Below are 121896 nucleotides of genomic sequence, written 5' to 3'. Positions count from 1 at the left end.
GGCAGGGACACGGCCCCTCTGTGGGGGGACAGTGACAATAGCTTTGGGGACAGAGGGGACCCAGCGGGGGGATGTGATAGTGGCTTTGAGGACAGACGAGATGTGGTTGGGGGGATGTGATGGTTGTTCAGGGGACAGAGGGGGTACAACCCCTCAGCGAGGGGATGCGATGATGACTTTGGAGATACAGGTGGGCGCAGTGGGGGGATGTGGTGGTGGCTTTGGGGACAGGGGGGAGGTGTGATAGTGGCTTTGGGGACAGTGGGGACACAGCAGGGAGGTGTGATGGTGGCTTTGGGGACAGGGTGGAGGTGTGATGGTGGCTTTGGGGACAGAGGGGACACAGCCCCTCGGCAGGTGGCTGTGGCAGTGGCTTTGGGGACGGGGCAGACTCGGTGGGGGGTGCGGCGGTGGCCGGGAAGAAGTGCGGGTGCTGGTCCCGGCTCCCCTCCGGTGCGCCGGCCGGTTCCCGTGTCACGCCGGTGCAGGTGGCGGGCGGCAGCGCCAACCCCGCGGCTGCGGGAGAAGCTGCCCGGGAGCCCGGAGGGGGCAACACCGATCTCGAGAGCCTCCCGCGGGGGCCCGGGAGCGCGGCCGCCGCTCGCCCCGCACCGGCGGCGGGTCGGGCCGGGCCGGGCCGGGCCTGCTCGGCGCGGCGCGGCCGGCCGGTTGCCATGGCAGCAGCCAGGCGGCGCGGCGGCGCGCGCGGCCGGCGGGGCGCGGCGCGGCGCGGCCCCGGAGCGTACCATGTGCGCCCGGCGGCGGGAGGCGGCGGAGGGGCCACGACGACGACGGCGGCGGCTGCTGCTGCTGCCCTGCTAGCTCCGCCACGGCGGGCCCGGCGACCAGGAGCCGCTGCGTCAATGTAACGGCGGCGGCGGGGCGGAGGGGAGGGCGGAGGAGGGGTGGGGGGGCGCCGCCGCTGAGTGGCATTTCCACGCCGCGCGTGGCCGCCCGCCGCGGGGAAGGGGGGGGGGGCGGAGGGCGGGCGGGAGGCGTTAAAATGGCGGCGCGCAGCCGGCCCCCGCGCTAAACCGGCCCCCGTGGCTCGCCCCGTGCCGCCGCGCGTGGCACGGTGCGGCCGCCCGCTGCCTGCTAGCGCCGCCGCCGCCGCTGAGGTAAGGCCGGGCCCGGCCGCGGGGGGCCGGTTGTTCCCCGCCGAGCCGCGGGGCGCCCGGGAACGGCTCTGGAGTGCTGCGGGGGGGGGGGGGGGGTGGTGAGGAGGGCATGTCTGTGGCGGCGGCGGCGGGGGCTCGTCCCGCGTCCGGGGCTCGGCGGCCGCTGGCGCTTGTCCCGGGAGCGGCGGCGGGCTGGCCCGCGGGTGCCGGCGCGGCTCCTTGGCGGCGCATCGCTCCTTTGTCTGCTGGCGGCGGGCTGGCCGGCCGGCCGAGGGAGAGGCTGCGGAGGGGGGGCTGGCGCGTCGCGGTGTTTTGCTAGGGTGTCGCTTCGTTCTTAAAAAAAAAAAAAAAAAAAAAAAAGTAAAGAAAAAAACAACAAAAAAAAAATCCCTCAGCAAAACTAATTTTTGCAGCCGAAAGTGTTCCAAGCGCTGTCTCACCCACGAATGCCTCGTAGCGTAGCGAAACGCCTGCTCAGGGCAGGGTGGAAGCGGACTTTCACTTCTGAAAAAGCAGCACAAACTATCTGGAAGACTCCCCCACCGCTACAGCGATGAGAGAGGGGCCTGAGGGGAGGGGGGATTTTTTTTCCCTTTTTTTTTTTTTTTTTTTGGACTCTTATGAAGACATGCGCATTTGTTCATTCTTGCCACTGCACTGGAGTCTGCCTAGAAACAAAGAACACAGCCTGGCGAAGTTGATGCTGGCTCCGAAAGTGTCTGGCTTTTTTTTTTTTTTTGCCTTATTTACTTGTGCCATAGTTAAAAGCCTCGAGATATTTCCATGAATTATTTCCATGTGCCTGCTGATGGACACCCCCCCCCCCCCATACACACACCCCACCCTTCGCCCCGCTCGACCCTACCAGGCCAGGTCTACGCATTTCGGAAAGTGCAGCCATGATAGATAAAGCAACTTCTCCCATTTTCACCCAGCCCCGTGGTATGACAGTTCGCAGTAGGTGTGCCTTCCGACGGGGAGCCACCCCCTTGCTGAATCATCGTGGAGCGATGGCCGGACAGCTCGTCCGCTTGGGGAACAAAATATCCCCCGTAGAGCATGAGGCGGTGGCGAGGCGAGACGCAAGTAAGAGACCTGTTAGCATTCGGCTCAGGCGCGGGCGAGCGGTTGCAGGGAGAAAACCTTTCCCTTTCATGGCAGCGGGGGCTGCGGATGCGGTTTGGAGCTCAAAGGCAAGACGTGCGCTGCTGTAAGGAACGTCCCCTGCCTTTGAGGTAGTGAAACTCCGAGGGCCTGATCCTGCAGCTTTTGCTTCTCTGAAAACTCCTTTCTTGCACGGAGAGGCTCTGTGCAAGATCAACACCTGGCTGGAGGAGCGACGTGCAGATTCGTGGTATTGTGCGGCGGTGGTTATTAGCAGTAATCCTGTAATGCGTTTGCACAGACAACTGTGTGAGCAGTAGTGTCGTGTCCGTGCTAATTGCCTAAAACTAGTTTGTTCTGTACTGGTGAAAGTCGTTACCTTTGTTACCACAAGGAAATAATGACTTTACCTTCCTGGGGCTTGGGGCACGCGTGTGTCAGGTGCTGAAGTGTTGCAAGCTGTCTCTGCTTTTATTCAAAAGATGCTGAAAAGTATGGGAGTGAGAGGTGGGATGAGCAATTTTGAGCTGGGGTGTATCAGGCAAGACTAAATTGCAGCAGTTGTTGGACATGTAACGTGATCCTGTAATTAGAGCGAGGTAATAGTCTATGCCATGTTGAAACTATCCAGTGTCTGAGTTGGAGCAGTCTGAATGAAGCTAGTTCTTCTGGGATTATGCAGAAGCAGAAGTAATGCAATTAAAGTTTCCATACAGCAGCTTCTATGGGGTTGCAAAGATGTGTTCCCCTTGTGGGTCCTCCTTGCGGGTATTTTGCTTTTAAGGTAGTACGTGGAGGCTGCAGTGGGGCTGCTCTCCAGGTTGGAGAAACGCCTTATGTGACACAGTCCTGCTCCTTGGAGCTTTATTTACTAATTAAGGTCCAAATCTTGTATCTCAGCCCTGGGGGCAGGAAAACTCCTGAAGGAAGGACTTACAGGTTCAGCTTTGCACAGAACTGAAGGATTTAAAGGACTCTCTAATTTGTCTTAAAACTTCCCTGCCCCCACTGCTCTCTATACCCCAAAAAAGACATGTGTTAGCAAGTGGTCTGGTGGAGAGCCCACAGGCTGTGGTCTTTCTAGCGCTGCTGCCAGGGGGGCAGGATCCTTGTGGGGCTCTCAAGCGGCTCTGGTTTGCTGTAGGGTTATACTGGCACGGAGCTGTGGGGGTACAGTCATGCACAGGCAGACCTGGGAGGCTGTGCAGAGTTACGATGTGTGGGCACCAGCCCTTCTCACGGATGCTAATTTCCCTTGGTGTGTGCGTGTGTATATATATAGCCGTGGTACATATTTAAATGAAGTCATTTTAAAGTAGTGCTGGCCCAGAAAAGTTTGAGAGCTATTTCAGCATTTGAGTGTTTCTCTTTGAAAGACAACGGACTGTGCAGAAGCTTCTAGGTATTATGTGATGTGCTTACAGCAGGAGAAGGTGCAGTCTGCTTTTGGGCGCAGTCAGCCTTCCCAGAAGCGGCTGAGTTTTAGGTACGCACCTGGTTCGGCCTGTATACAGCTGTATGTCTGTTGTGGGTCTGTTGTTACCTGCTAGGTGGTTTGGGATATACCTGCTGGTGGTCAGCGAGGAAATTAGCCCCTTGGTGCTGTAACCTCTGTGCTGCTCAGCCTCCTGCAGCATTTGGCCAGGTCAGGAGAAGCCAGGGTGCCACATCCTTCCCACTGCCGTAGGGGAGTGGGGGATCCCCATGGAGAATGAGGGAGTGGATCTGGGCTGCCATTCCTCCCTCCTGGTGCTGGCCCATGTGCTGCAGGAAGGTTACTGATGAGCAGGGATGCTGGGCAGTTCTCTAGCTGGGGTGTTGCATCCGCGTAGAGGATTTTTAAATGGTTTTCATGCCTGGTTCCAGTTAGTGAGCCGCGGTGGCCTCCTCTGCTCCCTCTTCTCTGTTGGGGAATGGCTGGTGTGAGGCTTAAATGTTATTCTTAGATTTTTACAGATTTAGAAGTTTTCTCCTGGGCTTGCCCCATCTTAGCAAGATGAATACATGGACCTTAGAGTTTTGCACTTTTGCTGGCACCAGAACTGAGGTTTTGAGAGGCTGTTTACATTTAAGGGAATCTCAGAGTGGGACTTAACTTGTGAATGCAAAGCGGGGGAGGTTGGCTTTCTTACCTTTTGCAGTATAGCTGGCAAATCAGTTTTGAAGTTCATGGTGTGGCAGAAGAAGTGGTCCTACTTCCAGCCCTTTGCTCCAGTCTCTTCACCGTCCTTGTGGATTAAGAATAACCTCGCAGAGTAACAAGAAAGAAAGTGATGCTCATTTTAGCCATCGCTGCTTCCTTGGTTCGCTTCTCCACGTGGCCACAGAAACACTTATGTTGGCACAAGGACCTGGGGTGGACAGGCAGGACAGGATGAGGCCAGACTGCTGCTTTTATTAGCAGCACTGGCTCAAGCAGAATTAAACTGATGTCAAAACTGCATTGCTAGTGTCTTGCAAATGTATCTTTCTTCATGCACAAGTCAAACCATGGCTTTCCTAGTCACCAGTGCCTGCAGCTTAGTCAGGAGCCTGAAAGCAAATGATTTTCTTTGTGGCTAATGCAGGCACAGGTGATGATGATGAATCTGCAGTCAGGATTTGGTGACTGATGCCTGCAGCAGGACACCCCTGCCGTGCTGGTGGTGAGAGCTTGGCTTTGGCAGTGGAGCAAACCATTGTGTGACTCAGACGTGTTGGGAAAGAGTACGCAGCCTTCATAGGAGCAGGCTTTTCTGACCATGAGCATACTAGAAGTCACATGTGGAAACTAAAATGAGCACTAGAAACACAAGGCTGCTCATTGAGAGGGAGGCTGTGCACTGAAAAGCAGAGTTTGCTTAGATCTTGGTTTCCAAAGGTAGTCGTAGGAGCTGTGGCTCTCTTGCTGTGCTCTGAAAACAGAGTGTAAATGTCCAACCAAAGAATTTCCACCGCAGACATAGTACCCCACATTTGGGTTACCCAGGTCCAGCCTCTGAGGACCCAGCAGGAAAAATGTGAGAAAAATATTTTGCAACATGATAGAAACACTTAGTTGGGGAGTGACCGCAGCCTGGAAGCGGTGGGGAGAGGATGTCTTTATTGAACAGTGTGTGTTTGCTCTTAAAATCCCTTAAAAGCTCTGAAGCTCAAGCTTGCTTGATTTGCTGTGTTTGCCATATGTAATATTTAAGCAAGAATCTCAATTCAGTGTGGATGAGTTGATGCAGGAGTTGCTCCCTTTTAGGTGATAGGGAACCAGTTAGTCGTGTGTAATGCACTGGTTTGCTTGTTAGACTGTTCTGTGAGTTTCTTTTTAATCAGTGTATTCCAGACCTCTGGGCCGAGCTCAGGTCCTAATTTGTCATATGGTTTAAGCACCGACTTGTTTCTCTTGTTGAAGCACAGTCTTTAAGCCGGAGCATTTGTAATAATAAAACGTGTTGTAATTCTCTATTCACCTTTAATGCAGCATCACAGATACCCCAGACTTTGTACACGTGTCTGCTCCTGGAATGGAGTTCCTTCTTGTGCTCCCTAAATATAGAAACGTTATAAATGGATCCCTGTAGTTTGTTTTCTGTAGGTTCCTGTGTGTATGCAAATTGCTTCTGGATAAACGGTTTACCTGAATTTGTGCTTGCGATGCTTTTGCAGTTGGGCACCTCTTGCCTGCTAAGCTGTGGCAGTTCGTGTTGTTTTTTTTAAAAGGTGTGTATCCTCCCCTTTTTCCATACCATCTTCCAGGAAGGATTGTCTACGCAGAGCGATGTTATCTTCCCCCATTTTAAACGGTGTCAGCAGATATTTATTTTTTTCTCTTCTCCTGTCTCGATGTTAAGTACCCACCATGGGAATGAGTTGTCTTGTATTACTCACATGGAGCAAATCTGTGGCTTGGCCTCCAAATTATATGGTCCTGTTCAGAAAGGGTGAGGTCCTCTGGAGCCCGACTAAAGGTGCCAGAATCTCTTTGCCCGCTTTTTTTTTTTTTGGTAAAAGCACCTAGGCTGATAGTGAGTGGAAAAACCGGTGGCCTTCAGAGCTGGGTATTTTCTGTCTGAGGGCTTCTGAATGCATAAAATCAGAGAGAATGTGTCTGTGTAATCCGATCTGCTCTTGAAAGCCTTGCGGAGGGCTGCATGCTGCAGACATAAGCTGTGTCAATAAGAACTCTATTCACCCTCGGAAAACAGCCTCGTGATCGGGTTTGACTGGCAGGCTTCCTAAGGGAGGGCCTTGTTTTGAGAAAGAACTCCAATTTTTTGGCGGCACTTCTGACTGCCTTTTCGGACTCCCACTTATTCTTCTTTCCTTGGCGTGATAAACTTGATTTTTTTTTGCTGGGAGGTTGCTGGGGAGGAGGGAAGATTTCATGCAGCACGGTAATGGATGTGTGTGGGGAGTTTCCTTCCTCTCAGTGCAACCTCTCCACCCAAGCAGAATTTAGGAGCGGAAGGGTGATGGATTTAAGAATGAGGTAGGACTGGAGGTCGCTGCATACAGGAGAGCATACTCATGGGCACATGCAGGGTACTTGCTTTCAAAACAGTGGCACAAAATACCTGTCCTTGTAGAAGTCTTGGATGGCAATGCGCAAAATGTGTGGTTGTATGTGTTCATGTTCTTTTTCCCTCGGTTCTGCAGATGTCTGTAACACGCAGAAGTGTTGGGTGAAATTCTCCTTTTGGTAATGCTGGCGTAAATCTGCTGCGAAGGCAGTGTTGTACTAATGGCTGTAATTTACTGGTTGCTATTATTTAAAAAAAAATAAATCACGTGAGTCAAAAATCTTATTCTGCTTTATGAAGTATTCAACACCTGGCATGTAATCCTTTAAAATCTTCCGTTGAAAAACTGCTTGAGCTAGTAAAAATGATGCTTATAAGATTTTCTGAAAGCAGAGTTTTAATCAAAATATCAGGTCCTGAGCTGCTATTTAGTGTATAGCATTTGTATAAATGGCATTTTCTGTTGGATTACATGTGTGATGCTCAGTGTTTGCTCTGCTGAGGTCTTAAAGCCATTCTGTTTGGCAGTGGATTGCCAGTTTTAACAAAAGAGATGCCAGACTGTCAGTTATGCATGTTTCTTCTTTCTTGCAGGTCCCTTGGTCTATCTACCAGGGTTTTTTTAAAGCGCCATCTCCTTACTCAAGTGATGATTTGAAAATTAGCTCATCTGTATGTCTTTCTGGGTTATTCCTGTAGCTGCAAATGAAAGCTTGAAAATATAATTAGGATGTAATATGCACAAGCTCAGAAAAGAACCCTGACAAAAAACAAAGTAATGCAAAGCTATTATTTAAAAGAAATGCAATTATGTTTTGAGCCAATTGAGGCTTGACTTAATTTCTCAGGGTTTGCTGGTGATGATGCAGTAAAACCAAAATTAACTCCTGAAATATGCCTGTCCCGAGTCAGGAATTTGGCTGGTGAAAATCGAGAGAGCCACCGAAAGAAGGGGAATCCCCTCACAGGGCAGCCTGGCCCTGTGTGGTTTGCAAATGGGTGCAAGCCTTTGGGGTTATTCCTGTAGTCTCCGTTTCCCTGGCTCTCCCCAGCTAATTCTTCTTTGATAAAGGCTTGATCTTGCTTGTGAGAGCTTTAATAACAAACTCTGACTGGTTTAGGTGGGATTGGCCCCTGGGCAAACGACATGCAGAGCTGGGCGGCTGTGGGCAGGAAACGCTGGTCTCTGCTGCTGCCGCTGCTCATAAGGCGGGGAGGCTGCAGCTGGGTAATTTGTTTTTACTTCCTGTTCCCAATCTGTTTGGGTCAAAAGTAGCGGTGTTTTTCCATATTAAGATGTTTGGCTTCATTCTGCAAGGCAGCAATAAATTTCACACTGCGCACAACGTGTTTCTTATATTTCAGAGACTCACTATTGCTGCCTTTGACTTTTAATTTGGATGGTGAAACCTTTTTGGTTGCATAGACCTGCTTTTCAAGGAAAACAGAAAGCTTTTTTTTTTTTTTTCTTTCGGTTTTGGAAAGAGCCTTTGAAATAGCTTGCAGGTCTGTAGCTGAGCAGAGGGAGGGAGCCAGCAGGTCTGGCTGCCATGGCTGGCTCCTTGGCAGGCTCACGGGGGAGACCAGGACTCCTCAGCCTGCTTCCTTGGTCACGAGGGGATGATGCTGCTGGAGTTAATTGGGATGCTGGAACTTAATTCATTAATGTTTGTGAAGCATTTGGTGATCTTTTGGTGAAAGGTCCTGGGACTGCGAGGGCTGGTTGTGCTGTGAAGGGCTGTAATGCAAGGGGTGCATGTGGGTTGATGGACCAGTCATTAAAGCAGTCCTGAAGGCTGGGTGATGCCTCCATGATGGGGAAACCTACCCCCTAAAAAGAAAACCAGCTCCTGCAAAAGAGCATTGCCTGCTCTGAGCCATGGCTTGCTGCTGGGAGTTGTTCTCCAGAGTGCTGGGTTAGTCCACAGCATGCGGTGTGTTACCATGGGCCATAAGGTACAAAACCGACAGAAAGGATTGGGCTCTTCCCTGGATGGGCTGGACAGCAAAAAGCCATTGGTTTTCTCTCCCCGAAATCTGGTCAAAACTCTGTCAATGCTATTCACTCTTCTTAAGCTGCATAGTTTTGGGATCTCCTACCCTGTCTACAGCCAGCAAGTCAGGATGGATAGATCATCCTGATACCACCAGGTATCAGTGGAATCCTTTTAAATACAATCTGAAAGTTTTAAAATAAATTATAATGAGCAGTGCTGGCCCAGGGGGGCTTGTGTTTCATCTTCAGATACATATCAATAAAGGTATTTTTGAGATACAAAGAAGAAACAGTAGCGTGGAGCCATCAGTAGGGTTACAGGTGGTCTATCCTTCTTTCTCTGAAGCCTCCAGCTGCTGGCATTGTATCTGATCAAGGAAGCCAGAGCACAGAGGTGTCTTGTGAAGTGCTTCTGCCCTCAGACAGACTGCCCAGGTTTTGGCATGGGCATCTCCACCTTGCCTTTGCACTTGGCTCCTGGATCCACAACCAAATGCCTCCGTCCTAGGTCCTCAGCTTGTTCCTCAGACCAAGTCCACAACCTGTGAATTCGGCTTGACTAGTTACTCAGTGAAACACTCAGCGCAGCAACCGCGGTGCCCTTTGTTGAGTGTAGCCTTGGTAATGATCTAATGTTGGCTGTGCCCTGAGCACCCAGGCGTGGTCTGGCTAATGCAGCAGAACCTTCCACATGGTGCTTGATGAAGCTGTGCCACAGGTAATGTAAATGAGGCCGACCAGAGTGGGCTGCTCTGCAGGAGGAACAGTGAGACCCTTCCCTCCTGCATATCTGCAGTGAAGTGACACCTCCCCTGCTGCTTCTGGATGCAACTAGCCTCCTCCACCTCACTCAGAAGTGCAGGCAGGTTGTCCCGACTCCTCCCCTGCCTGCTTTGCCCACCCCCTTGGGACCGATCTGCCTAGGGCAGGTGGTGTGGGTGGCTCTCGCCCAGGACTGACCACCTTCATTGTGTTTTTCAGGGTCTCCAGAGCAGTCAGTTGAACAGCTGTGATCCACATTTCTTCTGAGACTGAGGAGATGAGTAGGGCATGCAGGGCAGATTCTGCCTGAGGTTAGATCAGTCTTGCTGAAGGGAGAGACCTGCTGGATTGGGGACTTTCCAGCTCTGGTGACTGTGTTGTACTATGACACATTCTGTAGCTGATGCTCAGATACCAAGGTTGGAATGAGGATGCTGCTGCTGCTGCTGAAAGGCGAATTCATTCTGTGTCCTCTGTTAGGTGGAAGGTTATCCTTCTGACAAGACCCTGAGATCCATTCATAAGGTACATGGAAGTACAGACAACAGATTTATGTTCTGTACAGTGCCACCATCTTGTTCCTCTAGGCATACCAGGATTTGTAAATTCAGCCCAGCTGTAGAGTGTGTCCTGAGTGCCCTTAGTTGGGCAATTACACCATTTTGCACGCCAGCTTACATGAGAAACAGTTTCTCCCCCAGATCTTGGAGCAACTCCATGTGCTCAGCCAACCTGGGGGATGCACTACCTGGTGACTTCTGGATGGGAAGAGTGTTTGGTTGCAGAGTGCTGCAGGATTCATCCCTATCATAGGATCTGTACCCAGTGCTTTTCTAATGTATAGGACTTTCAGTGCACACAAGGAGAGAAGCAAACTCGTAGGGAACGTGTATTTGGGGGAATTGTGGGAACCTCTTGAGAGAGGGGCATTGCTGAGGCAGAGCCATTGGCTGCTCAAGCTCCCGGGATGTGCTGAGTGCCCTTGGCCTCCATGGGTGCCATGAGGAGCTGAGCCTGCTATTTCCTGCCCTTCAGATGGCTTTTGGCACTGAAAGGTGCACTCTTTCCTCCGTGCTGCTGTTCTCATTCCTCTGAATGCTTGTTCTGGCCAAGGGAGAAGGCAGGAGTGAGGCCTGGGCCCCACAGGAAGGCAGAGCTGCCCTAGCCGATGCAGCCTGTGCTTGGGCTGGCTGGAAATGGTGGTGAAATGGGAGCTGGAGGATGCGCAGGCCTGTGTCTGCACAGGTGGGGCTGAACTGGTCACTGATAGCTGTTTGCAAGGTGCTTGTTTTTAATTGTAGTTATGTACTGATTAATAAGAGTAATGCTTAATACAGCCATTGCATAAGGCTGTGAGCTAAGACAGGTGCCTTCTACCACCAGTAACTCCCTTTTTGAAACAAAAGGACTGGACAGTTGAGAGGGACTGATCCTGTGCTATGGTAATTCACCACAAATTACATTTCAAATGACTGCCCACTGATTCCTGCTCTGTGGGCTTGGGGGTGTGTTGACTTGCCTTCCCAATGTGGGGACCAGGAGAGCAAATGGGGAAGGCGGCCAAGCACTCCAGATTTGGGGCTGACAGGCAGGAATTAGCAGTTTGTTTGCTTGTTTGTTTCCTTTTCTTTCAGTAAAATGTAGATGCAAACATGTGTGAGAAGCTTTTAGTGGGAAGTTCATGAAGTTCAGCAGCAAACACCTGACTGGTGATTTGCTTGACTGATGGCTTTCTTTTAAGCATCCTTAGATACTTGTTTGTTAATAGGATGTTTGGGGAGAGGGATCATACAGCTGAACTGGAACTTTTAAATTTCAAAAGGAGTTTTTCCTCCTGAGAGTAAATCCGTTACTGTGTTGTCTCCTATTACTGTGCTCCCTCTTCAGTTTGCTGGTACTGGCTTTAAAAATGTTTAATTCCTAGAGGGGTAGCGCAGAGCAGAGTCTGAATGTTCGTGAGGAGCAACCCCAATTTAAAATCGAATTTTGGTCACCAGTGACAGACATTTTTTGCTGGTCCCCTTTGCCTGCAGTGTGCACTGATGCTGTGGTGTGGCCAGGCTGGGGAGCACTCTCGGCTCCCTGTCCCTGGCAGAGCCCTGGGTTGAGCAGCACTCACTCCTTCTGCAGGAGTAACACTGCTGCTGCACTGGTGAGACTTTCCCCTTGCCTGTTGATAGGCAAAAAAGCCATTAGGACTGCAGAACTTGTTTGCAGAGTTACGTAGCAATTACCTGAAAAAAAAGGGGAAGATAGGATGCTTGTTAAATTAACACTACAAATGCTTTTTTTTTTTAAGATGCCTAGTACAACAAAACTGCCAACGGGGAGAAGTCCATTATGGTGATTATAGTCCAAATATAACATCTTTGTTGTAGGCAGAAAGTGAAGCTGACTACAAATGGGAGTGATACTGAGAGGAAGGTAAAAAATTTAATATTCTGAATGATAGAAGAACGAATTTAAATTCATTTAATGTCAGTAATCTTTGTATTATTAGCCATAATCTGCTTCTGAGAAGCATACAGGCTTGACTTTTTTTTTTCTCCTCTCCATAGAGCTGCATTAATAAGAACAGAGTGTTTCTCCTGACCTCTGCCTTTAGACTATGAGCTCCTAAGAGCACAGATTTTTCTTCTGTGTTTTTGGGCAGCATCTGCAGCTAGTGAAAGCTGCCACAAACAAACAGCAATGCTGGGAGCGTTTAGTAAGGGTCTAATCCTGCGTGATGCTTACAGGATAGTGGAACTAGGGCTGCAGTCTTATATTGGGTGTGTTGGTGTTTTTAGGATGGTTTTAAACCTGTACATTGCCAAATTGGCTCTCAGCAGGGTGATCTCGGGAGGAAACCTGCTCTCTGGGAGAGCGAGGGGGCGCAGGCTGCTGTATTTTTGGATGTACATCTTTCCTGGGGGGTGTACCAAGGGGAGATACAGATGCAACAATATTGATGTACTTGATGCAGTACTGTTAGCTGGATTGTGGAGACAAAGAGGTGAGACTGGCCTTAGGATTGTTATTTTGAGCCTTTAATGTGGGGAGAGAGTGCCATGGCACAGCAGCAGCATCTTACACCTTTGGGTGTGTGACTGTCACAATCGACTTCATGCATCTCGCTGTTCTGAGGGAGAGAGCTGGTGCATGCGAGTCTGCTTTGGTTTCTGCAAGAACGTGATGTTGCTCATCCTGGAGATTCAGGCAACTGAAACGAGAGAGAGAGAGAATTAAAGCGTGAGATCTGCTTGCTCATGACCTGAATCCCCTAATCACAGCGTCATGTAAGTGAAGGTCTTAGGCTGGGTTGAGTGGAGGGCATCTCCACACAAGAAAATGTACATCTGCCCTCCGCCTCCCAGAATTAGAGCTTACTGGTGATGAAATGCAGTTGTAAGGGCCTTAAACCTTGCCTTAAACCAGACTCAGTATGTGTGACATTGCTTCCCCTGTAGCAGGCACGTAGTAGGCACCTCGGTGAAGATAAGTGTGTGCTACCTGAGCTCCCTGTCCCCAGGATACCTCCCCTGGGTGCCAGAGGCACATCCTGGTGAGTCCATGCCTTTTGGAACTGGTCCTTCATTTGATGGATTTGGATTAGAGCCTTAGTTGTATTTAGTTTGAGTTTTTGTGCTGCTACTTTCAGTTCTTTAATCTGGGAAGTAACATTGAGGCAGTTAATGCAACAGTGTGGCCACTTTCACTGACCCTGTAATTTGCTTTTGACTGGATGTTTTTCGTAGTGTGCCCTATTTACACGAAGCCAATGGTAATCCCATGCTTTCAGCTTCGTGTTCATTTTTTTCTAGGTTGTAAGACTCCAGCCAGCGATGTAAAGCTAGCTGTTTTTTTTCAAGTAGGTGGCTAAACTGAAAAATCAATTTAAAAAAAAAATAAATTTATTCCACTTTGGGTGGCTTCAGCAAAAAAAACCTGAAAAAATTGTCAGCACATTTTTGGCATGGAGGTGAAGGGAAGAGCATTTTTTTTTTTTTTTTTGGTGGAAAGATACATTGTTTATTTATTAGATAAGAGGTAGAGAGATTTCAGATGAGGGGTGGAGGAAAAAAGTAAAGGAAAAACAAGGGGGGGGAAGAAGCCTAATGCTGCTTGCCTTTTGTAAAGAAATGCTTCAGTTTTTCTTTTGAAGCAGTCTGGAAATTCAGGTTAGTCACTGTAAAACTGAATAAATAATTTCTCTGAAAAGCACTGCCTAGCTTCCACACATGGCAGATAGAAAGGCAGATTAAAATATTTCATAAAAGGAGTTTAAAAGCACCTTTGGCTTAGATCCATGGAAGTGTAAACTGAGGGAGCATCTCTGATTTTTCTGTTACCTGAGGATCTGGCTTTTGTCTTTTTTTTAATCTCTTTTCCTCTCCCTCCACTCCTCCTCCTGTGATATGAAAGGTGTATCTGTATGGAGGATTTCTTGCAGCACACTTTCAAGGACTGTTTCAGAGCTCAGAGAATTTGATCTGGAGGCTCCTCGTAGCCTCGGTGGGGTTTTGTTTTTACAGCTCCTGTGAACCAGGAGCGTATTGGTTCAGCATCGTGTCAGATACAGATAATTGGGATTTTGAACATCCCACGCACACATTTAAAGAAAACATTGTGTAAATGCCTTTGAGAGCCAAGAAACACCTGTGTTGTTGCCTGAAGGTTGAATCCACAGCTAGCTGCCTTCTTGGAATAAGCTGATAACAGATTAGTTGCTAATATCTCATTCGCAGGTTGATATTTCCACTGCTGCTATTGATATGTGACTGGGGTCGAGGTTTTTGGGTCATGAGGTAGACTGCATGAGCCAGATCCCGCTCAGTCTTGGTACCTTGTTTAGATGATGTGTTTGGGCAAGATAGGACAAGCTGTTCTTCATCCACCTCCAAACTGTGACTCCTGCATGTTGGCCATGCGGGATGGGGACAGCAAGGAACAGGCCAAGTGTGACAAACTAGAGGAGCCATAAGATAGCTCTTACTTTGACCGTAACATTGCAGCAAGTCGCTGGTTTGTTCCTGGTAAGGTACTGTTAGAAAGTAACGTGGTGACTGGTTGAAGTCCTTTGTGTTCAGTTGGTGTCCTGTAATGATGTCTTGTGTTTCTGCTCCAGGATGAGTAAGTGCCTTAAGGCCAGGTTGGACGGGGCTTTGAGCAACCTGGTCTAGTGGAAGGTATCCCTGCCTATGGCAGGGGGGTTGGAACTAGATGATTTTTAAGGTCCCTTCCAACCCAAACTATTCTATTATGTTCTGACCTTTAGATGAAGGTGGATGTATCAGATGTGGCTATGGTTTCAGTGCGAGGCCAGGGCTGCATCCGAGGAAACTTCAGGGACTGTTGATTGAAGGTTCACATCCTGTTGGGTGAGCTCTAGGGTAGGGGTTTACCTCGCAGAACATAAAGCGTGTGTTTTGCGTTTGCTTTTTGGCTCTTGAACATATGTGTGTTTTTGAAGAATGTGCAGTTCTGAGGGAGCCTCCTGTCAATAACCGTTAGTGTTTATGCAGTGTGATCAAGAGAGTCTCCTGGCTCTGCAAGCTGAAGGGGAGACTGAGTGTAGACAGGCCCATGTTGGAGTCCCTGTGTGTTCGCTGTGCCCTTAAGGTAAAGGATTAAGCTTTCAGAAGAGGAACGAGGTCAGGTCTAGACCAAGAAGTAGGCTCTGGAATCCTGCCAAGAGTGTAAGTAAGGTTTTTCCTGTAACAGCATCCTAGATGTGGCAGTTGTGTTGACTTAGCCGAAATGAGGCTGACATCTGTAGGTCAGGCCTGATTAAAAGGGAAGGAGGGTGGAGAATAGCTCTGCGGAGTAAAGAGGATTTAAAGATAACGGCGGGGGGAGACTCGTGGCCCTTAGTTGCAGAATTTGGTTTGGCCTTGGGAATCTCACCCTGCCTGGGAGCTGGTCCCCATGTTCTTCATGAGCCCCCAGAGCACTGTGACAGCTGCTCCTTTCTTCCTTGGTTCACGGACGACTTCTGACTGATTGCTTCCCCCTGAGCCTGACTTTTTGGATAGAAGTCTGACTTAAGCATCCCTTTTCTGCTGTTCAAGGGAAACCTTCCACACAAACCTTTGGCTTGCTGTAAAACTCTACTGTGAAGACAACACTCACCCCTTGCTTTTTTTGTGTTACAGGGTTAAGTGTCTGGGTCTCTTGCTTGGTGCAGATGAAAGGTGCTCTACTGCTGAGACATGCTGTGTTGCTGAGCGTTATGTGCCGGAGGCTGCTTCAGAAAACATTTCTGTGCTCCTTTTGACCTCTGTTGCGTCTTCCTGCCCATCTTCAGTTGTGCTGGTGGCTGAGAATGCTGGAGACTCTCTCTTTGCTGAGAGAGGAGGAGAGAGGAGAATGATGGCACTTCAGAAGCAATAACCCCCGTGCTTTAGTAGAGCAGCATATTGTGTCCAAAACTGTGGTTTGTGATCACTAGCTGCTGCTTAACTTACACATTGAGCATGTTGCTCTCAGAAGTGCTTTGACACTGAGGATCCCCATCGTTAGGGATGGGTGACCTGAGGCACAGAGGGGTGAGGTGACACTGCAAACAGTAGAAGGAGCATGCCACCGCCAGAGCTGGGAATGCAATTTATCTGTACTTCTTGGGAGATCTTCAGGGACTGGTCTGGTTCTGGTTTTTTCACGATGATTCCTTTCAGTGAAAAAATGGTTTACTTGTTTAGATGAAAACTTCTGTGGTAAAAATCTGAAAGGAAAAGGGTGATTGGCTTCTCCCTGAAGCGTGAGTTCTGGTTTCTAAATGAAAAACTTTCTTAGCAAGATAAAAATAGAGAATTACTTTATGGGGAAAGGGCTCACTTCCCTGCTGGCTCTGCTAGGTGGCCTTCAACTATGAGGAAGTGGGGCAATTACCCTCAGCTCCCCAGGACCACAACCAGCCCTGGTGGTTTTCCAGTGAAGTGACTAGAGTTATACCAGGGCTGCATTATGTCCCTCTAAATTTAAGGGTTATATGAATCCATATGAAAATATAAATCTTGCCAGGCATGTCTTCCCTCCCTGTAGGACATGCAATCTGCATGACACTGCATCAGAAGAACACACCGTGTTGCATGGCAAAGTTCTTCATTTGGGTGCTCATTCTAGCTAAGCAGCACTGATAGCTATGATGACCGCTCACATCAATCCATTAATAACTTTTATACTCAGGGAAATAACAGCATAAGCACTAGTGTCCTCGCATAGAGTTCTGGGCCTCTCTGTCAGGAGACTGGCAATTATTTGATGATTTTGTGGAAAATAAATGATCTCGGCTCTCATTGTAGTCCCTAAATTCATTTTCAGCTGTGACAAGAGCCAGGATTTAAACCTGGGTCCCCAAAAGTAAAATGCAGTTAATTAGCCCACTCCATCATGTAGCCGTTCTCAGTTAACAAAGGCAGTACGTTCAGCCAGACAGTTCTTGCTCACAAGTGATGCTAACCTTTTGAGCTGCATGTATGGCAGAGTGTGCTTGCTCAGAGCCTGAAGTCCTTGTTTGCATCCCTTTTCAGCAGTGCTGCTTAACCCCTCTGCACAGCCCCATTGTAATGCTGCTGGTCTCCACTTGAGAGGCTTCTGGCACCAGTATGTGTTTTAAGCTTGAATGATGGTTTGTGTTTAGGCAATGGCTGTGGGGTCCTACCAATGTCAGAGTCTGCTGCAGAATAAAGATGGAGAGGGTTTCTACCCTGAGGAGCTTGTAGCCCTCAGGGCAAATACTCAGGGTGATGTGACATTAGTATTACTAACTGCAACTTGTGAATGGGGTTCAAGCAACATCAGAGGGGCAAAGTGAGATGTCTGAAACTGCTTGATTTCTGGGCTGGAAGTAGGATGTGTGAGCCCTCACCTGGACTCCTTGGCTTGTTGTTCCCACCAGACCAGATCTCCTCGTGGCTGGCAGCTTGTTTGCATCAGACACTGATAAGCAAGAGCTCCACCAAACGCTGCTGTGGTAGATCAGGTGTGGTGAGGTGTAGCTTGAAATAAACCATCAAGGAAGAACTGCTGTCACTGGGGGACTCTGCTGCACTGCTCCTGGCAGATCAGGGTGTTAGACTTTTCCTTGCCATCTCCCCACTGATTTGGGTTTAGAGGCTAGGGCAGGGCAGCATGCTTCCTGAGCAGGGCAGGCTGTTGTGAAGTTTTCCTACCTGGTCACTGCCCTCGGGTAGGGCACTTAACTGTTCTTCTGCAAAGGGATTGCTTGGATTAAAGTTTCTTGACGTTTGAGTCCTTTGCAGTATCATGATGTACAGTTTAAAAATACTATTTTTCTTCCTTGTGCAAATGTCTAAATTTGACTGTTGCCCCTGCAATGTTCACGGGATTAGTAAACTGGGGAGGGACAGTCCTCAGTCTAGGTATAACCGTTGGCTGTAGTCTGTAAGAATGTGTCTGCAGTTTAAAAAGCTTAGGGCCTTATTTTCAGACCCTAGCATCTGTTTAGATCCAGGCTGTTCAGTACTTGGCTGCTTCCTGAAATCTACACTTGCTGGTATTGTAATCCAGAGCTTGTGTGTGCAGGCAGTGCCATTTGGTTGAATGCAATCCTTGCACAAAAAAATCATCTGTATGTAGATACTAGAATGTGAACAGGGATGGCTGTATGAGTGGATAGTGGGTCAAGACCCCCTGAAAATAGAAACATATTGATGTTGTTAGCAAAAGCTGTGGAGCATGTTTTCCTTGAAAATTGTTATTCAATATTGTCCTTGGTGTCTTTTGAATTAAACATACCGTGACAATCAGTTTGCTGGAATTTTGACTGTCCTGGAGGATTGGATATTGGGTAGTCCTTGTAAACAGATGGAGAAGGTAGCATGACCTACTGAACAGACTGCAAGATGCATAGGCACTAGCAGCAGGGAAATCTAAGACAAGAGAACACATGGAAAAAATATGTACAAGGTAAAACTTGCGCAGCCAGCCCTTATGCAGCAAATAAAGCAAGGTCTTGCTGACCTTGGCAGCTGTACAGGGCAGCCTTTGCATAAGAATGACTTGTGTTTAATATACTAGAGAAATTATTCAGGGACAAATATTCCTGTTTTCTGCAACACTGGGAACACTGTCTTCTTCAATCTCCAGCTGCAACACAGAAACACAAATGCATTGCAGACAAGGTAAGAGGAGCACCATCCTCAGGCACTTCCCATGTCCTGGAGAAGGAAATCTGGTATTGTCCTCCTGGCGAAGCCAGACCCTGCCAGCGCCTTACAGCAGCCACTTTAGAGAGCGGGCAGTGGCTGGTTATAAGGCAGCATGATGGGTGTGTTCCTTAATTAGTCCGTGCAGTTTGTGTCTGCTCGTAAGAGATCTGATAGACCTGGGGATCAGAGAAGTGCTTTGCTCTCCATGTTGTGCTGCAGTGAGGCAAGCAGAGGGACCTAGACCTGCCGGCTGGTTAAATGCCGGGAGATACTGAGCTGGTAATGCCTTGCTTTCCCCGATAGACCCGTTAGCATTTCCTATGCCCCAGTGCTTGCGTGCAGCTCTTGGACAGGCCAAGCCCAGCTCACCCACTGCTCAGCGTGGGCAGGAGTTATGACGGAGCCTGTACGTGGTGGCTCCCCGCATCAGACCCCGGTCCCCCTCCAGCTGAGATGGAGGTGGGACAGATGGATGGCAAGCTGGCCGGAGTCCCCGCTCTCCACGTCCTGGGGCCAGGCCAGTCCCACTGCCACCACCGGGGCCAGGTCTGCGCCCGCGCATCTCTGCCAGTGGTGTTCCTTACTAAACCTTGCTACTCACTCAGTACCGCTATTTTTCATGGGTTTTTCTTTCTCTTCCTCTCCAACTGGAGAGATCAGCCCTGCAAATGCCTGTGTTCAAGAGCAAAGCTATCTTGAGAGTTTTGGTAGAGCAAGGTCTCTGAGTTCTCTCTATCAGGAGAGGGCCAGAGACGGTGTTTGTTGGTATTGATCATGGGAAATGTAATTAATGCGGGTATAAAGTGTTAAATGTTAAATTAAAATGGGAGATTTAAAAGCAGTCGATAGATCAATTCCGAGGCTGGGATGAAATGCTCAGACTTTCAAACAATAATCAGATTTCCGATAAAATCTCCACTGTGTGTAATTAAAGGGGTTGAAATATTAAATCAGGTGTTAAGGGAGTGATATTTAGATGATGTTGAAAGAACAAAGATACGGACAAAAAGAGCCCTCCTGTCTGTGGGCAGAGCCCCCAGCTGGGCAGAAATGGTGTGGAGCTTGGGGGATGTACTGAACTAGCGGCTAAAACCACAAAAAGAGGAGAATGATGGAAAAACTGAGAAATCCATGCTGCAGTGCTGAACATTTGCCTGGATGGAGGTGAGACCATTTGGACCCGATAGCTCCTTTGTAGTCTGATAGCACTTCTAAGACCTTGGTCCATCCACATGCACAGACATCCACGCCCAAGGTCCTTTTGTTGGAGAGTCAGCCTTCCAGAGGAGTGAGGACAGCGCATTTGAACTGACCCCAGCAGGAAGTACTGCCATACAAAAGACTTCCCAAAAGTTAAAAATACTAATTACCAATGGCCACCATGTTTCAGTGATATCCCAGCTAGTCAGTAAGAGCAAAGGCATGCAGCTGATGTTTTGGTAAGAGGTAGAGTAGCAATTGAGGAGAGGGGTAAAGTTAGGCTCAGTGCTACTGCCAGTGGGAGAATAGGGTGTGTCCTAGGGCAGGTGGCATTTCCAGGATATTTCTTTGAAGTTTGTGGTTTTTTTTCCCTTGCCCTATAATCCATAAAGAAATAAGCAGAAAAGGCTTCAGAGTAACAACTCTCTAGTTTAACTGGCTTATGAGTAGTGATACCAAACAAATTCTGCTTTAGGGGCAGTATCAGGCTTTGCTCTTCCAGTCAGATTAATTTTCTGATGCTGTGAGCTGTGCAGGAGGCTGTAGGAAGCATCCTTTCCCCAAATATGTATCTTTGCTCTCATCCCTAAAGGGATAATTCAGAATATGGGACAGACATAGTATTTACTGCGGGCACTGCACCTGTCAAGGTAACATTACCATGGGATGGAGGGTAAAAAACACTTCTCTGCTAGATAAGAGGAATAAACTGGCTCATTAGCTCTGGGCACTTATTTGCTAACCTTGATCTGTACCTGTGATGTGATTATCTGTGAGGACGTAGCTTTAAGGCTCTCCAGAGCCTTGAAAGACGCATGTTTTAAGAGTATGTTCTCATTTTGTTTTATAATCCCGGTGGCAGCCTCTGCTGTGTAGTTCCTGAGGTTTAAATGCTGATTAGGTTAATAGATTGTAATGTAACCCCACCCAGTTGGTCATCAGTCCCTTGAAAATGCATTGTGATTGTGATCATTATTGCTTAATTGCAAGCTCTGCCTTACCCATAGATTGAGGCAGGCTCAGGCTTACCTTGTTCCTTCCAGAGCAGAGGGTGAAGAGCAGGCAGGGAGGTGTCCACAGAGGAACGTTCTCTTGGAGCTTTTATATAAAGGTCTCTAAAATTTCCACCGTGACATAGCTTGGCAGAGGTAACTTGATCTTTGGAAAAGTGCCTTTGTGCTGTAGCCTACAGAAGAGCTTCTCTGTTAACAAAGCCTGAATGCGGGTTAGTTAAATTGTAGCCCTTGTATTCAAGGTCACTGTTAATTTTTTTTAATTGCAAGCTTTGTCCCAAGTCTGAGGTTGCAAATGAGACTTGCTACATTGAGCTCCTAGAAAGGATTGGAAATTGTGACATTTCATCCCACGATTAGTCTGTGTCATCCTGACTCTCCCCTTTATCTAAGAGGAAAATAAGCTTTGTAAACTGCCGTACATAGGTTTTAACTTCATCACTGATACTAGAAAGTCCCTAAAAGGATGTGTCTCTGGGAAGAGACAGATTCTCAGTCTGCAGCATATCATAAAACCAACCAGGGGAAGGCAGAGAGAGATAAGGGCGTGATCATGGCCAAGGACTCCAGAGGAGATCTTCCTCTTTCGCATGAGGCATCGTGGGGCTGTGGAGGTCCTTGCCAAAAGGTGGTGTGGGCACATGAAGCTTGCACAAGTACTGGGGAGACGGGGCAAGTACTAAGCAAGCAGTTGGTTGTAGAATAGTGAGCAGGCAAACCACAGCAGACTCAGAAATTCCTCAGAGTTAGAAATAGTGGGAGGCTGGAGAGTATCGGGGTGGGAGATTGTGCATGTCTGCCTTGCTGTTACTCATGGGCATCTGTGGGTGCTGCTGGCTCCTTGTCTCCAGCTGAAAGGAGGGTCATTCCTCCCCTCTCCTGCTGCTTGGAGGGCTTGCCCTCTCTGCCCGCAATGTACCACTCGGGAACATCATGTTTGAGGACTTGCATGCTGGAGGGCAAGTCCAGCCTCCCATGGCTGCCTGTCAAGGAGCATTGGCTTGCCCTCCCTGAACCATTCCTGTGGTTCTGGTTCCAGTCTGCTGGGTTGTTTCCAGCTACATCTTCAGCACAAGTAGCAGACCTGCAGCTCTGGGCAGCACAGGAGGGGTGAAAGGGTGCTTTACACCTAGTCCTGCACACTTTCCCCATACTTAGCCTTCCCTTACTCCTTTCCAGAGCAGAAATGCTAGTCTCTGGTGATCTTGGATGCCTTGATGCTCCCTAAACTATACCCCCACCAGATACTCCCCTGGGTTAACTCTGTCCTTGCAGATTTTAAGGTGAAGCTCCTTGCAGCCTCATTCCTGGCGGGCAGAGTTGGCTGCTCCTGCGCTTGAGCTCTGGTGATCCTGGCAGAGCAAGGTGTGCATGGTGTCTGTGTCAAGTCCCAGTCCTGTTTTTCCTGACCTGAATGCATGGAACAGCTTGTTCTCTGCTGTCTGTTAACCCTTAGAAAGACTCTTCGTCTTGTTCTCCTTTGTTCTGTGTTGGCTGTGCTTGGCAGGGTCAGCTCCGTGCTTCGGGTTTGGGGGCAGGGCCTGGGAGGGAGTTAATTGCTGAGTGATGATGGCTCTCCCCAGCTGAAGATCTGCTCCCATGAGCTATTTAAGCCTCTGTTTCTTGTATGTCCGTGCCAATCAGATTAGCTGGTGCCAGGAAACAGACCATGGCCTGCTTGCTCTTGAATGCACCCTTTTTCCTCCTTACCTGTTTATCCCAGTCAGGCCGCTTCCCGCTCTGCCTTGGTTCTTTTATTTAGCTTTGTTCCTTCCTTTTTATTTTCACAGCCTTACTCTGGCCCATCTCTCTCTCCCTGAGGCTGTCTCACTGGGTTTTGACATCCAGCCTTAACAACAGAGTAAATCCTGTTCCCTGTCACACTGCTGGCTGCTCCCTTTGCAGCGCCATGTGCCCCTCTGCGCTGCTACATCAGGCTTTTCTTGCTCTTGATTCCCTCCACAACGCTTACCCTCTTGTAACTTGGATTCCCTTTAATGTGCAGAAGTAGAGATCTCTAGTTCAGTGGAGCTGCTGAAGACACTCATCTTCCCAGGAAAGAAAGGGAAACAGGTTGAGGAGGGGAGCGTGGCTAAGAGCTGCTCAGCTGCAGTCGGTCCCTGGGGCTGCTGCTGCTGCCCTGTCTGTCTGTGCGCCCCCAGGCATCGCTGTGCTCTTCTCCCAGCTGGACCCTTCCACTCTCTTGTTGCTGACTTCAGCAAGGGATTCGCTGTTGCAAAAATAAGCTCAGAAGCCCCTCAGGCTCACAGGACCAAGCGTTCCAGCCTGGCCATGTGTGCCGAAACAGGCCCATCCCCTGCCTCTTGCAAGGCCCCACCTTTATCCTTATTCTAAATATAAAATGCAAGGACATTCCTTCCTAGTTACTCTGTTCTGTTATTCTGACCTCATTAGACTTTCCCAATAGAAAATTTCATTGAACTCCTCTATTAGTGGTGAAAACAAATAAGACCATTGGACTTCCTCTGGAAAAAATGCATCTGTATCACTGGGAATTGCAGGGAGCCAAATTTCCACTGCTGAGTTTGTGCTGTATGTATATGTTCCTTCATATGTATTTAGTAAACAAAGTTGTCTTCACACTTAGAAGAATTTAAAACAATTTATCCTTTATATCTGAACTGATTTCCCTCCCTGATTTCAAATTGCTTCAAATAATTGCATATAAATGTCATAAGGAAGCAAAGTGCTTTAGCTGGGGTTGCAAGAACAGCCACTTTTTTCCCAGACCCCCCGAGCTAAATATATTTTGAGGCTTATGTATGTGCATGTACGTAGGAATGATAGCCAGGTGATGGATTGCTGAGCCATATCATAAATTCAGTTCGTTGGACACCTTTGATTACCTCCTCTGCACTCTGCCAGTAATCATTCTCCTTCAAACATCCTTCTAATGTTCTTAACAGCAGCCAATTAAAACAAAGACTCCACTTGCCATCTATCCCCTCTTCCCTCTGCCATCACCCAAGCTCCTTTCCTTGTGTGGGGGGAAATAAGTGCACTGATGGATGGTGGTTCAGAGTGCATGCTCAAGGTTTGAGGAAATACATCCCTATTTGTTCTTTTTGCCTGCTACTTTAAAAGTCAGCTTAGACACCCAACCAGGCAGGGGTGGATGTTTGTTTGCATATTGCTGGCCATGAGTAGCAGGAAGGATGGGGCACATGGAAGGCATTGTTTGTCTGTACATCTGCCCTGGCTAGCTAGAACCCACTTTCTCAGGCCTTTGAGGAGTTTTGATTCAGTAGTTTCATGCTGAGTCAGATACTTTTTGGAAGAAAAGCGTGCCACGAGCCTTAGGTGGGAAACTGGAAGTAATTCAGGTCACTGAGACTTCCACAGGGGAGAGGAGTTGGAGGCTGTTACATTACAGATGCAGGAAGGTAAGGAGAGAATTCAAGATCTGAGGACTTCAGTTGGCGTCCATGACTCAGGCATCTCAGGGAGAACAGAGGATGTTCAGTCCCTGAAAAGTTGATTCATCCACCTGGCAGTGAGATGAAGAGCAATGAATAACAGATTTTGGGGTGTGTGGAAGACAGGAGAGGCCAACACACTAACTATGAACAGCTTGGGAAGTGCCTCAAGGATGACTTTGACTTCCCCTTGCCTTTTTCAGGGCTTAGCTGTGTTGGCTCCTCTCCGCGTGCATCCCCAACCCCTCTGTGTCCCATGGCAGACAGCTCTGGGCCACTAGATGAGCAGGTGGCACTTGGTGCCAAAATATGCTGTCAAAACTGGGCCTTACACCTTCAAGGTGCCTCTTGGCTTGGCTGCTCCCCTGCATGTACTACAGCAGTGCCTCCCTTCCATGCTGGGAGGGTGCTTATTGTTGCCCAAGCAAGATTGGAGTTGTTGGACATGCCTTTTATCCTCTTGCAGCCTGCTGGATTAATGGGGCAGATATATATATGTGTGTGTGTGCATGCTTTCTGCTCCCCCTCCTGTATCCTATTTCATACTGTAATGGCTGTGGGGTTGGAGACAGATATATTCATCTAGTGCTTATACAGCCTTTACTATAGTAGTTTCTCAATGCCTGATTGCTGTTTCTAGGTTTTATCTGCCAAACATCACTGAGAGATAGGGACATAACAGACCCATTTGCAGAGGGATTAAGCGACTTGTCACTTGTGGCACCCGTGGCTGCAGCAGAGTTTGAGCCTCTGTTTCCAGGGTCCCAGTCTGGCACTTACAGACTAGAGCATCTTTCCTGTCTAAGTGGTGACCTGTGGCAACTACCTGCACGATGATAATGCCTTTGGGGTTTGGGACTAGGCTGCTCTGGATTTTCACTGACATATGGAAACTGTTGTTGCTATGTTTGCTTTTCCTGATTTTCTGCATGTTCTAACTTCGTTCTTTTAATCCTCCTAATACATTGGATGCTTTTGTTACTGGTCTTTCAGTCTCATTCTGTCATCATGTATTTGATTTGCAACCTGAGGATACTGTTAGAGGTCTGAGTTGAGGAGTAAGTCAAGGCTTCCCTTTTCCCGAGTGCTGAATCGTTTCACAAATGTTTCTTGAGTACCTTTGTGCACAGTATGCCCTTCCACATAGCCCATGAATGATAGGTGTTTTTGTTATTGTGCATGAGTCCTCATTTTTAACACATCGTGTAATTCAGATGGACTTGAATGTAGTAGCATAAAGACTTTGGAGGGCTGCCCTGTGCAAAGGGGAAAATTACTGTCTGGCCCAGAGCAGTGGCTTTGTGATGACTGCATTGTGTTCTGGTGTTCTGTGTTTGTACCAAACTGGTTTGCTGCCAAGTTACTTATGGCTTATCCAAGCACTCAGCACAAAGAATGTTAAAAGGAAAACTATTTTTGTTTTCTGTGAATTCTTGCAGCTGAGAGAGATTTTGAACCACTGTCCAAATGCTGTCTCCTCTTTCTTCAGGCCTGTAGTCACCAGGTAGGACAGCTAACATATGAGTGCGTGAAACTGTAGTGTGTGTGTGTAGGAGCACATATGTGCTTTGAGGAGATGCAGTATGGGACCTGAATGGAAAATGCCTTCCTGTTGGAGAAAATCTGTCTCCTTGAGCAGCAGGCTCTGTGACTGAGAAGTCTGGAGTGGGAATTTTCCAGGCACGAGTACGTGCGCACGGGCAGAGGCACCTCTGAAGCAGCAGATCTGGGCAGGTGTCTTCTGTGTACGCAGCAAGTCTGATACCTCCCAAAAGCCCCAGGCCTCCTCTGCAGCACAGCGAATGGCTGAGTTGGGCTCCTATTTCAGTATTTCTCCTACTTAATGGAGTATACTGCCTGGTTTGAGGGCTTGGGCCATGCTTGAGGCTTAGGAGAGGCCTGTAGGTCGTTTCTGCCAGCAGAATCCCATGAAGGGCAGTTGGGTAAAGGCATTCCCTCCCCTCAGCTGTCCCCATCGGCCTGCCCAAACACATGCGGACACTTATCTGATTGGCAAGGACCTTGGGGGTTTCTTGAACACTGAGTAGGATAATCAGATAGATTGTGGGATACATCTGCTTGATCCTATTTCTTACGATTACGTGGTGGGGAACAAGCCTTAATGAGCCTTGGCCTTTCCTGTCTCCTCTGTAAATTTGTTTGACTCAATTGAGCTCTCTTTGTGTGAGACAGCTCTCTTTGTGCTTGGAGATGGAAGCATCCACCTCTGAAGCATACTGTGCTTTGAGACGGGGTTTGGATTAGCTGACCTTCAGAGATCCCTGCCAACTTTTTCTTTTTTTTTTTTTTTTTCCTTTTGTGTTTGCAGCTGGTGTAATTGTGGTCCTAACCCCTCCCAAGCGGTGCTGGCACTGGAGGGGATTTTAGCACTGCTTCACAGCAGCACAGTAGCTGCTTCTGCACTGCAGAGGAAATGCTTCTTTTGGGTTAGCCACCCTGCTCTAATGCAGCTCCCTGGCCCTTGGCACTGGGAAGCTGCCTCCCATAGGAGGCTAGAAGGGATTTGCCAGGCGGGTCCCAACAGAAGGGAGCATCCTTCTCTGTGTATTGGTGGCTGGGGAGCGGAGTGCCGTGCTGGAGCCTGGCTCAAGCAAAACTCCCGCTTGGCTGCCTGATCATCAGAGCATCCCCCGGGAACACCTATATCCCACAGGTGTGGGGTCACAGTGGGTCACTGTCACTCCTATAAGAGAGCTGGAGTAGGAAAGGGGTCTTGTCCTCTAACTGGTCCCAAATAAGCTGATGGCAGGAAATCAAAAGCCCAAAAGAACAAAAATGTGCATGTGTGGTTATTCTAACAACAAATCTATTCAGCGAAATGGGGAAGTTCCCTTTGAAGCACCGCACCGCATGCTGTCCTGGAACACCCTATGGAAAGGTATTTGTTCTGCTGAAGCACGTGTGTTGGTCCAGCACAGCAACTTCTATGACTTTGTTCAAAGACAAACAAATAAACAAAAAAGCTCCTTAAATTGCAATCTTTTTGTAATGCGTTTTTGGCTTAGAAATTCCCAGCAGATAGTGGCAAATAGCTCCCAGCCGTTTGCCTCTGGAAGCATTTTGGAGAAGAGCAGGAGCGAAGGGGAGAGGAGGTTTGAACTTTGGTGGACAAGAGGTGGGTGGAGGTTGATGAAGAAGGAAAACAGATTGCGAAGATTTCAGGCGGCTGAGGGAATAGGAGCACTGTAGTTCACAGTGAAGAATGGTAGATTTCAGAAACAAAGGGGTTTTTTTCAAATATTTCCTTAAACTTGGCATTTATTTTTCCTGTGATTGTTTGCTTCAGGGTGTAAATGTGGAGAATTGCATGTACGCAAGGGAGGATAAAGTTCCCCAAGTTTATTTGTACTTTTTTTTTCTCTGCAGTGAAGGGTTTCCTTCCGTCACAGTGCTTTATTTTTTCTTTTTTTCTCTTTTGTTTTTTTCCCCTCTGTTCCTCAGCTACCACCTCTACAGGTAAGAGAAGTGCCTAGGTCATGCCAGGGCAGCTGAGAGCAATGAGGAGCACCCAGAGGCAAGTGACGGATGATCCATTTTCCTGAGGACGGCAGCACTGCTGTCCCTGCAGAGCACCTCAGCCATCTTCTGGGTGCCATAAATCCAGGAGCTTTTAGCAAGGTTGGCAGGCTTTCTAAGAGGTGGGATGCAGTATGTGCAGCCTTCCCCACTGAGGAGCAAGAGGATCTTTTCTTGTGCTGCTCTCTCCTTAGAGGTCACAATCAGTAAGTAACCCACACTCTGCAAAGTCCCTCTAAGCCAGTGGCATGAGAGAGGTTGGGGAAAGAAGGATGAGCATTAGTGGCTCCTTCAACACAAAGATGTGTGGTATTTGCATGCCCAAACATCTGCCTTGTGCACACAGCCACTTCTGTAGTGGGTTTGTGTCCTGCCAACAAGGCTTTTCCCCCAATGCTGCTGCAATGGGTTGTTTTATTTGCACATGTGGCTTCTGGGTTCTGCTGTCCTCTTCTGAACAGACGGCACTCGGGGCTAAGTTGACTCTGGCACGCGGTGTGATCCCTGGTGATTCACGGCCCCCAACATCTGCGATTAGACCTTGAACAGAAACTTCTCATGCATGGCCATGGTAGAGGAAACCTGCTTGCTCCTTTTCTGAGTCGCTGGTAGAAGAACAAAAGAAGGTTTATTTTCTTCTAGCTGTAAAGGTCTACCTTGAATTAAGTAAACTATTCCCTGAGGGAGAAAGTGTCCAGGTACAGAATGTTCACAGAGGAAATATTCAAAGTGTCTACCGTGTCCCCAAAGTGTTTGCTTTAAAGTATGAGGGCCAGAGCAAAAAATAGAATATTATTTTCTAATTTGAAAGCGAAAATACCTCTTGCAGGCAGCAGAAAATAAGTTGACCTTCTTCGGGCTTGATACTGCAGCCCATTAAGTGCACAGGCAATGAGAAGCTATGGAGAAGCAGCAATTTGCAGAGATGGCTCCTGTCCCAAGTGCACAGCCCGTGTGAGTGCGGGGGGTGGGAGCCGGCCCATGTCGGAGGCAGACCTGCTGCGTGCAAACTGTCAGCGTTGCAACAGCAGAGGAATTGGAGTCTATAGGAATCTGAGCACTAATGAGTTTTATGTGATATAGGGTAAGAGCCTTGCTAATTGGGACTTAAACAATGGTGGATCCACACCTTGACCTTATGGGTGTTATTTTTGTGGTTGGTTTTGTTGTTGTACAGCATTTCTGAACCAGTCCCAAGTGAAGCAGAGCTGCCCTGTGATCCAATCATGACAGTCATGGGCTTTTCTGAGGCCCAAAATGAGCTTCTCTAATGTCAGCCAACCGAACTGATGTCATCGTGTTCCTGGCTTGGTGGGTCCTAGATGAAGAGATTTTTTTAAAATATTTTTACTCCTCACTGACTCTGAAAGCTCCCCACAAATGTGGGTTATCTTACTCATGCATCACTGCCAATAAATGTATGAGTATAGCACTCCCCAATAAAATCTTGCCCTTGACTATACCTTTTTGGTTGCTTTGAAGAGCAAAGATGTAGCTTCATGTGTTGTTCTTTATTACTGCTATGAAAGTGGAGGAGAAAGAAAAGACTGGGGAAGATGCTCAGACTTGGCTTTCCGAGGGAATGTGAAAATGCTGTGGATGAGTGGTGGTATTCTCCTAAAGACTTCTGTTTCTCTTTCAGAACAAAACAGTTCAATGTGCTATTTTCATTGTTCCTGTTTCTCTTTGCCATGCAGTGTTTCCAGGAAGGCAGCATTTATTTGGAATTGTTTGATAGTGAAAACATCTCACTGCTGTTTGAGGGAGGAGTTCCCCATTCTGGCTTATTGAGGAGAGGGGTCGTGGGTGCATCAAGCTCTTCCATACCCACTAAGGTGCAATGAAAAGCCAAGGTTACAGAATCATCTCAAAGGTCCAAGGACTGCGTGTGTCATTTGTGCTGCCATCTGAATTTAGTGTTTTGAGGAAAGGCCATAAAAGTCATCTTTTGGCTCCCGACAATATCTAGACACTCAGAGAATGTTAATAGTTCAGGGGTGGGATGTAAGTTCTCGTGGAATTGGTGAAAGATTTGAGGTCTGAATTTTGCAAGCTTAAGAGCACAGTTTCTCTGTTGCTGTGCCTCCAGGGTGTCCATCCATCCAGGCTGGCTGGGTCTGAGCTTTCATTGACCATAACTTGCAAAACTGGGTAAAGTATGCTGCAGCCTGGCAGTATAGAGCTGAGCTTGGACTCAGGAGAGTGGGTCCTTGGTTCCTCTGTCATGTGCCTGGTGGTTTGTGTTGAGGAGAGGAGCATGAACAGCATCACATAGGCTAAAGAAGGGGCACGGCTGGAACTTGGCTTTGAGAAAGCTCCAGCGTCCCCTCGCTGTCTGCAGTGTCCCTATTCCAATTCAGACAAAGGGAAATAGCAGCCATTCTCACTCACCAGGACTGTCAGTTAGGGCAACAGCACTTTTGCTTCTCATCTGAGCAGTTGTGACCCAGAAATCCTTGAGGAACAATAAATAAGGAACCCACCTTGCCACTTCTACTTGAGTCATTTTTTTTTCTTCTCTACCCCCCCACCCCCACAAAAAACCACTCTCTTTTAAATAGCATCATTTACACTTGGGAGCCGCTTGAATCTACTCTGTCACATAAATTACCATCTCTGAACTCGGCTGTCAGGAAGCATCCTCATGAGTTGACATCCATGGGGGGTGTCAGTGGAAGGGGATCGGTTTCATGGAAAGCAGGAGGAATTCAAGCGTCAAGCGAATACGCTCGTCCTCACATCACCTCAAGCACCGAGGGCATCTCAGTCCCGCTAGAGGCGAGCCCCGGCGTGACCTTTGCTCCTCAGTCTGCCCTTGTTACCCTTCACTTCAGTAGCTGCAAGGCTGGGTCTGACATCTGGAGCAAGCCCTGTATCTCAGGCAATTAGAGCCTGAGGCTCTAAAAGGAGTAGGGACTTCAGGGATATTATAGGTTCCTTACAGGGATAAAGGCCACAGGCTTTTCTCTATGCTCTGCTGCTTTCACCAGCTTTGATGCTGCTGCTGTTGAAACGAGATTGGCCCATCTGGTAGCAGAGTTGATGAGCTCTGCCAGACGGATCTGACTTGCTGGGAAGGGTTCAAAAGGCAGCACCTACCCTTTGTTGTATTTCCTGCACGCTAACGAAGCCTGTGTTTTCTGGAGCTACTTTTTATCCTTGTTGTATGTTGGTTTTGGCATGGATGCTTTTATTCCTCCCATTTGAAATAAGCAGGAGAACAAAGTGAATAAAATGCCAGTTCCCTTCCCCCCTAAAAAAGAGGGTAATACAAGGAAATTGCAAGGATGCATTGTGGTGCAAATGGTTGCAGTTGGTTGCTGCCAGGAGTTAAAACATGGAGAACTGAAGCTTTATAGTGTCAGTGGCTGGTTCCTGTCTGATGTGTGTTATCCTTTGGCGGCGTGCACGGGAGCCTCGCTGCAGCAGTATACAGTGCTCGGTGTGATGTCAGCCCCATGTGCACACGTTTTTGGCTTTCCCCATGGCCTCATGGAGAGGGAATTTTCGGCAATCCAAACATTGACAGAATCTGTATTTGTTGACTTGCAGAAAAGCCTAACTCATCCTCCTCTGCGCTGTGATCGTGTAAGCTGAACTGCGATGACTGCTGCCTGTGCTTGCTGGCCTCCCAGCCCTGATAAACCTGTGAAGCAGATTCATTTATTTAGGCCCTGATTCAGCAAAGCACTTAAGTACACGCTTCAGGTTTTCTTCTTTCCAGTAAGATTGTCAGCCTGCTCAAAGTTAAGCATGTGCTTAAGTGCTCTGCTGAGTGCACAGCAAACAAGTGGTGGGGGCAGTGTGTGCTGCTGCTGTGCTCTGCTGGTTGGCATGCAGGCTGCAGAATTCAGGCTCCCGGTATTAAAAATTTATTCACCTATTTGGCTCCCCCCCGTACAGGAGCCCTAGTCCCAGAATCTAAGACGATAGTCTGTCCTTCTGCAGGAGGATGGGTTGTTTCTGAGGCACAGAACATTCCTTGTGTCTCGCTCTTGCTTGTTGAACAGACAAGTGTGCTCTTCAGGGTGTGGGACAGGAGGTTTTGGTTTCCATTGGCAGGACATTGGCAAGTATTTCTTCAGAGTTTTCTGTTTGCTTTTTTCCCCCTCTAAGAGTTGTAAAAGAAAAATATCAACCATGTTACATGTATCTGAATGTCTTGATATTTGTAGTTTAATGTTTTGTAGGATTCATTTGACTTATCTTCCATTAACATGGTTTCCTTCATCCTGAGGACTGAGCAGTTTAGTGCAGGCATGTGTCTGTGTGCACGTGTGTGCTCCTGAGCTACATGGGTCAGAGCAAAATGAACATTTGGTTTGTTATATTCTTTGGGATTTCTCAAGGTAGAAGGGCTGGGAAGTGGCAGATGTTACTACACTGTTTGTACATCTTGGTGTAACTGTGTGTTAAGTTCAGACCCACCATATTCAGGCCACAGCGTTAACAGACTCTCGCTTCCCTGGGAGTCTGAAGCTGTGGAATAGGCACTTAATCCACAAGATGGTTGTATTTCAGCCTGCTTGGAGCAGCTCCTGAGAGAGCATTCTTTCTAATCCCCACCCATATCTGACCTGTTCTAGCTCGTTTTTAAGGGCTGTGCCCAGCCAGTCCCTAGCTCCCTGCAGAAAGTTTCTGCACATCTTTTCCTGCTTGCTGAGCTCATTTGGACGGGGAGCCCGCACATCAGTGAATGGGATTCCTGTATAAATTTGCCCCGTTTGCAAAATTGGAATTGATTCAGAGCATCTCTGTTCCTTACGAAACCCAGAAGACATGTGCATGGCTAGATGTGCTTTTTTCCCTTCCCTTTGAAGTTTAAAGCATGCTTAGCAAATCTGATGTTTGCAGTCTCTGTTCCCCACCTGATGTGCAAAAATGCAAAGGTCCTTCCAGAAGCATGGGTCAGACTAACCTTTGCACTGATGCTGCAAGCAGGATTGCAAGGATCTGGGCAGTTTTTGTTATGAACTCGGCTCTAATTAGCCTAGAGAATACTTGCAATGTAGTTTTAAAGAATGTTGTTTTTTTAATGTGAAATAATTTGATCTGTGAATCAAACAGCCTCTGTGCCCCACCCCCTGCTGCTGATGACAGCCTCTTCCCACACTACTTCCTTGGTAGCATTGTTTGACTGTTCCAGCTCCAGTAGGTTTCAGTTACTGATCAGTGTAATTGCAATAACACACCAATAATAAAAGAGGAATTTAAGCTTCCTTTTCTTGTAGTTGAAGGCTCTTCTCCCGTGAAAGCTTGAAGTCTTAATAGCAGTCACACGAGCAACATCCCGCGCCTGTCAAGTGTTTGCAAAACTGGGCAGCCGTACTTTAGGAAGATAAAGGGCTGGATTTTGGGAACTTGGAAACAGCCCAATCCTATCAGGCGGCACTGGTACAGCTAATATTAGAATGGGAAACTCTAGGGACAGCTTAACATTTTAGTGGATGCCAAGGAAGCCTTGAATAGGAATGCATTGAAAGTTGCTTGTTGTATAACACGAGTTGCTAGAGTCAGAGTAATTCGAGTTGCCTTTAGTCTGGTGGAAAACTACAGCTGTGAGCAATGAGTTAATTTTTTCCGTGTGTGCGTGTGTGGCTTAGGTTTCCCAGTCAGGTTTGCTTTTAGTTTTGTAGGCTCCAAATCCATAGAGGAGCGACTGTGACCCAGTCGTTTATCTTCATGTGCCACCTCAGGCTGCTGCTGCAACAGCTCTGCAGCTAGCGATGGGTTAAATAAAACACCTTAAAAATGCCAAGTGGTTATGGGGCTGAGCTGTAGCAGCTCCTTCTGCTTTGTAGACAAGAAAGCCACCGGCTGCTCTTCCTGCCTGAACGTCTCCTACAGAAAGGGGGGCGGGGGGGGTGGGTAATAATAAAATTTTTAAAAAAAAAAAAGGCTAAAGAGCAAAATATCCTTCTCTAGCGTGGGAGGGCTGCTTGGTGGACGCTGCTGGCCCTGCGGGACGCCTTGCCGGGGGGCGACCGATGGGCTCGGCCGGTCCCCGCGGGGCCCTGGGGCCGGGCCGCGGGGCTGAGGCGCTTTTCCGTGCGGCGGGCACAAAAACCCAGCGGCTACCAGCCCGGGCCGCTATGAAACGGTCTCTTTTATTGGTCGGCTGCCCGGGCCTGCTGCTGCAACGGTGAACGCCATTGGCCGCTTCCTCCTCCCATGCGCAGCTTGGTGCGGGAAATGCCCCCGGTACCGACAATGGCTGCCGGGGCCGCGCCGCACCGCCGGGGGCCGGGCAGCCCCGCGCCCGCCTGAGCGGGGGCCACCGTCGGCTCGTGGCTGATTCTATTTCTCTTTTTCCTGCAGGTTGCTGAAAAGTGCCTTTCCTGAAGCCACCGCTGCTTGGATTTCTGTCTAGGGCTGCCTCTCTCTGCCCCTCGCCCCCCTCTCTTTTTAATTCGGCGTTGCTTGCGGTTCGTGCCCTGACGGCAACTCCTCCAGCCTTGCCCTTTTTTTTTTTTTTTTTGGCTCCCCATTTACACGCAGTTTGCTCAGCCATTTTATTTTTTTTTTCTTTCCCCCGAGTATGTAGCAAATATTTAAAAGAAAAGAAAGAGAAAAAAAAAATTCAGACGTCCTTTTGCTCGTTTTGATGCTCGCGAACCGTAATTTTTAGAAGCAAGAAATAGAAGGAAAAAAAAAACCCCGAAGCTTTCTCCCCGAGGACCGAGACCATTCCACAAACTGAAGTGCTGCCAGCAGCATATGCTTTTTGCAAGAATAATTGAAACCATTAACTGGAGAGCACAGAATTCTTTTGAAAGTCTGCCAGTTATTTGCAAGTAACTTCGGCAGTGGCACAAAATATAACACTTATATTTTAACTTCTACAATTGCACTTTTAGGAGCTGGCCTCTAATTTGATTTTCAGTTGTTCTGATAAGATTTCTATTTTATGATTGGCTTTATGTTTAATTCTTGTTTAAACAAACACGATTTGACTTAAATGAAAACCTAAGTGCTGATGAATAGGAGTTCTACCAAAGCAACAAGTTAGTTATTTCTTCACGTTTAACTTGAATTCACTTTTTTACCCTTTTTTTAAAAAAAAGAAGAAAAAAAAAGATCAGCAGTAAATATTGCCCTGAAGAAGGGTGTGATTGCTTGCATTTTAATTTTTGTTTTTTAATATGGCTGTAAACGTTTCCCTGGTTCGTGATACAAAATGGCTGACGTTAGAAGTGTGTCGAGAGTTTCAGAGAGGTACTTGTTCTCGGTCTGATGCAGAGTGCAAGTTCGCCCATCCATCACGGAGTTGCCATGTGGAAAATGGTCGAGTTATTGCCTGCTTTGACTCCCTAAAGGTGAGGACTGTCTAATGCGTGCATTACCTAAGCTCACTTGCTTTTCCTTCTCTTCCGAATGGCTCGGCGTGCTGGGGTGTGGGATGTGCAGAACAACTGTTTATTGCTCTGTTTCTGCAGGGAGGATGCTGCTGGTGCAGGATGTAGCTTCTGAAATCTAGGCTGAGTCTGACATCAGGTGCAATTGCCTGGAGTGCCTGGCATCGCAGGGGGAGAGAGGATTTTATCCAGAGTGTTTTGCGATGGTAGCTCAGGTCTGATATAGCTATCCTTGAAATGGAGAATGAATGCACATTGTGGGCAGCAAATGAAACCGAAATGAGAAAAGTAGAGAACTGAAACCCAATGCTTTAATTTGTGTCCAGAGCACATTGGCTGCGCATTCGGTGCAGGGATCTGAAATGTGCTTTGAATAAGCAGAAATGAAAGCAGCATTTTAAGATAATGAATCAGCTTTATGTGTATTTCCTGGAGACGGAGTCGCAGATGCACTCTAATGCTGTCCTGTAGATGAGGAACAGCCAAAATATTTGGAGAGCAGTGCTCCCAGAAAAATGGGTGTTGGGAAAACACTTTCTGCAAGGGACGTGCAAACACGATGGTTCTGCTAGGCCTGTCCGAGTTACACCTGAGCCTTTTTGCTAGTGCTCATCTTTGCAGAGTCGATTTTGCAGGCAGTAAATGGCTCTTGGTTGCTTGTCACTGTTGGAGCTCCAGGGGTGACTTTCAATTACTAAATACCTGGGGTCTGAGTCAGGGCAGGGGGACGGTGGGGTCACAGGAGGGGGAGGTGGGCATCTCTGTTCAGGGTCACTTCACCGTGAGTCTTGGGAAAGGAACGTCTACTTTTTTTTTCTTTTTCCCAAAAGTGTGGTTCCTCAAAGGTGTTTTAAATAGGATGGTAAAAACCCTGAGACAATATGGATAACTGATTACTTTTGAGAACTCTTGACATTATGTTAAATGTTTTGATCAGAGTAATTAACCTGTTTGAGTTTCTAGAAGGAATCTGGTAAATTTTACAAGCTCAAAAGTTTTCCCTTGAACTTCAACTGTTGCTTGAAAAGATTTGGGTTTATTTTTACGAACATAATGAATAACAGAACTGGTGGAATTATGTGTGTACAGGTTCAGACTGGGGCTGGATCTGGTCTAACACGGGTTTACCCATTTTATTACTGTTTGTGGCTTCTTCGTATTTTCACTTCTGTTCCCTTTTACCAAGAAGCTCAAGCTTCCTATTGGCATTCGGCTTTGCTCTTTTTAATCTGATTATATGCAATGACTCTTAGTTATACGGTGACTTTCAAATGTTCATTTACATTGCTGGTTTGCTGACAGCGAGAGACAAAAATATTTTTATCGGAGGGGAAAAAAAGTCATGTTCTTTATGCCCTCGAAACTTTTGAATTGTAGCCAGTGGCAGTGCAGATAATTTGAATAAAGATGTTAATATGTTTACATTTGTAGCATTTATTTGCGAACTGAAAGGAGTGCTGCCCTGCTGTGCATGGTAGTACCGTGCCCCTTGCAGAGGTTGACTGAGTTTGCAGTGTCCTGGGGAGGTGTCCCCTGTGCTGCCCCCCAGCCCCTCAGCAGCTCTGAGCTGTGCTGTAGTCCAGTGTCACCTGGCGGGTGAGTTTTCCCCGTGTGTGCTGTTTGCGGTGCAGTGTCTGCAGCATGCCCAGGCTCTCTGTGCTGGCCCTTCTCTGCACGGCTGGGGCTGCGAGATGTGCAGGACCAAGTCTGTGGGCAGCTGGGGTTCAAATCCCACCCACTGGCTTGAGCAAACACTTCTCCTGCTTCAGCAGTGGGGAATGGGATGGGGAACAGCATGATGAGAAAGCAAAAAAAAAAAAAAAATGCCAAAGGAATAGGGTATGATCTTCTACAGCTCAGCATGTTTCCGATGTAACTGGCTGTTAAATAACGTTCTTGTTACAGTTTCCTCTTGACACAGTAGCAGATGCCCAGTATGTACTAGTTAAGTGGCCTGAATTTTCCAGTGAACAGATTTTCAGTATTTTTCAGGTTTAGGAAAGCCTCGTGGAGGGCCAACAACTCTGCCTTTGGGAAGTGCACCAGGAGGAGAGGTCAGACTGTGCAGAGGGCTTGGCCAAGGGTTCATGATGGGGCTGTTTCTGCACCCCACTTCTCAGACAAAAAGTGGGTCTTGGAGCAATTCCTTCTTCCAGATGGATCCAGTAGCTCTTGCTGGGCAGAGCCCCGGTTCTGCTGTGCCATGGAGAAGTGCAGTTCCCCAACGCTGCAGCCTCCGTGTGTGTGCGCGTACACCATGTGTTTCCCAGTGGAGATAACCGCCCTGTTGACTAAACTCTGGAACAATGGTCTTTCTGTTCTTGGGCTGGAGCTGGGCTTTGCAAAGCCCTGTTTGCGGTGGTGTAGAGGGGCTCGTGGTCATAACGGTGGCCTCCCTTACTAGTGATGAGAGAGATGTTACGTTCTCAGACCTGTTAAGAAGAGGCTTTTCATGCCCATCCTGTGGACGTCTTTGTGTGCTCAGCCGCTGTTTCCCTCCGACAGCTGTTGAACACTGACCCTCTCTCCTGCGGAGGGCTCAATAGCTGCTTAGTACTCTTTTCATCTTTTCACGCCCTGCATTAGCAGAACATCTGTGTTGCTTTATTGGAGACAGGATATAGGATACTTGCAGCTAATAAGTTTTCCCGTTGTCTTGCAGTCGCCCAGGGCTTTGTTCAGAGGTTGCTTATCTGCATCCATTGTGTAGTGCTGTTGCTTGTTTTTTTTTCTCACAGACCTTTTAAGGCTGAACAATGCCTTCATACAGGAACTTTTGATAACCCAGCGTACAATGGCTTCACCTTGCTGGTCAGGTCACGCACAGCATCTATAGCTTACTGCATCTCACTTTTTTCTTTTTTTTCCTCAATTTCATATCGTAGCTCTGCCTCTGTTGCAGTGGTAAGAGCAGTAATGCTTCCAGAAGCAGACTGCCTTGGTGTGGGTTGTTTCATGGGTGAATGTGTGCTACCTGTAAGCTTGTGAAGAACACAGAGAACTCCTGAAGGTAATGGGGGGCTTCATTGATGCTCAGGTGGGATTTGCCAGGGCGTGCTCTGCAGGAGTGTTGTGTGGTTGTGCAATGCTTTGGCCATGAAATATTGGGTCTTGGTTAGGTTGGAAGCGCAGGGCTAGATCTTGCTGTCCTGAGCTGTGGTTGTTGGAAGGGGGAGTTTGCACATTTGTAGGCAGCAGAAGGAACCTTTCTCAAGCAGATTGATATGAAACTTAAAAATAGTTCCTTGCGAGAAGCTGTTCACAGATTTGAATCGGATGCCAAGAGAGCTCTCACTCTCTACTCGCGCTTCCCCCCTCGTTATTCTGGAAGAACAGTGTTGTCTGAATTAATTTGTGTGAATGGAAGGGCAAGCTGCACTGCTTGGTGGAGGGCAGTCCAGAGACCCAAGAGCCAGCCACTGCTGGGCCACCCCCTTTCAGAAGTGGCCACGAGGGCTGTGGGACAGTAGTCAATGCTCTGCAGTACCTCCTAGGCAGGTCCTATGGCACCTCTGAGATGTTGAGTGAAGGAGAGAAGTGTACTGTCATTGCTGTAAACCCAGGAGGCCTTTGGGTTCATTCATGGGCTTCATTCCTGGGCTTGGTGTACACTGTCCTGTGTATAGGTGGTGCTTTTTGCAAGGGTCAGGACATGGTTTGCTGGCTCATGGCAATTCGTACAAAGGCTTCTGTGGCACTGTGGTGGGCAGTCTGCAAGTGCTGATCAAGTCATTAACCTTCCTATTCAGGCTGGATCAGGCAGGCGTGGTATGAGCCTGTCTAATTCTTAATTCCCTGGCCAGCAAATCATTAGTTGTGTTCTTCAGTTTCTAAAGATGTCAGGGAGGAAAACAAAATCTTCTTTGGTCACTAGAAACACTAATGGAGCAGTAAGCTGAGAGATGGGGCATGAGGAGATAGTGACATATTATATAAAAATATGTAGGTAATGCACACCAGGTGTTCACAGAGGCTTTGATTTATACTGCTCACAGTTTGGGTATCTGCACTATGAACTCATAGCTTAAAAAAAAAAATTACAAGCCCAGCTTTGTGAGGCGTGTTGTGTTTTGGGTTTTTTGGTTTTTTTTTTTGTTTTTTTTTTTTTAAATTTGCTTTATGAATGTAGATGTTTCCATATGCAAATCGAAGTTTTTAAGAGTATTTTGAAAGACAGAAAATAGTGTGGTGAAAATTTCAGGGATGTGAATTTTGACTTTGGGAGGTCTAATTAGAAAAACATCGTTAAGCTATTACACATTTCAAAGCAGTTCTATATTAAAAAAAAGGCAAGCTGTCTGTGAACAGGCATAAAATTGAGTTAAAAGTACAGTTTTGTCTAAATTGTCTGTTTTCTAAAAGAAGTGTTATTATCTGGTAATAGTATTCAAAGTCCCACTGCAATTTAAAAAGTTCACTGTGCTTGGGCAATAAATGTACCATACGATCTTGAAACTGGTGTACCTGAGGCTGTTCCTTATAGTTTTCATGCTAATTTGTACCTGTTTTATGCTGACTTCACTAGAATTATTTCTGACTGTTACTGGTTTGCAATCAAATCTATTTTTTTTAAATTTAAATAAACTCCAAACTAGGAAACAACTAAAAACACCCACTAAACTTAGCATATGGTTATGCTTTTACAGAGGAAGACCAAAGCAAACAAAGCTGTAAAGATATTTTTGGAGACACTCTGACTGCATGTCTCAGCTCGATGTAATGGAGATGCAAATAAACCAGACTGAACAATGTTGAGCCAATTCTCACACCTTTGTGAGAAACCTTCACTGTTCCATTGGTCATTAAGGCACCTGCGTGGTGGCAGCATTTGGTGATGAGAAGTAGATTTGCAGCAGCTTTCTGTCTTGTCTGGATGCTCGTGTGTCTTACAGCACATCATAAGTGCTTTTTATAACTACTGAATCAAACATCTGAAAGCGGGGAAAAATGTATTTAGACTCAATTTATTATTTATAAGAACTGTTGCTATTGTATTTCTTAGAGTGGTACTTAGAGAAGAATAGGAGAGCTCATGGAAAAAAAAATATTTAGGCCTGATCCCTTCTTGTCTATGGGTTACAACAAGCTCCATGTTAGCACAGCTTAATTTAATTGGCACATGTGCTGCGTATACTCTCTGCAGTGTCTCCAGAAGTTTTTTGGCACAGCTGTGGGATGGAGACTACTGATGGAAAAGCTCACCTGACGGTGCTGTGGCTGAGCATCTCCCAGGCCTGCCCCAATGTCTGGACTGCAGATGCTCTCCGTTGGGGTCAGGCTGGTTGCTTGGATGGTGTGTGACCTCCCTAGGCATGTTCAGCTTTCCAGGGAAAGATAGACCTTGTTGCTTTAATCTGCCGAACTGATTTTTCTGTAGGACAGAGGTCTGTGCAGAGCATGTTTGATTTATTTGGCGTTATCCATGGGTTTCTCTGATGTCCCAGCAGACTCAGTTCATTTATCTGTGACTTTGACAGCTGAACCATGACAGATGAACACTGGTGAATCTTGCTATTGTGGTTTAAAAGGTTGCTGCCCTGAGCTGTCCCCTTGCTTCTCTGTTGCAAGTTACTGCCTCTGCAGCAGGGTTAGCAGGAGGACAGAGTGCCTCGGATGCTGAATACGAAGTCTAGTTGAAGTCCCCTTGGTCCTGGCTCTGTGTGAAGGTGCTGGGTGTTGAATGCATCTAACTGGAAACAGGCTGATGTTACCTGGTGACTCTGCTGCAGGGACAGAGATAGACAGCAAGGGGCAGGAAGGTCTTATTCATTGCCAGCCATTTGCAAATATGTAAGGCAGTGTTCTTGGCAGGAATTACTTGTCTGTGCTTTAAAGCAAGCGGTGATTTTTGAGGTGTACTGTGGAAGGGGAAGAGGCTGGCTGTGTCCTTAGCTCTACTGGGTCTTTCTGCAGCTGAGCAGCCTCAGCAGGGAACACTTTTATCTTGGCCTTTGTATTTCCAAGGATGTGTGCTTTGTAGAACCTGGTGTTGTCTAGCAGTAATGTGGCAAGAAAGGTGGGATGTCCGTAAGTTTCCTGGTGCATAGTCCAGTTTTGGTGCTACCCTGGAGGGATGCTCCCTTCTTAGCTCATTGCTGGAAGAGTGGAGGAAGCCTGGAAGCACTTATGTAGCTCTGGAAACTGTGAGAAGTGAGACCCATCCCAGCATAGAGAGGTTCTTGGGGGCTCCTGGTAATAGGAGCTGGAGGGGCCACACCGTTAACTGCCAGTCTGTAAGTACAGAGGTTGCTGCCATCAGGACAGAGGTGGATGTTAAGAGCCTGTGAGGAAGCAGGGAGTTGTCTGAAAGGAAGTGCCCTCCAAAGCTATCAGTGTGACACTTGTAGTAGTAGCAGTAGTTAAATACTTGGGAGTTCACATTTTCTTGATTGATTAATCTTGGACAACTTCCTCCTGAAGGTGTTGCTCCCTCATATGACAGATTGCCTACTTAACAGACCTCAGACTCTTACTCATGTGGAGGGTGGATATTGAATGACTTTGGGTATTTGCTTTGGGTGCTTGGCAAATCTAAGCATCTGTATTGCTTTCCCCATCTAAAGCTGTAGGACTGTTGTACAGGCTTGGTCAACGTGAACACATTCATCAACTAATATCAATAACAGTGAAAGACACCTAACGCTTTTCTCCCTGTCCAATATGTTTTCCTGTGGAGAGGAGTATGTTTCTTCCCACCATCCTCTTCCACCTCTGGTGGATGCATCTCTTGCGTTGTCCCACACCTGACACCTTTGATGGCACAAGGCAATGAGACTCTTCCTGTGCCCGTTGCAGGGCATTGCCAAACCCAGGCCTGGGAGTGAGAGTCTCCAAGGCAGTCTTCTCGCCCTTGGGGTGACTTTGGCCTGATGAGTATCAAAACATCAGTGGGGAGAGACCCTGGTGGGTCTTTGGTACCCATCTTGCGCTGCAGGGTGAAGTCATTGAGACTCTTCTTCTCTCCCGTGGATATCTGTAAGCAGAGTGTCTTGGCAGCCCTCCTGGAGTCCCTGAGGGGTGGGCAGCCCCTGCTGGGGCGTGGCCGGGGTTTGACTCATCAGGGGGGTGCTGAATGGATCTCCCATCTGTGGCAGTGCACGGTCACAGGGTAACACCAGGTCTGGCCTTGTGTTTGTAGAAATGTCCTCTAAAGGTCTTTTGTTTCTGAACATGGAGAGGACTGTCTGTGCCCCAGACCTCCTGACCCCGTGTATCTCCTGAGGGCTTGCCCACGTAGGAGCAGATGCCTTTGCTGTTACCTGATGTTTGCGGGTGCCAGTCTCATGCGTGATGTCCCTGGGTCAGGTTCAAGAGGCTGGCAGAGGTGCGGGTGCAGGCTGGCACATTGGGAGGCACTCCCAGTGCAAGGGGCAAGCACAGGACCACTGTCCTTCTTTTCTTTCTTCCTGCAGCTAATGAATTTATTACAGCCTTTCCTTGGACCTCAGACTTGTGTGCATTTTCCCTTGAACGTGTTGGAAAGCAGAGCTGTGGCCACAAATTTGTCCTGAGACCGCACTTTGGAGACCAGCCTCTTTGGGGAGACAGGCCAAGCAAATTCAGCAGTGGGGTTTTCGTGCCAGCCTCGCCTCCTCTCTCCTCACCGGCCAGCCCTGGCAATGCAGGGCCTCTGCTCCTGTCTACAGCTCATGTTGCCCCGGTCTTCTCTGTGGCATGAGCAAACCACCATCCCCAAAGGCTAAAGCCAACAGCATTTACATTATTAATATCAGCCAAGAGTAACCTTGGTTTTCTGGTTGGGAAGATGATGGTAAATTGCTGACTGCTGCTCACACTTGCCTAAAAAAGCAGGAGAGAAATTCTTTTGGGATGTGACTCTAAACCCTTCTGAACTGCTGCCTGTGCTTAAGCAGATACATTTTGAACCTTTTATGGGCATATTGCAATGTTGCACGGGCCGTGGCATGCCACCTCCTGCTCCCGAGGCTTACTTTCCTTTTTTAAGGGCAAAGCCCTCCAGACTGAGGTTCCAGTTCTGCGAAATACTTGAGCCTGCTTTTAAGCACTGTAGAATTCCTGTGGGCAGCAAAGATCTCCTTGTGCTGAAGTGAGCTGTTGCATCAGGTTTTCAGAGAGGGAAATGGTCTCGCCATTCTCCAGAGGGGGAGAACTGCCTGTGGTCATTCCCTCTGCCACCTTTGGCTTTCCAGTTTGGGAGAGTTTCTTTGCATTGCTCTGCACACACACCTGGAGCTTGCAGTCCTGCCAAGTCTGCTTGGATCTGCAAGCACAAGCTCTGTGCCTGTGACCCAGTGCAAATGCAGTGCCTGCTCTGCAAGCCCCAGGGGTTTCCTCCGCGCTGGGAGGAGGGAGGTGGGGTGCTGAAGCCCAGCTAGGAAGCTGCGGCAGCACTTGGGTTTACCCTTGCATGGCTGTGAGTCAGAAGTTGGCCAAGGGAGCACAGAGGGGGGTGTGTTTGTACAGTAAGCTTTGGCATCTCAATGGATGCCATGTTGCAAGCCATGGCACTGCCAGATCCACCTGGGGAGGGAAGTTCAAGCTTTACATCTTCCAGACCTGCTTTATAGCAGTAGCTAACACTGGGATTTAATTAGACACCCCAAACCTACAAGTCCCTATCCCTGGAGAGAGACTGGAGCAAAGAGAATCCTTGGAAGCATGGAACCATGCTTGGCCTTGGTGTCCTGTCTTGCTGCTGTGTCAGTGAAGCTTCCTAGCTACTGCTCTTGCGCGTGGGTGCATTAGCCCAGTGAAGCTAGCTGGGGGAAAGGCAGTGGAAGATGCCTTCAAGGAGAATTACTCTGTACAAGCATGTGGAGTTGGTGGATTTCTTCAGTGGCGTAGCATCAGTTTGATGTAATCCCTTTGCTGACAACAGCCTTCTGCCTCTTGGTTCACCCATCTGAAGGAGGATGCAGTAACATGCATTTGTGTAATTGAGCTGTTTGGAAGCTTTAAAACGGATATAAACAAGATGTACCAGGCTTTCTGGAGAGCCCATCGTCTGACATCTCCCACAGAGCATTTAAATAAGTGGTTAGATTTCCAAGTGAGGAGCTGAGCTCTTTGAAAATCTGCCCCTATAAGTATTGTTATGCTGGTATTAAAATAAATGCTTTGAGGCACTTGTGTGAATGTTGCTCCATATGGGCACAGTTTTACTTATGGCTTATTAATGTTGTTTTATTGCTGTTCATAAAACAGCAGAGAACCAGGCACTGACCCCCTTCCTTGCCCTATGTAGCCTCTGATGCCATGTCTGATGATGCCCTTTTGATTAGAGGAAAGGCCAAGGATTTGGAAAACCAGCTTTCAAAGCCTTGTGATGATGCAGGCTGTTTTAAAGCATTGTAATGTCAGTCTTTGTGCCTAAATGCGCTTTTTGACCTCACAGGAGCAGTACAAAGAAAATTACTTTGAAGGCTGAGTGGAGCTGAGCTACTGTAGTAACAAGACTCTGGGTGTTTTAGACAGATGTCCTAACTGAGTAACCATTTCAAACCTTGGCTCCTTCTAAATGAATAACTATCAAACATGGTTAGTTCCTCTGCAGGCTTACCTGTCTGTTATGAAAGCCCCCTCTCCTGTAATGGCAGTGAAAATATTCAGCTTAACCATAGCTAGTGTGTTAGGTTAGTACAATCTTTCTGCTGTCCATGCAAGAGAAAGTACATGGCACAAAAGTAATGCTGATCTCTGCTCTCAGGAGCCTTGGCACTTTACTTCCAGCTGTCTGAACATCTGGTTAGTGTTTGGCCTTGGTTTTGGGTTTCAGTGACCATCGTTATTCAGTGTCCCCACCATCAGAGGAGTTGGAGGCTGTGATGCTGGAGTGATAGATTTTTAACCTCTAACTCTGGGGTTTTTACTTCCTCCATTGGAAGCCAGCACCTGGGCATGTCTCTGTGCTGTTCTCTGCATGCTTGAGGTCTGAGCTGGAAAGCTGGGAGCTGGAGGTGCTGTTCTGCAACATTTAGCTTAGAGCTGTGGGGAAGGTGCATATTCCTGAGAGGGGACAGTTGGCTTGCTGGGATGTGAGTGTACTCAAACCAAGCAATTCCCCAAGTTTGTAGTGAAATGTTACAGCAGATGGCCTGCTTACAATGAGGGATATTATTAGAACCATGATCAGTGCTAATAAGGTCATCGGCAGTGGGGGAGGAGGTCGGTGTCTGACCTTGTTTGAAAGGTGGCAGCCTGCGCTCTGGGAAAGAAGTTTTTCTTTTACAGCAGTGGAATGTGGATGTTTATAACAAGCTACTTTGTATTAATTTGGCTGCACAGTTGAGAGAAAGACCCACAGCCCAGTCCAGCAGGCCTGCTGCAGGGATACTGGGGATGCTGCTGCCCCCCATCTCTTGCTGAGGTAGGTAGGTGCACAGACCACCATGAAAAAGTGGAGACAAGTTCTGCTTTAATTAACTGTCCCAAGAATAGGAACCAGGAGCAGTTTAGCTAGTCCTGCAGGACAGGAATGGTATCACAAAGCATTGCCCAGTCAGGTGATTGGTCAGTGGTGTGCACTTAGTTTTATTTGGCCTCTCCTACACGAATATCAAAAAAAGCCCCAAAACAACCACTACAGACTGAAGTGTTGGGATCAGCTGAGTTGCATTAGTGATGCCCACATCTCTGCCCAGGAGTACCCACACCAGGTTCTGATGAGGATTTAAGCCGTAAGCCCAAACTGTGCTGCTTTAACTCTGTTTGTCTCTTTCTGCTTTGAGTGCGCAGCTCTGGGGTGCTGTGAGTAGTTCTGTGTGCTTACTGAGAGAAAACAGCTCTCAATCAGAGGGCGGTTGGGAAAGCATGGAGTATCTAGCTAGGGTGGAGGAGATGGCCAGGGGCAGCACAGACATGGTGGAGCTGCAGCCAGCCAGCCTGAGAGTGCAGCTGTCATTAGACGGTGGTTCCCTAAATCCTTATTATCCGCAGGGGCATGGCTGGTGCTGGGAACAGTCACACGGAGATTAGGTCCTTAAAGAGCCCCGCCACAACCCAGCAAAGTTTGAAAACAAAACCCCAGCGTGTAATCCCAACCACGTTGGCCGATCCCGCTGACCGGCATTTCTTCCTCTTGCTGTCAGCTCCTGAAGGATCAGAGCGTGAGTAAAGCTTGCTTTCTCGCCATTAAGTGATGCTTGAACCCACTTGGTGGGTTCGTGCAGCATTGTGCTGCGTGCACACTGCTTGGGCTCTGCTCCCAGGGTCCCTTCCATGTGGTGCTGCAGATACCAAGCACTGGATAAGTGCGGCAGGAGGAAGTGAGAGCCTCGCAGGGTTGGGCGTTTCAGCCCATGCAGTAGCGCTTGAATAACCAGGGCAGCGGGGAGTTAAAAGCTGGACACGTAGGTGAGCCTTCAAGGAGAACTTGGAAGGTCATCCAGATACGGCAGAGGTGATGGTGTTTGAGGTAAGCTGTAGGAAGGAAAGTGCTTTCCTCCCCGTGAAGGAATCTTGTTTCATAAAACAGCAGATTTCCAAGACAGAGAGGAAATTTGGAGGTAATGTCGCTCCTTCCCAAATGCTGTAGGGGAAGGTATTAAAGATGCACCTGGTGCTTTCTGCAGGAGCCCTCCCAAATCTTGCTCCTATGGTGCAAGACTTACAGCCTTATGCCCTGTTTCTCCTTTCTGCTCTGTTTCCTCCTCCCCTCTGGGCTCATTTGTCCCCAAGCCCTCCTGCAGCTCCCCTGTCCTTTCTGTCTCTGTCATTAGGTGTGGTGTCTGTGGGGACTGAACAAGGCAACCCAGGAAGTCTCTTGCCCTCTGCCTCTCCTGTTGCTTCAGCAGTCATTTTTATTTCTCGGTGCATCTGGTGCACTTGCAGATGAAGAAGTAATCATCACAGTTACCTCCCTGCAGACTTTGGCTCCCCGCTGTGTCAATCGTGTTGCCTGTAAAGCTTCAGTGGCGTGCTGCGGGGTGGGAGCTGGAGCAAGGCAAGCAGGCTGAGTGACTCAAGGTGCTCAGAGCGGGAGAGCCATCAGGGTTGATAAAAGCAGGACAGGGATGTCTGAAACATTCACTGAGCTACGGAGATGTAGTGCGAGGGAAGAAGGGGGGGATGACTCTGGGGAGGAGCAGAGCAGCTCCCAATGGCACTCTCCTGTGGGACGGGGGAGCACAGGGATGCAGCAAGGACCCCTGCCACCCATTGCTGTCGGCTTTATCAGCGTCTGCTGGCTGGCACAACGCAGCGGGGCGCGGATTACCCTGCAGCACCAGCACAGCCTTCCTGCCAGCTCCCTGTCATGCTTCTGTCACTGGAGCCCACTCAAACTGCTCCTGCACCATGGTTGGGAGAGTTGAGGCCGGGGGAGGAAGTCCCTTGGGGGCTGGGAGGCGAATGGACAGGATCGCTTTTAGCTAGTGATGCAGAGATGGAAAGGGCAGGCTGCCTGCTGCCGGGAGGCAGCAGCTCAAAGGCATCAAGGGCATTGCAACTGCAGCAGTCCAGCACGTAGGGGCTGGCATGCAGTTTTGGTGTTGCTGAGGCTTCCCCTAGCCACCTGAGGTTTTTCCACCAAGTCTGGTGTATTTAGACTGAAAACTCTTCAGGCTGGGACCATCTCATTTTATGTTTGGGTAGTAACTGGAGGAGGACCCTGAGCTGTAGCATCGATGAGTTGTTATTTGTATTCCCACAGCCAAAAATCCCCTGCTGTGGCCCTGTGCGATAAAGCACAGATTGAATTAAGAGGATTTTCGTTGTTGTTTTGTGTTTCTCTGCGTGGGTTTTTTGAAGACTCCACTGTAATGTAAAATCTTTAGAAGTCTTTACTTGGAACAGAACTCACATTAGCTAGGACAGAAACACCACTGAAAATTTTTTTGTTGTTTTGATCGTGCTAATTCTCAGAGAATGATTTCAAGCATCCTTTTAGAGCTTAGCCCAGCCAGAGGAAAAGTGTTAGCGCTTTCCTTAATATTCCTTCTTTCTTTGTATCAGAAGTCCTTGCACAGAAGTTTTCACAGGGTTTTCTGCTGGGGCCCTATCAGAAGTCCATCTATTTCAGTTTAAGTGAGTGAGAGCATTTTTTCCAGCCAGGTGTTCAGGTGTTCACCGGTCATGCTGCATTCCAGACTTGCTAATGACACTGGAGCTTCTTTGCAGCTACTCCTCTCACGTGGCTGGAGAGGCTGCAGATGTCCTCAAGAAAGGTCACTTTCTTGCAGAAAAAAATATCTCCTAGCCCCATCCAGTATGGGCCTATCTCACCTAAAAGCAAATGAATGTGTGTATTGCAGCTGACTCATCCTGGCTGTACCCATCAGGGTAGTGAAAGGTCCTTTTCTTGTTGCCCTTTTAGGAAGGAAATGTGCTGCATCTGAAGGTATCTCTTGTCAGTGGCAGAAGCAGAATACATGAGGTCAGGTGTCTGCCTGCCTGCCTTAAGGAAGTCATGTTGTCAAGATTGCTTTCTAATAGAAAACAGCCTTTAAAAGCTAATCCTTGCATTCCTCCTCATCTACAAAAGGTTGAGCATCAGGCGGTCTGTACTGCAGTGGTGACCAGGACAAGGATAATCAGCTCAGAGTACAAGTCGAGGGCAGGAGTTTGGAAAGCAGATCAGTAATAGGGAAAGGGCAGAAGAATCTCGTAGTAATTTGGTCAGTTTGCTTCTTGTGTCTGAAGCTTGAATAAGCCAGTGTGTCCACATGGATATGTTTTAGTGGCTTCTACCTCCCCCAGCTTTTCTCTGGTGCTCTCAAACTTAAATAAGGGAATCTGGCAGTTATTAAAAACACAAAATCCTAAAACCCAAGCAAATGAAACCCAAGCCCTTATCAGTTCCATTCCTGTTGGTCTGCTGGGCAGACGGATGGACAAACACACATACATGCACACTCATGACATATTCCTTTCTTAGATGTTCTGACAATTATACCAGTGCCACTCAGAGGAGAAATTAGGTCAGGATTTCTGGCAGGGCAAAAGTTGCATCCCGCAGGGGAAAGTGGATACATCGACCTCATAAGGCCTTACAACCTTTTCAGTGTCCTCTCCTACAGCTCTTGTTACAGGAGAGAGAACAGATCTAATCAGCAGCTACATGGAATTAACCTTTCAGTGTCTGAAATCATGGTTTCTACAAAATGTGTTATCAGTTGATCCCCATTCCTGGCATTGCATGGAGAAAACAGACTGATCTTAGTAGATTTTGGGGTCTTTGGGCTGTACATCAGTGTGGTGACTCTGAATAGATCAGTGTGGAGCACAAGGTGAGCAGAAAGCCTCCTTGAGCAGCCTCCTTGCAGCCTCCATGTTGATTTACTGTGTCCTGGGAAGGGTTTATTACTTGACTGTGCTCAGTTAGGGACAAGAGGAGGGATCTGCTTTGGCTGAGCGAGGTAGGGAGTGTGAATCTGCACAGACTGTCACGAGACTGGATAACAGATTGGACGAACCAGGGGTCTGTGAGGAGTGAGCGTTGTAGCTAGGACAGGCAGAAGTTTTGCTCTGGGTGAGGCTGTTTTAATAAATCCGTCATAAATTAACAGGTTTTCAGATGCTGGCACAGAATTTGGCATCCCGTCCCTTAAGGCTGGCTGCCTGCGTGGTACTTGTGACTAGTGTGTGTGAACTGTGGTTAAATATGTCTCACTGTTTGCAGTTTTAGCCCAGAACTGTGTTATTGCCAAATTCTCCTTTGCCCATAGAGATGGCAGTGCATTATCTTTAGCATTGCGAGCCCATCGTGTTTACCTCCATGGAAAAAGGCCTGTCCTGTTGCTGCCACAGTTTGCTGTGCTGCTCCGTGGGTTCAACTCCTAACAAACATTTACACTGCTAACCTCCCTTTCACTTGAGATGGTAGCAAAGATTGGTCACATATCTGCTTTCTAGTGCCAGGCACTGCTTGAAGAGCACTTCTGAAAGTGTTTTCTTAAAAGAAAAATCCCCTCTGTGACTTAAATGTGCATATGTTACTGGCTGTAATAAACAACACGTTAAAATAGATCAGTCTGCAAAGGCTAACTGAGGTGGAATATTTGCCTAGGGCAAGGCGGGCTTTCTTTTTTTTTTTTTTGTTTGGTTTTTTCTTTGTTTTTCTTCCTTTCTTTCTCTTTAAGCCTTGCTGCCTCCTAGATGGAAGGCTGTGGTTCAGTGTTGCTTGGCCTGGATGCCCTCTTTGGAAGCCAAGGCCCATGTGAGATGTGTGGTCCTTGCCTGCTGTGCTTAGCAGGCTGCAAGAGCTCTCTTGAAGGTGCTTTTTGTATCTGCACCTTTAATCCTCTGTCCAGCGGCAGGTTCATTATACCATGGGTGTGAAATCTGAGGCCTGGCATGGACCAGAAAGATTTGGGGTCCTTGTTCGGAGATAAGTGAGAGCATGTGGAATTGGTGGCACAGAGTCAGCCTTTCTCCTGGTAGTCCTGGTAGCTTCTCTGCAAAGCCAGAGCGAAGGGGAGGTGGGGTGCTGTGCACAAACCTGCCTGGCACGTGTGACTGAAACAGGAGCACGGGTCTTTGGTGAATGAATTGAACTGTAGGCAGAGAGGCACCGCTATGGGAGAAAATGGCTGGAGGGGTGGGCTGTGGTGTGCGGCAGGGAAGAGATGAATGGGAAGCAGTGAAGGAAGACAAGCAGTGGGACAGAGAGGAGTAGAAGTAGGAGAGGAGCTGGCCATCAGGGTGAGGGGCAGGGGGGGGCTGGCTTTGCTCTCTGCTGTTGAGCAGTTCTCAGCCGAGAGCAAAAAGGTGTCCTGTGCCTCAGAGCACCAGACCCACGCGCTCTGATAGATGTCTGGGAGCAAATCTTGTGGTGACAACTGAGGGCATCACCCTCCTGTATTGCTGCATCTGCCTGGGCCCCTGTAGTCACCTCCTTTGGTGGCTTAAGCTAATGCACAGAGGGACCGTCGTGTCCTGTTCTGACATATCTTAATGTTTCCAGCCAAAGGGTGGAAAGCCAGGGTGGCAGTGCCATGGTGTGCCCCAGCAGGAGTCATCAGCATGCTTAGCAGAGCCCAGCCAGCATCCTTCCCTGCTCAGGGCCCTGCTGCGTTACCCCCTGGCAGCCCCTGAGTAGCTGAGGCTGAAGCACATCCTGCAGAGTTATTTTTTCCAGACTGAAGATTCTCCCTGGGAATTGTCAGCCCAGATGGAATTAATATTTTTTTAAAGTTTTTTCATTATTTTTTGAAAACCAGGAATCTGTTTGTGCCCATTAAGCTGTTGCTTTTTGAGCAAAGCAACAACACAAACAAAAACTGGGCTAATCCTCAGTTGGTAAATTGTATATTGTGCCAAGTTCTAAAAAAAAAAAAAAAAAAACCCCCAAAAAAAAACCAACAACAAAAAAAAACCAACCCAAACCTAGCCACCCACAAATCTTTTTATTTGCAGCTTCATTTTGCTTTCCAAAACACAGCGAGAATGAGGTTTTCTGAGCATGGCTTTATTCTCCACAGGACAGGAGGGAGGGTTTGGGTCAGACACTTAGTTATCAATCTCTGCGCTTCCCTGTTTGCCTTCTCCCTTGTGTAAACTCAAGGAGCGAGGCTGCCGGAGGTGGTCACGCGTCCGATATTTGTATTCATGAACACAGTGCTTTAACATTTATTCTCCTGGGCTTTAATGTACTTTGCTTGGTTCTGTCTACGTGTGGTTTGCCTGCTGCAATTGTAATATTCAACAGACGCTGTAGGTAGAGGAAGGTCAGAAGCATCAACTTTCCATATGACCTTGACAGATTCAATCAGCCTGTGAAAGTTGTAGAATTGAATTATGGGATTTACAATGAAAAAGTGGTTTAAGGGACAAGAGAAGCTATACTTAGTATTTTCAAAAGCTGGCCTCATGTAATAGCAGTCAGGAGGGACAGAACTGAGGGAGAAGAAAGGTGGAAGACATATTAGAAGTTTTGTTTTGTTTGTTTTTCTGTGGGGTTTTGTGGTGTCTTTTTAATACAATACTTGTGCAATATTGTTCCAGAGACTGGCATGGGTTTTTTTGTAATTTATTACAGAAGAAAAATCAATGACATGTCAGTGTTTCTATCTTCCAGGTAGAATTGATTTCTTTACTTACAAATAGTCCCGCATTGGAACATTCACCCACAGGAATATTAACATTACAGGATGTCCCCTGCTTCGCGTCCTACTCTAAATACATGCAGTGATCCCAGGGCTAAACATGCTCCTAAATGTGCTCTCTTTACTGGGCGCTAAATGCCTTTCTTCGTAATTGTTATCGATCGGTTGCTTGAGCAGGTCTGTGGCCAGGGATGTCTGTAAAAGCTTATTTCGCTTGGAGAGAGCCTGTATTTGATACTGTAATAAAGAAACCCATTTTATTGTGCTTTTAACATTCCTGAACCTGGGCGAGTAGTGGAATAATACTTGTAAGACATTAAAAATCATCAGTTCAGAACTCTAAATTGATGTTACTTCTATTCTGTTTTAACCTCATTTCAAATATGTGGTGGTAACAGACTGATATGGTTCACAAAACGTAGCCTAATCAAAATGTATCAGCAGATACAAAAGAAAAGAGCTCGATGAAGTCTTTATTCCTCTCTTTTGTGGAATGAGATTGCTGTTCATTGCAAGTAGTAATCTCTCAGATAAACATGTTTTTCTGCTCTGTGGCTCTACAGCTCATAAAAAATATACTTTGACAGTGCTGTACTCTTTTGATATATATTTCCTGGACTTGGTAAACACCGTCCATTGCTTGGAGCAAGCAAAAATGTTCCACAAACCAAAAACGTTAAAATCAATACACGTTTTTCATTGAGCATAACAGAGCATACCATTGGCCTGAATGAAGAGAGCTTGGCAAGAGAACAGAGCTGGAAAGAGTTGTCAAGATGTAAAAATATAATGAAGGAGCTACAGGGCTTTTCCCCAACAAAATAACTACTCTGAGTTTGTAAAAACCTTCAAGTATAACAAACAGCTTGGAATGAAAATCCTGCGTGAAAGCAGGAGGACAGCCACGACCTCTTTGTGCTGTCCTGGGGAAATTCAGCAGAACATTGCTGTATTCAGCAATGTGCAAAAGTAAAACTTCACTCACAGCAGCTCTCAGCTTCCCTAATTGCCAGGTGAATGCGAATTTGGGAGTTTAGGCTGGTGCCTGTGGCTGCTTAGTCTACTGGAATACAGTAGTTGCATGTCCCCCCTGTTTCTAATTAAAAAAAAAAAAAAAGCCAGAGTGATGGTACTTGTTTAAATATTTGAGCTCCATACTAATGAGCCATCTTTTCTGTGTGGAGCTGGATTTGCCTGCTGAGTTCAGTGGTTTGAAGTTATTGGCAATAGCTGAGTAACTGTCACTGGTTAAGGTGATACCAAAAAGGGAGATGAGGATTTAGAAACACTGCTGTCTCTGCTTTGTTTTTCTCTCCTGCTCTGGTTTGAGCTGAGTAACAAAAACAAGCTTGACAAACGTTTTGAGGCTGCAGACTTTGTAAGAGTCCTAGATAAGCATGTTTGAATCCTAGCAGAGTGCATCTGATATTAAGAAACCCCCTGTCCGAGTGCTCTGCAGTTTTATGCACGCTATTTGAAAGGACTGGCATCTGCAGGAGGATTTGTCCACGCTGTGCATCTGTTTGTTCCCAGCGTTTGCATCTGATGACTGTCTCTTACCCTGGTACGAGTGAAGCAATGTTATGTGCTCAGTATACTTCTTTTCTTTTCTTTTTTAGTATACTGGTGAAAAGGTTTGGCTGCTAAACTGTTTGTGCCACACGATGGGAAGCATGTCCCCTACTTGAGCAAAGTGCTGCTGTTTCTCATGTGCCTATTTATGGCAACCTGTCCAGTTGTACAATAGGTAGATGACCAAAGCCCTGTCCGCTTGGCCGCATACTGCAGCAGGTGTGCTTCTGGTGGCAAGGGGCAGCTTGCTTTCCAGTCCTGTGGTGGTGGAGAGGGCTTTAGCACAGTGTATTCCCCTGTGCCAGTGGCACGCAGGGGCACAGCCTCTTTAGCCCTGGTTTATGTCTGTGATAGAGGTTGGCTTTCACAGACAAAAGGCCGGAATGACAAAGAGATGGAGGTGTTCAGGTCTCCGGCAGTGTTTGTTCAGCAGTCTCCTCAGCTGGCTGTTGGCAGCTTTTGTCTGGACTCAAATACATTTGCAAAAATGATACTGACGTTTTTCTTCCTACTGTCCTTCCTTCCATCTCCCTGCAAAGCAAAAATATCCCAGCAGAGCAGTCACACAGGTGACACGGGGAGGCTGAAGAGCAGCACCAGTGTCCTAAAGCCAGGAATTTGTGTCTCTGCTTCCCATCCCTTCTGCATTTTTCTAACTCACAGGACATGAAGTGAGTTAGATCCTACCTGGAGTGAAGTTGCTGTATTTATCTGACCTGCTTTTTTAAAGTCCGTGCAAAAAGCCCGAATTCCTACAGTTACTTGTTTACCTACTGGTTGGCCTTCCAGGGCTCTGCCCCACAGCTGCAGGGAGAGGAGAACTAGGCAGACTGGGACTCTGCAAAATGTACCAGCCTCACTTCAGCAGCATGAACACAGCGCGTCTGCTTGGATTGCTCTGCGGGCTTTCTAGCTGCCTTGCACTTACTTGCATGTGCCACTGAGCTTTGCTTTGAGCTCAGTTCAAAAGGCCCTAAAACTCTTGTTGTAGCTGCCGAATGTCACCTGCTTTCATTTGAAATCATGCAAAACATCAAGGTTCACTCATTTCAGTCAAAATCAAATCTAGGCTTGCTCAGAAAGGGCTTGACCTGACATTCATTGAAGCCATGAAATTCAGTCGCTGTTTCAGCAGCAAGCTGAGGCTACCTTGAGAGTGCTGGGAGTGTTGGTAGCCCTGGGAGCTTGCGATAGATATTCATTTTTTCCCACTGAAGCTGTGTGGAAAGGCAGGTCTGACTCGTCGTACCCTGACAAAAGACATGTCCCTGTTCGCCTGAGCAGCCCCGAGTCAGAGCTGACACACTGCTGCTGCAGCTCAGAGCATCGTTCAGAATAGTATAAAATCTGAAGAGGTTTCTTGAGTAACTGCAGGGGAGCTGAGTTGGGCCAAAATAACACCTGGGGTGTTTTTAGCATTTTCTTCTCATCTGCCTGCGTAGGCTCAGGGAGGTGGCTCTTTGGACCCAGAGGTGGGAAGTTCAATGAAGTTTGGCAAAGCTCATCGTAGAGATGTTGCAAAACTGAAGTTTGTGCTTTTTATGGGATGTTTGAATCCTATTTCCAGCAAATTATGTATTCATGAACAGCACTCATTCCTAACTAGAACATGCATTTCGCAGGGTCTATATCATCCATACCTGGAAGCTACTAGATTAACCTTAACTCTAGCATTTTTATCCACATACATTGAAATTGGAACTCCTGTATGATAGGAAGTCTACATTGCTTCACTTCCCTTGGAGGCTGACTGCCATCTGGTAATGCTAACTAGAAGATATGTTTTGATTTTTCTTTTTAGCTATGATCTGTTCACAGCAGGATCAGCACCATAACAGCAGTCTTTGGGCTCTCTGTAAATGGGTGTTACACCTGCATTTGAAAAATGTCAGCAACTAGCTGTGCTGTTTGGTTGGGGTTTTTTTTATTGCTGTTACAAGTAACTTCAGACCACCAGCTTCTTTGTACACAACATTGTGTACAGATGCATGTTTGATGGCAAGTAGGAGTGCTGGCACAGGAGGGATGCAGAGCACTAACTCTCCGGCATCCCTACAGGTGTCCAGAGAGGAGCAGAAAAAGCAGTGGAACTGGAAAGGCTTTGAGATGGGTTACTTCAGAGAGATGGAGTGCTGGCATTAGATTTGGGAGTCTGACGTGGCACAAATCAGTTTCCAAACAAGACAGGGAACAAAGCATAGGAAAAACTTTCATGTGACAACCCACAGCAGCTTGGAAAATGGAGTTCAGTGGCAGTCTGGAAGGATGTGCTTGGTAAAACTGTTCAGTTTTGGTTTGTTTTGTTCTGATGACTTGAATGATGGAATAGAGAGAATATGCTTGTTAAATTGGTAGGGTGCTCTGAGCTGGGAGGAACTACAGACACTTTAGAGAACCAGATGTGGAGTCTTGAAAGGTTGGAAAAATAGTTTATAAAAAGGGGTATGAGTTCAATAAAAGCAGTACAAAATATTGCATTTAAGCAACTCAGCTGCATGATACAGGATGCAGCATAGCTGGGTAGGCAGTAGTTCTGGAAAAGGCTTTTTGAGAGTGAGTCAAAAATGTTATGTTGTTAGAAGGAAAGATGCCATTCAGGGGTGTATAAGCAGCAGTGTCATCTGCAGGACATGTGAAAAAAATCTTCGTATCTGCACAGCACTGATAAGGTGTTAGCCTTGAGCACAGTGCCCTGTGCGTGCACACATCAGCAGGGGTGCAAGCTGACCAGGGGACCCCTTCATGAAGGGCTTGGAGACCATGCTCATGAAGCTGAAAGAATGGTTTGTGTAGTTTGGAGCAGAGAGGTTTGAGGGAGGGGAATAGGTGTGACTGCAGCCTTTAAGTATGGGTCCTTCCTCAAAGAGGAAGGGAGTTATCCCTGTTCTGGCCCTCTGGGGTAAGACAAGTTTTAGGCTTTGGTTGCAGGAGGAGCAAAACTGCAGCTGAGAATCAGGAAGAGCTTTAGAGCTGTGGGGAGAGTGATGTGTTGGAGTCCCTCGTCTGGGAAATACACAAGTAATAGGTACAAAGAAAAGTGAAGTTGATCTGTGCAGGCCTAGGGGTGATGTGTCGCTTTTCTACATCCTTTTAGACCTGCTTTTTAGGATCCATGTGTTCTCATGGAAGGCTGTTAGCCCACCTACATTTGAGGATTGCTTTGTACGTAATTACACTTTAAAACCTCTCTGTAAAAGTGAGCTGCTCCAACACTGCGAGGAGAAAAGCATTGCTATTAAGCAGAAGTTATCTGATGTACTGTGCCAGGGTCAATGTTCAAGGGAGGTTGCAAGGTTGTACTTCTCACTGACTCGGTTGGCAGCGTAACTTTTAACATTTCATTAGCCTGTAGAAAGGAATTGCAGATAAGGTATGTACAGAGCTAGGCTTAGAACTGCAGCGAGTGACAGCTTGGCTGCATGAACACCTATCTGTGAGAGGTAACACTTGCTAATGATCTGGCTCCATCCTCCTTTGTTTTCCAGTTGAAAACATGTCATTTCCATGCTATTTGATGTTGTTTGCCGCGCAGGTGGTGTTTGCTTCAGCAGTGAGATGGACAGCCATCTCCCTTCCTCCCTACAGCACAGCTCTCTACCTGTGTGGAAAGAGGAGCGTGATGCAGCATTGGAGATGGCAGGATGAGCCACGCAATCCAGACAGCATGCCAGTTGCTCAGCCCTGGAACAAATTGCTTAGAGACAAATGGTAGCAAGCATGAAGCACTTGAGTTGGGGTGGTGGATGGACAGTGTTCCCAACACCCTGGTGGTTTGCTTTCCTGAAAGGGTAACTTCAAAGCTGCAAGACCCTGTAGGGTGGGTGAAGGACTTAGAGCTTGGGCATTACCAGCTACCAAGTCTGCCTCCCAGTATCTTTTTTCTCAGAGAGCAGATGACAGTAGGGGTAGACCTGGAGCAGCATGTGTTGCTCAGTACATGTTCTTAGCTGTGCTGCATGGACACAGGGATGAAGCCCAGAGCTGCCCACTTTCTGCCTCCCACTGTTGCATGACAATTCACGCTTTGTGGGCAGTTCTGCAGCCTGGTCTCTGCCTGCCCTCCAGATGCGGGGGCAGACACTGTGGTGGCTGAGGTTGTATTGCATATGTGAAAGCCATGGAAGGCTCTGGCAGGGGCGAGGACCCCCGGCCAGGAGAAGGGCTCTGTGTGCATGTGCTGAGTGGGATGGAAAGCAGAGAGCGTTTTGTGCCTCAGTGCTGGAGCGACAGGCACTGAGTAAGCAGGGCCAGCGCATCTCTGAATGTGCCTCCCCACTGATTTCCTCTTGGGGGGGTGGAAATCTGCTGCTTCATGCAGGGAAAAGTTATGTAGACAAGCTGTGTTTTGGTGCCTGGTTTTGTGCAAAACATGGAAATCCTTTCCTGTCTGGTCTCTTTTCATTCTTTTTGCTGTCAGTCATTGCACATGTCATCAGTGTCTGTGTAAAAGACAGCACAGTCAGGGCATAAGCCTACTTCAGCCTCCAGTGTGTGAAAAGCAACATTAGCTTAAAGATTTTCACATGAGAACTGCTGGTGATTGACGGGACATACAGTGCAGTCATTAAAACCAGAAACATGTGTCTGCTGTGGAACCCCTTGCTGGTGTCCAGGATTAAAGAGACCATAACAAACTGCATTACTGGTGCAAACGTGAGCGAGCCTTGGGTTTGTGCTGGAAGTCTTGTTTCTGCAACACAGTTCAGCTCACTTCAGCAGCCAGGAGAAGAGAATTTGGGCAGCATGCTTCGGGTAGGTTCATCCAGCCTGGTGCAGTACCCAGCGTGCTTTTATTTGCATCCCGCTGAGGTAGGATGCAGATGACAAGGTGCAGCCCAGCAGACTCCAAACAGCCAGGTGTGATGCAGATTTTTCTGCTGGATTTAAGTCTGCTGCCATCAGTGCTGCACTTGAAACAGCTGGCTTTGTTGCACTGCAAGCTGCTGTCATGTTAGCTAGTGTCAGATGCCAGCCATTTACAGTATGCACCATCACAGCATGACTTAAGTTGGCAACACAGAGTCAATCACATGCCAGCAGCCTACTGTAAGGGTGGGGGAGTGTGTGAGAAGAAAGGGGGAGAACATACTCTTATAAAATCTTTTAATGATTTATTTTTAATATCCATTTTTCAAGCCCTGGGAAGTGCAGTCCATATGCTTTTCCCTTCTGGCTGTAGTTGGCAAAGAAGCTGATGAATATGGTCCTTCAGACTCCTTCCATTTTGTGAGGAGCCAGAAGATACAGCTATATTTAGCATGTTACTAAGGCCAGCAGCAGAGTCTGTTGCTGGGTGGTGATTCCCTGGCTACAGGCTCACGTGCCACCCGGGGCAGGGTGGGAACGCGCCTTCCCTGGAGTCAATACTCGTGCTAAATTAACAGCAGTTACAACAGGATGGCTGCGCTGGTCCCAGCAGGCTCAGCATGCTGCTTGCTGACACAGGTCAGTCTGAGCTCCATGCCCCTTCCCAACACATGCAGCGACCCACTGCAGGTGCTAGGATGGTGCTTTTTGGTGCAACGCTCAGCTTGGAGAGTGTCTCAGCTGGTCTCTGTCAAGGGCACTGGCACTGTCCTGTGCTCTGTGCTGAGCTACAGCTAGTCACTACAACAAAACTGCACCTTTTAGTATAAAGATGCTCATCCGAAACTTAGAGGCCTGACATCTGTTGTCTTCTCTCACATTATATTCCTAGGCCACCCAGGTATAAAATGGAGTTGTCCTTATTTGTCCCCAGCCCAGTATCCACACAGCAGATTTGCTACCAGTTCCCTGTTGTTTTCCCTGCTGTGTTGCAGCTGGTACTGAGAAGTGAGTAATGGCAGTTCCTTTGTCCTTCTGGCAGCTTTCGTAGAGCTGAAATTAGTCTTGAAGAGTGTATGTGTTGCTGAGAAGTACTGAGAACTGTGGGCGTTGTGATAGAAGTGTAGAAGAAGGGATCATCCCTACCAGTGTGGAGTTCGGAGGATGCTACAGGTGCCCATCACTTTAGAGCAAGACATCTTGAAAGTTGTTTCATAGCTGGATGTCTAAACTGGGAACATTTTATGTCACAGTCACATCATCAGTTCCTAAAATTCATTGTCTGAGAGATGGAGAACCTACTGTGATGTTGGAGAGGGCAACCCGACTCAGCTGTGGCATCTAACCTGTCCTGGTGAAACGCAGTTGTTGGTGATGCTGAGGATCAAAATGATGGTGAGGAGGAGCTAGACTGAAGGTGTGGTTTTGAATCTGAGTGCAGTGGTAATTAATTTAGTATTCCTAGAGCTCTAGAAGGCCTGACAGCTGTGCCGCACTTCACAGCCTTCACTCTGCAGCAGCATCAGCACAGCTCTCAGTTCCTTGCAAATACGCATCCTCGTTGAAACCAGTAGCACTCTGTGTGGGCACTGGTTTCTGCTCACAGCTCTGTCTGCAGGATCAAGGCTTTGTGCTGTATGGTGGGGTTTTTTTGTTGGCAATAAAAACTTTTTGTTTGTAGAACCCCCTGTTGGAATTAAACAAACTCTGTTTTGATAAAAAAGTAGAACAAAGCTTCACACCAAGCTGGGGTGACTGGTATCAATGATATGCAAAATTTCAGTTGGAATAGCAAAGTCCTTTTCAAGTTGAAGAAGGCCCTGTAAGTATTGTTTACAAAAAATAGTAGCTTTTTCATCTTCTCCATTCCTGCAGTGTAGAAACATCTACACAGATTTATTCCAAATTTGGTAGAAATTAGTGTTTTCCCAGCCCAAAGTGCTTGTGCCAAGTTTCAACCAGGAGGAATTTCTAAGGCAGATGTGTAAGCTCTTGGAGGCTGGAGCTTAGAATAGAGCAGCTGCCTGGCCATCAACAACCTACTGCTCTGCGGGGTCTGCTCCTGGTCTGCAGCAACCTGAGTAGCCCTGCAGAAGCTGTGGAGGTGGGACATTGCAGATACACTCTGAGCCTGAATGCTGGGCTCTTGTTTGGTCCTAAGTGATGGAAAGGGGTGTGGAGGGACCTGGTTCCATGCAGCTGGAAAGATGCCATGAGAAGGATGACCCAAACCTACCTAGTGCTGATGAGTGTCCTCCTTCCAGATTAATGCAGGTATTTACCTTGTAGTAGTGCTGGGTTGTCTGAGCACTAGCCAGCTGCGTGGTGCCATTTTACCCGCACTTTACACAGATATAAGAAAGCGGTGATGAAGATTCATGTCCTTGGAGCCCTTGAGCAATTAACTTGCTGCTGGGGATCTGGAATCATTGGGTTGCTGAGAAGCCAAATCAATAGCATAAAAAAGCCGCTTTCTTTTTGAGTTGGGTTGTTGGGAGCCACGGGGTTCTTCTAGGAGCAGGGCAGAGAGTTTCAGTGCGCAAAAGCAGGCTGCTGAAGTTTGGGAGTGCTTTTTCCTGTCCCATCAGGTTTAGCCCATCACTTCTTGCATTGAATTATTTGTCTCTAAATAACAACAGGAGGCCAGGAGTTTCATTTAACACTCTGATCTCCTTGGAGGAGATAAGAGGGAAGTCTTTCTCATGTCGCTCCATCATACAGCCCCTTTCACGCTGCAAACGGGCTCTGCAGCCCTTTCCCCAGTGAAGCCATTATCCCCACCAAGAAAGGGGGCAGAGGAGAGCGCACACAAAGCTTGCAGATCTTTGTCTGCTCTCCAGTGTCCTGCCCCTCTCTCGGCCTGCCAAGGATCCTGGCTGGGGGTTCAAAAGGAGACCCTGCAGTGGGTCACTGTGTTGACTTTGTGCAGTGGTACCCAGACTGTCTAGCAGTTCCACCCATACATTTGTGCAGGCAGAGACAGGTCTTAAAAATCCCTAGGGAAGCATCCTGGATGCAGGTAGGGGCCCATCCCAGGGGGTTTCCACCAGTCCGTGCGCTGGGTGCACTGGTGTGTAATGTGTGTACCCGTGTGGACCTGGTTATGCGGTTACGGCTCTGCTGCGTGTGATCCTGCTGACAGGAGCAGGTATGTGGAGTCACCCAATGCGCCCCTTTTTTGGAAGCAAAATTAATTATATTGAGACTGAGAACTCAGTGTCCAGCCCTTGACGAGAGTGCCAGGGACAGGCTGGGTAATGGATGGTCCCTCTTCTTTGCTGTCTGCAAGAACAATTACTAGTTATGTCATGCAACAACTCTGTGGTCCCCAGGCCTGGCCTTGTTTTATTAGGCTCTGAATAGCTACAGAAGAATTACTTCCTCGAAAAAACTCACCATGAGTTATTTCTAAAATTTATGCATAAAGTTGCATAAAATGTTTCTTGTGTTCTGTATGCCTCTGTTTCTTGGTGAGGGAATACACAGAGAAAGGGGGGGAAAAAACCCCTATTTTTCAATAATTATCTTCATGACAAAATTTGATACTAGTTTTCTGTGTTCAGTTGACTATTGGTATTTATCTTCCTATGTCTACTTGCAAACACTACTCAAGCAAGGCACAATTTAGAGATGTTTTTTAAAAATTATGATCTTGGTTGATTTCAGGTGATCTGTAACATTAGTGATCCTTTGCTTTTTAGGAGCCACTGGCTTCCCTCGTGCTTATGTTTAATTGGGGGGGGGGGGGGGGGGGAGTAGTGATGCAACATACTGTGGATTTTAACCAAGGAAAGCACGAAGGGGAGATTGTTTCAATTCTTCTTCCTGTGACTACCAGTTCTCAGCATCTCAGTACATGCATGTTGAAGATCAGAGGTGTTGCTTTACAGAGCTGTGACCTTAATGTTTTACCCAGCACAGTTGGGGAAGTGGTGGAGACGATTTTGTTTCTCACTGTCTGATTGTCAGGACCAGTTAAGTGGTCTGGTGTTGGGAGGGAGGGGAAAAAACCCACACAAGTGGGGAATTTTCGTTGTTGTTTCTGGAGCTGTTGCCACTAACTTCTGAAAATACTTTGTGTTAGATTTTTTTTTTTTACAGCAATCATTTTAACATCAGGAAGCCTAACTTTTGGGTTTAACTCGATAGTATTCAGTTAGGGTTTACAGTAGGAGAAGTCATGTTGCTCTTCTCTTCACCTCACTATTGCACTTCTATAGAAAAATCACAAAAGAGGCACAGCAGCTACCAAACTGCCTCCGCCTAGGTGATTGTGGTGTTACAGTAACCCAAACAATCCTTAATTAAATTTTTCTGACTGCCCTGAGTGTTACATTCACTGAAATGCTGTTTCATTGTGTTTTTTAGGGCCGGTGTACCCGAGAGAACTGCAAATATCTCCACCCTCCCCCGCACTTAAAAACACAACTTGAAATAAATGGACGCAACAACCTGATCCAGCAGAAGACAGCCGCAGCCATGTTTGCTCAGCAAATGCAGTTCATGCTACCAGGCGCGCAGCTACAGCCAATTGTAAGTTACAGCAGTGAACCGCGTTCACTCTGCTCCATGTTTCCTTCCTGTTTGCTCACGGAGGCCCCAGCCCTGTGCTTTTGCTCAGGTGGTTGTTCGTGCTGCACGGAGTTGGGCAGCATCTTCCAGAGGGATGTCTGATGTTACCTCTGCATCCTCTTGCAACCTGTGGCTCCCCTTTCCTCTGATCATTAAGGAGCTGTGAGATTCAGGGCATCAAGTAGAAGGGTCTTACCGCCAGGTGGATATTTGACCAGTTAATTCATGTACATCCCAAAAGTCCTCACTGGGGTGAGGATGCTGGAGTTCTTCCATGTTGTGGCAAGAGGCTAATTGACTCCCTTGGACTCGATGCGTTTTACTGGTGGGCTAAAATTGGGGAAGATGAATCCTACCCAGACTTTAATACATTTTTGTCTTCTCTGGGAGTGTGACCCATTTCATTGCAGTTGTCCCAGCAGAGAGTTGTGCTAATGTCACAGTCCTGTCACTTGTTTTTCACAGTAATGCTGTTTTGTACTAACAGCAGGAAAGATTTGCTTCTCTTCAGGTAGGGAGGGAAGCCTCTGGGAGATGGGTGTTTGCAGAGCATGTAGTTCAGAGAAGCCTTCACTGCCTGTCCCTGCTGTAGCCTATCAGTTAAAACAGGTTTTCAGGCTGGAGAACCCTGTTATGCCAGGAAGAGGATGGCTTTTGTCTGCTGGCTGGTGTATCTGGGATGGGGTGATATTTGTCAGCTGAGTTTGAGTCTGCTGCTATGTATATTTTAAGAAACGTCAGGGTCTCAAAGCAACTCTTTGGTGCTGACATAAATAAGCTGCACATTTTTAACTGAGCGCCTAATTAAGAATTCTCCATTTAAAGTCGGGGTTGAATGTCTTTCCTGGGGTGATGTGCACTTGATGTGCAGTTGTTGGGCGATGTTCCCTGTGTTGTGCCACACAGAAGGTCTGGCTGGATCCCTAGAACAGACTCTTCCAGCCTGAAGATGTGCAAGTCTGTGAAAAAACCTGGACTTGGCCTCTTGCTGTCCCACCTACAGTGCCTGGCTTCTCTGCCCAAATGAGGCTTCAGACTCAGCAGCTGTCACCCCAGCTTTGACAAGCTGGAGTGTCTCTGGTTTATCCTCACAAGAGACTGGTGGAGGTTTCTTCCTTGCTGGATGCTGCTGTGCTGTTCGGTGTAAGAGCTTGCAATGATTCTGTGTTTCAGGAGGGAAAGCTGGCCAGTGTCCCTCCATGATGGTGCTCTGCCACCCTGCTGAGACATTTCCTCAGTCTGGTGTGTTCCTCCTGTCTTGTGAAGGCTCTTCCATGTGCACCCTCACTCTGGTCATCCTGCGTGTGTGTTAGCAGCTTTATCTTCACCCTGCCGTGTAAGCTAGGGAAGTGCTGTTTATTCTTCCCGTCTCGAAGATGGAAAAGTGAGGCAGAAGAGAAAATGGGCCACAGGATTCTTTAGCTGCTCTGTACCTTAAACTCTAATCTGCTGTGATCTTTGCACCTCTTTTTGTGGAGTTCACTTTTCACGAAAGTACATGAGCATGAGAAGGAAATCCTGAATTCCCACAAAATGGTAGCACTGATTTCCTAGCCCTGTACCAAAGCATACTTTTCCTGTTTGGGGTTTTCCTCTGTGGGGAATTCACAGTGGACGCTTTGGCTGGCTATTCAAAACATCTTTGGGATTTCCTCTTTGGAAAGTTCCCATCTTCCCATTTTGCAGTCTTGCAGGTCCAGATCACTCCTCCTGCAATTCCAGTCCTTCCTTTTAAATTGCCTCTGAGACTAAATCTGATGGTTTGTCTTATTAGTGCTCTCATTTCAGGGGTAACCTTATCTGATGAGAAAGGTCCCTGGTTTCTAAATTGTGCCATGAGAGAGACATGGGCGAAGAAGAAAAATAAAAAACTGTTCTGCAATGACTGCTCCCTTCCTGCTTTCCCACACTTTGCTCAGAGTAGACGAGCTCTTGGTCTAATTCCTGCTGCCCGACTTGCTCCACACCAATTTCAGGACAAACAAGAGATTGCTTTTTCACCTGCCTTTGATTTCCTGAAGATGCTGCCAGTGGAAGTAGGCTTTGAGAATTTTTTTTTCTCTCTAAATGAGAAGGGTGGGGCCGCCTCCTGGCTACACATGAAATTCTTCAAAGCAGAAAGTATTATATCAGATGCAGCAGCAGAACAAATCCCATGTGATCAGAAAGCTGATCAACGGGATGCCTGCTTAATTGGGATGCTTGCCAGAGACGAGATTTGGAACAGCGTGCTTAATAGCTCCAAACAATAGCTGAATGCTTAGACATTTTAAAGTGCATTTTCACCAGAAAAGCTACCATATAAAAAAAAAGAAAAAGAGAAAACCAAAACCACCCCACAAAACTAAAAAAAAAAAGCCCAGCACTTGACACAGCAGCTTTTCACCATGCTTCCTGAAATGGCATTGAATATGTCTGTCCATGAGCTTCCATCTAAACATTCACTGCCAGATCTTCTTGCACCACCGCTGACATCCAAGCAAGAGCTAATCTTCTCGTTGAACCGAGAGACCGGACCCTGATGATGGCTGTTTAATGAAGGTGCTGCTTGGAGAAGAACCATGTCCCAGGTGGGCTGCCTGCTGCACGCTGCTCACGGAAGGCTTACTAGGTGTGAATTAATGGTTGCTAGTGTGAGCTTATTTCTCTGATGTCTCTGGTTGCTCTCTGATGTTGCTGCTAACCGTTTGTGCAAAGCTGAGAATCACGTGAACGTTTGGTGCCTGTGATGCAGTTTTAAACAGACTGCTTCGTACAGCACTTTCAAACAAGTCAGGCAAGGACATGGAGCAGTCTATTTGTTCAGCATGGTGTATTTGTCTGGGAGAGACCTTGGAGAGACCATGTAGGTGCCAAGTAGGAAGACTTTAGTAAAGTTTTGACTTTAAAGTCCAGATTCACCTTGACTGCTGGCTTTGGTTGAGCTGTGCTGGAAGCTCTCTGGGCTGGTTTTGTGCCTCTCTGTTGGATGGTGTAAAAGTCAGGTTGAAGGTGGATAGAGCTGGGCTCTGGCATCAATACGGAAAGCCATTTTGGTCAAAGCTGTGTCTGGTTTCTCAGATACGGTCTCTTTGAGCCATGTGTGTGCCAAAGAAAGACCACCCAAAAAGTGCTGCACCCTGGGCCTGATGCCCACCCTGTCCATTCTGCTTTGTCCCTTTGCAGCAGTGCGAAACAGGCTTTTGGAGCTGGCCATGGGGGTGCTTCAGCACCAGCTCCGAATTGACCTGGTGGAGTAGGGCAGTGGCTTGCATGGCGCTGCCCTGTTAGCTGCATCTGAGCAGGCAGTTGGATAGAGCATGGTAGTGTTGACACACCTGCCTACACTCCTGCCCTGCTGCTGCCTCTGCTGCTGCCTTGGGAAGTTGTTTCCCCTCTCTGAGCTCTCTTTGTTTTCACAGGCTCTTCATCTTTTCTTCCTGTCAAGGTCTTTGTAGCCAGGACTATCTTGACAGCTCTGAGTCACCCATGACCCTGAAGACAACCCAAAGTTTAACCCAGCCCTGTGTCCCCTCCTGGGGCAGCGGGACCCTGCTGCCACCCCTTGGTGCTGATGGAGAAGTTAAAAGCACAGGGTGAGCAACTTGCTTGGCCAGTGATGCTTGGAACAAGTGCTGGAGCAGATTTCAACAGGTGTCTTGGGCATGCATTTGTGCCATGCAGGAAAAAACTGATCTTTATCTCAGCCTCTAGTCAAAGGCACCCTAGGAATGAATAAACAACATACCCTGGCCCACCCGGGAGCTGGTGTCTGCCAAGAGGCAGTGCTGTGGGGTGTTAACACCTGACTTTTACACTACAGCAGCCCACAAATGAGAGATCCTTTGAGCTGGGAGTGTGCCTTTGTGGTCTGATTGGGGAAACAAGCATCTGTGGTGGTAGGTAGCTGGATGCTTTGGCCAGTTGGATTCACTCCAGCATGCTCAGCCATCACGTTAGAGGGGTGATTTTACAGCTAGCCCCGTGCAGTTGCGTTGGAGGGGAACACAGGTTTTTGCTTTTTCTGAACAGCATCAATTATGTTTTCAGTATCAGGGTCTTCAGCCTTGTCAGTACAAGATCTTTATCTTCTATGTTTCTATCACCATACTAATAAATGCTGCCACTGTTTTTTGTGTGCTTTCCATGTGTAGCTGCTTAGCAGTGACCTGTCTCCCCTCCTTCATCCCATCAACACCTCTGTATTTATACTGGGTCTCTCATTTTCAGGCTTTCCCTTTTTAGGGTCTGAGGTAACTCAGAATCAACACTTCCCAGCTGAGACAGCGCTTGTGTTCGACAAAACACCAGCCGCTCCTCTGCCTTCCTCTTCACACCCACTCTGTGTTTCTTCTCTAGCTTTAGCACAATTTCTGCTAGGCAAATTGAATGCAACTTCTAGTTTGTTAACAAAATCAGCTGTTCCAGGTTCTGTCACCACTGGTGGTGACAAATGCCCCTCCCTGGGATGGTCCCTTCTCTCTGCTCACACCTTCAACCCAACAGTTCCCATGCTCGGGGTCTGTGAGAAGCTCAGAGCTGTTGAAGTCCTTGGCAGCCTTCCCCCTGAGATGTGTTCTCACAACAGCCATTTCAGCTGCCTTTTTTTTTTTTTTTTTTTTCTTATAAGCATTTTAATACTCAGTAAACCAGTCTTGTGAGCTGCTACCAGTCTGAACCCCTTTGCTGCTGCACTGTAGCCTGTTTCCCTCTGCTCAGGAGTTACTTAGTAGTGTCTGCATATGCTATGGTTAATAAAAGTTACTTTGCAAGGAAACCTGCCCCTGTATTTCCTGAATTTGCAAGAGCTCTAAGGGGAACAGCAGGGGTAAGTGGGGTAAGTGGTGATACTTTCAATCCTTTTGTTTTGCCCTGGAACACACCAGAAGCTAAATTGAGACTTTTTTTTTTTTAGTGTACAGTCATAATATTGATCTGTTGGATCTCCTGGCTGGGTGCAATCACAAGAGGTGGATGGGAGGCATGTTGGGGAGAGCAGTGCTGTTTGGAGTAAAAATTACAGTTGGGTTCTGGCTGCAAGGAAGAAACTCACTTGAATTCCCTCAGGACAGGCCTGGCACGGGGGACCTGCACAGACGTAAAGGGAGGAGTGATTTGGCTGGCAGCATCTTTATTACTGGTGCTGATGCATGAGCCAGACTGGATTTCCCAATCCAAGACAGGCAGTCAGGGCTGGCAATGAGCACAGCCCATCTTTTCCCCTCATCAGCCACAATAAATACAGAGCTCCCTGATGCCAGCTTACAAAGGAGCAGTTTTCAGTGCGCTTAGCGCACTTCAGACTTAAAACCCCAGCTCTTCTAGATTTAATGTGTTGAGTGAGGTCTGCTCATTCTCTGGCTGTGCATCCGCTGAAAATGCCTGCACGGCTGCTGAGTGTCAGTCCCCTGCCCGTGGGCAGGGTGTGGAGTAGAGCTGTCGCTTTCCATCAGCGGCACCAAGCGCACGGTTCAGGCGGGCAGAAGAAGCGGTTGTGAAACCTTGGGAACACAGCAGCAGATGTCAGGGCATAGAAGTGGGTGAACAACCAGCGACAGTGATAAAAACCCGTCCTGCTCCTTCATGTACCCCTCTGCTGGTCTCCAGGATCATGAGTAGATTGTACTCATCAATTGTTCCTCATGGACCTCTTTCCTCCACTTGCTTCAGATTGAGTTTGGATCCATTAGCCCTTGCCAGGTGCTCCCAGTGAGGAGAGGGGCTGCTTTTGAGGAATGGCCTTGGAGGTAGGGACTGTGTTTCAGGGACCAGGACCTGCCTCCCAGTTCATAGTGGTTTTGGTGGAGAGGCTGGTATATCATCTCTTCGTGAACGTTTCACATCCATTCCCACTGGTTTCTGGTGAATTCACTCAGTGTGAGGCATTGCAAGCCCCCAGCCTTCCTCCCTGTCTGCACAAATGCCATGACATCCTCTGCTTGAGCATTGGGAGGAACATTTCCCCTCCATCTCAGAAACCAGCTAGGTCCTTGGGCTGGCTCCTTGTTGTGTTTGAGGTCAGGCAGGGGAAGCCTGCTTCAAAGGATTTTCTGAAATTTTGGAGCAATGTCTTTGCCACACCTGCTCTGTCAGGATACCCAGGACTCTTGCTGTATTAGGTGCTGGAAAAACATGGGGTAGATTTGTGCAAGCCAGGTGTGCTGCAAGGTTTGGGCTACTGTGGGTACATAAAACAAGTGCTGACAACATGTCAGGCCCCAGCATAATGCTGTGCAGACTGGCCAGGCTGGAGGAGTTCCTTAAAATAGCATTTACAGTGCGAATGGTGACAGAAGTTCAGCAGATGCCACTGTAATTACTGGTGCTGGCACAAAAGAAAACAGTCTAATGGATGCTGCCTTCTTACTAAAGTGTTCAGGGAGTCACAGCATTTGAAGATCCTTAAAGAGCTTTTCTAGCAGCAAAAGGTGTAAAATGTCTGGGAGCCACAGAGAACTGAATGAGAGAAGAAAATGATTTAATAAAGGGCTGTGGACTGGAGAATCTCTGGGTTTAATGATTAAGGTTTCCCATCAGCTGAAGCGGGGCTTGACTCAGCCTCAAACGAAGGAAAATTGGAAATCCTTCCCAGAGAGAAGGTTATTTGGTTCTGCTACACTTAAAGCACCCAGCGCTGCTGATTCAGAAAGCTGTGCCTCCTCACTGAGGAGGAGAAAGCAGGACGTATGCTGGCTGTGACCTCCCTTTCCTGTCAGTTCAGGAGCTGCTTGCTGTCACTCTGACCTTAGGAAGGAGGCATCATTAAGCTAAAGATAGGTTAGGACATCTTGGCTGGTGTTACTCTGGGCTAGCTTCTTCCAGATTGCAACAAGCAAAGTGTTTCTGAGTGTATGAAAGTACTGGGATGAAGATGCTGTTGAGAAATACTGTCCACATGTGGTTTCTTTTAGAAGCCCACAGGACTAGAAGTACCAAAATAAAAGCAAGGAGGGAATGATGTGTGTGGCCAGAAAAATGCCCCAGGCCATTTGGTAAGCACACTTGCGTTTATTGCCAAGTAGAGGTTTTAGCTACTGAGGACGGCATCACGTATACCTGTGAGTTCACAGTGGAGAGGTGACAGAAGGGAAAATAAAGAAGGTTGCAAGTCCTGCACTGCTTCCCATGGGGGCTGCGCAAGCCCCTGCTGCAGGAGCAGGAGTGCTGCCTTACAGGCTCTGGTCTTTGGGGTGGGCAGGGGGGATTTTTCATCAGGTGGAATTGGTTGCATTCCCAAATACACCTTGGATCTGGTGCTTTAAAAATCTCACAAACTCCCTGGCTACAGGGGCTATTCACAGACTTTAAACTGAGCACCTGCTTAGGAGCTTTGTGTGATCTCATCTGCCTGGCAGAACAGCAGCTCCTTTCCCAGGCCATTGCTGCTGGAGCAGTTCAGGCTGGGGAAGTGGCCCTGGCCACCAGCACTGAAGCTCTGCTGCGCTTGGAGGGCCTGCCTAACACAATTTAGGGATCTGAAGCAGTCAAGATCTTTATGGCCCGTTGTTCTGTCTCCTCATGGGACCATTGCTCCTTGCAGCCCAGGTGGGGTCCTGGACCTTGTACTGGCCCACCTGCTCATCTGGTGCATTCTGTCCATGGCTCTTCCAAGCCCGTGACCCACCTGCTCTTGCCAAAGCCATGAGGTCTGGCATGTTGTGACACAAGTGAGTTTGGTGTCCTCTTGCTGCCATTCACATGGAGCATAGGCTTGGGATACTCCTGCAAAATTGCTTTTGCTCAGAGGCTATTGACAGTCTGAAACAAACCCCAGATATGCAGAATGCTAGACTTACAAGCATACTGTAGCAGAGATGCCTCACTCGACTCTTAAATGATCCCTTTTGTCTACCTGAGCCACACTAGCCATGATAACATGGAGCTCAGTGCAGGCTGATAGTGAATTCAACCATGTGGCTAATGGGGTTACCTGCTTCTGGGTCCTGAAGCTGCAGTTTACTTTGGGGTCTCTGTACAGCATTGCAGTGTAGACATTTAGAAACGGAGACATTTATTTGGGAATGAGAAGTCTGTTTAATTTGGGCCTGCCCTAATTGCTGGCATGAAATCCTTAATTGTGTCATTAAACTATAAAGATCATCAATATGCTTTGATCTGACAAATAAAGATGCCTTGTGTTCAGGATGAGTCACAAATCTGTGAGTCAGGAGAAGTGAATAGATCACAAGTAAATGACGATAAATGAATAGATTGGAGAGCACAGCATTTTGATGTTGCTAATCAAATGGTCTAAAAGGATTGAAGTGATGCAAGGCTTTGATGGGTAATCCAAGACAGAGCTTTTTAACTAATATTTTGGTTTTCCTTTTTCTATACACAGACAACGTTTCCTGTGACTCCATCACTTGCAACAAGCCCCACGATGGCTTTTAGTCCCTACCTGAGTCATGTTTCTCCTGGGATGGGATTGGTTCCCGCAGAGCTTTTACCAAATACTCCTGTCCTGGTTTCCGGAAATCCTACTGTTACAGTACCAGGAGGCTCTGCTGGGCAGAAACTGATGCGTACGGATAAACTGGAGGTATTTGGACGTCTGATATGATACTGCTGATGGGAATGAACAGAATGAACAGCTGTTGCTCTCTGCTAGAATGACCTGGTGCAACACAGTGCAGATTTTAACTTGCAGCTTACCTATCACAGGGCTGCTGCTCTCTGCTTGAGCAGACTCTCATGTGGGGCCTGATCCCAAATTCTTGGAAGTCACTGGAAATTTGGGAGCACTCACTCTTCTGATTTCAGTGGGTGTTAGAGCAGGGCTGGGGTTGTTGTTTTCTGTGTGTGATCTGCCACACTTAAAAAAATGCAAGCAGATGGTCTGCCCTTTCACTAGTTGAGTAGGAGATGTTCTGGAAGTAACAGACACTTTCCTTGTCTAGGGATGGGCTTATTCAGCTTTTACAGAAAGCTTTAAGCATTACACTGTTGGGAGTGGTGAGTATGGGGCATTGGAAAGACATCTCCTCCCCCCCAGTTGGCTGGGCATGCTGGGACTTAGTATTGGAGGAGTTGTAAATGTCTTTCAAACCCTAAGCAGAGGCTCTGCAGGAGATAAGGGCCGAGGACCTGAATTCAGAGGCTCCTGCAGGTGTAAATTATAACACAGGAAGGTGGTGGAGAAGGGTGTAATTTCAAAACACATTGTTTCGTGTTATGTACTTTATATTGCCTTACTGACGTCTCACCTTTCCCCACACTCAGTCTGATAGTGCACTGGTTCGTGATCTACGCCACCAGCTATAGTCCTCAACAATCTCTCTCAGTTTCTCAGACAAGGAAACCTTGCAGATCCATTTTGTGAAACCTTTTTCTCTGCCTTTGATGCTTCAGTGGTCATAACTTATGAGGATCTGCAAGATCTTCGTAAAGCTAGCAATTTCGGCAACGCCTTACAAACACGTTGCAGTGTAATCAAATGCACTGTTGTGTAACACCAGGGTGAGACTATTTATGTGAAAGCAGCTCTTCATATTTAAGAAAAGGTACTTAATGCAAATAACAGCAGCATGCAACATTTAGAATTAAATGTCCTACCCAAGAGTGTGCTCTGTAACAAATATATAATCCAGGTGAGACACAAATGGCAGGAGTTACTAACATTTAAGCGTTAGAGGCAGGGGAGGAATCCTGAGCTCCAAAGTTTTGGCAAAATGACATTGACTTCCTGCGGTCACTTTCCATTCTGAACAAATTCTGTACTTCACTTGCATTTGGTAATTGGCCTTGTTAACGTTGTGGTTTTTTTCATACACTGAACCAGTTTCCAGTAGCACCAGTTGCCCCTGTGACTGCTGGTATATGTGATACCCAAGATGAGCATGGATTTAGAATACACATATGGTTTAATGTGGCCAACTGAACTGATACTCTGTGTTGAAAATACTGAGTAACTTGATGTTCTGCTCAACAATGTGACTTTCTTTTAAGGTTTGTCGAGAGTTTCAGCGTGGAAATTGCACACGTGGTGAGAATGATTGCCGCTATGCTCACCCTATAGATATTGCAATGATAGACACAAATGAAAATACTGTTACAGTTTGCATGGATTACATCAAAGGTCGATGCTCTAGGGAGAAATGCAAGTACTTTCATCCCCCTGCACACCTGCAAGCCAAAATCAAGGCAGCTCAACACCAGGTGAACCAGACAGCTGCAGCTGCAATGGTAAGTAGAGCTCTTCTCAAACTGTATTTCCATTGCTAAGAGATTTCATTTGTGTCATATGTGTCGTTTGTGGAAAAGTAGAGTGCTTTGTAAATGGCTGACTAGAGAGCTGAGAGCATGTGCGATAAGAATCCCATCTCTTCATCCCTTCTGTGTGCTCACCATAGCATGAAGCCCTGAGTGGCACAATGCATCTCACCAGTTAGGGACGTGGTGACAAACCCCATGATTTTCTGACGTGACATCGTGATGTGATATGAACAAGTGACATGAGCAAGTACAGCAGCACTTGGAACCAACACTTTCCATGGCTATGTCATAGGTGTCAGTTTAGCTTCCTCAGTACACAATGAAAGCAAAGACTGCCCATCCCATAATACATCCTTTGTAGGGAGATCCTAGCCTGTTGAAGTCAGTAGCAAAATTTCCACTGACTTAAAAGCAGACAAGGTAGCAGTTGTTTGAGCTTAGCAAACTTGTGCCTGATACCTTTGCCAAGGCTTAGTGAAATGACAAGACTCAAACCAAGGGTAACTTCCAGACCTCTGATACTTTGGACTTGGTAGAGATGGTTCCCACCTGCATTTTAATTTGAATTGTGACTTCTAATACCTACAGTTCTAACAACAAGTCAAGGAGGCTTTCCACATAAAATTCTAGCTGGAGTAAATGTTTGCCATTCTGTTGAATTCCCTTTAATGGCACCTATTTATTCCAGGGATGAGAGATCTGGGATGTTCATCTGGGGAGGGCAGAAGAGGCCCAGAGGGATCTTACCTATATGTATAATGTGTAAAGAAGGTGGAGGCAGACTCTTTTCTGGGGTGCCCAGTGAAAGGACAAGAGGCAATGGGCACAAATTGAAATTCAGGAAATTTCATTTAAACGTAAAAAGAAACATCTTTACAGTGAAGGTGATCAAGGACTGCAACAGGTTGCTCCATCCTTGGAGATACTCAGAACCTGCCTGGACACAGTCCTGACCAAGCTGCTTTAGTTGACACCGCTTTGAGCAGGGTGTTGGTCTAGATGATCTCCAGAGGTCCCTTCCAACCTCATCTCTTCTGTGATTTTATTTTTTTAAAAAATAATATTAAAAAGGTTCTTCCCTCCTTCTTTATTTAGAAGTAAGACTACTAACATTTTTCTAAATATCTTTTTTTTAAAGACAGAAGAAGAGGTTGCTTTTTATTCATTGTGAAACATAATGCAAAACCAGGACAATTCTAGAAATTAAACAACTGCCCTCCTTGTAGCATCAGTATTACCTGGAATGTAATTTGAAGAACAAATATATACTGCAGTATTTATTTGTCCTGCAGAATTGACTACATTTCTTACTATTTTTATTATTGTTGAAACAACAGCACAGGTCTGTTGAAAAAGAATCTTCTGAAATGAAACTCGTGTTTTTTACAATTGGATTTTACTTTTTCACTAATTATCTAGGACACTGCTACTTAACCAAAGCCAATGCATGTTTTATTCATGCTGCTAGCTTCTCTTAAAAATGTAATTAACCTTATTTGTATGCTGTTAACTAGAACCTTTAAAATATTTATTGATTGCTTGTTGCATCACCCCAGCTACCAAAACAGCTTATATTATTCATTGACTTTTCAAGGTTTGATGCATTTACTGTACCTATTGAAGAGTAAGACTTTAATAAAGGGAAGAATGCTGCCCAGTTTTCTTGGATCAAAAAACATATGCCAGACAAATGGGTGTACCTTCCAGAATAGATTTGGAATGACTGCAAAACTAAATTCAGAAGTTATTTCTGAGGGACCCAATCCTGCAGTTACTTGACATGCACAAGTAGTAGCTTTACTCGCTCCTGCTTGGCTGAAGTCAGTGCAGCACAGTCAGATGAACTGGGTCAGGCTCAGTCCCCAGTTCAGGATGGCACTTGAGCATGCGCTTGAACCTCCCTTCTTTGCCAGTGGTCCTTCCCTTGCCACAAGCGCTCCTGCTGACCCTGCATGGCCTGTAGCTGCAGAATTAGGGCTGAAGCCCAGTGCAAGTCCACTTGCAGGTGCTAATCCCTGAGCGCTCCTGACCTGCTGTGCCGCCCACAGTGAAGATGCTCTAAAGCACATGTTCCCGTCTTGACATTTCTTTACTTTTAAAACTTACCGAGGCAAAATAGCTGACTAGCCGCTAGGCCAGGTAATTACTCAGCCACCCCACATTGTGCATGCCTCGTCTCTTTAATATATTGTATAATGCATTCACTTTTTTATTTTTATTTTTTCTCTTCGCCTCTCCAAAATGTTGCTCTCTCTTGACACACCTCTGCTTGCTGTTTTTGTTACTGTGCTTGACCCCCCCTCCCTGGCCCATTGCCATCATGTGCTCGCTGCCTGCTAATTAAGACTCAGCCAGCTGTCAGATCACTGAAGCGACCGCTCGAGGCAACCTTTGACCTGGTACTTGGACCTTTCACCTTCTCGCTTTGCACGTAACCATCTTAGTCTGCATGAAAGCCTTCTGCACTTGGTCTGTTGTGTTAGTTTAGTGCCTGGGGAGACTGCCCATCCCGGCCAGAAATGTTCCAGTGTGCGTTCAGACATGCCAATCCTGCGCCCCACACACCATTCATTAACCATCTGAGCTTTGCCTCCGGAAGCCTGGATGTGTTTTGGAGGCAGTGAATAATCTTGGAGGGAGTCAGCTCTGGGTTTTGAAGTGTTTTTCCAAACAGCAGCAGCTTTGGATTCACGAGACGCAATGTTTCAGTGAGAATTTAATTCATTAAGTCTGCAGTGTGCTGAGTATGCTGGAGGACTGGGTGGTGCAGGACAGATCCAGCAACTTTTCATGGTACGCCCAACAGCGCAGCCTTGCCTGGCAGTGTTATGCTGGTACTGCCCTGCAGAAGGGTGTTCTGTGCAGTAGGCACAACTCGAATTTAGGAGGGCAAGAGCTAAGCAGCACCTTCAGAGATTTGTGCTGGGAACTGAAGCAGGTGCAGTGCAGGACTTCGGTCGTGTGTTCAGTAAGCTGGGGAGGTGGCTGCTGCTACAGCTGGCTCTGCCTCTGATTCCTCCCCCCATACGCCAGTGGGACAGTGTCAGCAAAGGGGCCTCGCTCTGGGTGTGTTTTCCTTCAGTCTCAGGCACAGGATCTTCTCACCAGGCTTCTGTCTTCAAGCTGTCTTCATATAAGCTACCTTCGATTAATATTCTGAGTCTCAAATATGTTTTACCTGTTTTCATGATACTCATAGTGAGCCAAAAGCCATTCTCCCAGTCTGCTGTCAGTCCTGGCTCCACAGAAGACAACTCCTTCCCATTCACCCCAAATAACGAGGGATACAATACGTGCTAAAAAAACCAACTCCTGTCACCTAGCTATAGGGGGGAAAGGGAAGAAGGGACTCAGAGGAGCCCTGAAACCTTCAAGCTGGTGGTGTTCCTCATTCCCAGGGCTAAGAAGCAGAGTCTGATCCAATCCTCTTCCCCTCTGGAGACTTGTTTTGGGCTTTTTTTAAGTAGTCAAGAGGCTTGTTTTAAGCAGCAGCAGTAGGAAGGCTTGCTAGGGACTAACTTCCACCAGCGGTCGTGGAATTACGCTCTAAATGGCGTAACAGCCTCTCACTCCCCACTGCTCACGGCTGGCACAGGTGCAGCCCCAAAGCCAGCGCAGGCAGTGATCTGCATGGCGCCTTGCTGCCCTCTTCAAGAGCCACCTCTCCAAGGAGATGCTGTCTGGCAGAGAATGGGAAAGCCCTTTAACTCCCCTACCCTCCTGACCTCCTCCACTGAACAAAACCCCATCAGATAAGTTACTTTTAATAGCCTTCCTGATCTGAAACATCTGAAGGTTTGCAACTGTGTTGTTGGAATATGTCACCTCCTGTGAACCCTTCAGGAAGGCTGCACCAGAGAAGGATTCACAGTGGTGATAAGAGCATGTATAATCTTCAGAGGAAACTACTCAGATTGCTCTGCTGCCTGCCAGGGAATGGGCGCTGCCTCTGCCCTCTCTCAGATCATTTTGTATTTGTCATGCCTTGGACTGAAGCACCAAGCCAGATGCAGACCCAGCCCCTCTTTGCTAAGTGCAAAGGGGTGAAAGTGTGATCTGCTCCCAGGAGATAGCGATCTGACGGGAACTTTGAGTTGCAATTAAATTGTTTGTTGCAAAGATTTAATCCAGTTCTTGTCTTGCAAAAAATAACAAGAGAGGGTTGTTAACCAGCACGTGGGAAATTTTGACTTTGGCACACAGTGCGTCTTTATCTGTCAGTCATGCTGAAAGATTGCTCTCCACGCCATGCAGAGAAGTGGCACAAACCTCTTTGTTCAGATGCTTATGTTCCAGCAGGAATGTGGCTTTCCTAGCCCAAAAATGGGAGGCTGCCTGGCATTTTTATAGTGGGAATTGTTCATTGGGATCAGTGTGAGCTATCACATGGATACTGACCTGAATTAACCCTTTCACCTGTGCAGATGGTCTGATCATGTTGCGTAGGTTGCATACCCATGTGTGCACACAAACACACAGACAAAAAAAAAAAGTTGGAAAAAGTTACTGTTAAAGGCTACTGCTACATCTGTGATGGTCAGAGCTTGTCCAGAGGGAATCACAAGCAGCAGGATGAGGAAAACTTGCCAAGTAAATTCTTTGCTACAAGGGTTTAGTCTAGCTCCTGTCCTGCAGTGGGGAGGCACTTGCTACAGAATTCGGTAAGGTCAAAACGTGGTGAGGAGTCTCCTGTTGCCTTTTGTAGGAACACCTGGGGGATTCCTTCAGAACCAAGACATGGTGCAAGACAGAAATGTTGTATCCCTGTGAGTTATTGTAATTCCTGCAGGTCCCGAGACAAAATTCTGGCCCGTTTCAAATGAGACACAGTTGTTTGCTCATGTGTCCCTGCCAGATCCCTGTGCAGGAGCTGTATTGGACCAACTTCATTACGTGCAGTTTTAGACACCTCTCCCAGGTATTTGTAGATAGACTTTTCAGTGAGTGTAGTCCTGGCTTGGAGCTCTTACCTCAAGACAAGGACTGAAGAAGTGGTGAAGCCAGATTCTTCTGTTCCCCTGGGCCCTCCTGCACCTTAATATCTAAAATAAGATTGGTTGGCAACAGGAGGAGCACATCTTCAGGGCATGCTCCTGTACAAATGCTCCCCCAGCTGCTGGGATGGGAGAGGTGACTCAGAAGGCTGTGTCAAACCAGAAGCAGACCAAGAAGGGCTCCTGGCTCCTGTGCCCACACAGCCCACATGGCAGAGCTAGCCTTCAGGCTGCACAGCAGATGCTGCAGTGTGCTTGTTTCTTTAGAAGACTGTGGAAATGTTGCATTTATTTGGGCTTCTCCACTCACCTGCTGTTCAGGCATTTCCCAGAGGTGCTGTTCAAGGAGCAGTAGTGGGACTGCCGTAGCTCCTTTCTCTTCTTTGCTCCCAAGGGGCTGTAACAGGTAGGAGGAATGGATGTTAGAGAGACAGTGGGGTAGTCCATTGTGCATTGACATCCCTGTGGCCTGTTGGTGTTTGTATGCTCCCTGTGACTGCAATGCTGGGCTCAGGAATTGTCCTGTAAAGAGCCAGAACATCACGGCGAGGTCTCAAAGCCTTCAGCTGTTCTGCTTTTGGCACTGCCATTATGGGATAATGGGGTTTTTGGGGTCGTGGCAGTCTTTGGCCAAGAAGCAAGGAGTCAAAAGTCCATTATGTGCCTGGCACAGTTGCTTTACTATAATTAGTAATTTTTTTTGAGGCAGATTTTGGAAGCGTCTGAAAAAGAATGTTTAGCAATCAGGCACAGTAAAGAGCATGAATTTAAGCAGCAGTTCTTCAGTCACTGTAGATCTGTAAAACACCTCTGATGTATGTGGAGCTACTTCAGTTTCTGCAAGCTGCAGATCTGTCCTGTGCCTGGAGGAACATTCATGTAGCCATCATAAAATAGACGAGCTGTAGATACAGTCAGATTTAACATAGATAGCAATGAGGGCTTACCTAGATATGGAAACTCTTAGATCTTTATGTAAAAGACCTCATCCTGAAATATAGACCTTAAGCAAAAGATTTTGGTGTCTGTGTCTGAGAATGTTGTCCTGTGTTTGACTGCTCTTCTGGTACTAGCCAGAAGAAATCTGGAAAGTTTAAGTCCTAATGCTGGCACTGGATGCCTGCTAGCATTAGCAGAGGATGTGTGCATGTCTGAGGGCAGTTTTGCAAATGCAATTTCTTCTTCTAATTTTTTTTAATATTAAAACCAGCCAAAAGCCACCATGTGAATAGAGATAGGATGGAGTAATGTTTTGCCTGGAAGTATCTTGCTTAACATTTCTCAGATGAGCAGTCTCCTATAGCAAATTAAATTTAAAGTGAAACCTGTTTCTAGATGGTGACAAACTGTTGCAAGCTTTCACTTATGTTCTGTTGTGTGTTGATCTTCTTAATGCTTTAAAATCTCTTTACTTGTGTCCTTTCTTCCAAGTACTTCCAAGTACTGTGTGTTTGTAGCCTTAACCCTTCATTAGCTAAACCTCCTCCATTACCTACCCTTCACTGTTACCTATTAGAAAAAAAATAATGGAGTGATAACCCTGTTTTTCAGCCATTGCTTTGATACATGATATAGATTAACAACTAGGCAGAAATGACCTGATTCTGCATGACTTCCACGTGCGTAAATCTCATTGACGTCAATGGGAGCGTTACGTGCAAAAGGACTGCAGGGCATAATTAAAAGGACCCTTTTCTATCACAATGTGGAGAAAAAAATGTGGTTTCTACTTGGGTACAATGAAAAGCTGTAAATCATTAGAAACATTCCTGTCTCCTAAGAACCTGACATGCTACTTTGCTGTTGAGACATGCTTGGGTGAATGATGAGTAACTCACTGAGAAAAGTTCCTGAGTTGGGTTAATGCTTTTTACCAAGTCTGATCATGAAACGGGTTTGACAGGCTGGAAGAAGCTTGGTGGTGTGATAGAACAAAAAGAGGGGATTTGCCTGATAGCAAGGCCCACCCAAATCTTGTTCGAACACCACCTTTGTCAATGGCTTTTTCCACTGTTAATAGCAAGCAAGCCGTACTTAACTGTTGGAGGCCGCCTTCTGGAAATTGGGAGCAAGTCCAAATATGCTGGTGGTGAGCTGTGCCGCTGGTGCGAGTGGTGGAGAATCAGCCCTGGTTTTCACCATGTTGCTCAGCCTCTCTACTAACAAGTGGAAACGCATTTTACTATGAACGTAACATTGTGCGTGTAATTGGCAACAGCTACCGCTTTACCACCTGGACACATGGGTTGGCTGCATGCAAGTGTGCACGCTTCCACACATGTGCACATACATGTAGGCAGGTGTTGGAACAGAGGCAAGCATCCCTTTTTTTCCATGGCATTTGTCGCTTACGCTAATCTTCTTGTTTTTAAATAGTCATCTACTATATTTCTCTTACCTGTTTTTTTTTTAAATGCTTGTTGCCTGCAACTGCTCTTTGTAGTATCCTGTCCAGGTGATCACCTCTCCCCTTCCTTCTCCTTATGCTTTTTTTTCCTGTGTGCCCAAGTCAGTCCTGCTGAAAGGCTCCCTTAGCATCCCTCCTCCTTCTGGACTCTGCCCCTTCTCCTGGTGCATTTACTAACTGCTTACCTAGTGAAGTTGTGGTTTCACCTACTACTTCTACTGTGATTTAGCTGCTCTTCTCTTTCCTGTCTCACTAAGTTGATACAGTTGCAGGTGATTTGCAGCCAAGACCCCCTATTATAACTCATTGCATGCTTGATCTACATCTGGGCCCCTTTTTTTACTCCACTTGTCTTTAATGACTCCCTTATCCACAGGCCCTGCCGCCTGGTGCACTTCAACCTTTACCAAAGAGGCCAGCACTTGAAAAAAACAATGGTGCCACCACAGTCTTTAACCCAAGCGTTTTCCACTACCAACAGGCTCTAGCCAACATGCAGTTGCAACAGCCTGCATTCATCCCTACAGGTAAGTGTCTCCTTGCTTTCCCCATCATCGTAGTTGTCTTTTTTATGACCTAGGTGTTGAGCTAATGAGCAGATTTGTAAGAGTCTTTAGCAAAAGAGTATCAGTATGTAGTTTCATGTTAAAAATGGATGAAAAGTTAACGTTTGTTATTTGACTTTTTTTTCCTTCACCTACTACAATTCAGAGCTTTTCACTTGTAAAGATCCCTTCTTAGCCTTTTTTGTTTGGTTTTGGGTTTTTTTAAGTGGTCGAACTAAGAAAAATGTCTGCATGTTTCTTGAATTCATACTTTCTGTTTCTCCTCCTTATGGTTCAACTGGTTAATCCCAAATTAATTCTTTGACTCTTGTGTACCACTCTCGTGGACTCATGTTAAAATGTCTTGTGGACCTCTATGCCTGCTCACTTGAAGCTGCAGGTGACTTTCTGGTCTTCTATCTCAGTGACCTACATACTCCAGCAGCCATGATGTTTATAGAGGGAACAGTTTGTCTTTAGTAAATACGAATTATGTAATCTTCTTAAAAGGCATATATTTTCCTCTTACTTGTCTTTTGACCAGTATGATAGCCTAAGCTTTTTAAAAGCAATTTAACTCCTAGCTTTTATTGTACCTTTAAGGTCTCAGAGTAAAATTGAAAGATGCAGTTCGTATAGGACTGGAAATATTGACGTGGCAGAAGTGACTGCTGACTAGCCAATTAACCTCTATTCACTGCAGCCAAATGAAAAACAAAACCTGCTTAGAGTAGTAAGTATTATAAGTGGCTGAATTAGGAATATTCCAGAGTTGACAGCTTGTTTTTTAGTATCATTATTATCCCTGCAGAGCATAATAAGAAAATGAATGCCCAGTGTTTTTAATGTTTAATGCTGTATTCACTTGCCAGATATTTACAAAAATATACAAAGTGTTTCTCTGGGCTGGCCCCTTAAGGTGAACACACAGTGGACCTGGACCTTGGCCTTGCTGTTCCTTGGGGTCAGGGGAAAAGCTTTAGAGACAGACCTGTACTGAGACCAAACTGTCTCAGGTGTGAGCATGGATCTAGAGAGCTGGGACCTAAACCCTGTGCTCGGGTGGCCTTAATGAGAGCACTTGGAGACACTCAGAACTCAGCAGCTGCCAAGATGTTCTTACAGGGAAGTGGAGTCTTGTATGGAGAGATGGAGGGAGGGACTTGAGCAAGAGCCTCCCACCTTGTGCTCTGCAAAGTGCTTTGGAGGGGATGGGCTGAGCTGACCTTACCACAACTCTGTTAGGTGCCAAGCGAAATACTTCTTCAGGAAACGCTGACACCTTTGAGAATGCCAAGTCCCCCAGCTGGCTACACTCTCCTCTTCCTTGAGGTCACAGTTGCCAAAGTTGACATGAGGACATGCATTTCTGATGTGAGCACTGTAATTTAGCTTTTACTCAGCACTCTCACTGTGCTGTTGTGCCCTGTCTCATGGCGATGCAATTACGTGCAGGCCTGATGCATAACAGGTCTATTTGCTGGCACCTGCTCTCATCTGAGGACATTAATGCTGGGCAGAGCCGCAAATTTCCAGTCAGAGGACGGATCTCTGATGAATTTACATTACGCATCCCCATTTTCCCTTATGCATCAGACTGCAGATCTGGTCTCAGCCTTTGCAGCGCTCTGGAAAGCAAAGCAGAGAAGTGGAAAGTAGCAGCTGACACTATGAGGAGGGGGAGCAAGATGTTACTTTTCTTAGTTTCTCCTGTTCAGTTATTGAGAGATCAGCATCATAGGTTGCTATGGGGGGGAAAGTCAGGGTGTCTATCAAAATGACGTCATCACTACAATTGTTTCAAGTCCAGAAGAAACCTGCCTCTTTCAGCTTAAACTAGAGACTTTGACTCCTGGTCCCTGCTTGCAGGAGTAAATTGCTTTTGGAAAGTCAGTTTTAACATGAGTGTGACATTCCTCTAATGGCAATTTGTTTTCTGCTGACATGATCAGAAAGAAATCAACATACCCGCTACAAAAAAACCCTCAACCCTAATTTCCAGGATAGATCATATAATTTAATACAGGGTGGGAGAAGAAATATATTCTCTACTACCCAAGAATTCAAGAATTAATTTGGTTTGCTATGATCTCTTAAAACTGAGTTTAAACTAGTTACGTACCAATATGCAGAATCTGTTTGCATGTGCTTAAATACTGAATGCTGCAAAGAGAATACCTGCTTTTTAGTTAAAGTGATTTCTAACACTGAAGCTTCACTAATGAAATATCCCTTTTGTTCATCTTTCCACGCTTCAATGCATGGTGTGCAGGGTCAGTTCTGTGCATGACACCCACTGCAAGCGTTGGTAGGTTTTTCTACACAAACTTCTCAACTTTTCCTAATCTGAAAGAGACAGCAAGTTAGTATGCATCAGTGAGAACCTGGGTGGCTGAGTGGTGTGACTGTCTATCCGCTGTCTTCTTTGAGGCTTAAATGGTTGTATCCCTTTTAATTTCTGTGCAGTGCAGTGTTTCGTGTGACTAATAAGAGAATCCAAGGTGATGTGTTCCCACCCTTATTTAGTTCCGCTGCAGAGACAAAAATTTGTCACTTAAATGTCTTTACAACCCATTTAAGTAATGCAACAAAAGGAAATAGCAATGGGAGGATCCTGTTGGTTTATTTTTTTGTATCGGGCATCAGGTGGATTAGAGTTTGGATTTTTGGTTGTCCTTCTGAGGACATTTTAGGAGACTGGTTTAATAAAGACGCTAAGGAGGAACACATCTGGGGTCAGCCCCTCTGTTAGAGCAGGGCACTGCTTGTACAGTGAGAGAAGCAGGGCTTAGACCATGGACTGGCTGAAGACTCATTCTCTTTAGTGAAGTGTCAGCTATGCAGGTACAAGGGACCGTAAGGCAGGTACCGCTGCTGGTGCACATGGGATGCAGTGAGGTGGCAGGGCTGAGTACATGCTCGTTGCTGCTGCAAGGATCCAGTATGTTCAGGCTCAGTATCTGGGTCTTACTGGGAACTTGTGCAGGTCTTTGAGGGACCTTCCCCTGTGTCTACAGTTGCTGGGCACAGCAGTGTGGGTGAAAGCTGAGCTTTCATCCTCCAACCAAGGTTATACAAGACTACCAGCATCTAGGTGTGTGCCTGCTTCAGCCAGAGGAGAGAGGCGGGAGCAGGAGCCGGGGAGAGGGTGCAAGGCTTTCGGGGAGCAGGTCTGAAAGCTTTGGCAGGAATGGCTAAGCACTCTGCTCTCGAACCTCCCCATCCCTGTAGCATAGGGAGGACACACCGCTTGCATGATGGGGAGCTGAGCCCTTCAAACACACCTCTGCCTGTAGGAAACTCCGACTCACATGCTCCAACGTCCCATGGCTGGGGCGTGCCCAGCCCGCAGGCACGCGTGCTCCCCGCCACAGCCGGCCGTGTCTGCTGGGGTGGAGGGGAAGGCAAGTCTGCTTCCCTGCGCATGTTTGTGGGGATGGCCAGGCCTTCCAGCAGGGTCCCCAGCCCCGCAACCGCCCACCCCCCCACCCCACCCCCCCCCCAGGTTTGGGCGATGCCCATGTGTGCCCTGGAGCATCCCTTCCAGCACCGTGCTCTGCGGGATGCACAGCTTCAGGAGGCTGCTGAGCTCCCTGCTGCCGTGTTGTCCTTTCGGATGCTCTTTTTGCAAATTGTAGCTGTTCAGATGCATTCGTGTATTTTTCCCTCTCAGCCCTCTCCCCTCTCCATCCCTCCCCACCCCGCAAGAAGGGAGTTTTGCCAAATCCACTAGAATTAGGGTGGAAAGGAAGCACGCTGAATTTGTACGGGGAGAGCTCGGGCTGCCAGTTGCTCGTTTGCTGTGCCTCCAGCTCTGTCCCATGCTGAAACATCGTCCCTGATAGAGAGAGGCAAGAAAACCTGGTGAAAGGGCTGCGGCAGCCGCTGCAAAGTGCATCATGTACCTCTGGTTGCTGGCGGGGATGGGGTGGGGAGGGAAGGGGACAAGCTTTCCCAGGCGGGCGGGAGGGTGCGCTTGCCAAAATGTCCCCACCCAAAGGAACGTGCACTGGCTGTGTCTAACTCCCCACGGGTGCGAGCTGACGTGGGCTTTTGCTAGCACACCCACCCTCTCCCCCCTTTGGAAATTTGGCCCTTGGAGTCTAATACATCATTGTTCTGCTTATAAATGTACTAAGTGTTGAGAATGTTTTGGTTTTTTCCTTAATTATAATTGTAATTGGCTTTTCCCCTTCTCTCTTGTTTATTTTTTTTCCCAACGCTGTCTTGCTTTGCACTGTGATTGCATGCTGCGCCCCGATGTGTCCTTCATGACGATGTCACATGGCTTGTTGCTGTGATTCCTGCCACGCCCCCAAATCCACCACATGTTGCCATGGTTACATTTAAAAAAAAAATAAAACAAAACAAAACAAAACAATATATACGCTCCACCCTCCCGTATGTCGCTTCCATGGTTCCCTTCCGAAAGTGCCCATGATGCACGGTGCTACGCCCACCACTGTGTCTGCAGCAACAACTCCTGCCACCAGCGTCCCCTTCGCTGCAACAGCTACCGCCAATCAGGTTTGGCCCTTTCAATGGCTTTCTTTCACGTGTTCAGATCTCGAGGACCGGGCGAGGGCCGGATCCTGCGCGGGGCCGAGCGCCTTCCCGACCTGCTCGGCTCGGCGCAGGCTCGGGCACACAGAGGCAGCGTGTGTGTGTGTGCGTGTGTGTGCGTGTGTGTGTCCGGGGATCGGTGAGAGGGCACCGGCCGGTCCTGCCATGTGCGGGGTGGGCAGCGAGCCCGGCCGGAGCGTAGGGATGGGCGATTGGCAGGGGTGCAGGCGCTTCTCCAAAAAACACCTGCCCCGGGTCCCAAAAAATGGGATGTAAAACTCCTGACCGTACTGTCGCACAAGACCTGCAGCACTTCTGCTTTCAGTCTCAAGCAGAAATACCACCCCGAGCATCCTTCCCCGTGGTATTCTGGCATGTCCTCTCCTGGCTGGAAAGTGGAAGTGGAAACACAGAGTGACCTCCCCCCACTGCAAGATTGGACTCTTAAAAACTACTGAAAAACCCCAGACAACCAAAAACCAAAAAATCGGGGGCGAGGCTATGAAGTCTGAAGCTTATTTACACCAGTAGCGTGTCACCCATCCCTACAGAAATGACTCTGGATGTGCAGTACGTGCCGTTGTAGCACTGCCATAAGTGTACAGGATTTCATGCATGTCTGCCGAGCCATAATTCTCTCCAAAACTTTCCTCTGAAGATACTGAGTTGTGATGGCTGCTTCCGCACCAGTCCTGAACTGTATATGCACAACCTGTCCTAGTGATGCTTCCTGATAATTTGGTGTGCCACAACTTTTCCCAGTTAGACCAGAGACATTTCAAACACTTTCTTTTTCCCCCCAGTACTAATTTTAGTATTTTGATTTGTCATGCTCTCAGGTTTAGAGCTATTGCAAAGAAAACAGGGTGTCACTTTGTTCTGTAGGAGGCTGTTAGCCATGCCGAAGGTCAGTAATATCTCAGGGGGCATTCTCTAGTCTTTTGCTAGTTCTAGGTCACAAGGCTTTCAGTAGAAGTTTTGCCTGCATAAGTCCTAGGCAGTGTTTTACTGCTTGCTGTAGGGATTGCTAGTCTTTTTCCGTGCTTTGTTGTTATTTTCAGGTAGAGCAGGTCTTATTCATACTTGTATTGGTCATGAGAAGAAAGCAGAAATTCCTGTGCAGCGTTGCTCTGTGGCTGTATGAGTCCTGTTTCAGCCAGATAGTTTCAGGGCATTTCTGTCTTACTTATAGTCTATGGAGTTAAAATCCCAGTACAATCACCAGTACTCCACAAGGCATCAGTAGTGATGCAGCTACATTGTACTTAACGTGTGGCAAAATATAGACATCTTGGGAATGGATCCTGTTTTGTAAGACACTGATGTACTTACTAACCTGATACTGAAGACAGAATGAGCAGCCCGATCTCAAAACAATGTTTTAATGTGTTGTGTTCTTTGTTTTTTTTGCTGTAGATATCCCAGTTATCAGTAGATGAACTGAGTAGCAGCATGTTTGTTTCACAGATGTAGAAGTTCCCAATAGAACAGTAAGTTCCTTTTCGGTATTTCTCTTTACGGTGGATTGCTTTGTACAAGGGCACTGCATCCCCCAGAAGGGGGGCTGGCTCAGGCAGAGGGACTGAGCCTGCAGGACCCCAGTGGCTTCACACTCTGCCAACTCAACAGAAATTCAGCGGTTGCTGCACAGATACAGACCAGCCCTGTGGTTTATAACAAGCAATGTTTCCTTGTGTCTAAAATACCTGTTTTACGGTGTTTGCAGCCTCCCTTCTTGCATCCCTCTGAGTCTGATGGCTGTGTTTACAGGTTACTCTTGCTCTGCACGGCTCCCAGCTGCCTGCAGGTGCCTCAGGGATTTGCACTATTGACGGTAAAGACTGCTCTGGTAATGAGTCAGCTGAAAAGGTGTAACTTCTCTTCTGCTGTTAGTGGCATATTTCCTTTCCTGGGGTAAGCAGGATTGGTCATCATCAGCTGCTGTGCATCTGCAAGGCTGGCTTGGTCTGAGCAAAGATCTGCTGTTCAGCTGCAGTGGGGGCCTGGCTCGTGGTGGGTTTCTTCAGAGGTCCTTGTATGTGTTTAAGACCAGGATGAATGCCACAAGCAACATATCCTTCACCCTGCCTGCAGATCCTGGGCTTCCCTAGGCTGCTACGTTTTTCTGAGTGGGAATGATGGAGGAGTTTGTCCTTTTCTTTGACTTACAGAGTATTATTTTACAGCTATACCAGCAGTGTCATTTTTCCATTGCTTTTCTTTGTGAGTGTTAGCTGATGTTCGTGAGAGAAAACCCCTTGGGGGTTTCAGTTCCATCACTGTTTTTTTTACCCCAAGAGAGTAAAGAGCAGTTCAGCCAATTCAACAAGAGGTCACCAAATTTTCCCAATGCAGGCCATTTAGTATACACAAGATACACAACCCATTTCTTCCTTGGGTCATGTATTACAGGCAGGTACTTAAATGCTGGAAATTAATTTGGCAAGCAACTCTAATGATATCTTTAGCAATTGACAAAAGTTACTCTGACCTTAATGAAGTACCATATGTATAAATGACCCACTAACTGTGGCCGTGGACCCCTGTTCATGTCGGGGTGAGCACCAAGCTATCCCCGTTAGCGAAAATGTTCTGGGTTAGAGGGTGTACTGCTCTCCCAAACAACAGACAGACAGACGTGACACCTGACATGTTAACTCATTTCCATAACACATGCAAAACAGCCTGTTCCACCCGATAAGGAGATCATTTGCATTGGAAGAGTCTCATTCTTTAACTCTTTGAGATTGCTTTCAGCATTTATTTCAGAAAACTTCTTTTTCTGAATTCTTTTCACTTTCATGTGTGTTTGTGTGCTTAAACTCGCACTGTCAATAGTTTGTGATTTCAGAGTAGGTGAGGAACTTCCACGGGATATATTTCTTTAGTAAATAGAGAGCACAGCACAGTCTGTCGAACAAAGCATCGACTGTGCTCTTAAGGACCGTGAAAAACCTTTGCTTTAAAGACATAGGGTCAACGTATTGAATTTGATGGGATTTCTTGGGGATCAGGCCACTGGGCGTGGAGAGGGTCTGGGTGGGACAAGGAGCCTGTTCTTCATGAGGGCAGTGTGAGCACGTGTGTGAGCCACCGCTCTGCCAAAAGCACTTGTCCTCTTAACACCTCGCAGACATGAACCTCCCTCAGAGGCTGGTAGAAAAGGGCTATGTCCCCCAGCATCCCCAGTGCTCACAGACCCACCAGCAGCCATTTTCATGCAACAGTATTTGTGTTTTGATCCCATTCCTGGGTATTACCCCTCTGTGTCTGTGCATAAACTAAAGGTGAGCAAAATCTCTCGAGGACACATCATTTCATGCTACCACCTGAGCATGTGAAATTGTGCATGTGCTCAAGTGTTTTGTCAGACAGAGACCTTGGTTGACACTCTGCAGTGCTGAGGGGCAATTCCCAAAGCTGCCCTGAGTGGGAGTTGGGTAATTGAAACACTTACAGCTCTGGCAAATGTTTTTCTTTTCCTCCATGGTTGATGAGGTCCTGGTAGCCAGGCTGGCTAGCCTAACTCTGCAGGAAACCAGATCCTTCAGGGGAGGATTTTCATGAGTACATCCCAAGAGGGGCAGTTTGCTCCCAGAAGTGGGTCCCCTGAGCACAAGGTTTCTGTGCCTGCGTTTTGTCTCTGGGCCCAATTCACCTTTGGCTCATGGCTCCTTGGGATCAGATTTTAATGTGACTATCTGTGGCTCTTTCTGAAGGAGACAGGAGCTAACAGGGGTCAGGGATTCCTTTGGCCCTCTGCTTATTTCACTCTCTACCTGCTATCCTGTCCAAAAATAAGACTGTTATTCGCCCACCTCCCTCTTTCACTAATTGTCTTGTCAGTGTGTGTGAAGTGCACTGGAAATGGAAAGCCCTAAGTGCAGATTAAAGCGGATGCCAAGTGTGTTATTAGCAATTTCACCCTACATCAGAAAATTAAGGGAATGTTTTCTCTCCGCAACATACTAATGACAACCTCTTGGGCAAAGCAGTGAGGATGTAAATGTATCTTATTAGAATAACTTTTATTAAAATATAGATGTGTTTCTCTCTAACTTCTCACTCTTTCTTTGTTGTTGTTTTGTCTTTCCCCTGCAGCAGACCATGTTGAAATTCTGAACAGTAAAATTATGGAGCACCAGGACTTCTTGGTGGGAAGCTGCGCATGGCCTTTCTGTATATATCCCCTTTTCCCTCTATCGTTCTCTACCACCTCTACAGTAAGCCTGTTGCAGCCTACATGTTAACCAAAAACTGATCAATGGGAATGTCAAAAAAAAAAAAAAAAGCACTATAGAAACAATTAACAAACAGCGCTCTGTTATATGAGATATACAAGTAGGAAATTATAATAGACTTTTATAACACATTACTTTAACACACTTAATCATTTTATGACTACCATCCTGATAAGTGCATCTGCACAGCGGACTGTTGGTTTACTGTATACTATCGATGGATAAATGTTTGTCTTGTTTTTGAAGTGTTATCTTACTGTTTTGTTTACATCATAGTCTATTGATTTGTTTTAAAGTGTACATCATTATCAAGTATACTCAATACCATTTTTTCATTATTGTTATGTCTTAAGTTTTCATATACTGTAGGTTTTATGGGTTTTTGTTTGTTTTTTACTAAAAATGTTATTGTGGGAAACAGGAATTATGTGCTTGAAAAACACGACACAGGAATGTTCTGCCCTTTGCTGGATTTTACTGTTAATGTCAGCTAAAGTTGCTTGTGTTAAATGCTCCTTTTATCATGTAAAATTTGCCTTCAGATAGAGTCTCCAAATTTTTAGTACAAGTAATATGAAAGGACGGCTGTAATTTTAGTCCAGTTCAGGGTATTACTTTCAATACAATGAGCTGATTCTGGAAACTTTTGGAAAAAAACCCACAAAAGCCCAGGTTCAGTAAGGGGACAGGAATGATTTGCTCAGACGGTGGTAAGCATCAAGGGATTTCTGCAGTTCTGTTGTCCATTGAAGTGCATTCTCAGCTGCAAACGGCGCACAATCTCTCTTGCTGTTCTCATGGTGCCGTCAAAACAAAAAAAAGGTGGTGAAGTGAGACAGCTTCAGCTGGGCAAAGACTCATTGCGTTGGAGAGGAGCAAATGCCAACCGTTAGCTGGAGTGGGCCCATAGCCATGGCTTAGCCCAAGCTGGGTAATAGTGTGCCCAGGGGCTTGTCTCCACTAAACGCGCTGAAACATTTTGGCCTGAAATCTTACGTGGCTCTTCTTGAAATTTTGTCAGCATGCACTGATTATTTAATCACCATTTTCCATAAGTGGGTGATTTTTTTCCCCGTGATCTCTGGCCCTTTAAAGCAAACACATTGGTAACAAAGCAGAAGAAAGCTCAGCATAAGCTTTCTACCACAGATAAGCATTCATCTTAATGGAGCTCCTGTAGGTCAGTGGATTTATTTTGGCACCTTCTACTTGATCAAGAGCAATGTTTGCCACACAACAAGGGCTAGTTCTCAATACCTCCTTTTCATACGCACGAATAAAACAATTTCCAGCCCGTGCACCCTGGACAGCCCCGCCTGTCGTTACGCTGCGTTGCTGAACAATCTGGCTGCAGAATGCCATTTTGGTTGAGGATACAGCCAAATTCATCCCTGTCATAGCTCTACAGTATCATTGGCATTATGGAAGAGATGGATTTGTTGCTGTAAATCCACGAACTCCATAGAAGGAGAAAGAGAATTGTTATTGAAACGGAGCAAGAGGCCAGCTCCCAGTGTCTGGAGGGCCGGCCCTCCCGAGCTCACAGTGGTCCTGTAGGGTGCCAAATTCTGACAGCCAGGTCTTCTTTTCTTTTCTGAGTTCCTTGGCATTGGTTAGAGACTTTCCTTGCCCCCTCTCCTCCAGTGTGAGTGCAGATAGTTTGCTAGATGTGTATCTCCACAGTCCACAAGTGACGGAGGGGCGTTTGGGGCACAACCAGTGCATCACAGAGTAGGGTCTGACTATCTGCCTGTGGAGACTCATTCATAGCAAGAACCTTTGAAGAGCCCAGCTCACAAAGGCCTTGTGCCAGAAGGAATCTCTTCATTCACTTCAGCAAGCTTTGAACCAAACCCTGAGACGGGGGGAAAAACACCCCCCACCTCCAAGGCCCTCCTTTATGAACCCCGTGTTTTGACAGTTGCTTGTGTTCATAGATGTTCCCCAGCCATCAGCGTTCACAAGCAGCAGCGTTGCCTGAAATCAGTGACTCTCATTTATATTGGTGACCGCATACCTGTTCTTTTCACCACTGAGTTTCTGTTTCCCAAAACCATAACATTGTTAGTGGAAAAAGTGGATTTGAGTACTTCCTGTTTGAAATTATTTGTGTATCAAAAATGGGTTTTGCACAACCTGTGCCAGTGCCTCAACAAAGAACAGAGCTGATCTTCTTAAGCCAGAAAGGATGCATTCAAGCTTGTATGGCTTTATGAGTTCAAGGAGGTTGGAATTTTTTCAGTGCTAAATGGATTTTTGTATATCTTGACACTTTGATGTAACCTCCTATTTTATTTATCGACTTAAACATCTGGCATAGATGTGCATAGAATGTAAACCTAGAATACAGCTGTTTTCATGTCACATTTAAAGCACTGAAAAAAAAAGCGTTTAAGGATTATTTTTTATTAAAGAGGTCCAATGAGGGATGTTCAGGGTAGTTATATTAGGTGCCACAACAGTTTTTATATTGCTGGCAAATTTAGAGTTAATTTGTAAATGAGTTTAAGGAAAGAAAAGCTTGAAGCACTAAACTTCACCAAATTCAAAACAATCTCGGCAAAAATGCCATTTTGAGGTAGCACTATTTAAACTAGTTGTGCAATGACTTGCTCTAATTTTCTTTGTTCAAGAAAGAAAAGAAAAAAAAAAACAGTCGCCAGACTATAAATTTCCTAAATAGACTATTACAAAGTCACCGAGCTAGTTAGTGACTCTAAACAAATGTCATAAAAGCATGAATATCATCCTTTATTTGACAAGAGATGTATGTAAGTTTGTTTAAATCGATATAATTTTAGTGACATTTTTATAAGCTTCCCACTTTCCATGAACCTATATTTTTTATTTATCCAAAGTTATTTCTCTTTGTCCATTTCTCTCAGCCTTATGCAAACAATATGCAAGAAATGCTGAAACTTGGATAAAACGGGTCATGCAGAGGGAAAATGAAAGCTGAGATTGATCATTTTCACAAAAAAGGTTGTTAGTAGTTTCAATAAGAAGTACTACTACTAAACTGTAACATAAGCAGACAATAAAAGAGGGATTTAAAATAAAATGGATTCATAAAACTATTAAGATTATTTTTGTTAAATACAGTGTTTTTAGTAATTTGGAACATGATTTCACAATCAGCCGTGTTTTTTAGTTGGAAATTTCTAGCTGATGATTTTTGACTGTGTATTTTTGCATCGCGATGTTCTAGAAACCGTTACCTCCCTGGCCAGCCCGCGCCGGCCCCCTTCCCGAGCACTCCAAAGCGCTTTCCCTCTCTGCCATCCCTCCGTGCCGTCTCGCACCACGCTCGGAGCGTTCCCGGACGGCGGCACCGCCGGGCCGGCCACCGACCGCAGCCGCGCCGGCGCTCCGGGTTGCGGCGGCGGGGTCCTGCCGGCGTGCCGGTGGCGGTGGACGTCCTGCCGGAGCGGGGCTGCCGCCGTCGAGGTGGCGATGGAGATGGGTATGTGTCTCGTGGGTGCGGCTGGCCGGAGGAGGAGACGCGTGTGCCTGGCGAGATGTCTTCTCCTCCGCCTCGCGGGCTGCTGGCTGGCGCGGTAGAGTAGCTCTAGGACACGTGGGTACACAATGATTGAGAAACCGGAGTCCTCGTTTTGTTTATCCCTTGTACATTTCACAGACATGAAAATTGAAAAAGGTGAAATTTATGAGGAAAATCTAATTTCCCATTCCTGTTGAATGGATTTAGTTTGATATTGACCTGATTTTACCATGTGCCTGTTGAAGGCCTTAGAGTATATACTGTATGTTAAAGACTGTAATAACTTTAAAAAAAAATAGTTGATAGCCTAATCCAAATGTAAATAGAGCTACAACACATTGTTACTAGGCTACAACGCATTAATTCATGTCATATATTTTCATTTCTCTACCATTAGTTTTTAAGGTTTTCATTATTGCTTTTTTTGATATCTTTAGTAACTAATGAATTTAATTTTGAAGGAGAGTTAGAGAAAGTTTAAAATTTTTAATACATGTATTCAGCCCATTTAGTTATATTCTAAACCAACACTGAAGCATGGTAAGGTATAGAATACAGTCCATAACTAGTTTGTATAGTTTACAGTTTAAGAACAAAATTAACTTTGTATGTAACTCCTACAATGATAGATTCATTGTTAACTAATTATATTAAGTTGTTGTTGCTATGGCAACAAAACTACAACATGGCTACCTTTGTATACATTATTTGTGAAATTTTCACATGTAAATTAAAAGTGATGTGTAACAGTATGAGCTTGTTAAAGGTACAGTTCGATACTGTCAGATAAAGATATGATTGAATATTTTTAAAATCCCAAAGTCCCATGTGAACGCTGAATTTGTGTCTTTAAGGTCACTTTTTCAGTCAAGAAGTTTACAACACATGGATTTAGAGTCAGGTTTTATAGCTTGTAGAAATTGTTGTGTGGCAAGGGTTATTCCACAGTATTTTCACTTCAAAAACACGACAGCCTGTATTTACAACGTAGTGACCGGTCTTGCTTTCATTTCACATTCATTCACACAGGGGGAATTCAGAATTAATCCGTTTCAGTACTGTAGCTCTGCCTGCAATTTTCTTTTCTCCAGAAATTGAGCACTCGCGCAATTACGTTATGATCAGGGCTAAATAATTAAGCATATAACTATTTTAATACTAATTTATATTAGCAAAAACTGTACATAAGAAAAAAAATATTGTGGAATGACCCTGTAACAGTGTTGAAGATACAAATATGCTGCAGTTAAACTGATTCAGTTAGTGTACGAATGTGTGAGACACACCTTTTTTGCACTTATGTACATAGTCCACGAAAGAAATCCTTGGAACTTATTTTGAATATAAAAAGTCTGTAATAATACAGGAAAAGTTTGTAAAAGAGATAGGTATTACTAAGGCTTTGAAAAGGAGGAGTTTTTTGCTATAAAACTTATCTGAAAGCATGATGTTGCTTTGCTGTTGTAAAAGCTTTGTAGTTTGCCATAGCTTATTATACAGCAGACTGATAACAGGTCAGCTCCAACCTGCAGCACAGAGAAATGGGAAACAGTGCTTAATTAATTAGTAAGGTCACTAGCAAAGATTTGAATTACTTTCTTTCTTTTTTAATCGGCCTAGATTTTCAGACACACCCTAGATCATGTCTCTGATAGGTTGTGTTCTCAGTGAATCCTATTAGGACTGATAGGTCCGTGGCAGCATACACACAGTTTTCCTAGCACCTAATCCTATTTCTAGCTGGAAGTGTTTATCTGTTAGAGGTGACTGTCATTGCAGCGAGTGTTTTAAATCCCAGAGGGAATTTGAAATGTCGCAACTTACTGATTTTTGTTGTCGGGGGTTTTTTTTCCACCCTTTTGAGGCAAGATAACAAAATGGAAGGGACTGGTGAGCGGTGGATGGACAGCGGTGGTTTTGGTTTGTCTTGGGCTGGTTTCCTCTTGCTGTATGACAGCTGTGGTGTTCATTCAAGAGAGCCACGTGGCAGCCTGGTGCTGTCTGCTCAGATGGCGCTGCTGGAGGAGTGTTGGGGCAGGGGGGTGGAGGCTGGTCGTGGCAGCGTGGCCAGCTTCTGGCTTAACAAGCCCCACTGAGCTGCCGCTAAAGGAGAGCAGAGCCGTGGTCCCTCAGCCTGCTGAGCAGCCTCTTCGTTCCCTTTCCGCTGTGTTGGTGGTGCTGCCAGGGCTCTGCAGTACCCAGGGGGATTTTGGAGAAGCTGAAGCGCCTGTGTTGACCCATTTATTTTTGATTGGAACAAGTTGTGTGGGATTTTTTTTTCGCAAAACCCAAGCCCTAGATTTGCTTCAGAAAGGTCACTGGTTTTGCCACAGAACTGGTGGGTGGTGGCACCCGATGTCACCGTCTCCCTTTCCTGCCCATTCCAGGGTTGGGGACTGAGGTGTCACTGCCAAGGGCAAGCCCTGCTCTTCAGCCACTGCTGCTGGAATCTCTGAGGTTTCCAACTCCTCGTGATGCCAGCCCACATTGCACCACGGGGTTTGTTTAAGCAGGTGGTTTGCTGAATTGGAGCTGTAGCATCATGTGGTCCCAGTGTCTGTAAAATGGGGAAAAATCAGGTGATGCTTCTCTTCATGGGTGTTATAATAACCTAGGTTTTAATATGAAATAATCAGCTAATTCTAGCCACCGTGCTATTAAGGCTTCCCTTTGCTGTAATCAATTTCAATAATCAAACTCTTTCTCATTTCTAGGATTATGAGAGAAAAATATTTTGCACTATGTGAAATGAATCGTAGCTGGTCAAACTTCTTTTTGTTGGGGTAGGAGCATGATCATGACAACACTGCTAAAATCTTTGCTAGTGATCTTTACTGACATCCTCTATCATCAAAAATAACTCTATATGCCTCTCAAAAGAGATATTTAAACATGCAAAAATAACACAACTATTAAATAAAATGAAGTTATTTTTCCAAACACACAACAGAGAGAATTACCTGACACCGAATTACAAGGTTCCAGTTCTTTATTACTGTACACAGATGCTATTTGATAGTGGTGGAAGCCAAATGATTTTGTTGCCATGGCTTTTGTATCCTAGCAGATGAGGGGATGATAAGACCATTCTTAGATTGGATTATGGGATTTTTTTTTTCTTTCCAACTAGCTTTGTTTTAATTATATTTTTATTTTTAATCATGAAAACGAACCAAGACTCCCCACACTACTATATCACCTGACAACAGATCACTATTTTTTTTTAATAGAGAGTTGTATTTTAGGCAATCACTGAAATCAAAGAGAGAATGTTCTCCTAAATTGTCAATTTTTAATTTAAATATATAAAAACATTTATACTGTACTGTGTAAAGTAGATCTTTGAAGCACATTCTTCTTTTCATAGGCATTTCTGGTAAAACAAAGTAAGGGAAACATTAGATATCAATTTAATGGTATAGTTTAGAAAATATATACAAACGATTACAGTTAGCCCTGTGGAATTGTAAGAAATTAAAATATCATCAGATCCAGACAGGCATAGACTAATGCAATATTTCAGTTCCATAACATGATAGTTCATTCCCTCAACTGCTACCAACAGGGTGTACGCTTTGAATTTATTTTTCTTTTTGCCACGTTATATTGCTGTAGTGCTTGTACGTGCTTTAGAAATGTGCATAATGCTACTCATTTTAGTATGTTACTTCTATATTGTTATTGTTTATTTTTTGATCTTTTAATAAAGTGTATAAAATTCTTGGTTATGTTTTTTATGGATCCATATCTACACATTAATAGGAGTTTACTTTAAAAACTTTTAAAGTTCCAGTTTATTAGTCCCAAACTTCAAAGGTTCTGATGTAAAAATAATAACTAATGAATTTGATTCAATGTTATATCTAAAGTGTAGAACAACAGAATAAATTTCTTTCCAGAAAATACCTTCAGTATTTTGAATTCTGTAGCCAGTGCCTCCTTTTTATTGGATGCATTTGGCCTATCATATTAAAGTTACTAACACAAGAAAGACATTTGTATTTTAGAAAAATAAAAAGTAAAACTTTCCAGATGCTGCCTTTTGGTTTCTCTTGTGCCTTAGACCTTCTGAGACACATGTGATGTGGTATGCTTGGTTTGTATTTTTCCATGCTTCCTTTCTGACCCTATCTGTGTTGTGATTAGAAAGGAGATCAGAGCTGTGCATTTGAAGATAACCATGAAGAATAAATTAACTATCATTCAAAGGCCTGCAGCTTTTGTAGCACAGTGATGTGTGTATTAATTTTTCTCTTTCAGCATTTGTGTCAGATAACCGCTTTGAATGTCCCAGTGCAATAATACAACAGTAAGCTCCCTTTGGCAGCGGCCTGGATTCCCCAGCTCTCCTCCAAGTGCCCGGCTCATCCCTGGGCTGCATGGCCGGGCTCACGCCTCCGGCTGGCACAGACTGGGGATGCCTCTCGCCACGGCACGGAGCAACCGTGGCCAAGCTTGGTCTAGACTTCTGCAAGAGAAAATTGCTTCTTGCCGAGTTTGTCTGTCCCTTCTGTAACGTTCCATAGATTTAGAGGTAAGAAAATTGCTCAGCAGCGTTGCTGCCTGTGTGCCAACAGCATTGCTGTAAAAGGGGGCTTTTACACTTAAACTGGCTTGAGATCACCACTCGCTCACTCAAAACTTTAGCTTTTACCAGCCGGTCTCAACACACGTTGGGTCCAGCTGGAGGCACCGAGCCAGGGAGTGTGGCTGTGCCGGTCTGCAGCATCGCTCATCTCATGGGCGGCAGAAGACGAGATCAGGAAGCCCCTGAGGACGTGAGTAATTGAACTCTGCTAACGTCTGAGTGGTGTTCTGGCCTCGGCACCCACGCTGCTGCCACCCGGGGGACACCACGGGGGTGGGTGAGCCCAGATGATGCAACCAGAGGGGTTTGATGCCAACACCAGGGAGGGGAGCGCAGCATAGGAGGGATCATTGGCCATTTTCCCAAAGGAGTTCGAGAATCTGACTCAGGGAAAAATTAGGAGTTTGAAAGTAAATATTTCAGGGGATGCAAATCTGCTAGAGCCGGTAGGGACAGGAGCAGTGGGGAAGAGGCACGCTGCAGGAACAAGCTGTGCAGGCACTGCTCCTCCCCATCACCCTTAGTAGGACAAGCTGTTGACTTTGAGAAACGGCAGACTGAGCCCAGGACAAATTATATAACTGTTTCTTTTTCATTAGCCTGTTTCCCTGACTTCTTGCAGGTTAATTGACTCCATTTTTGTGTCAAGGCCACTTAGAGCTTTTTTCTATAAATGACTCCTACCTTGTCTGATGGCACAATTAAATGCCAGAATTTTTTCTAAAACAAAAAAACCAGGGAACTGAAACTTTTCTAAGCAGTGGATGTTGTGGAAGGATGGGATCCTTCCTGAATGGTTACTCATGCCAGCTTTTCTCTGGTTTGCTTTCTCTGCAGGAAGGGGACGGGAGCTTGCAAGGGATGCTTCACTTGGAGCTGTGGGGAGGGCTGAGCCTTGGCTGCTTGGAGACACCAGCTCTACTCAGGAGAAGCATCCGCTGCAAGGAGAGTTGGGGGTGGGAGTCCCACACCAGCACCAAAACTCCAGAGTAGCCCATTAACAAGAGACTTTAAATTGTGTTTCAAGGCCAAACAGCATCCTTGGGCCAGGGATGTGGGATTTCACCTGGGGCCCATTTGCAGAAGTCACAGGAGGAGCTGCTGCAAACCACTTTATAGATGAAGTTGGATTAAAGGATCTAAGCAAACTATATATGATAACTGTATTTAGGGCATGTGTCATCTGGAAATATTGCAGCACCTAGCCTATCTTCCTCCCCACTGGGGCACATTTGTGCAGGAAAGCCAAGTTTAATAAAAAAATCTCCATTTAGCTCTTTGGCTGTTGAAGCTTCAGTGAGAAACATGGAGGAAAAAAATCTATTCAAGGCTTGCTTCATATTCAGATGCCAGTTTTTATTCAATCTGGACTTAGTGCTGGATAAATAGATCACTTTGATCTATTTATTATGAAAAAAAGGAGAATGGAGAAATGTTTGGCTAATGCCTTGTGAGTTGTGGATGTAAAATATCCTCTCCAACACAAGCAGCCAGTTAACCCTTCCCAGGCGGGGTCACATCAGAGCACAGGGCAGCTTGAGGAACTGCCTCTACCCTCTCACCTGTGCTCCAAGCTGTTACTGCAGACAATGGACCAGTGTCACCCCTTCCAGCCCAGGTGGGACCCTGCCTCAAGTACATCTGTGAAATGGCAGCACATCCCAAAAAAGGGATCCCTGTGAAGGGCCTAGGAAGGCTCCGGGGTGTCTGTGGGCAGGGGGACCTGCACAGACACAGAAAGAACTGCAGCCTGAAGGCCATGGGGAAGGGCTTGGAGGAGCAGATGCCCAGCAAGCCAGCTCTGATGGAGTCCCAGCCAGCCTTGGCTCAGCTGGAAGGTGTTTGCTGCAAATGCCTTTGCCCTTTCCTCCTCATTTTGCTTTTTTCAGGGTGGCTCTGCCAGTCTGTTCAGCAGCTGTGTGCGCTATCCTCTCCCCGGCTGTTCCCACTGCCCTTGCCCTGGATCCAAAAGTGTAAATCCAGCCCCGGGGCGACAGCACTGCGACACCCGTGCTGGCTGCCGCAGCGAGGATCACCGCAGCCGGGCAGGAGGCCGTGGTGTGATGCTGCTGCGGTGTTTATCTCTTCACAGCTGCAGCTGAGTTTCGCAGAGGTATTTCTGCTTTGCTCCACGGTGCATGTAAAATATTTGCTCGTAAATGTTATCTGCGCCTTCCCAAGGGAGCTGCTGCCTTTTTCCCCTCTGCAGCCATCGCGTGCTCGAAGCCTGTGTTTATAATCGATGCGGCTTCTGATTTAATGCTTTATGCTACCATAATTCAGCTGATCTCCATGGCAGTGTTTCTGCTGCAGCTTCTGTATGTCCCGCGCATGCCATGGCAGCTGGCGGAGGGCTGGCTTTGCGGCCGTGTCCCTGCTCACCCCGCAGCCCCACCAGCCCTCTGTTATGCCCCCGTGCCTGCAGTGTGGCAGCACCCGGATGCCTGGAAGGGTTCCCACTGGCTCCTGGTGATCGTACCAGGGTGCCAAGGAGCACTGGGTGGTGTTTTGGGATGAGCCATCTGCACTAAAGCGAAGGTGCTTGTGAATACTTTGCAAAGTTTCTGGAAAACACCTGTTGAAGGAAAATACTGTTTGCTTTCCCCTGCAGAAACACAAGCCTGAATGAAAGCCAACGGCCATCTCGCCCCAGGGGGTGAGCCTGCCCGAGGGTCACATTCTGCCACGCAGAAAAGGAGACACAAGACACTGCCCATTAAACCATCGCTGTTCTCAGAGCCAGTGTGTGGCGGCGCCGAGGCAGGGGTAATGCAAAGGTAAGTCTGTATATTTGCTGGGTGCAGGGTGCTGGCAGCCACCCCAGCCCTGTGATGTCTGGGCGTGCGGGAGGAGCGGGTGCTGGCTCAGCAGCTCCCCTGCTCTGAGCATCCTCTGGGGTTTGGGAGCTGGGTGTGCCCAGTCCTGTTCCCCTGGCCCTGTCGTGCCCTGCAGTGGGGGCTCGGGGCAGGCAGGGGCAGCATCTACAGCAGGAGGACAGGGGGTGACATGGGGAGATGGAATTACACACGTGGAGATGCTACTTATGCTATTGCAAAAGTCAAGGGGATTTTGGAGTGGGTAATGAGGGCAACCTGGGGCTCTGGGCTGGGCAGGATGAGGCCTTGGAAGACTTTTTAATTCCCCACGTCACACAGTCTAAGGGTGGGGGCTATGGCTGGATTTGGCCCAGCGAGGTTGGGCAGACGGTGGCCTGTGCTGAGGAGGGAGGTGGGCTGCAGTACCCCTCACCAGGCTCTCATCCATCTGCAAGCTTTGCTCAATTATGGGAAATCCTTTAAGCTTTCGCATTAGTGCTCTATTTAGGTCTGCACTGTATTAGGGCTTGGCATGGGGAGCAGAGTCAGATTTCTCACTTAATAAAAAATGTTTTAAAGGCATTTGTCATTGTGGGCCTGGCGCCGTGAGCCAGGATGCTGGGGCGAGCGGGCTGGGTGCTGCGGGAGGTGAGGGTGCTGGGTGCTCCACGACCTGCCACACTTGGCCCTGGCCAGGTCCCATCTCTGCCTTGCCTGTACTCTGCCATGTGCTGCCTGCACAGCTCTTGCACCCACAGCCAGCCCCATGCTCCCACCCTGAGTATTGGGGCACTTGCTGACAGGACAGAAGGGCCAGGTCTGCCCCGATTCCCCACCCAGCCCGGGGTCCACACAGGGTTGTACATCCCAGGGCTGCAGCCAGTGACCTCCTGACCCGTCTGCATCAGCTCAGCCGTGGGCAGAGCCCAGCTGCCCTCCCACGAGGCTTCGGGGCTGCCGTGCTGGCAGGAGGCCCGTCCTGCTGGCAGTAAATGTGTCATCAGATGGTGATAAGGGATAATGAGTCACGAACGCCCACTGCCAGCCAGCCTGGCCGGTCCTGGTGCAGGGCTGCAGCGCACAGGCAGGAGCGGGCAGAGCTGATCTGCTCCAGTCCGAGCTGCCTCGCTTCTCCTCTGCCTCTCCCCACCTCCAGCCTCATCAAACTGCTTCTTCCACCAGACACCGAATGCTGGAGCATCCCTCCGGCAGCGCTCACCTGGGGCTGGGGTGACAGCTCCGCTCCCCTGGTCCAGCGTGGGGATGCAGTTGTCCCTTCGTACCCCTGCTTGCAGGTGCCCAGCAGTGCCACAGCTCTGCCCACCACTGCCCGACAGCTTGGCGAGGATGGTGCTGGGGGGCTGCCTGTCGAAATGTGGGTCCCCTGGACTGCAAGTAGCTGAAGCTGGGGCTGGGCCAGCTCAGGGTGTGTTGCCAGGAGCAGGAGGAGCCTCTGGACTCCCCTTTTTGGTGTGGGTTTTTCCTTTAATCTGGTAATCGTTGAGGCAATGGAGTATTCGATCCAGACTTTGAGCTGCTGGTGGTGGTGTCTGTGGCAAACATCCCATGCTCTTGTGGAGGGCAAAGCTCAGCCCTCGGCTTGCGTTAGCAGGTGGGTGAAGAGCCCTCGAGCACCTTCCCTCCCTGCTCTGCCCCACAAGCAACACTTCGGCACTTTGCTCCTCTCCTAACTCTGACCTGTGCAGCCATGCGAGGGTCCTGGCCCAGATGAAGCCAAGCTTTTGCACCAGACTGTGGCTGTTGCAAGGACAGGAGACAAGTTATGTTGTGGCTCAAATGACATCCCCTGGGCAAGCCCAGTGTGAGCGCGTGTGGCAGCCCCACAGCCGGGGGCTCGGCCAGGAGCCCCAGCAGCCACCCTCCATCTTCCCCTTCCCTCCAGACCTGCCAAATGAACAGGAAAAGCAAAATTTTGCAGGACCCTCATGGATCTGATGCCAAACCAACCCCATGAGCAAAAGCAGCCCTAGCACATCCTCTCCCAAAACCACCACTGAGGTCCCCAGGGAGGGCCCCAACCTCAGGCAGAAATCATCCTGACGGGGAAAGCTTTTATTTTCTTTCTGGTTTTGTCTTCTCCAGGGCTGGGCTTGATTATTCCTTTCAGCAACACAAAGTGCTAGAGAGCCTCAGCAGCCAGAGATCAATTTTCTCTGATCTTGGCGCAACTTCTTTATGCATAGGGAAGTGGCTTTTTTCTCCCCCTTCCCATTGTGCTGAGACTTGACGGGTGACGCCAGGGATGGTGGTGGCCGCCTCGTCTCCGGGAGGGCAACAGGGGACCCTGCAGAGCCACACAGCCTGGCTACGTGCCAGCCCTCGCCTGGTGCGGTGCTGATGGCGGGTGTCAAAAGCCTTTTGCTCACGGCCATTGAAGAGCAACTAGATATTGCTGGGAAAGAAAGCCCAGTTTCACTCAGCCATCAGCATCACTTCAAGGCACAGCACAGGGTGGGGACCCTCAGCTGCTGCCTTTGCTCAAGCTGTGCCATCCTTTCTCATTTGCTGCAAAGCACTGGCTTATGGAGGATGATTTTCTTTCTAGGGAACATGTGAAAATTTGTGTCAACAGGCATAATATGCAAAGACCTCATGTTTAAGTGATTGGAACACAGTGGTGGCGCAAGATATGAAGACTAAATGCAGAGGGTTTCGAGACGCTTTGCAATTATGCAGCCAAGCTAAAAAAAAAAAAAAAAAAAAAAAAAAAAACCAACATTAAGAGACTTGTAGAATTTTAAGAGGATGGGGAAGAATTTGGCGTGGGATTAAATATTGGGGAAAAGATTAGAAAAGCAAAAAGCAGGAGATGAGAAAAGCCTGAGGGATGAGACAGATGGACCAGAGAACTGCCAGCCCCTGGACAAGGACTAGCCTAGGGATGAGCCTCGGCACTCTCCCCGCAGTGTCCCGAGTCCACATCCCCACACTGGAGCTGCCTCTGGGTCTGCCATGGCACAAGGCAGAGGCAAGAGCATCCTCTCTGTGGCACTGGCATAGCTGGGTTCACCCGGGGGATGCTGATGCCAAGATGCCTGTGGCCATGGATGAATGAGGCAGTGGACCCTTGGCGTGACCAGCGGCTCCGTTCACGCTGGGCTCTGTTTGTTTGTCCGTCTGTGCAGGGACAGCGAGGCGGCTGGCTGCCTTGGAGGCCGGGAGGGAGTGCCGGCGCTGTCAGAGCCATGCTCGCTTTCACCAGCCGTGGGTTTGATCCTCTCCAGACTGCACAAATTAGGAGATCCTTTGAAATGCCAAAGCACCGCTCTGCAATACCAAACCAGCCAGCAGCCCCTTGCTGGGTCAGAGATACAGCTGGGGTTTGGATCACCACCTTTTATCCACAAAATGAACTTCAGCAAGTTCATAAACTGCAGAACAAAATACTAAAGACTGTGGGCAATTACTGCAGAGACCTCTGGAGTCCTCACCAGCATGGGGAGCCCCAGCGAGGCTGTCAACAGCCCCTGCTGCTTCTGATCCTGGCTGGCAAATATTAATTCTGTGTTTTTCAAGTTGAGAAATTAACTGCTTTGCAACCCTATCCAATTTGAATACTCTAATTAAGCAGTTTCAGTGCTGTTCTCCTCCAAGGACCTTCCCTGGCCGAGCACTTTAACCCCTTGGCTCCCACACTGGGCTCCTGGAGCAGCCAGCCTCTGAGGTCTGCGGTTCGGCTCCCTTGGATGACGATGATGGATGCCACACGTTATCCAGGCTGCAGCTTTCCAGGGTGTTGTAAAGACCCTCACTGGTGCCTGGATTGCCTCCAGGTGGCCAGGTGTTGTTTCCAGGGGAGCTGACAGGCTCTGGCATGGAGGACACACAGCTTTGCACCATCAGCCTTCCTTGCCAGGGAGGCTGATAAAGTGTCTTGTAATGAGCTCACTGTGTTCTCTCTTCGCAGACAGTTTTGTTAGCTTTTTGCAAGTGCAGTCTGGGGAGAAGATTGGCCTGGCTGGCCGTTGCTTGCAGCACTGTCTGGCCTCAGGTTGATCTCCAGAAGCATCCCAGCCCATGACCTGCCTCCACCCTCACGAGAGCCACGTGCAGCGCGGCCGTCTGGGGACACGCGCCTGAGACATGGACTCTGGTGGCTTTGCCATGTATGTGTGTCCTCAGCTGTGGCTGGGGAAAAGCGACGGATGGGAAAGCGAGTGCCGTCAGCGGGGGAGTGAGGCCTAGCTGTGCTGATGTGCCACCCCACAGTGGTGGGTGACAGTGACATTGCCCACCTGGGAAATGTAGCTCCCACATGCCATGAGTGCTGCCAGGACCCAGTTTGCATGTGTGTGCATCCCGTCCCAGCCAGGAGGGATGCTGAGGGTTGCCCTGGGAAAGAGGCACCAATATTTCAGCAGAAACATCCCCGCATCACCAAACCAAGGCACCCGGGTCCTGCAGCAAGGTGAGGTGCTCGGCCGTCCCGGCAACACGGCCTGTCCCAGGGCTGGAGATGAGACCACACAGCGGTGGTGATGGTCTCAGGTCATCACACAACCTGGCAGCTGCGGGCCGGGGATTCAGCATGCTTTAATGAGCTCAGCAACGGAGCCTGCACAGAGGAATTAACGATACAGGATAATACTTGTCACTTTGCTACGAGAAAATTGTCAAGCAAAAAGTAATTTTTTTAAAAAGAAGAAAGAAATGTTTTTGCTTAAGACCAACATCACAATAAAGTATTTTCTCAATACCCCATTTGGGTTGAATTTTGCATTTTCTCTCTCGCTTTCCCTCCAATGGGAGTAAAGCAGAGTGTTTCACTCTAATTAATTGTTGGCTGCTTCATTTTGCTAGCGCATTTCATGCACAAGTTTGCACATTTCTGCAGCATTTGAATTGCAAATGCTGCAGGAATATGATAAAAAAAGGGAAAACCTGTGGAATTTTAAAAGCGAATGGGAATTCTTCTGTTAGATGTCAGCTTATTAAAATTGCTTTATTTTCACAAATCTTAGAAATCTTGACAGTGTGTTTACCTTCCCCCCTCCTTTCTGTTCATTTGGGGTTTAAAGCAACAGGTTTGCTTTAATTGTTCACTGTTGCCTTCTGCCTTTTGAGTCTTACTTAAGGAGCTGTATTTTCAGTTTTACTCTACTACAATGTTGGCTAGAAACTTTAAAATATGTATGTATATATATTTCTAGGGAGAGGCTGTCACACGTGTTTGTGATTTGACAAGGTAAAATCACCTGTCCCCTCAACTTCGCAGAAATTCGCAGAAGCTGGTGCCCAAGGAGAGCGTGCCATGCTGGTACCGTGTCATGTGCATAGAAGATGGGACACTTTTTGGGATCCATGGAGCCACAGCTTGGCACCAACCTGTCACGGATACGGTGAGCAAAAGCTGGAGGCACTTCCCAGGCACTGCGGTGTGGATTATCTTAGCTCAGACCGTGAAGGGCAATAAGGAGATAGCTCGACATCTGGAGAAAATAGGAAGAGGAGTGACCCATGAAACCAGCTTTCTGGCTGCACCACCAGTGTCCTGGCACGGAGCGGTGACTCGTCACCACCCAGAGACTTGCTTGTCGGCCCCGGCACGGGATGATGATATTGCAGGCAGGAGACGCAGCATCGCAGAGGATAACCAGGAGAGGATAACCAGGAGACAGGGCTGGTGAGGGGCTGCAAGCTGTGAGTGTGGCAGGGTGTAGCAACAGCATCTTCCCCTGAGGTGCTGCTCATCAGCAACAACCAGCTCCTGGGCCAAGCTTTTCTAAATGGTTGGTGATCTGGTACCATGCCTGGGGACGAAAGAGAAATGCTTCTCCGCCCAGAAATCCAAATAACCTCCTTGTTGTATCAATTATAATTCAGTACATCCCCACTTCTGCCCCAGAATCAGTAATTGCTTTGGAAAATGTCCTTTACCTTTTTTTAAGTGCCAGCATGCCTTTTGGTGCTACTAAAGTAATGGCCAAAAGCTGACGGATGGCAGAAAATAAGAAATTTCTCAGAAAGGTCCTCAGAATTTGCCTCTGAGTCATCTCTGTGTTGGCAGGAAAAGCTGGCAAAGAAGAAAAGTGTCTCTGCAGGTCATACTGCCTGAAACAGCCCCAGAATTAGGAGTCTGGGCCAGGTGAACACATCCAATCCCTAAAACATATTTCACTGTAATCTGACAGAGCTGAAATCGAAAGCTGTCATTACAGTTACACAACTGGTATGACAGGACCTTCTCAAAAGAGCCACATGTGAGAGCAGCCCCCAGTGCTCCGGGAGCCATACAAGCCCCAAGAAGCCAGTCCCTGCCCTGCAGCTTACACGCTGAACACCGTAAGGCACCATAAGTGGATTAGCAAAACCGCTGGAAGAGGCGGAGAAGAAACGGCACTAGGTCTTAAACTGGTTTTGCATGTATTTACGCAAATGATGTGCCCAGCTAGATGGTGATTTAGGTGAAATCCAGGCTATCCCTGCTGTGTATCTGCCCAGCTGCCTTCACTCAGCAGCACGCTGCAGGCTTCCTGGCCGAGAAGCACTTGGGTTATAGCTCGGGCAGCCACAGTGAGTCACAGCAGCGAGCTGGTTGATAATGACAGCGTGGATGGCCTGCAAGAGGCAGCAGCAGCCGGGCAGCGTCCATGCCATGGCTGGGGTGGGGAGGCTTTGACTGGTGGGAGGTGGTGCAGGCCCATGCTGGCATCTGTAGGAGATGCTCCAGACTCCTCGCTCCCTCCAGAGCTTGGGGATGCTCCTCTGTCACCCCTCAGGGTGCTGCCTGCCATCCCTCCTGCCTCCCTACCGGACACAGAACCAGGCAGGATCTGTCTCTCACGTTGGTGAGATGGGGATTGCAATTATTCCTGGCCCTTGCTTGTGCCATCTGTCCGTTCTCTGAACATCCCTGCAGGATCTGTGTCTTAGCAAGTTAATTTAATAAGAGCCTTCTTTATTGTTACTGGCTCTGGGCACAGCACAGAGCAGCTGAGTCCATCATCAGCACAGAGCTGCTCTGGCAGCAGTCAAATCCTGCCCAGATGCTCATTTGGGAGTTTTTTTTTGCTGAGCCAGGGCAAACCCTCTTGGGGCAGCGCTGAGGGCCAAGCTCTGCACCTTTCTCCTTGGCAGAAGCCAGGGAGAAAGTGGCAGGAGAGATTAAACCAGGCCTTTGACCCGGGATGTGCCACACCTCACCGGGACGAAGATGTTGATAGCAAGGGAGTGGCCGAGCGGTGGTATCGGCAGGAGGTGGCTGGCTCAGGGCTTGGCCATTTATGGCAGAAGCAGCTATTCCCATCCGGAGTTTCAAAACCTTTTACATCACCAGCTATTTTTGTGGCTCCAAGTACATGGTAGCATACAAGGTGGTGAAAGAGCTGTGCAAACTGTTTAATGAAGGGAATGACTCGTCTTAAGGATCGGCCTTTTTTTTCAGCTGTAGACTTGTATGGCCAGGTATGAAGTGCTGTGAGTTAGGAAATAAATCTCTGGGAATCCCAGTTGATACTGATTATGCACCTGGAGGAAAAAAAAAATCCAGGTTCTCAATCGTGCGCCCACTGGCTTGGGCTGTCCACTCAGCCCAAGAGTGAGGCATTGCTGGTTAAATCGAATTGCACAAAAATGTATTTGTTTTTCTTTCCCCTTTCCCCATCGCTGTGCTCTTTGCCCTGATTCCTCTCCCTTAGTCATTCCTCCACCCATCGCAAACATAATGGACCAGCAGTGCCACAAAGACATGGGCATAATGAACCTAAGTGACCGTGTAATCTCATTATTGTCACCCTCATCCTCCCTTGCCCCTTTTCTCCCTCCCCCCCCATTTGTCACTGTCACTGATTGTGTCATGGCTAAAATTAGATGGGAAGCTCCTCTGCAATCGACTGTATCTTTCCTTTATCCTGAGCACCTTGAGTGCATTAGGTACTTTGCAACTACTCATGATTTATAATAGGGCTGAAGTAGGAGGCAGCCGGTTTTAATGCTCACCTTTTTACATTTTTGAGCTGATTCACCAGCCACATGAATATCCTCCATCCAGGCACGTCTACCTCATGCCAGCAATTCACTTGACAAAACAGTAGTGGAGGCAATGGCAAAGGATGGAGGGTTGTTACTTACATGTAATAAAGGAGAGTGACTCAAATTTGGTGTAACTTATGTAATTCTGGCGGCTAAAAGTCCTCACTGAGCTTTCCCCATGATGGACATATTCTCTTTATGGAAAGTTAATAAAATAATGCTATTTGTGAAAAGAGCCACAAGCAGAGCCACCTCTACAGTATATTATCTATGTCTTCGGGTGATGCTTAGCCTTGACCTGGCACCTCTCTAGGACCCGCTGGAAGCGCAGGACAGACATAACACAGACAGACAGCGGTGTCTGCCTTTCAAACGGCTGATGCACAGAGGAAAGGGACAAATCCTGCATCTCACACGTGTCTGCTGAAATTGTGAAGCAGCAGCCTGGTGCCCAGAAACAAATTTGGTTATATTAGAGGGCAGCTTCTCCTGTGGGTGGGAATGGGAACGCTTCATGCAAATGATCGAGTCAGGTCTGAAGCGACCGAGGGATTTTATTTCAGAAAGAGGAGAGCAGTTTACTCTTTTTACTTACTTCCACTTAACAACGGGGGGAAATCCACTGACGGAGGGAAATGCCAGGGCCAATTCCGAAAGCGCCCGGGGATGCATCTGGGCGCGCTGCGAGGCCGAGCGCGGCAGCTCCCCCCCGCCCCGCGGAGCTCAGCCCGGCGGCCGCTGGGTCCGTCGCTGACACCTGCTGCCGGCCGGCGGCAGCGCCCCGGAGCCACCGCACGCTCGTTCGTCGTTCGGAGGGGTTGGCGCCGGCGCTGGGAGGCTTCTCAGGCGAAGGGCTGCGGGGGCAAGGAAACGGGACGAAAAAGCGAAACTGCAGGGGAAGTACATGACAGCCAGGCGGTGAGATCTGGTGTCTTCTGCTGCAGCCGGGAAGGTGTAAGGTACGGGACGAGGCTTGTAAGCCGAGAGAACACCTTTTGTAAGCCCACGTTATCTACAGCACGCTTTCAGGCATGTGCAGTCACGATGACTGTACTTCCTCTCTCCGTCCCTCGCCGCCCACTGCCTGTGCCCCAGGCCCTCTCCCCTTCCCCCCAGGGCCGCACCCCCCTTGTCCCCACCGCACGGCAGCGAACGCGGCAGGGAGCTCAGAGATGAGTTTTTCTCGAGTTAATGCGTGCTGAGCAAGAGTTGGCCAAGGCGCTCCTCAAGAAAACTGCCTTTTTATGGAACTTCTGCCATGATTGGGAATGATTTATGTGCTGGAAGGCTCCAATGAGGCTCCGGTGCCGCCGGAGCCCGGGAGCCGCTCGGCCTCGCAGCAGGCAGCCGAACCGGGCCCGCGCGGCCTGCGCTCACCCCGCGGGGACATCCGGCCCTCCCGGGCCTGGCGTGAGGGGACATCGAGAAGGCGTGTGTGGCCGCACAGCCCGGGGACGCCGCCTCGCCCCCCGGCCCGGGCATGGCTCCGCCGCAGCGCCCGGGGGCTGCTGGAAGCCGCCATGTTGGGGCGGATCCCCCCGCCGAGGCCAGGCGGGCAGGACGCCTCGGTGCTACACGCAAACGTGTCCCCCCCGGTACAGGAGGAGGCAGCAGAGCTGCCTCGGTGCCACACTCAAACCCGTCCCCCGCGGCGGGTGCCCCCGCATTAAGCGTCCGGGCGGTGACGCGGGGCGGGGCGGGGCGTGCCCAGCCGGCGCTGCCGGGGCTCCGCGCCGGAAGTGACCGGGGACGGCGGCGGGGAGGGGCGCGCCGCGGGTGCCGCAGCATAACCCTTCCGGGTGGGGGCGGCTGCTGCCGGGCGGGTCCCGCGGTTGAGGCGCGGCGGGATGGAGTGAGGCGCGGCGGTAAGGAGCGGGGCGGTGGGCGGCGGCGGTGGGGCCGAGCCAGGCCGGGCCCTAACGGCTGTCTCTCCCCTCAGGACGGCGCGGGAGCAGCGGGGCCTCGCCCTTCTCCTCAGGCGGGCCGGGGCTATGCGAGGGCCGCGCTGCCGCCTGCCCTAGGCCCGGGCCGCGGCGGCGGGCCTGGCGGGGGAGCGGCGAGCGGCTGCGGGGGCCCGATGCGGGAGTACAAGGTGGTGGTGCTGGGCAGCGGGGGGGTGGGGAAGTCCGCCCTGACGGTGCAGTTTGTCACCGGGACCTTCATCGAGAAGTACGACCCCACCATCGAGGACTTCTACCGCAAGGAGATCGAGGTGGACTCGTCCCCCTCGGTGCTGGAGATCCTCGACACGGCGGGTACCGAGCAGTTCGCCTCCATGCGCGATCTCTACATCAAAAACGGCCAGGGCTTCATCCTCGTCTACAGCCTGGTCAACCAGCAGTCCTTCCAGGTAACCTCTCCCGGGCCCGGGGCGGAGGCGGCGGCTCGGTGGGGCGGGGAGGCGGCTGGCCCCGGCGTGTCCCCTCCTGGGACGCGGCCGTGCCCGCCCTGGGGAAGGCGCTGGGCCGGGGGGGCCGTTTTAGGGTTAGCCATGTGTGCGTATAAGCCCTTTATCTCCAGAAGGGCAGAAGTGGAAATGTCCCGCTTGAAAGTGCGTTTACCACCCCTGCTTCCTGGTGGAAAACTGCTTGCTTTGCAGGTACTTATCAGGGTGCCACCATTGTTAAATCCCACGCAGTGTTGGAGAACAATGACCTGCTCCCACTTCCCTAATAGAAATCTTTTGGCAATCCCCTTTTATGAAGAAATCAGTCCATATTAAAATCGAGACTTCCCCTTTCTTTTCTTTCTTTTTCCCTCTCCTTCTTAAAAGGCATGTTTCTTCAGTTGGTCTTGAAGAAACTCTTATTGTTCTGCAGTTGTGACTTGTTAAGTAAGCTGCTGTTTTCCGCCCTCTCTCCCCAAAATATATTCCTGTCCAGCATAAGCTCGATGCTTTCACAGCGTAGGTGGTGTACTGGAGAGGAGAAGCAAGCCATACGCAATAATTTGTGGGTCTGGTTTTCATGTCTACTGTTAAAACTCTCGGCCAGTAACTGGTCCAAGCTGCCTCTAGAAATTAGGCTTTATTTTTGGCGAATAAGTGGATTTAGCAGCACTGCATGTGGTGAAGGCATTTGCAACTACTGCGTTGGCTTCAGTTGCTGAGTTGGGTGTGTTCCAGCTGCTTGGCAAAACCTTGCACACCCCCACTGAAGCAGTATGTTTGCTTCTGCTGAAGGCTAAACTTTATCTTAGCAGAGGCCTTGAAATAGCATGAGTCAAGCTGAAGACACACTTTGGAAGACAACAGCAATGATATTGGGATGCTTCTCCCTTTGTTTTCGCCTATTTTGGGGACCGGTGATTCCCAGTATTCGAGGAATGGATGTACAGTTAGTAATCCACCCTGTTAATATTTAATTATTCTTGTCTGCCTATAGCATGTTTACTCTGAAGCCTGTAAGTGTAAAAAACTCTCTGCAGTTCTTCTACAGAGTGGTAACTTCAAATGCTTAAATTGCTTTGTCTTGGAACTATGCAAGGATTTGTAGAACTTGCTAGTACTGATAGTAACTTAAACCACTCAGGGGGCAGAGGAGGCTGACTCAGACTTCCAAGTGTAAACTCCCGATGTTAGCTCAGACTTGAATAAATGCATCTCTAGGTAATAAAATCTCTTTACAGCATCTAATTTGGTTTCTTACATGTGATTAAATGTGTTCACAATGAATTATTCTAAGCATTCTAGAAGTGAGAAGACTTTATTTAAATTGCTAGCTTTCTCAAGCTGTAAACTAAATACAAGCTTCCTAAATGATTGTGTAATGGCATCCTACTGCTAATGTTACAGGTTGTTAGACTCAAGACAATTTTTTTCAGAAAACTGAAATCAACTTTCAAAGCAGCTATACTGTACCTTCCTCTAGCAGAACCGAAAGTCGTTCTTAGAGTACAGTAGTCACTTTCTGTTTGTATATATGCATACATGTTATGAAATGTCTATGCATTTACATAAAATAAAAAATAACTTTTATTAAAGATGGGTAGTAAACTTTCTCTGAGTTCTAGATCTGCATGAATATGAACTTAAGAAGACTTCAGATGTCTTCTGAATGTTCAGTTGCATGTGAGGATTATTAAAATGTGCTTCTGTAGTGGTTATATAGCAATTTCATGTGATTACTTACATGTACTAACCAGTTGGATTGTTTGATCAGGACATCAAGCCGATGAGGGACCAGATTGTCCGGGTGAAGAGATACGAGAAAGTTCCTCTGATCCTAGTGGGGAATAAAGTGGATCTGGAGTCGGAGAGGGAGGTCTTATCTGCAGAAGGCAGAGCCCTGGCTCAGGAGTGGGGCTGTCCCTTCATGGAGACATCAGCCAAGAGCAAAACAATGGTGGATGAACTGTTTGCTGAGATCGTCAGACAAATGAACTATGCCTCCCTGCCTGAAAAACAAGATCAGTGTTGTACAACTTGCATCGTCCAGTGAGAGAAATTAAGAAAAACCTCAATCATGGCCATACAGAGCAGGTTGGTGGAACAGTCATAACTAATTGAGGTGCATAAACATGCTGTAAGCAGTGAGCAGATAAAGTGTGACAGGGAGTCTGAAATTAAGTAGTCTAACCTGGAGGTAGCCTTCCTCTGAAAGAGATGGAAGCTTGTGCATTTGGTTGCACATGATTACTTGAGTCAAAGGGACTTCTCGTGTTACTTTAGTAGGCTTAGTCAGGGAACATTGCATTTACTTGCAGTAATTTTACAATGAGACAAAGTGTATGATCTCATCTGCCCCTATTTTGACTGTCAGTGCTGTATTTGACATTACATTATCCTTAATGGTGTTTTGTGATGTTGCAGTGGGTTTCTTCATTGGTTGTAGTTGGTATCTGAATTATTTTCAAGTAATGGGAATTACCTTGGGGTTCAATGGGATTATTGTGACCAAGTTTCCCAGTAGTTTTGCGGAGAAGACTTTGAGCTTATTTTTTTTAAACATAAATTCTATGGTACAGAAACTGAATGTACTTAGAGTACATTTCTGCCTTACCAGTGGAATAAGTTTAAAAGACAACCACCCTGAGTTGTGAGGAGTGGCCTGAAGCCCACACGTACCAGTCAAGGATGTGTGCAAAGTGCTCTTCATCTAAAATCTCTGGAGCAGAGAACACACTATAAAATGGCTTCCCAATGCACCACTCTTTCCGAGTGACTCATAAGAGGTGTGGCAAGAGTGCAGTTTTCAGAGGGGCCTCTGTAAAGCTTCTCCTGTCTTGGGTATTGATTTGATTTTGGGTTTTTTTTCCAGAAGGATAGCTCCTATTGGCCTCTCACATACCTGGTGGGCTTTTTCAGTACGTTTTTCACCCAATTGTGTGAATGGATCTGCTCCTCCCCTGCATGCAGCAGTGCTGTCATTCCTGTGTGAGGTGGTTCTAGGCTCCCCCTCCTCTTGTTTTTCCTCTTAGCCCTTTTGGGTCTATTTTCACCATCGGCTTGAATCCATGTTACTGCTCCTCTACATCGTTGGTACGCTCTGCGTGCAGCCAGCTGGTCCATCAGACCTGCAGTTGTCTGTTGGACCTGTTCTGGCAAATAACCCAGTGGGATCTCTGAGGGCGAGTGCAGGGATAAGGGAGGACATGAAAATTCAGGGGAAAGAACTGCCCCTCTTGACAGCAGCACTGATTGAGGCTTAGGCTCTGACTGCCATGTTAGTAACTCTTGCTTGACTCAAAGGAGCTTTTTGTGTCTGAGTGACAAGAGGGAAAATAGGTTATTACTGGAAGCTTTGGACTATGTATGCTCTTTAATCTTGAGTGCAAGGTCAGAGAGTGAAGTCTCAAAGCTTGTCTTTGAGATTGTTATCAAGTGCTTTGTGAATGTAAAATTTTAGATACTCATGACCCTAGCACTGTCAAACTAAAGATAATACCTGATGTTTTTATCTCCAGTTCTGTGAAATAAGGAAAGGCTGCTGTCACTGTGTAAGTGGTGAGTGTGTAAGTTCAAGATTTGCTTGCTGGAAGTTGAGCAAACTGCTTGTATTGGAACAGAGGAAAAATACAAACAAAGTCTTTCCTTGTACACTAATCCCCAACACCTGCAGAGCCTTTTATAGGGTTATAGGAAGGAGTAAATCAAAATAATTATTGCTTTTTTAATTAAGTGCTTACGGGGCTAGTATCTTGAGTCACTTATAGTAATGCAAAGTTTCAGCTAGTTGTAAGGCAGCTTAACAAATAAGAGTGTCTGGAATTAAAAAGTATCATGCCAAAGGTCATAGCAATGCCCTGGATTACTAGTGGTTCATCTTGTGCAGGTTGCTGTCTTCAACTCTGACAAAATCAGGCCCTTTATCCATGAAATCTGTACTTCCAGAATTGGTTACTTCTAAAGGAGGCTTCTTTGTAACCTGGCTGGTTCTGGATCAAGTTTCATCTTAAAGGTGAAATTGAGGTGGGGGGCAGGGCCATATGGTATTCCTTTGAGTCCTAAATTATGCGTTTTGATTTGATGTGTTTCTTAAGCAAAGCATGCTCTTGTTTCAGAAGAAACATCTGTATTCTTGTGTCTTTGTGATCTCTTGAGATAGAGGATCCTAAGCTTCTGTAATACAGAGTTCCCCTCCTTCATTCTACCTAGCTCATAATGTCACATCAAGCCTCTAGCAGCAAAGTACTTCCTTGCTTCTAGGAGATGCTGCTTCTGCCCAGTGTAATCTCATCACCTGTGCAAAACAAGTCAGTCTTTCCTTCCTAAGCAGGTTCCTATTCAGTCCAGATCTCACCATGTCTGGAACTTCTATTACTCATCCAGGCTTTTCACAGGCTTTATGCTCCCTATCTTTCATTTCAGCCTCACACTTTTGGGATATTTTCTTCTTTCTGGCTCCCACTCCTTGTTCTTTGATTGAGTAGGTGTAGGATCTCATTAACTTTATGATAAGCCTTTGCTGCCTGCTAATTTCTGTCTAATGTTCTCTAGTGTAGGAGAGCTGCTGATGGTGTCTTGTGATAGCTGTAATCAGCTTTGTAATTCTTCAGCTTATCTGTGATCCAGGGAACAATTGCTGCTTCTCAAACATCTGCTTTAGCAGCGATGCCTCCTAGGTACAGTGAAACAGAGGAAGTGGAACCAGCTGTCTGAAAAGCTGTGTGTAGGAAGTGGGCTTGAACTATAGCTCTGTCCTAGCATAGTCTTCATCATCTCTGAGTTCCTTTGCCTGTCTGTGTCCAGGAGGGGTCTTAGGTCTGGATCAGTTAGTTCAGAATGAAGTATGTAGAAGCAGTTTGTGTCTCTGCAGTTCTGATGGAGAAACCAATGGGAGGGGTGGGGGTGGATTATATGCGGGACCTGTTTTTATCGAAAGCTGTTTCAGTGTCAGTTTTAACTAGCAGGTACCACTTACCTCTTTTTGGTACTGATACCTCAACATATCTGCCAAGTATGATGTTGTGTAGGTTCTTTCACAACGTTTTTGAGTAGCACTTGCTTAAATTACTGTACCAGTCAGCTGCCTTGAGTGAAATGAAGGATGGAACATAACTGCATAATCAGGATAGCCCATAGTTCCTTTTAAAAATGTGTGTTGTTCTTGCATCCTGTTCCCCCCCCCTCCCCTTTCCTGTCTCTGCAGTGGTCTTCTGTCATTTCATTATTGCATTCAGAGATGTGAGATTTTCAGTAGCTGCTCTCTGTTCCCTCCAGTATTTCTCTTGAATTTTCAGTATGGCAGTGTTTTGTATTTTAAATCTTTAAGATATGGCACCTGTTACAGCACTGGGGTGTTAAAAGGTTTTCTGTAGAGGTACTAATCAGATTGGGAACACCTTAATATTGGGCTGAAAGATCGATGCTGATTAGTGATTTCTGTCCCCTCCATTCATGAGTAACTGATGTTAGCAAGCACTGAAGGAAGAGTACTCTGCTTTAGGGATAAAACCTGAAAGTATACTGTCTTCTGGTCTGTCTGCAACACAGACAAATCTGTCCTACTAGATTGTCTAACATCGTCCTCTCTCCTGCCTGCTCGCAGAAGAGACTAGAGAGTGCTATAGAAATTTCATGTGCAAGTAAAGCTGGATAAGGTACTCTATGATGCTAGTTGTAGTAACTAAGTACAAGTTAAACGGGAAGATGAGAAATCTGAATTGGGAGGTCCCTAACCTGCAAATACAGGGGTGCTGAAAGAGCATGTGGAGGAAAATACCATTACTTGCTTTCTCTGTTCTTACTGTCCCCAGCAGTTCTTCCCTGGCCACAGCACTGGATGCTGAATTTTGGTGAAGTTTTGGGATGGATCTAACTCTGGTAGGATGAGGAGCTGTGCTGTATGGCTTGCCTCTCCTGTGCTCTAAGCGAAGATAAAACACCTGTTAAGCAGGTCTAATCCATCCCTGTTCAAACCTAAATGTTTGTTTGCTGTTTTGACAGCACAGGGATTGGGATCCTCCCCATCTTAAACTTGTGGACCAGCAACAGTGTGTGGGGGCGCATGTGTTCACCCGACTGGGTGAGAATTAATGTTAGCTGTAAAACATAAAAACAAGCAAGCAAAACCTGGCCTGTTTGCTCCTGTCAGTGCAGGAGTACTGCTTCTGAATGTTAGGGGTGACCAGTTGTTAGGCAAGAAGGGGAACTCTAACAGTGTCAGAGCACTCTGTTGTGACAAGCTGTTAATTGAGACCAAATCAACAGCTGAAAAAAATTATATGGTAGGAGACCAAGTCCTGACTCCTATGAAGAAATGTCTTCAAGAATAGAGAAGACTCATCAAAATCCCTGAAAAGCCAAGCACCAAGCTTCAGTGAAGTCTATGCAAGTGCATATAAAAGACAGGTTTCTACAGGGATTGAGCTTCGACTGAGGCTTTTAGGATATCCCTGCAGATAGATCTTGTGAAGTGCAGGCAAGTTACCAGAAATACAAAGATGTATTGGTCGCATTCGTAACACTACTTACATTTGCATGCTTGATTGAGAACAGTGGCATAGAGTTCTGTCCCTGCTGAGTCTGATGAATGCTAAGGGGTTTTTTTAGTGGTAATTTACAGGATCTGAATGCTGAAAACTCTGCTGTCAAAACTGAATTAGTTGGCTCCTCTACCTGTTCCCAGAACTTGTGCAAAATGCCACTGTGTCGTGTTACTGCATGATGTAGTGCCTCCTCACCACCAATGCAAAGCCTGGTGTATGTATCTTCCCACAGGAGAACTTGAATTTCCTAGCTGTTTCAGGTCTTTAGAAGCAATTTAGTATCTCACAGGGACAGCTGTTACAAAGTTAATAGCAGTTAAGTTGTTATCTGCTTGCCTCTTATATTACCAGAATTAGAGGGGGAGAACTATGAGAATGCTACAGTGTAAAGCTTTGGAGCTCAGTGTGGAAAACCAGCTGTTGCACGCTGTGGCAGAGGCTGAGTTCACTTTGAATGTATATTGAATATGGCTTTCATTAGTTATTTTGTTTAAATTGCAGATAAAACTCAGAGGAAACTTGCACAGATGCTGCTTTGGAGAACTTTCAGCCCAGGTTGCAGAGCTGAGCCTTGGTAAACCTGTCTCTATTACAGCACATTGCCATACATCTAAGTGCATAAGGTTGGTGGCCTCCAGGATCCACACACCTTAATCGGAATGCTTAGCATGTTTACCATAAGTTTAAAAATCTGTTCTTTATCTATCAGTCCTTTTATAGCTTTCTAAGTTCATATAATGGCTAATATGCAAGAGTTCATTTTTAATATTTTAATTGATTTCTTTAATCAATTTCTGAACTTGTATTTATTAAATACTTAAACTCAGTATTACCTACTCAATGCCTTTTAAAAGAAGAGAGTTTTAATGGAGAATAAATTGAGCCTTAAACAAATGGTTACTTCTGTATATTACCTCGCATCAGTGCTTATTTCTGTTTGCAAAGTTTTCTCCTACAATGTAGCTGGTCATTCTTTGAGACTTTTTGTTTACGTGTGACAGTGTCATGAAAAGATACTGAAGGCACCTCTGTTGTATGGATGTAGTATCCCTTTTCTTGGCAAATGCAGCTGTGATATTGTGTTGTAACTGGTCCGATTTCACAACAGGGATTACTTGGAATGGGGTGTAAAGTCTCCAGCTGATGTTTCTTTTCTTGCAATCATGGGTTTCTTAAACTCATTTGATCAAAAATTACAATTGTAGCATTGAAAAATGGCAGCACGCTTTTCCTTCTGCTGAGTTTCTAAACTTTCTTGTTTACAAATAGTTTCTTTATGCCTTTGAAAAGGGATAATGTATCCTTCAAAATGGGCTGTATGCCTAGTCAGTCAGCTCAGCTTTGCCTGGCACATTGAGACATCTAGTAGACCTCTGCACATGTAAATCTAATGCAAATAAGATCACTTTACATTTTATAGTTCCTAATATTTGTCTTTCTGAATAATATTTTAAAGCAATATTTGTTAAAGTTTTTCTTGCACTGTCACAAATTGCTTTTTAGTTTGTTTTTTTTTCCCAATAAACAAGTTTAATACTAGAGACGAGTTGGTGTAACAAGGGGAAAAGCACCAGGTTTCAGTGATACTAACTGCAAGCGTGCTTTAAACAGCCATTGCCTTCCTTATTGTTTACCTGATCAACATTATCTCTGAATACTTGAAAATTTTAACAATAACACAGGTATAAAGAGCAGAATGGAAATGTACAAAGAACAGATGAAATCTTTTTGTTCAGTTTTATTAACATGTTGCATACATGAGAGCTTTTTCTAGCAGTGGTTTAAAATGTGTAATTTTTTTTTTGCAGAAATTTAATAACTGCAGCTCACCTACTGCACCAAAGTTCTAGGTTTTTAGGAGCCCAGCTTTAGTCATTTGAACATGCTTCTAGAAATGTACATTCTTTCCCTGCAATAGCTAAATAACTTTGAGAAAAGCTCCAGTAAAAGCAGTGATGGATATATGAGGTTAAGCAGTTGAAAACTCACGAATTGTATTGTGGATGATGGCATTTAAAACAATAAAAGATCACCGGTACAGTATCTCAATATTAATGTGTTTTATTGGTAATAATGCAGGCTGACTTTACAGTGTTAGCAGAAATAAAGATTCTGAGTCTACATTCAGTGTTGAATTTGAATCCTGAAAAGAAGAGGACACCAGGTTTTCTGCTTGAGTATTGAAACACCTGATTTATTTTTTTTCCTGTGGGGTTACTTGAAATTTTTTTTTTTCCCCTGTTTGTACAAACTTTATAAACAGGCTGAGGCTAATACTTAGGTTTGCACTTTAATATCAGAATTAAACCAAACCTTGTATTCAAAGTAGATTTTTTTATAAGTGATGGTTGTTGATCTTTTTTGTAGCTTGTAAGGAAGTAATAGGAAATAAAAGTAATTCATAAAGATCTTAGTTTTCCTTTGTCTAAGGCAGAAAAAGTTGGTTAATATTAACCAGTGGTTCATTCCTATGGGTAGTTATCAAACCAGTGTTCATTTTCATTGACCTCAGCGCAAAAAAAAAAAAAAAAAAAAAAGAAAAAAAAACTTAAACTTGAACTAGCTTAGAGTGACAGGACTGGGAAAAAGAGAGATGGTTTCTTCAGCACACTTTGGGGGGAAAAAGGGACCAAAAGTTATTTTAGGCTTTCTCAATAGATTGCATGTGAAGTTGCTTATTAGAGTAAGAGGCTAATAAATGCAATATGTATTGTCTTTACTATGGCATCTGTTTAGGAGTTGTTCAAATCACTGCAGTAGGGCTCTACAAATAAAAATGTAACCTAACATCATGTATCTAATGTACTGTATCTTTATCAGTGATAGATAAAATCTGGAATAACAAGTGCAAAAATGGAACAATTACCTATAATGCTTTGTAAAAAGTTTTTTCCAGTAGAATTCATTCTTGTCATTTTGTAAGACAACCCTACAGTCCACCTGTTTGTAACTTTTTTAATAAAATAGATACCTGTATTACCAAACCGGTGTGACGAGTCTGTGTTCGATTTCTTCTGAAGTAGGCTGAATGGACAAGCTGTTTTGTGGGTTGTTTGTTTTTATTTTTTTTTATTGAGGTACTGGTTATTCTGAACATAGTAACTGCATCTGAATTGTCATGAATGACTCCTCCTGGCTTGGGGAAACAGGGTGTACAGCTGTGCCCAGAGTGGGTGCAAAGCTCACAGTCTCAGGTGCTCTGAGTAGAGAGGAGGGGGAGAAGGGGCTGTGCGTTATCTTCCTGCGCAAGGCTGGGACTACTATGGGCTGGGGAGCCGGTTCAAAGCAGCGATGGTGTCTCTCCTCACAGGCTGGTGTGGCAAAGCTTTGTTCAAAATGATTATCCGTGTTTGTCTTTAATATTCTTATTTTTAATATAGACTATTGTGTGTATGAAGACGGCAATGCCTGTCGGTCCTGGCATCATCTTACAGTGTCTCTCTAGCTGCTGTCCACCATGGTAATCCAGAACTATCATCTTTCCTCCACACTAGCCAAGTAAGCGCTCTTGGAGTTCTGCCACAGGAGAGGCAGAAGATTTTTTTTTTTTTCTGGAAAACAGTCCAGCTGAGAGTGCCCAAAGCTATTTGATAACAATCATCTTAAATGCTCAGTAAAAGCCTTGAGTTTGCTAAGTCAATGATTGTCATCTGGGCTCTGTGACAAAAAGTGCATCTTCCTCAGAATTTACAGTCTTGGTACTGACCTTTAATACTGCATTTGTAACTAAACCCATGTATTAATGTAAAATGCAATTTCAAGTTTAGAAAAACTTGCTGCCTTAGTACCTTCAGTGATGATTCAACAGGCAAAACCACCCAGTGTGCTTACCACCCCTTCTCCAGCTAAAACAGCTTTAGCCTTACCTTGTAGCTAGGTTTCTATGCTGTTTCTTCTTCCTGCTCACACTTCCTTCACTGAGATGGAGGAGTAGATTCCATCTCAAGAGGAAAATGGAGAAGGGCAAACTGTCCTTCCAGGTGAT

General features: G+C 46.9%; 2 protein-coding genes across 20 annotated transcripts; both read left to right on the top strand.

Annotated features, from left to right (window-relative positions):
- Positions 1 to 754: 754 nt before the first annotated feature.
- MBNL3 (muscleblind like splicing regulator 3) lies at positions 755 to 97615 on the top strand. Of its 18 annotated transcripts, none has more exons than XR_012624524.1 (11): positions 996 to 1118; positions 34131 to 35128; positions 62938 to 63102; positions 71462 to 71662; positions 73069 to 73305; positions 81113 to 81263; positions 83554 to 83589; positions 85714 to 85808; positions 87261 to 87334; positions 87615 to 87758; positions 89946 to 97615. XR_012624524.1 is itself a non-coding variant. In XM_074834696.1 (11 exons), exons 2-10 carry the CDS (start codon positions 34955 to 34957, stop codon positions 87315 to 87317), a joined length of 1197 nt encoding a protein of 398 aa, XP_074690797.1. In that variant the 5' UTR covers positions 29108 to 29123; positions 34131 to 34954; the 3' UTR covers positions 87318 to 87334; positions 89946 to 97615. The 18 variants fall into 18 exon arrangements, 14 of the variants coding, with proteins under 14 accessions (XP_074690784.1, XP_074690793.1, XP_074690782.1 ...); XM_074834696.1 differs by lacking the exons at positions 996 to 1118; positions 87615 to 87758 and adding exons at positions 29108 to 29123; positions 75655 to 75734 and having other exon boundaries at positions 73069 to 73306; XM_074834683.1 differs by lacking the exons at positions 996 to 1118; positions 87615 to 87758 and adding an exon at positions 755 to 865.
- A 13158-nt stretch (positions 97616 to 110773) lies between these two features.
- Positions 110774 to 120895, top strand: RAP2C (RAP2C, member of RAS oncogene family). Of its 2 annotated transcripts, XR_012624523.1 has the most exons (5): positions 110774 to 110848; positions 110923 to 111333; positions 113144 to 113463; positions 118413 to 118534; positions 119720 to 120895. XR_012624523.1 is itself a non-coding variant. In XM_074834680.1 (4 exons), the coding sequence occupies exons 2-3, from the start codon at positions 111061 to 111063 to the stop codon at positions 113420 to 113422; spliced, it is 552 nt and encodes a 183-aa protein (XP_074690781.1). In that variant the 5' UTR covers positions 110775 to 110848; positions 110923 to 111060; the 3' UTR covers positions 113423 to 113463; positions 118413 to 120895. The 2 variants fall into 2 exon arrangements, 1 of the variants encoding a protein (XP_074690781.1); XM_074834680.1 differs by having other exon boundaries at positions 110775 to 110848; positions 118413 to 120895.
- The last annotated feature ends 1001 nt before the right edge of the window (positions 120896 to 121896 follow it).

Source organism: Strix aluco, chromosome 10 (assembly GCF_031877795.1).
Source record: "Strix aluco isolate bStrAlu1 chromosome 10, bStrAlu1.hap1, whole genome shotgun sequence".
In the NCBI taxonomy this organism is placed as follows: Eukaryota; Metazoa; Chordata; class Aves; order Strigiformes; family Strigidae; genus Strix; species Strix aluco.
This window is presented reverse-complemented; position numbering and strand designations above follow the sequence as displayed.

Coding starts and splice junctions, on each gene's coding strand:
- MBNL3 (XM_074834696.1), top strand. CDS start 34,955: ATGGCTGTAAACGTTTCCCTGGTTCGTGATACAAAATGGCTGACGTTA. Junction 71,663..73,068: donor TGCGTACGGATAAACTGGAG/GTATTTGGACGT, acceptor CTTTCTTTTAAG/GTTTGTCGAGAGTTTCAGCG. Junction 75,735..81,112: donor TCGAGGCAACCTTTGACCTG/GTACTTGGACCT, acceptor CCTTATCCACAG/GCCCTGCCGCCTGGTGCACT.
- RAP2C (XM_074834680.1), top strand. CDS start 111,061: ATGCGGGAGTACAAGGTGGTGGTGCTGGGCAGCGGGGGGGTGGGGAAG. Junction 111,334..113,143: donor TCAACCAGCAGTCCTTCCAG/GTAACCTCTCCC, acceptor TTGTTTGATCAG/GACATCAAGCCGATGAGGGA.